Below are 143,593 nucleotides of genomic sequence, written 5' to 3' on the forward strand. Positions count from 1 at the left end.
TCTGTCCCCATGGGCAAGGACCGGGGGCACATGAAGTCCTGCTGAGATTTTTGGGACAGCACCCAAGTGACACAGAAGCAGTCTCCAAACCCACACTTTCTGCCCCAATTCCCACCCAGGTGTTGAGACAGGGACAGACAGAGAGCACTGCCAAGAGCTGCAGCTCCTGGCACCTCTGTGTCACCCTGTGCTGCTTTGGGACATCCTGGTGACTCTGCTGGGACCCAGAAGATCCCTGTCAGACACAGCCCCAGCTTGCAGGATGCTGTGAAACAAAACCTCAGCATCCACTGCTTCCAACTTCTCAGCCTCTGATGGGAGGGAGCAGCCCCACTTTTCCCAGGACTGGAAATCAAGCCAGGGAGTTCCCTGTCTTGGTAAAGGGCCTGTAAAATTCATATTGGACTCTGGATTTATTTTATTATTTTCCTTCTTTAGAGAATCTGTGAAATACCCAGCTTCAGTGGAACTTGTGCCCTTTGGCATAAACTTTCCTCAAGTTTCAGCTCAGTTCCCATGCCTCTCTCCTCTTGTGTACTAAGAGAGGAGCAGAAGAGAAAGAAAAAGCATTAATGAGTCCTAAATGAAAATAAAATCTCAAATTCTACTGGAATTTGCTCAAAAAGAAAGAGAATCAATTGCAGCCTTTTCCCAGCTCTTTAAAGCAGCCTTATATTGTTTCTAAAGAAACAAAAATCAATAAGAAATGCTTCTTATGGTTCATTTTTTATAGCTCAATACCAGCTATGCAATTTGGTTGACAATTATGACTGATCTGTTATGTCATCCTGCCCTTTTTCTGCTACCCAGCTTGCCAAAGCCTGCAATCATGTATTATTGCTTGCAGGTACATCTTTAAGTATTGGTTTGCTTTCCACTTTTCTACAATGATCATTCAGAAATAAACTGAATTTGCTGATCAATTCCATTGACTTGAAAGCCAGAGTTATTAATGCCTTCAGTCTGTTGCTGGCTTCTAAACTTTTCTGATCCATTAGATATGAGGCCCCATTGATTGAAAACACACATCCTCACAGCATTATTTTTGCAAGGAAAAAAACAAAGAGGTTTTTTACAGTCCCTTTTCCCCAGGAGGCTCAGCTTAGTTTTTAAAACCAGCACGAGATGATCATGTAATTTCCCTACAATAACTTCCTTTGTGGGTAAAAGTGACAAGGCTATTTTTGAAGTGCCTCATTAAAGATGACTTCATTTGATTTTCAAATCATGCATTCCTTCTTCTCTTTCATCTTCTGCTTGCATTTTCCTAGACCCCTCCTCTAACATCTTTGGCTCCATGAGCTCAGGGCAGAGGCTTCCAGAAAGGCAGGAGCCAGCTCAGAGAAATCTGGATCAGATGAGGAGGGTGAAAGAGGAGAGCATGAATGAGAAGCCTGGCACTGCTAAAGATGCTTTTTCTCTATTTGCACACCTGTTTATGTATTTATGTTCCTTACTGGGAAGTTACATTCAAGTAGAAGTGTGCCTAGGGAGAAGGACACTGATAGTGACCTGGTATGACCTCTGAAGCCACAGGATCCCTTCAAACCCCTTAAAAATCTAAAGAAAAAACCACACCAAAATTATTTACTTTGGAAATCACATTGGCTGCATTCACTCCTGCAATTCATTTAAACACATTCTTAACCTGGAGCTAATGAATCAATTTTCTGAAGTCAGAAGGTACCTGAGGATCAAACCTGGAGTGCTCAGCATCTGGGGAGATCCAGGCCCACAGGAGGTCACCCTCAGCCCCAGCACTGCCACCAGCAGAGCCCACAGCTCTCCAACAGCTCTGAGTTTACTGGGGGCTAACTCAAAACCAACAATTTTTAAATCTCCGAGTGACAAACTTCTCTGTTATCAGAGCAATTTAAAACTGATGAAAGTAATCATTGTCATCATTTGGTGATGAAGAAACTAATTTCTTCATAAATCTCTGGCAGCTGGGTGCCCTAAATACTTCTAACCTTCCAGGGAACTCCTGGAGCAAGTCTAACATCAGCTGCCTTCAGTTGTGGATATTCCTAATAATATCCTATTGATCCCCAGAGAGGAGGATTGTCCATTCTGTAAGAAGAAGGTGTTTGGGAACACAGAGAGAAAGGCAAACCTGGGTCTGTGTCCCTCTGTGTCACGATGTGAGGGGACATCCCACAGAGTCAAGGGCTTGGGCAGCAGGAGGTGGGGAGGCTGCTGCTAGGGGAAAGCACCCAGTAAACTCCACTTAAGGGGTTTGTAACCTCAAATAATAGGCAAAGAGTGCAGAGGTTTTGCCTTGTCCTTGTTTCACCAGGTGTCCTGCCCGGCACCTTCTGGAATGTCGCAGGGGATGGATGAATTGTTTAGGAAAGCAAGTGAAGACTTTTGGGGAAAGGGGGAAGGAGAGCACCAGTGGTTTCCCTTATTAGTGGCTTGTGATCTGGAGCATATGATGTGTGCATTTGGTGGTGGACTTGAGAAGGAGGAAAGGGGAGACATTCCCTGAAGCCATTTCTGCTTTTTCTCCTCCGTGCTTTCGGAGCATCCTTGGGGAATGCCCTTTCCACAGAGGAGTCTGGTTTGGAGGAGAAAGAAGGTGACACATTCTCAGGGAGGTTATTTACAAGTGCTCTTTTCCAGAGATCAATGTGTTGAGCCTGGTGAAGAATGATTTCAATTTTGCCTTTAAAACTTGGATCAAACAATGCTGACGATGCAAACTTCCCCCCATCCACTGTTTTTAATCGGGGTCTGAGTGCATTCCCTGCCAGGAGGCTCTCAGTGCCCTGCTCCTTGTCTTTTAGCAGCTTCTGAGAGCCCACTAAAGAAATGAGCCATGTGCAGAGGCAAATTAGTGAAGATGCTTCTGATGCATCAGTGCAGTGTCAGCCCTGGGAGGGCCCTGCAGGACAGAACAGAAAAAGCATCCTCAGAACTGGGGAAACTGGGTGCAAAGGTAAGGCAAAAAAACTGGCAGTCGAACAAAGGAAACTGAATTCTGGATTGCTGCTTCTTGTGACCTTGAGCAGCTCCCAGTGATGGAGTTGGCAGTGGGAGGACACAAGTGTCCTGTGCAGTGGCTGAGTTTAGAAGAGGTCTATATTCCAACATCCAAAGCAATTTATAGCAAGAGGTACCCTTGGCATCCAGTGTCTCCTGGGAAATGACTGTCTGGCTGAGGTTGATCACCCTTGACTTCACCTGGAGCTGTTTATTCCCTAAGCCAGCAATTAACCCCACTGTCTCCACATTAAAAGCACACAGAGGTGCTGCTGAACCCAGTGACACCTCCTGCCACCCCAGCTGTACCCAGCCCACTGCAGCACATAGAACATGGTGCATTTTGCCTTTTTCCAGAAGAACTTGATTCCTAAAATATTGCCTTTACTGATTCCAGTGAAGGGCAAGTCTTTCCCAAGAAACTCTGGAAGGATTTGTCCCCACTGCAGAGCACACTCTGCTTATGCCTGGAGAGAGGAATTTCCCTTCATCCTTGGTTGGAAAGCCCAGCTCTGCAAGGCAAAGCCCTCAATCCCAGCTACCAAACTGCAGTGACAAAGGGAAATTGTGCACTCAGTGTCTCAGGGGCAAAGCTCAGGGCTGGAGGAGCAGTGGCTGTGACAGTGCCAGAGCATCACTGCTCCTTCCTGAAACGTAAACTCCAAACAACCACACAGAAGCAAAGCTCCAAACTTTGCTCTTTCATCCTGGATGCCCACAGCATTTCTCTCCTGCACCCAGAAGGTCCCAGTCCAATCTCAGCACCTATTTTCTGGGGTGCTCTCCTCCAGCTGGGAGGATGTCACCTCTGTCCCCTCACTGCATCCCCCCCATCACCCTTACCAGGGCACGGGGTGTGCTGCTCTCTGCTTGCTCTTCATTTAGCCTCTGAGTTGTAAAGCATGATTAAACTTGTCCTCAGCCACTCCTGAGTGGCAGACACAGCTGCCACGCTTCACCAGCACTTGATTTATTAGTCAGGTCTGCAAGACTTTAATCTACTTGGAGGATTTTTTTTATTATTATTATATATTTTTTTTTCTAATTCATAAATGGGTATCTTTATATTTGATCTCTAGTCAAACTACTCCTTACCTGATCCCTAAATTGTCAACACAAAGGGATGCAACAGCTTCTCCCCAGGACCAAGCCATCCCATGGCAGCTTTCAGGTTGTATCTCACCAAAACACATGGAAAAATTATATGACAATTGTGATTGCTTTCCAGGAAAGATAAATATTCACTTCCAATCCAAACAGAAAGGCACCTGACTTCCCTGCTCCCTGAGGCACAACGTGCAGAGGAGCACTAATGATTCTGGGTCATTTTGACCTTTCTTTATTAAAAGCTCTCAGACAGTCCAGCACAGCCCATCTCCCCCAGCCCAGGACAGAGTAGGCAGCACCACAACCTGAGCCTTGTGTGCACTGAAATGCCTTGGGGAGAAAAAAGATGTAGGATTTTGATCAAATAACAACTGTACAGAATGCATAATTTTGGCAAGACCTCCCTCTCCCTTCCCCCAGTGAATGCTTATGAAACAAAATTCAGTTATGCAAAGTTATTCATTTTTTTTTTGCTTTCATATTTTAAAAAAGCCAACACAAAATGCTCCTCTGTATACAAACACTTTAAATAGCTAATGTTTACTGGACACAGCTCGGGTTTTTCCCTTTACATTGGAAATAAGCAAAAGCTTCCCATAGAAAGTTATGGAAATAAAGGATGGAGACCTGTTATTTTTCCTAGGGTTTTTTTTTCACATCAAGTTTCAATATGCTAGTCATGTTCCCACCATGAAAGCAGTGAAGAGCACAGATAGAACCCAGTGAAGGTTTTTGTGGGCACCACCTAAAATAAGGCCACATCAGCTCTGTTGCTTGCACTAAGATCTGCTCAGAAATACTATTCTTCTGTCTCATGATCAAAGAGAAAAGCTGCAAATAGCAGCAATGAGATTTCAATGGTGCATTTCAGATCCACATTTAGAGACACAAGAAGGAAATAATGATGTCCTGAACCAGCAGCTCCTCAGGCAGCACCGAGCAGGGAGCTCTGCTGCTGGGATCCGTGTCTAGGGCAGTACCACCCTCCCCCTGCACACAGGGACCTGTGGCTGGACCAGGGAAAAGAACCAAACCAGCATGTGGTGTCCTGGCACCACTGGCCAGTCCCCAGTGTGACCATCCCCACTGTCACTGGGACAGCTGGGAAGAACTGGGAAAGCCAGACAGCGTCTTCCAAGTTCTGTGTCAAAACCCAGTTTGTTTTCTCCCTTTTGAAATCCATTTTCTCTGTTTCCTTAACACCTTTGAAATCCCAAACAAACATCCGATTCACAGGAGCTAATAAAAAGCAGGACTTGTCTCCTTCTGCCACGGGAAGCCTCCCACACTCCTCTTCCACTCCATAAATACCACGGGCTGCACAATCCCCTCCCAACACCAACCTGTTCAGTGCTTGCTAAGCTGAAAAGCACCAAAATTAACCTGGTGCCCAGGCACCAACAGCTGGGAATAACAAGTCCTTAATGCCACATCACTCTGGCTTTTAAACAGAGCCTCAAAAGAGGGGCAGGGTCCCCACAGCCACCAAACCCAGCAGCTGGTGGAGGTTTTCCCTCTCCTCTTGCCTCCATCTGCAGCCAGGTTTGGGGACAGGGAGCGTGGCTGTCACTGAAACACAATTTGTGTGTGCAATCAACCAGGCAGAAATACTTTGAAGCCCCCGTGTGCCAGGTTTTGTTCTGTCTAGGTACAGCCAGATCCAGCCACAGCTTCCCCACCCTCTATTTAAACCTTCTCTGAATGTGCTGGAACAATCGAGAAATTCGCTGGGAGTTGGAAAGGGGCCGGAGTTTGCAAGGAGATTGGGAAAGCAGACTGGCTGCAGCTGGCCAAATTAATTCCCAGCATAATTCCACTGAAATCTGATTTTAACAGGCATTCGAAATAACGTGCTCTTTTCTTGCCCTTTGCATGGGTACAGGAAAAAAAAAAAAAAAGAAAAAAAAAAAAAGAAAAAAAAGAGGTATTAACAACTCAGTCCAAATCTTTGCATGGGTAATTAGACATGTGGATAGTGAAGTGCCCTGTGCACTCATGGGCTGGCAGGTGCCCAACCTTCTGCTCAACCAGTTGGTATCCTTGTACAGGAGAAAAAAGGAGATACCCTCCCTGGGTTTCATACAATGGGCCGTGCTCTGAAGCTGACAGGTCAAAAATAAATGGCAGGAGAATTTATCAGAAAGCCGAGGAGCATACCAAAATTTTTTTGTAAACTGGTTCCATGGAAAGATAATTGCAAGCAGTTTAATTCTGCAGTCTCTAATTTTCTTGTCTGAGTAAGCAGGCATAATTTACACCCATCAGTTGCAAATGGCTTCTCCCACCAATCCTAAAGATAGAGGGCTTTTGCTTTTTTTTTTTTTTAAAGAAAAAAATATTTCCTACCTCTGCAGAAGGAGGATAAAAAATACATGCAAAGGCCATCCAACACAAATATGTATTTCCACTCAGCCCCATTCAAAAGATCACGTTGCAGGCACAGCAAAAGGAGCACCTGACAGAGCTGACTGGCCAGAACAGCTTCCCCTGTCAGAGGATGAACACATGGTGGGATAAAGATAATAATTTAAACTGGTCTTACTTACTCATTTGTTCCCTGCTGCCCTTTTCAGCCTGTAAGACATGCTACAATTGTACAGATTTGCCTGCTGCCATGCAAGGCTGATGAGGAGCGGGAGCACACGGAGCCTGCACACCCAGGGATGCTCTCACCCCCTGCCACCAGGACAGATCCATCCCTGCTCCTCACCTCCCTGTACATCCAAACAGGCAACTCCTTGCATCCTCCCAAGTTTTCTGCTGCTGAGAAGCAGACAGCCAGGTCACATAGGACCAGCTCACCCCCAGGTTCAAAGCCAGGATCACATCAAAGAAGTGGCTGATCAAAGAGTCCCTCCTGCCCAGAGGCTCCCATTGCAACGAGAGAACCAACCCAGCCATGGCCACCCTAGAACTGGTGCTGGAGTCTCTCCCATCACCCAGCACCCTCTGGGCAGGACCTGCAGGGTCCTTAGCTGGGCTCTTGGCTCCTTCACCCACTCTCTGAGGAGGGGGCTTGCAGGAAGGTGGGAGATTCCAACAGAACAAGGGGGCAGCCCCTGAGCTGCTCAGAGACTCGGGCCCCACCTGCAGCTCTGGTGGGAGTTTTTCCCTGGAAGTTGATCCCTACAAATGTCCCTGTGCAAGGACTGGAGCACAGCAGCCAGTACCAGCTGGTACCAACCAGTACCAGCTCCCTTCTGGTTCTCAGTTTTCTGCTCAGTTTCTGCTCTCTGGTTTGACAGGAGCTCTCGTTCTCCCAGTGCCTCTCCCGATAATACATTCAGCAGAACCAGATCCATTTCAAACCAGCTATTACACCACAGTGTGTTCCAACACAAATATATGCAGCGTAGTGCAGCAACGATTCTTTTAGGAGTATTATTGTGAAGCACAGATTGCAGGAAAAAAAAAAAAAAAAAAAGCATTTCCCCACGTGCCCTTGGTGCCCACCCAGCCCCCAGCACCGCACAGCCTGGGCAAGCTGCACCCAGACACTGAGAGGGAATAAACCTGAGAATAAAAAAAAAGAAGTGAGGAATCTCCAGATGTTCAAATCATCTGCCCAGCAACATGCTGTACAACACGTGAGGAGTTTCTCCCATTTTTCTCAGCACCTCCCACCCCCAGGACCATCACTGCCAGGGGTGAGAGAAGCCCGGGATGGGGAGAAGCAGAGGGAAAGACTTTTCCTATTAAAAAGGAAATGCTGAGCAGGGGATGGAAGTTTTCCCTCTGTCCCTTTACAACAAGGAAGATGTAACACAAAACTACAAGAAGTCTGGGGGGACAAACACCATTTCTTTCTGTTTGCTTCTACAAGAACTGCTGGGGGGTGGTGGCACCACCAGTCCTGGCAGCTTGCAAGGAGTCGATGTCTGTGGGAGCAGCAAAGCCTGAACAGCCCCAAATTCTTGGGGAAGCAGTGATCCCCTGCACTGCCCAGCCCAACACAGCCCTGGGCAGGGCAATGACAGCTTCCCAGATTATTATTTCAAAAGGAAACCTGAGGGTACCTAAACTTGCCATTTAAAAACCAACCAACCAACCAAAATAAAATAAAACAAAACCAAAACAAAATAAAAATAAAATTTAAAATATAAAAATAAAAAAAAAAAAAAAAGAAAAAAAAGAAAAAAAAGAAGAAAATTACTTGGCACAGACAGTGCTGCAGGATTAAAATCTGAGCTGTAAGAGGAGGAAGAAACAAGCACCTGATTAGAAAAGAAAGGAGGAATCCTTCATCGTGGGGGAACCTGTAGACTGCAAGCTTAAATTTCATTTAGCAAGCCATCAATCAAGCTGGGGGGTGTCCAAACGAAGGGCTGGCTGGAGCTGCTTCAGTAGAGGGCACTCAAGTCCCAGAAATCTGCATCTGCCAGGCCCGGTTTATTTACTCGGCGGTATTTGAGGAGCCGACTTGAGCACATGAATCTTGGTAATATGAGCACTGGGCCTCATAACTCACATTGATTGTGGTTATATTACACCTGATGCATATAAATCTAAACAAAACGCTTGTGGATGTAGCTAATTCAAACGAACCAGTTTAGATACCATTAAGAAAAAGACAAAGACAAGCCTCTTTTTTCTTCATTAGCACAGAAAAATGCCACGGCTCTAGAAATGCTTACATCTCTTTCCTCAAGGTTCACACTTTTTGCTGCTCGTCTGAGGCATGAATCTTCTTTGAAAAGGTCTTTTGTCAATCAGCATTTTTTCCCCAGATATTAATAATTTCAACATTTTTTCCACTTCTGCAAGCTGTTCCTTTTCATATTCAAAAATAAAATGTCTGACATTCATAGTCTTTAGAACATCCATAAATATACAGCTTTATCTGTAGGTGAGAGGATTCAGATTTTTATGCATATAAAAAGCTCCTAAAACACACAAGTATCAGAGTCCCGTGTAATAACCAATGCTCTAGATACCTCATGCACTCACTGCAAAAAAGACAGGATAAAAATCTACCATATCCAAATATCCTCACAACAAACCAGGAATAACCAAATGACTTCTCAAGTGGCACACTGTGTTCCTAAGTTATAAATACAGCAGAGAATGTGCACTAATTGATGTCCTATGAAATGATGAATTACTGCATTAAAGCTATTTTCACAGTGGTTGTGAGCTAGGCAAACACCTGATCTTTTAACATCACTCTAACAAACCACAGAAGAACACAAAAGCCCCTCTGCTACCTTTGAAATGGTCACAGACCCCTGAATTGGGTCCAAACCCTGATGGAAGCCACCCTGTTCCCCAAGGTGGGGCTCAGCCCAAAATCCCACCCCCAGCAGGGCAGCACTTACCCCAGAGCCATGCTGAGATGGAGCCCAGGTCCTGCAAGATGCTCTGCTGGTCCTGCAGCCCCGTTTTGCTTTTTTCAGCCATTTTGTCTTTGGTGTAACAAGGTGCTGATGATCCAGCTCATCCAGAGCAGCTGAGAACGGGGCCAATGGTTTTTGAGGTCATTGCTGGCAGGTATGGGCCAGGCAGAGCTCCCACAGGTGAGTCCAAAGTCAATCCTCTTGCTGAGGGGAAAATAAACTTTGGCAACTATGGTACAGCATCTAAGAGTGGTTTTTACAATATCCCTCTTTTTCATCCTGATGTGGAGCAGCCCTTGGAGGGCAGCAGGATGGTGCCAAGCTGCAGGTAAGGGATGGGGCTGGGGAGCAGGAGGGGAGCTCAGGAACGTGAGGAAGGGGAGCACAGCCATGATCTGCTGTCCTGCTGCACACTGCTCAGATTCCTGTGGGAAGGAAAAGCCATGTCAGCCCCAAACAAGGGGACCTGCAGCTGCATGGCCACCTCTGCCTCCTGTCCAGGCACACCTGGCCAGTTTGCTATGCAACTTCTGCCTTTTGGAACAGCTCAGACTTCCTTCCCTGACCTACATACACAACAAGGACCACTCGTGGCCTCCATACACCCAGCAGATGCTAATCAAATAAGACAATAAGAAATAAAGTGTTTGTGCTGGTACTGCAGTAGGATGCAGAGGCTGCAGCAAAGGTTAGAGCCTTATTAGTGCCTGGTGCCAGCAGCAGCATCTTGACACCAATGACCTAACAGAAGATATCATCCTAGCTACATTTTAATTTAAACAGCACACAAAATCTCAACCTCTTGTCCCAACTTACTGAAAATCAAACCCTCTTCTCCACATGCTGGAGTCTGCATAGAGTAAAGAACCACCACTGAAGTTCAAGCCCTCTCTATACTCTCCCTCCCAGTAGGTTTGTGGGGCTTTTTTAACTCCAGGTGCAGAGACTCACCAGGTTGTGACATTTAGTTTTACACCAAGTTCACAGAAACATCTGTTCTTCATTTAAGCGATAAGTAAAGAAAAATTCTTCCCTGCCCTTTTGCTAAATCTTAAGCTTTTTTGTGTGTGTGTCATGAGGAATAAAAATACCCTGCACAGGAGAGATCCTTTTCTCTAGGTGTCTTTGACACTGGTGAGATTTCCTCCTGCCAGTCGGGGCCTCAGCCTGCCCACCATAAACTCTAACAACAGAGCTCCTTTGAGATCCAACTCCTGCACCACGCTTTGAAGATGCTCAGCCTCAGCAGTGCCTCTGCCTCTTTGGCTTGACTCTTAGGAGAAAGAAAAACTCTCCTCCGCTGTGACATAACGCTGAGAGCCCGGGTCACGCTCAGGGGTGCCTCCCCATCACCCCAAATCGAACTGAACCACAGCTCCGGGGGTCGGGGCGGCTCTAGGAGGGGCGAGTTACACCGGTGTTTCCGGGAGGGGCTGGTGCTGCCATAAGCGTGCAGATCCCACAGGGACTCCTCTGGCTTTTTCCTTCTCATCCCGGGATAGGGACAGTTCCCCGATACCCTGGCTGACCCCTCCCAGCTGCTGAGGCTCAGAAACAGCCGGAGATCAGAGACCACCGCGATGGGCACGCAGGGAAACCCCTCCCCGGGACAAGCGGGCAGCATCCTCGCTCTCTGCTCTCGGGTGCAGCACCCGGGAACTTTTCTTTGGAGTTTTAGAGAGATAATGATTCGGTGATGTCCCGTCCTCCAGCTCAGCCGCTCAGGCTGCGGGAGGCTGGGCCGGGATGCGCGGTTTGTGCGCGGGGACGTGAGGAGGTTTTCCTGCACAGAGGGTGCTGCTGCGGGAAGCGACGTCCGAGGAAAATGAAAAGGATGAACAGATAGTATGTTTGTAAGAAAATTAAAGATTTGCTCTTCAGATGTTCCAGGCGATGTAGTTAGCAGACAGCTGGCAAATGGAAGCGATTGGAAATGATGGAATAGATCAAATTATTTAAATGAGAAAAATAAATTCGCCCCAGTCTAGCCCAGCGAGTTGACAAAGCAGCCTACTTATGTGCTGCATGTGCAGCCCTTTGTCTCTGTCACCGAGGTCATTAAACTCCCGGCTGCGGAGCCCGGGCTGGGCGGGTACCGCTGGAGGTACCGCGCTCCGGCGGCCCCGGACCGACCCCCGGTACCCGGGAAGGGCCCCGGGGATGCTGCCCTGCCTCACCTCGGCGGCGGGGCTGTCGGGGACATAAGGGACCCACGGGGACATAAGGGACAGCGGGACCCTCGGAGGACACGGAGCACCCCGGTATCCGCGGGGCACGGCACCGTCGAGGGCAGAGAATCGCTGGCCCCCGGGACTACCGCAGCCCCCGGTCCCCTGCTCCCTCACGTCCCTTGATCCCCCCCGGTCCCCCCGCCCCACCGAGGGTCCCCGGCCGCCTCCCGCCCCGCGCCCGTCGACGGCGCTGCCCTGCGGGACGAGCCGAGCCGGCCCCGGGGGGGCGGGCGGGTTGTGCGGTGCCGGGGGCTGTGTGGGGGTGTGCGGGGCGTGTGCGGGGGTGGGGGTGTCAGAGTGTGTGTGTGTGTGTGTGCCCGCTCCACTCCGGGGCTTTGCGCGAACCGCGCGCATCAGCGGTAGGAGGGGACAGAGCGGCTCCCGCGGGCGCACCGGCAGCCCCGGCTCCGCAGGTGCCGCCCGACTGGCACCGGCACCGCACGGCCCGGCACGGCTCGGCTCGGTTTGCAACGGCTCGGCTTGCAACGGCTCTGCACGGCTCGGCTCGGCGTGGAACGGCGCGGTACGACTGGGCTGGGCTGGGCTGGGCACGGAGCGGCCGCCGCGGGACGGGCCGCACTAAGATGTGCCATGAGCGGTCCGGCCTCGGTGCCGACCGGCAGCTCCGCCTGAGCCCCGGGCAGCAGCCGCCCGCTCCCCCGCTGCCCCGGGGGCCGTAGGGCCGCCCCGGCCCGCGCCCTCCCCAACGATGCCCCATCTCTGGCCGGCTCTCCGCGGCGTGCTCTGGGAATACTGGGCAGCGCTCCTCGTCGGTGGCTTCTGGGGCCAGTGCTCGCACGGGATGCCGCATGTCATCCGGATAGGTAAGGCCGCTTCTCCCCGCGGGGACGGACCCGCAGCGGCGGCGGCGACAAGTTCGGGGCGCGGTGTCGGGGCGGGGGACGCGCTAACCGGGACTGGGAAGGAGCGGAGCGGTGCCGGGGGGACCGCACGGCGCGACCGGGGGCTGGGAACCGTGAGGAGAGAAGAGGGGGTGCAGAGCTCCTGGAGAGGGATGCTGAGCCTGCTCCCAGGAGGATTGCGGTGCCCGGTGCGGGGAGAGCTGCTGTGCCCCTGGAGAAAGGGATGCTCGATGCGAGGAGAGGTGCGGAACCGGGGCACGGAGGATGTTGTGCGGATGTGAGGAGAGGTGTCTGCCTGCTGCAATTGGGTGCAGAGGTGCTTTGACCCAGTCAGAGATGCTCAGCAGCCCAAGCTCTGCTGCCCAGAGGATGCCAAGGGGCTGGTTACAACCACAGCCGCTGCTGAGGGTCAGGCATGTTTCATTCAGTTGCTGAGGTTCTGGGGAAAATTAATTTTTAATAATGTTACATAAAGTAATTGCACAGATAACAGCTCGGGAATGAGTCTACGATCTTTCTTTTTCTAATTAAACGGGATACTTGCTTTAAGCATGCTGTGTAAAGGATGGAGCTGCTTTCCTGCTACATCCGATGTACTTTGACATCTGTACACAGTCCCAGGAATCTGCTGCCTGGCCAGTAAAAAATGTAAGGATGGGTTTACCTGACTTTTCAGGGACAAAATGCTAATCCAGAGAAAGTAGTGGAAGCTGGATACCTTGGTGAATACTTTAAAGTCAAAAAATGGGTCTTACCTATCCCACTGCAACTGCACAGCAGCAGTGTGAAAGCCAGTAAGAGAAAAATGCCAGTCCTGAGGGACAGCTGCTTCCTGAAGTGTCACTTCCAGCACGGTTTCAAGCAACTGCATGGCCCAGATCATCTCACAGACAAGGGCTTGGTTCCTGCAGGGTGAACATCTGCTCTTCCCTGCATGTCTGTGAACAAGGCACTCCAGGCAGACCAGTCCTGTGCGTGCTGTAGTGCCAGGAATGCTGGCAGAAAAGGTTAATGGACCCACTGCTGGGGCCTGGGCCCTGGCGGCTGCTGAACTTTACCAGGAGCCAAGCTGCTTGGTATGCTCAGCCACAGCCTGGCACAGCTGGAGATGTTTTGTGCAACAGAAACTCACCCCCAGGAAAGCTCCCGTGGGTGCTGATGGGGCACGCTGCTCCTCACCAGCCCCACCAGCCAAGTCAGGAGGAGGGTCCCATGGCAGAACCCCCCAGTCTATCACCAGCCATGAGCACCACGTACTGCAGCCACCTCCCTCTCCCCAGCGGGTCCCAGGATGCAGATCCCTGTCGGAATTGTGTGCCTGGGGGTCCTGTCACCTCTCCCTGTTTCCTGTTTCCAGCTTCCCAGTAACAGGCCTGAGCTGTGGTGGGCAGAGCCAGTGTGGTGCTGGGCTGAGGCTCCGGAGTGGGCAGGAGAGGGGAGGCTGTGGAAGCAGAGATGGAGCTGAGGTGGTTGGGTGGGGGCTGCAGAGACCCTCGGGAATATCAGCGGGGCTTGAGGGAAACGTTGAGGCTCAGGAGCATCCCTGTGGCTCTGTGGGGACGTTTAGCATCAAGCCCGGGTGCTTCAGTTGTCCTGAAAACGGGTTTTCTAGACGGGGATCAAAGCAGAACTGTAAAGAAGGACAGAGGAGCTTTCAACAGGGGAACAGCCACCAGCCCTTCCCAAAATCACTTGGTTGCTCGGCTCCTATTCGCCTTGAGCTGGGAGGCTGCCCCGGGAGCAGAGCGCTGAGCTGGGGCGGACACAGCGAGAGGGAGGGAGGAGAAGAGGGGGGGAAGGAGGCAGCGAAGCAGGGAGGGAAGGAGAGAGGGAGGGAGGCAGCGGGCAGGGCTGTGCATCACCTCCACCAGCATCTCTGTGCCTTCTGCAGGAAACACCCAAAACTGCAGAACCTCAATTTAGCCTTTTTCTTGATCAGTAAAATAAGAAACTGAAAGATCAGGGGGAAAAAAGGCTCTAAAGGGGGATGCAGGGAGAGCTGTGGTTTTACTTTGCTCCCAGCTAAAACTGGCACCACTCTGACCTCTTTTTCAGCCCACTGGAAAATTGCAGCTTTAGCCCCCTCCTTTAATTTGTGCAAAGCTGCCCTGGCTTTCAAGTAATTCTTTTAATTATTAGATTATGCTACAAACACTTAAATAAGTATTGGTTTAGAAGCGAAAATCAAATCAGAGAGAAAACAGGTAACTTTTCAAAGCTCTCTTGTTTTCCTACAAAGCTGGCTATTAAAATAAATACATGGAGAGATATCTAAGAAAGGGAAGGAGAAGCCAAAAATGCTCTTTCTCTCCCAAGTAAAATATAAATATTTAATCTACACATCTGAACATAACCTATGCATATACAGGTACGTAGAAAATCTGTGGCACATTGCTGGATTTTTTTATGAAGTAGGAGTCTGTATCTGAAGCTTATTCAACAGCTGTTCAATTATTATGCAATCTGTTAAATATTTGCAAGTGCTGTATCAGAAACCACCACCTAGATCTGCTGCACGCCGAAGGTGCTCGATTCAGCTCCCAGTTATTCTACTACAGAGACAGATAACTGTGAGTGGAGCTACTCCATGTTTACACCACTGTGACTGAGAGTAGTTCGTGGTGCTGCCAGCCCTGTCTGCGGGTAAGATCAGGGAGATTACACCTCTTATTAAGTGCACTGAGCAGCTGAGTATTTGCAGTACCCTGCCCCTCATCCACTAAAAGCGGGGAGTGCATGATGAAACTACCTGAGATAGCCTATTTCTCTAACCTCTCTTTTGGATTAGAAAGCAGTAGTATCCTCCCTTCAAAGTGGCAGGCAAGAGCTTGGTGCCATTTTGTCACCAGCCCTAACAAAGCAGGCTGGGATGACTGGAACCTGTGTCTCAGGTGGAGCCAGGCGGGCACTGCGGAGCAGCCGGGCTCCCTGCCTGCCCTGCTGGAGCATCAGCACAAATTACTGAGAGTGATTATTTTGATGGATGACGATGTGTTAGCAAGATCTCCGTGCAGATCAGATGGGTGCCAATGGGCTGAGATTAATTAGCAATTGTAAAAAATAGACCGCGGGAGCCATCAATCCCGTTTGAGCACTCGCATTTGTTGATGAGTGGGTTTGTTTGTGTTTCAGTCCTGCTGAGAGCGGGACACCAAACCCACGCAGCCCCACTGCCATCCTTCCCCTTGGCCACCCCTGCTCCAGTGAGGAGAGCAGCAAAAGTGGCACCTGCCACCCCTCTGCCACCCTCTGTGACAGGCAGGGTCCCCAGCCCACCCTACACTGGGGTCACCCCACCCCACTGCTTCCTCTGCAGGAGGAGGATGCTCTGCCTGGGAGGGATTTCATTTTGCTGTCTCCATTTTCAAAAGGAATCACCTTCACCTCTGGGTTCTTGCTCTCGTTCTGGGGTTTTAACTCAGGTTCCATTCCTGCTGATCTTTGTGGCAATAATTGTACCTCGAGTGTGTTTGGAAGTCCCACTCTTGTGTCTCTGAAGTCTTCGTGAGCAGGACTGGGATCCAGCTAAGCTTTTAAACAAACAGTCCTGCATGGAGGAATTTATTGGGTTTTATTTCTTGTAGTCTCTTTCTAAGCTGTGTTTGCTTAGAGAAGGGGTCAGGGCATCGATTGTTTGTATGATTTGCAAGTAACACAGAAAAGACAATCAAATTGGACTGGAGCCTGGATAGAAAAAAAAAATCATTGATTATTTCAAATAAATACACAGAAAACAAATTCTGTGGATAATTATGCTCCTCTGTGTGACTGGCTTTGCTGAGGCTTATTATGCCTGTCTGGAGTCTTTTTTTGAAATCACCTTCCCACACTCTGCCAAGGAAGTTTTATTTTTAAAAGTAAAGGCAAAAGGAGGCTTCCCTAGGCTGGAAAAGGCAGAGCTATGGGGCTGGGAGCTGCACACTGTGGGGCAGGGGGGTGCTGGAGGGATGAGCCTCAGACAGAGGGGTGCAGGGTTTTCTGCTCAGCTCAAACCTGGTGTTTGGCCGCTGACCTTCGGGGTGTCCTCCAAAAAAATCGAAATTCCACGGAATTCCTCCCCACGGCTGGGAAAGGGATGGAAGGCTGCGGGGTAGGAGCCCGCAGAAGTGGAACTGAGATCCCAAAGATTCCCTCTCCCCGAAGCAAAGAGCTTCAGAACCGCGGGGTCACAGCACCTGGGAACAGACGGGGCTCGATCCTTGGGGAACCCCCGCGGGCACCCGGGCTGCCCCCAGCCCTGCCCCGGCCCTGCCCCCGGGCTACCCCCGGCCCTGCCCGGAGCAAGGGGGGGGCCAGGTTTGGCTGCAGGACGCCCGGTTCTGCCCTCTCCGTGCTGTGGGAGATGAGGCTCTGACCCCTCGAACCTGAAAGAGCTGATGGGCTGCTACAGGATTCTGCTTTCTGCATTTTCACTGTCGCAAGCAAAGTGCTTTTTTTTTTTCTTGGTTTGTTTTTCCTGATTTTAAATCAGTGTTGTTGCCTTTGAGCTTTCTCTTGCATTTCTGTGTGTACTCCTGTGGCCATGCACCCGTTGCTCAAGCATTTAGTGGTTGATAAAGTTATTTCAGGTCATGAGATGCTTTGTGTGTTAGATAACATGTTCTAGTAATTTCAGCAGGATATAAAGGTGGCAGTGTAAATTGTTTGGTGGCAAATTAATTCTGAATACATTTGAATAACAATGTTACCTCTTTATCGCAGTATGGTCTAATTATTTGATCTTGGCGTCCTCTGGAGAACTTCAGACAGGAAATTAAGATCAAACCACAAACCAGAAAAAAATGGACCCTCACTCATCCTGGGCCAGGAGTACCTCCAAAATAAGCAGACCTATTCATTGCCAGGCTGCTTCCTCAGGGCAGGCACTTGCCCCCAGTGGCATGCACTAGCTCAGACACCTCCTTCCCCCACCTGAAAGGCAGCAGATTTTCCAGACTTTGTGTGGACTTTGTGTGCGTGGGTGGACGTGGGTGCTCTGCCCTTGGGACACGCAGAAGCCTTGGCAGTGACAGCCACCATCTCCTGCTGCATTGCCCCTTGTGGTGTTATCATCCACAGGGGCAAACACACTGCCACCGCTTCAAGCTTGATTTCTCTGCCTCTGGATGGTTTTATTGGTACTAAACAGAGTTTGGTATTATGAAAAGATTTCTGCAAACGCAGAAATGCAGGAATGCAGAACAGCACTGAATGGAATTCGCTCTCCTGCAAAGTTGGGTCTCTCTTGCCCCAGTAAATGAAGAGCTCATCTGGTACAGATCAGCAGTTTCATGAAATTAGCAATATTAAATGAATTTGAGTCTCCCCAGCCCCTCCCCCCTGCTTATTGTCCCTCCCCATGCCCAGGGCCAGCAGTGGTCCAGGGCTCTGTGCCTCAGCCTGCTCCTGGCCACCTTCACCCTCCTGGCCCCTAAGGCTGCTCTCTATTAGCTATCAGCATTAATTCCTGCGCATCTGCATGGGGTAGTTCTGCCAGAATAGCTGTGACACTGGAGTCTCTGGTGGAGACAGAGTCTCACATCAAACCCAACACTGCCCAGGCTGTTCGGAGCAGGCGTTAAGCCTCGTAATCCCATGTACTGCGTTTCTTCCCCAGTTCTGCCTTCCCTCATTTTGGCTGGGGGTTTCGTGTGATGCTGTCTAGACTCCTTTTTTTCCTTTGCACACTTAGAAGATAGGCTGCTGGAGGTCTCTGGCTAAGGCAGATAAAGAGTTGAAAGGGGGAAGGAGGAGGAAGAGAAAGTAAAGGCAGGAGCTGGGGCTGAGCCAGAGGATGAGAGCGATGGTGACGTTGCCAAAGGGAATGGATATGAGCTGAGGAGTGTGGATTGTCTCCAAGTTGCTGTGCCTGCAGATGTTACTGTGCCTGCAGATGTTGCTGCGTGCACTGACTGGGCAGGGGATTCTGACACTCCCACCCGGGAGCCCTCGGGGCTCTGGGCCCCTTAGAGACTTGGCTTTGGGTTTTGCAGGCAGGAATTGCCCCATTTTGGGCTGATGTAGAGGGGATTCAGATGTGCTGGGGCTTCACACGTTGCTACTCTTCATTCCCAGTAAAAGCAGGGACAATGTGCTGGTATTTATTGCTCATAATAAAGCCTAAAATACCTGCAGGTCCTTACAGAAAGCAAGAGCCATGAAAGCAGGTGGAAGGCTCAGTTCCCTGCTTTGTCTCTGCTCCAGCACCGGCCCTTCTGTGAGGCTGACCCTGTTAACCCCTTCAGCTGCTCCCCAGGGCTCTGCAGTCTGCAGAGCTTCCCCTAACACCACAGTTCTCAGCTTTGCACCGTGTTGAGTGTTACTTGAGTATTCACAAGCATCACTCCCTGTGCTGTACATCAGCACCAAGAGATTGGGCATAAATACCCCAGCAGGGACACGGCTGCTGATGAGGGAAGAGCATCAGGAGCAGCCGGGCTGCACCCACCACACAGAAGAGTCCTGGGTGCCCCTGGCACTGCCGTGATCCCCAGCACTGCTCTGAGCCTGCCCTGCACACCCAGCCCACTCTGTTCAGCAGTGCAGACAAGGAGAGAAAAGCAAACCCTGTGAAAATGTTGGTCCACCTCATGTCAGACCCCAGAGCTGCTGGGGAAGGTTTGGGGAGGTCCCGCTGGGTGCCTGGCTCAGCCCCAAGAGACCTGAGGCACCCAGGATTCATCCACCCACAGACCAAGCCCCAATCTGCACTTTTTTCTCTGAAGTTCAGCCTGACCTTCTTGCTCCAGGCACACAAACTCTGACACCAAAGCATGGAGTATTTGCACCTTGGATTAGGAATTTAGTCCGTGTTGTTACTGAGTCAGAAAAACAAACCCTGCTCAGGGAAGTTTTTAAGCAGACGGATAAACCAGCTGGTATTGAGGGAATAAAACCAAGGCTGAAAATCACAGAGATGTTCTGGTGGATTCTTCACTTTGGGACTTGAGCTTTGAGCAGCCCTCTGGAGAATGGGCACCCCCAGATCCCCCCAGGGGGGTTTGGATTGCCAGATACCAGGGCACTGAGCACATAACAAAGCCTTTTGAGGCGGATTGATTTAAATTAAGGTTCCACGTCTGCCAACAGCAGCTTCAGGAGCATTCATTAGTGCCACTGCAGCAGCTGGGGTTATGAGGGTGGTTCCTTGGGCCAATAAGGAATGGGAAGGGGCCACTGGCTGCTCCTGCACAGGCCACTGGCTGCTCATTACCTGGTAATGAGATATGATTGCTACAGCCTGTCCTTTGTTCAGCCTGGGGACTCAGAGGTGAACAGACCTGCTCTTTGAAGTCACCAGGACCAGGATGAAGAGGAACACAACCCCTCCTTAAAATAAAGAGCTGGTAGTGCAAAATCCAAATCTGATCAGACGTGGAAGTGCCTGGTGAGAAACCCAGCATTACCTGTGGGTGGCTTTCCCCCACTTTAATGAATAGACGGCTGTCAGCACTTACTTGTCTCTCAGGATGAGGCAGTAAATAAAATCTGGTACAACCCACAAATTTAGCTGAGCTACGGCTGTCTGTTGGGACTGAGGTGTTAGACATGGTGGGTACTTCTCCAGGGAATCCAAATAAATCACTCACAGGCAGTTGCAGCACTGATTTTTCACCTCACCCCTGGGGCACAGCGTCTGCCTGGGCACCTGGCCTGGCTACAGCAGGGGATGTGAGAGGAGACTGGGGTGAGAAGGAGGCAGCCAGGCCTGGCTCTGGGACCTGCACAGCCCAGCTCTGCTCTCAGGGTGGGAGTCTTGCACTGCACTGCCTGCACTGCACAGCACAGCACTGCACTGCACTGCACTGCACTGCACTGCACTGCACTGCACTGCACTGCCTGCACCACACCTGCCTGCACTGCACTGCACTGCACAACACTGCACTGCCTGCACCACACCTGCCTGCACTGCACTGCCTGCACTGTGCTGCACAACACTTCACTGCACTGCACTGCCTGCACTACACCTGCCTGCACTGCCTGTACTGCACTGCCTGTACTGCACTGCCTACACCATGCTGCCTGCACTGCCTGCACCACACTGCACCACACTGTGTGTACTGCACTGCCTGCACTGCCTGTACCACATTGCCTGCACTGCTATACCATGCTGCCTGCACTGCCTGCACTGCACCACACTGCCTGCACTGCACTGCTCAGGCTGCACCCAGCCGTGTGTGCCAGCAGGGAGCTGGGAAGGGGAAAGGGAAAGGAAGGGGAAGGGGGGGATCTGATCTTTTTGTCACCTGTGAAAGATGCTGTGTGTGTCTGCGTGTGGCTGCCACTCCTGGGAGCTGGAGCAGAAGCTGCAGCAGCACCCAGATAAGGTTTTCCTTACCCACCCAGGTGCTGCTGGGACTGAATCACTCTGATTCATGCCTGGCTGGAGGGGAAATATTAATCTCTCACAGGCTGCAAAAGGGAGACCCATATATATTTTCTTGTAAAAATTAGAGACGATCAAGAGCATTCCCTGACAGTTTCTGGAACTGTTTTCATTTTCCTGTACAGAGAAGGAGCTCTGGCACTGCTGCTCTTTGGGTGGCACCTGACCGCAGCAGAGGGAAGGACAGGTATTTGGCTCCTCTGTGTTGGAGAAGGAAAGACAAGTTATCCTTGAGGAGCACAGTCCCAGCTATCTCGTTGCTGTCTTTGCCCTCAGCTTGACTCCCAGCTGCCTGGGCAAGAAGGTGGTTTCCAGAGAATTCATGGATCAGCCTCTGGGGCAGTGTCAGACCTGCAGGACACTTGGCAAATCACATCTTGCAGCAGTTTTCAATCACTGCCAACACATGGCTTGGAGCAGTTGCTCCATTTTCTGTGCTGAGAGTCACAGGAACAATATGGCAGCAGGAAGGGACCTGGAGATTTTTAGAAATGAAATAAATTTCATGTGGAAATATATTTGCCATGATTTGCAGGAATAGGCATTCTTTTCTCCAGGTTCCTGGTACAGAAGTTTATCACAGACCATTTCAAAGGCTTTTCCCTAGGGACCAACCATTAGGTGCTGCCTTTCTAAAGCCTGGCTCTTAGCTCAGCTGTTGCTGCTATTTATTGATACTGCAATAAGGCATTTCAATTATATGGGGGTTTTTTTGTGTTTTTTTTTTCTGACTCCACACAATCCCTGCTCCTTTCCCTTGGAAGCAGAAGTCAACTCACTAAAACATGAGACAAACCTGCCAAAAATAGGCCTAGAAAACCTGCTGTCCCTATCTCTGGAGGGACACCAAGCTGGACAGTTTCTCTGAGTCCTCGACATTCAATTTTTTATTTATATTTTCCTTTGTTCTCCTTTTTTTTTTTTTTTGCTCCAATCCCTGTAATGTCCCTGCTCCCTCTGACCTCACTGCAGGAACAGTGGGAGCAGCCCCACAGGAACCATCACTTCCCAGAGAGCTTTGGGGAGGAAACCTGGTTATTTAACACTGCAGAAATCCCAAATGTTTCCTCTTCATTGGATATGCAACAGAAGGTACACAGTGATTAACCTCAAAAGTAAAAGCTTTCCCTTTTGCCTGGGCAAGACAGATTTATAATATTTTCTTCTTCTTTTTTAACACTGGATTCTAAGTGCAGACAGTGATTAATTGGATAATCAATTCCCTTATCTGTGCAATACATTATAGTGATCCATCAGTGCCAGGTAATCAATCCAGCTTGGGATTCTGAGTGTGTAAGAGTGTGTATGTGTACTTTGTACACACATTTCCACCCTGTATCACTGTCAGGCCAAATAACATCTCCCTTTCCAGGCTCCTTTTCCAGCTACTGTTGTTTATGGTGTGTAAAAGAAAATCATGACATTATATTACACCTTGTAAGTTTTACAGTACTTGAGAGGTTTATGCAGTATGAATGTAAAGGGCAATGCAATAATGCAAAGGGCAGGGAGACATTTTTAAGCACAGAGGATACACACAGAGCTGCAGTGATAAATCTGGCTGGATAATCATCCCACAGTGTCTCTCCTATTTATGAGAGAAAAAGACACTCGTTGCAAATCATCCTCGGGGTCACTTTTCCCCTACTCTCTGCCTCTGCTTTGCATCAGAGGATGCTCAAATTGTCCTCAATCTAATTTGGGCTCTGGTCCCCAGCATCCTGGTGATGCTGAGCCCATGCCCAGCTCATCCCATCTCCCACATGGGATGTGGGACTGTCCAGCCCAAGGATTTGAGTAAATGGAAGGTATTTGGCTGTTAACCATAGGAGGAAGAAGGAGGAATCAAAATGACCAAGGTTGAAGCTTACAGATAGTTGAGGTGAGGAAGAAGAGCCTGGTCCCACAGACTGCCCCCAGTTTGGGTCTTTGCTGCTGGAATCTCAGCTGGAACTGGGCAGAAAACTGGCACTGAGAAAATGATTGGTGTTTAGCAAAGTTCAGATGAAGAGAGCAACTTCCTGGCACCTCACTGTTGGGAGATTTCTTCAAGAATCAGAAAATTAATCATTCTCAAATGTGAATATTCAGAATTCAGAGTCTGTAATTAGCCAGAGAATTGGAAACAAAATGCCATTACTTTCTGAGGTCAAGATAAGTTCTGTACAGAGGTCACTGTTCCATGTGCTTCATTCAAAATCCAATTTGTTTTGTGGGCTTTCAATGGCAGCAACACTGATTATTGTGCTATCTCCTCATGTTCAGTGCTTTCTGTTGCAGGAAAAAAAAATTTTGCATTAATTACTTTCCTTCTTAACTGTCTGGCACGGAGCCAGGATTTTCCTGATTTGAACCATCTCATCAGAAGCTGAAAACTTAACTGAAGATGGGGAATCTGGAGCTCCCAAGCTGGTGCCTCCCAGCATTTCCCATCACACCTTCCCCCTGTGACACTTTATTTTTTATCCTCTCCTAAACTGAGGATGCTGATGACCTGGAAAGGTTGAGGTCCTTGCAGTTCTTGTTGGTCAACAACTCAGAAGGCTCTTTCGTTCTTTAATTTCTAGCTCAGCTTTTTATGCAAATGGGACTAAGCAACAAAGCAGGGAAAAGAACCTTTTAAACAGTCTCTAGAAAAATATTTACAAGAATTATGATTGCTTTAATTTAGAATATTCTGCTAACAAGGCTAACCACCATTCTAGTAATGCACCATAGTATGTTATGATCACAAACCCTGATAACCTGTCACCTAAGCAAAAGCAGCATAAACATTTGGATATGAGCAATAATTTCTAAGCTCCAAGCAGTGTCTGCAAACCCAGGGGCAGGAATGTCCCTGGGATGAGCAGAGGGGAGAGAAAAAGCTGCAGGAAAATCCTCTGGATTGCTGTCCCCAGTTCTGCAGGGACCCCACAGCCCTGCAGCCACCTCCATCCCTCTTTTCATTTTCCTGTCATGCTGGTACCATTATAGGGACCTGTAAAAAGGTGGTTCTTGGTTTAAATTTCTGGTCTATAAAACCTTAAAGATCCTTTCTTCCTTTATAGGGAAAGAAAACCATTTTCATCCTCATTTTATGCACTTTTCTTCTTGGGAATTTTTATTTCTGCAAGATCAGGGTTTGTAGTCTTTACTGAGAAGAAATTCAAAATGAGTCCTTGGACGTTTAGCTTGAGGGTGAGAGGGTGGCTTGGCTCATAACATTTGAATGGAAATGGGATCTTTATCTGCATCGTGGGGAAAGGGTTATCCAGAAAGTGCTGTGCCTGATCTCGGATCAGCCAATGATATTTTTTAAAAAGTGGAGTTTGTCTTTGCACAGATTATCAGCTTCACTTAAGGTTAAAGTTATAAATAAGTGTTGGATAGAAACAATCCTCTGCTCTTCCAGCAGTTGCCTTCAGTCCCAGGGGTGTTCTTCAGCAGACAGGGCTGCCTGGGTGCATGTGCCCATCTATTTATAAACTGATCAGAAAAAGGAGAATTATATCCATATTTACTTAAGTTTCTCATACATCAATGTGAGGGTGATCTGAGGGAAAACATGCAATATTTTCTTGCCTGCAGTGTAACTTGCTATGAGAAGTGTGGTAATTGGAGGTGCTGGATCCCTTTCCCCCAACCAGAGGGAGAGAGCAATGACATCCTAACATATAATCCAGCCTGATTTGCATATCCTTATCTCTACATTATGAATTCACATTTTTAGTATTTTTCAGAGGCCATTCAAACCTAATTAACAGCCACTTTCTTTCTTCCTCTCTCCCCAAGGATTTCCTGGGGAGAAGCAACATCCCAACCATGTGGATGAGCACCAGAACCCCCCAGACCCTGCTCAGGGTCTGTCCTGGGCATCCACAACCTCCCCTGGGTCTCCCCTCACCCCCAGCTCCTGGTACCCATCTGGGTGCTGACCCCCACCCCTCACCCTCTGCCCTCACAACCAGAGAGAAGGCATTAATGCACTTTGCATTTTCTCCTATTTTAACAAAAAAACTGCATTCCCCTGCACCTGGCTGGGATTTTTCCTTCTTCCCAGTACCTGGAAACAAAACACTGCAGGTGTTCCCTTTTTTTCAAGGATCTCTTGAGGTGCCACCAGCCCAGGTGACAGCATGGGGACCCCCTGTGACACTGCCCTGCCCCTCACTGCCCCTCACTTTGTCCCCAACCTGTGACCCCTGTATTTAGCCTGCATTATCGAGGTGATGCTGTGGGGTTACAGGAGTCTTTGTGCTTTGGGATTCTTGGTGGGGAAACCCATTTCCATCTGAATTATGGAAGTTTATGCCAAGGAGACTGTAATTTGTAAATTGTTGTGACAGAAACGTTTTGAAAGAAAACACAGAGAAACCAGGGTAATAAAACCTGCCATTACGGGAGTGGACTTGTGAGTCCTAGAAAGAATACTCTTCCAAGGATTATTTATGATCATTTCACACCAAAATGTGTTTTTGCATTTTTATTGCTAGCAAATTACTTGTAAACCCACCAGGAGCTAATGAATTTTCCTTTGTGGTCGTGCTACTTCATTTTGGGGTGCTAAATATACATTGGGGACCAGTTAAGCCATCACTTTTGATTTATAACAACAATAATTGTTCCTAAATAGCCCTGATGACAAAGGGCTAAGTGTCCTTTGATTTCAGGTGACAAAACCTACACACCAGTGATGGATTTCAGAAGATCAGTGGCTGGTGGTGCCTGGGCAGGTTTTTCTCTGAATTTCCTTACCAGTGCTAAGTACCTCTAATGGGCAGCAGGGATTTTTCCTGTTCCTCAGCAGCTTCTCATCAGTTTTCCAGGCCGTTTGGTTGAAGATTCCCAATTTCTTGGTCTCTTTGTTAGCTTTACCTGCCCAGCAGTGCAGAGCAATGGCAGGGATGACTTCAGGAGGAAGCTCTTCAGCTTCCCTTCCAGGAGCACCAAAGGCTTGTGAAGCTCCAGGCAGCTCCATGGGGAAGGTGGGAGCAGGGACAATTCCAAGATTTTCCAATCCCTGTGGCAGGGCCAGCTCAGGTCAGTGGGAACCCTACACATCCCCCCCAGCTCCTGGATGGGAACCTGGAATCCAGCTGTTCCCTCTCCATCTCAGGGGCTTTTCCATCAGTGCTCACACAGGTCCCTGTGCACAGAACCTCTGGGCTTTTGTTGGTGACAAAACCAGAGCACACCTAATGGTGGTTTTGATGGTAATATAATGATTTGTTAGGGCTGCCTCTCCTCTGCACATTTCCAAAGCCTTATTTTTAGCTGAGTATTTTTTGATCTTTCTTTAGCTCCTGTTCTGCTCTGTTACAGGCTCCCCACGTGGCTTTCAACAAATGACTTTGCTCTTCCATGCCTGAATTCTGTACTTGCAGACCAGGGCTCAGTATACTCCCTGCTTCTCTGGGCTGGTTTAATGGTGAGGCTTTTAAACCTGATATGTGGATGTAAATAGCTGAGATCGCTGCACTCAAGCAGGGGCCTCTGAGACAGAGCAAATAGGTATGAGCAGACACAACCTTATTGAAATAGTGAAATACTGGGATTCCAACCCAAGACTCTGAGACTGGAGTCATTCTGGAAACTGCAGTACCCTAAATGTGCTTCACTGCTTGCTTAATGTAGATTAAAAATGTTATTGATTGAAATTCAACAACTATTTACTCAACATGAGACTGTAAAGCCTTAAAAACATATAATGCCTTGGTATTTAACTAATGTACAATAGCATGTGCTATTACATCCCAATTAAATCCCTATTTGAGACACTTAATTAAAAAGGAGGCTGTAATAAGCTCCTGATCATTGGTTCCCCAGCCAGATTCAAGGATTCTGCAGTCAGGGGGTGTCAGCACATCCCAGAGCAGCAGCATCCATCCAGCAGCCACAGGACACAGCATCAAACACCCCCAGCCCAGCAGTCCTGGGGTAAGGGAGCAGTTTTGGAAGGCAAAGCCAAGATGAAACTCTTGTGTGATGTTTCCTGGGAATCCTGGAACACCTGCTGGGTGTCTGGGCAGCACCTCCTGCCTCTGGGAATCAGGAAGCTGGCAGGATCATCCCTGCTTGGGTATCCTGTCCCCTGCCAGGCTGCAGCAGGAAAAGCCCTTGGTACACCCATCTGCAGGCAGCTCCTTGCTATCCAGCCAGAGGACTTCTCTCTACCTCTCTTTAAAAAAAAAAAAAAAAAAAAAAAAAATAAACCCAAGCCCCCTTTAATTCAAGGATGTTTGAAATAGGAAATGGCAATAGCTTTGTGTGGGCTCCACAGTGTGGTGTGATGGTAATTTCTGTAAGAGATCTTTTGGGGGGTTTTAATGATCAGCCTGAGATTCAAACCTGAGGACCCCACGAGATGTGCTGGAGTGTTTCAAAGATGAAGCTTGTTTGTTTATACAAGTGCTTAAATACAGCTCCTAACTGTGTGGCTGATACTACAGTACAATGTGAAAAAAAAACCCAAAAAAGGCACAATAAGAGATTGACACCAGTCAGGCCTCAGCTCTGACAGAGCCTGGGTAGCCCTAGGCAAAAATACATAAGGAAAATACTGTTCCAAAATTTTGCATATTGCCAGCAAGTGTTGATGCTACTGAATTCCATGGAAAGATTTCAGAAGGCTTCAGGTCACCTGCTGAGGGTCCCTGCTCCTCATCCTCCCTTTGCAGCCCCCAGAGGAAAGGGCTGGAGAAACCACAGGGCAAACCAAATGGATTTACAAGCCTGGTACCAGTTCTCCTGGAGGGAAGTGATGCCCTTGAGCCCTCTGCAGGCAGAAAAATCAGGTACAGGGAGCTCTGTGGTGTGGAAGCTCTTTGGGGTTTGCTGAGGGTTTTGAGGTAAGCCATGGTTTCTGAGCAGCAGTGCACACTGTGTCTCATAAAAAATACCATTTTCCTACAGTTCTAGTTCAGTTGCAGTCTACATTTAGTAAGAGGCTCAGTGGGGGGTTGGGCCAGGAGCCCAGCAGTGCAGGATTGGGGCTGGGTGATGCAGATCCATGAGGCTGGGGAAGTCTCTTCTCTGGGGAGGGACCTTGGTTAGGAGGGAAAAGACACTTCAAAGTGGAAGGGAAATCTGAACACCCACTGATTTTTATTTTTTTTTTCCCAGCTCCTTTAAAATAATGTTTAGATTTCCTGTATTGCTCATTACAGACACAGTGTTGGGTGGTATTTAATGTCAGGCAGTGATGGATGCTCTATAATCTTCTATAGGAGAGAGGACATTTGTTTGCTGAGGCTAACTGCACACAATCTGTTATTGTGCAATGCTGAATACTTTGAGGGTTGGTGCCTTTCAGTGTTGAGCATAAAAGCCAGGCTTTCCCCACAAAACCCTTCATTAATCAGGCTTCCCAAGTCCATGAGGATCGCAGACCCTGGGTGTCTTCTTTGCACGCCCAAGCTTGTGAAGGTGGCACTGAGAAACCTCCCACTGATCTTCCACTCTTTCATTTTTCTTCACTTGGTTCAAATGGGAAAATACCCTCCCAGTACAGCTCCCATCCTTTTAGTTGTGTCTCCACACACTTCTTTTAAACTAAGAGAGAGCTTCAGAGCAGGGGAGGCGAAGCAGCTGCAACTTGCTAGGAGCAGAGAACTTCACTTAAGGAGGATTCAGCTTCTTTTGTTTTCCACAAGAGCTGCTGAGTGTTCAAAGCTTTCAAAAATATGGCCACTTATTCAGACTCCTGAAACGTAGATTTAGGGGAGAGGTGGTTTGAGGGCTTTCTTTCCTCTGATGTAGGAGCAGGAGTGAAGGTCACACCGAGCTCTGCTGCTCTGTCACAAACCCCAGCAGAAAGCAACATTTTTCACAGCTCCAGTTTTCAGCCCCTGCTGTGCTTTCAGATCGAGCCTGAAGCCCCTCTGAAAATCACAATATATGGGAGACTCACTATTAAATGAGTCTGCTTGTGAGGTGGGAGAGGGTCACGGTTCACAGTGACCCTGAGGAAGGAGGATTTGCACGGTGACCTAAAGCAGGAACAAACCAAAAATCCAAGGAAATTCAACCAAGCTGGGGCTGCAGGCAGAGCCTGGGGCTGGGGCAGGGTCTCACCTGCACCTCTCCTTGCTTGGCAGCTTCTCAGTGGAGCTGGAACTAACTAAAACTCACTGGTGGAGTCTGTCTGAGCACCTCCTAAAGTTGCTGCTACCAGCTAGCTCAGGCCACGACAATCAACACCATTTTAGCTTTAATTGCAAAATATTGCTGCAGAAAGAGCCGTCGCCTTCCTGCTCTGCCTCTGCACAGTTGCTCTCCCAGGTTTCAAGATGCAGTTAAAGTTTTTGGGGGTTTTTTCTCTTTTTTTTGCACTGTACGTTTCAAATGCTTCATTGTCAAAGTGGTTAAAAGCCCTTATTTATAAAATGTGTGCGTCTCTTTCAGCTTAACTGAAAAGGCATTAAAATAACTGCAGCTGTGGAAAGAATAATTACAGCGAGATTTTGTCAAGGACTCTCTTGTCTGATGTTGCCATCTGTGACATGGTGAATGCAAAGATCATTTTAGACATAGGCAGTTAATGTAGAGAATAATTTGAGAGCTTTAGATATTTATGGTAAATTATTTAACTTTATTGTTGGGTTTTATGGCCTCATTATTCCACGTAGTAAGGATGTCTGCATTTTCTGTTGTTCTGCACTTTGATTTTCACTTTGTGACAGAAAAGTACACTGCAGTAAAAGTAACACTTCACACATTTCAGAAATGTTTCAAGGAGACATCATACTAATCAGATTATTTTCATGGTCTTCAATATTATCCTTGATGCCTTAAAAAAAAAAAATCTTTAGAGAAAGATCCTGTTATTGACCAGGTGTTAATAGTCAGTCCTTCAAGCATGGGCAGTGACAGGGGCTTGTAAACACCACATTTTCACACTAATTTTCTCCTGTCTCTTAGAATATTGTTTCTGAGACTCCCACTAAGAGGACATTGCTGCATTATTTCCTTCAACAACCCCCTAAGTGCCAAATTAAGAGCAGACTGTCGCACTGGAAATGAGTAATTGGCTGACAGAGACACAGAAAAAAGGGGATTGGGTTTACCCCTCCTCACAGCTCCAGGGACGGGGCTGGGGCTGGAGCCAAGGTTCTTGTGCTCATTAATCAACCGAGGGCAGGAGCAGCCCCTGGGCCAGCTCTGGCTCCAGCCTGGGCACTGCTCGGCTCCCGGGTCTCCTCTGGCTCCTGTGCCCACTGCCTCCTGTCCCTTCTGTCCCTTCTGTCCCTTCTGTCCCTCCCATCCGTCCCCATCCCTCCCATCCCTCCTGCCCTACCCATCTCTCCCGTTCCTCCTGCCCCTCCCATTCCTCCCATCCCTCCTATCCCTCCTGTCCATCCTCTCCCTCCTCTCCCTCCCATCTCTCCCGTCCCTCCTGTCCCACCCGTCCCTCCTGTCCCTCCTGTCCCTCCCGTTCCTCCTGCCCCTCCCATTCCTCCCCTCCCTCCCCTCCCATTCCTCCCATCCCTCCCGTCCCTCCTGTCCCACCCATCCCTCCTGTCCATCCTCTCCCTCCCATCCCTCCCACCCATCTCTCCCGTCCCTCCCGTCCCTCCCGTCCCTCCCGTCCCTCCTGTCCCTCCTGTCCCTCCTGTCCCTCCTGTCTGTCCCCCCGCACCGCAGCCCCTTCCAGCATTTCCCTCCTGACAGCTCCAGGCTGCAATTCCTCCTCTTGGCTCCGACTGAGGTTTGGGGAGCTTTCCCGGGGAAGCTGTGTCTGAGAGGATGCTGAGCTGGGATGAGGTTATCCCGGGAACGGCTCGGGCGTCCTTGCTGTGTTCCTTGCTGCAGCTCCTTACTATAGAGGGCACAGAGAGCTTTTAACGGGCCGTCTGGGGGATGGTTCTGCTTACAGAGGATGAGGTTTGCTCCTTCTGGGAGACTGAATGTGGCTCGGTCTGGGAAGTCTCTGCCAGCCCATCCCCCGGTGGTGCTGCACAGCGCATCCTGCATCTCAGCAGAAAGCCAAGCCAGAGCCTCAGCCCTCCTTCCCTGCTCCCCTACGAGCCCCAGGAGACCCGAGACAGCCCCGCAAAAAGTACTTTGTCAGAGGTGAACTTTTCAGTGGCACTGAGATCATCTTTCTGACAGCCCCTGGCAGACACCTCTGGAGCACACAAACCCCGAGAGGAAGGGAAAAAGCCAGAGGAAAATTCCCAACCAGCCTGCCCTCTGCAGCTGCTCAACATCTGGATCTCCTCCCGGCTAATGGAAAGCTGGTAAATCCAGTAGCCAGGATTTACTACACGGTGACCTGAGCTGGAAACAAACACGAGAGCTGTGGAGGGATGAAATTGATTTCCCTGTCTCACTGCAGCCCTGGGGCAATTCCCTGTTCGCCCTGAGCCATCCCGGTGACACCGGGAGCCCTGGGGAGGTCCTGGCTCTCCACCCCAGGCTTTGCAGGAGGCTTTGCCACGTTTAACTCAATCTTTACCATTCCAGTACCTAAAATGAGGCAGTTTGCTCAGCCCTGTGCAAGCCAGGTACCCAGCTTTAGAGAAAGGAACAAGCAAACGTTGGAGAACAAGTGGAGAAATATTCCAGGAACTTTTGCAAAGCCCTGAAAGTTGGGCACTGCCAGGTGTTTGTTTAAAGGAAAAGTGAGTTTGTGCATGGAGGTGTTTTACACTATTTAGTAAACGTTGGTAATTTGGTTGTCACTGGTAACTTGTGTTACAAAACCAAAAGTGGTGGTGGGAAAGGAAACTTTGGTGTAGGAGTCACTGACACCCCAGTGCTGGGGCTGCACACTGAAGATACTTAAGAATTCAAGATATTTTTACCTTGAGTGCGACTTTGTAGCTGAAAACAACTGGAAATGGGGCCGTGGGGTGGGATCAGACAACTCCGAAATATTCATCAAAATCCCAGCTGGTCAAAGCCCTACCCTAAATCCATCTGAAACTGGGCAATAGGAACAGGGAAATGCAGGAGAACATCTGCACCCCCCCTGGGTTCCCAAGTTCATCACTTTGTGCCCATCTCTGCTGCTCCAGCCCCCCCAGCCCAGCCACAGGACCTTGGCAGGTTTGGTTTTAACTTCTGTGCTTGCTCAGAAACTAAAAGTCCTCCTGCTCTTTGGTTTCTTTTCCTCCAGCTATTGTACTTGTTAACTCAAATTAACATTCCTAATGCAGAATCTATTGGAACATGCCTTCCAGACTCACAGACGTTCCTGTTCTGGTCAGGATTAATCACAAGGGATAATTAGAGTATTAAATGAAATAATTATAACATTATGACTCTAATAACCAAATGAATGGATACTGGCTTCTGAGGAAAGACAAATATGAGAGCCAGAGAAGTTTTGATGGATGCCTCTAGCTGCATTGATTTTTTCTTTAAGTTTTTGATGAAAATTCCCAAATCTGCCCCACTTAAACAGCTCCCCTTGCCTCACAAAAGCAAGACAGTGTCCCCAGGGACAGGCAGTGTCCCTCAGGATGGGCACTGTCCCCAAGGACAGGCAGCACAGGGCTGGATCTTCTCAGCCTCATTGTCAGGGATCTCTGGGGAGCTGGGGAGTATTTTGCACCACTGATCACTGAGCCTCTGTGTGGTACTGCAGAGGAATAAATGGATTCACTGAAGTATTTAGGCAGTTGCAGACATTTAAAGCTCCCCAGTGAGCACATTCCCACACGGAATTCCCTGCACAGAGCAAACCTGGGGCTGGGGCTGCTCTGCACACACTGCTGGGCACGGGCAGCACCTGTAAACCACAAAAACAACACAAAAAATTTAAAATACACAGACCAAGCAATTCCATCTTAACACCAAGAGGTGTTAATTGTAGATACTGAAGTAGGATTTTTATTGTATCATTCCTCATTTATAGTCCTACCAGATTTGTATTAATATTTCATATTTCCTCTATCAGGCAACAAGAGAATTGCTGGAAGCAGTTCCTATGGTCCGTAGAAGGAACCACCTCAGTGTGAACTATTAAAAATAATTATTAATATTAATACTCCATAGCTAACCTGGTACCTCCAGTTGCAGTCTGTACCTGCTAGTTTGTGTTTTACTATCACCCAGATCCAACACAGAGAAAGGATGGAAGGAGCAGTCCCACAGCACTGGCTCCTCTGGACACAAAATGCTTCTGCTCTGCTGTTTCTGCCCAAGTTGGCTCAAGGCAAACCCTGCAACAGCTCTCTGGTTCCTATTTGTGTGCCATTCCTGAGCCCTCTGCATGAGGAATACATTACTCCACCTGCAATTACTGAATTTATTCATAATATTAAATGATAAGGGATTTCTTGCATCGTTCTGACAAAGCAGGCAAAATCCAGTTGCAAATCCTGGGCTGTTTATTGATAGTTCTGTAACTCAGGTGAGGTAGGGCTGCCAGACAGCTGCATTTCCTGGCATTTAAAAAGAATTCACTAAGGTATTGTAATACATTAGCATAATAATTGGTAAGCATTCGCAGATGAATAGTTTACTGACTGATAGATTTTGTACAGAAACTGTGAAGGTTACAGGGAGGGTGAAAACATTTCCCTGTGTCAATGAACATACTTAATTTTTCTGGAAGTGCTATTTAAATCCTGTGGTGCTGGGACATTACCATAACAAAGACATAATATCTTGGGTTCTGCTGGAATAGGGGACACTGCCCTGCTGCTGCTTCACCAAGTGACCCAGAAAAGTTGGGGTTCCAGGGTCTTCCCATCCCTGAATCCTCCTGAAATCTGCAGAGCCTCATCCTGAGCTGCCTCCTGGCCCTACCTGCTCTCTTCCCTTGGTGGCTTTCCCTGGCCATTGTCCCCAGAGCCACCAACCCCCAGCACGAGCTCCATAGAGCCCTGCAGGACTGAACAGGGAGGGGGAAGGGGATGGCACCCAAGGGCTTTGGGGTCCAGGCAATGATGGGTGATGCAAGAATCATAGAATCCTAGAATTGGCTGGGTTGGAAGGGACCTCAGAGATCATCAAGTCCAACCCTTGATCCACTCCCCCCGTGGTTCCCAGCCCATGGCACTCAGTGCCACATCCAGGCTCTTTGGAAATCTCTCCAGACACGGAGAATCCACTACTTCCCTGGGCAGCCCATTCCAATGCCTGATCACCCTCTCCAGAAAGAAATTCTTTCTCATCTCCAACCTAAACCTCCCCTGGCACAACTTGAGACCCTGCCCTCTTGTCTTGCTGAGAGTTGCCTGGGAAAAGAGCCCAACCCCCCCCTGGCTCCAACCTCCTTTCAGGGAGTTGGAGAGAGTGATGAGGTCTCCCCTGAGCCTCCTCTTCTCCAGCCTCAACACCCCCAGCTCCCTCAGCCTCTCCTCACAGGATCTGTGCTGGATCCCTTCACCAGCCCAGTTGCCTCCTTTGGACCTGCTCCAGCACCTCAATATCTTTCCTAAACTGAGGGGCCCAGAACTGGACACAGGACTCAAGGTGTGGCCTCACCAGGGCTGAGAAGAAGCAGCTTTAAAATCAACCTGAGGTGTCCCAGGGGCTGTGCTGGGTCAGGACATGGGCACAAGGAGCTGCTGATGGTCAACATGTCATCTCAGATTGGGATGTCTCAGCAAGGCTTGGATTTACTTCCATGTTTTCTCTGGGTCTTCTGAGTTCTCAGGCCTTAAGGGACATCACCTGGGTCCCCTCAAGAACTGCATGACATCTCTGAATTATTTACACCCTTTGGCTTCTGCCTCAATCTTTTCTTTCCCTTGTTTTACAGCAGACTGTCAAGATGACAACTTGGCAATTAACTTAGAGCAAACCAAAAAGCTAATTGGAAGGGACAGAGCTGCATCTTCTGGACAGGAAATTTTTTGCAAGCATTTGAAGTCAGATTTTTCCTTGCCATTCTATACGTTAATTCCAGCATAGTTGGGAATAAATTTGGGGATACAGAGGTGAGGAGGAATTAAATATTCCAGCATATGGGAAGACAAAGCTTCGCTTTCATGAGCACCTGATGGAAGGTGATCAGACACATGCAGAGACTTTGCCTGCTAAGGGATCCCAAATTGTTTTACCACACAGTTACCATTCATCTCCACATCAGGAATATGTTTAAAAAAAAAAAAATAAAAATCAAAGGCTTTTTTTCCCAGGTGACCAACTAAAAATTGTTCCTTTCAGCACAACCATTTGACCTGCAATTTCTACCAAATGTATGGATTCTGAGTGTTTCAAAATTTCATCTGAAAGCCTCATGAATGGCAAACTCTGGAGTACAGGATGATGCATTTCTTCCAGAAATGATGGAAGGATGAATCGAACCTCACTTACAGAGATCTTTTAATGTTCCTGATGTTTGTGGCTCTCCCTTTTCATTCTCAGAAATTTCCTCTGGTATGGAGAGGGTAGGTGCAAACAGGATTTGTATTTCCAAACTTGTCATCAAGAAGGTGCCTTTCTGTAGGCTTTTAAAACCACTCTGTAACATGAAACACAGGGGATGTAAATGATGGATGAAGAAAATTGTCTCAGAGGAAAGAATTTATAACTGGGGGAAGAGGTTCCCCATTTAAGAACAGGAATATTTAGGACTGTGGGAAAAGAAATCTCCTGATGAAAGACAGACAGACACCTTCAAGCTTTTCCATCCCCAACCAGACCTTTCCCACTCACTGTGTCTGAGCCCTTCCCTTGAGAAAGGCAGAATAAACAGCTCAACACCTCTTGCTCTTGTTATTTTAACTGTGAAAGTTTGTTCCTGCCACACAAATCTGACCCCTTGAACTAATTGGTGAAAGGGAAATTGAAACACAATTTACTTTACCTGTGTTTCATTAACACTTCTGCAGTAATTTGCACAATTAGGGACACCTTGGCTTCCAGTAAATGCAGGAATAGGAAGCCCAAGGAGTGGGTGAGGGCACCTATGGAGCAGCACCCAACCTTCCAGCAAGGAGCAGCTGAGCCCCTGTGAGGCCTCGTGTAAGGAATGTTATTGCTGGCACTTTTTATTTCTATTATTGCTGTTGCCAGGAGTCACCCAAAGGGCAAGAACAGGAAGGAATGGACTTGATGCACCCAGAATTGGTGTGTAATAGGGGAGTGGGGCAGGTCCTGCAGGCAAAGCTCTCAGCACAGGGGATTGCTGGATAATGGGCAGAATTTCTAGGAGTGGAGCAATAATTGCATTGGAAATACCAATTTTCTTGCTCTTCCTTCAGCAAAACTTTCTATATCTCTGTAGTTTAACACTGCCAGTCCCACACAGCCCTTTCATCACTTTTTAATGTCAGGGGAGAAGAAAGAACAGGTTCCCCAGAACAGTCCCAGGAGGAGGAATGTCCCATCACTCACAAGACCTGAGCACTGGAAAATCATCAGGCCCATGTGTTAAATAAAGATTCTGGAGGAGTTCAGAGGTTTCAACAGCAGCCCCAGGACCTGGAAGGGGTTCCCTGCAGGGCTGCAGCAACAAAAAGTTTAATTTCTCAGCTGAGGACTGGGTTTGCAGAAAAACTGGGGTGCTGAGGAGCAGGGAGCAGAGCTGATGGGTGCCAAAGGGGGGGCAGAGGCAGCTGGAGGTGGGGAGGGGGCAGAGCAGGCTCAGGATGCTTCCAGCTGCTGCAGCTTCCCAGGGAAAACCACCCCAACACCAAGCACTCATTACATTTTGCTTCTGCTTCTTTAGAGGAAATCTATTATTTATTTCTGCTCAGATATATTTAATAATTAGCATGAAAGAGAAATCTAGCAGCAGATGGGGACATTCCTGGGGAGAATTTCAGTGCTGAATATTTCATTATGTACAAATGTAACTTGCAGCCCTTTGCTTCAGACAGAATGTGGTTTGCAGACAATGTGGGAGGCTGAAGATGTTTCTTTTTTTAAAAAATATGCTATTTGTTTAACAAATAAATTGTACTTTCTTAAAAATACACGGGTTTTTGGTTGTCCTGAGGAGTACATTAGAATTCATGGTAACATATCAATGTTAACATATTAATGGTTTACTTCAGAGGAAAACAGATCACTCCTGCAAGTGGAAATGATGCTGATTCTTTGATAATGTAGACAAAATCCTGAGTACAGCAGCGAGTGGGTGTGCCCATGACAGCAGCACTTTTTATCTCCTGAAATCCCAGGGATTTCAGAAGAGTTGGCACTTCTGCTAATTTTAAACATGAATCTCAGGATTATTTTGCATTCAGAGTAAGGCCCCAGGTGGGGGTGTTCTCCACCCCAGGGCCAACCTCAGCATTTCTTAGCAGAAAATGCAGTTCTAGTCTTTTTTTATTGCTGGGCTTGTCCTTCCACCCTTGAGGGGCCAGCAGGACAGGACCACAGGTCCCTCCACTTCATCAGCTTCCATCCCAGGGGAAGCAAATGGAAAAATCCCCTCCTTGCTTTTGTGGTTCTGGCTGAATCTCTCACTCCAATTGCCAACTCTCAGATGGCAATCAGAGGGTGACAACGTGGCTGGCTGGCAGCATCCCTGGGACAAACGTTGGCATTCCTGGTGTGTGGGACACGGGGTCCTTTGTCACTGCAGCTCTGAGCTGGGGCCTGGAATATCCCCTAAAAATCAGTCCAAGTCTGAGCAGTTTTTTGGCATAATTTTCATGAAAATGGGTGCTCTTGTCCCTCAAAATCTGATAGGCCCCTCTTCCTTGTATCATTAAAAATCCTCCCAAATTTGAGTGCCTGAAAGCAAAAATCTGTGTTCTGCCTTGACCAAAATTTGGTCTGTGAGTCCAAGCACCCATGGGCTCTGCCATTTATTGGGAGAGGAAAACGGGTCCAGGGGGCTCCTGGGGCAGGGTCTGGGGGTTCCCAGGACATTTCCCCATCCCTGGGCTGCAGCCAGACCCTCTCTGGAGGTCCCCATCCTATTCCCCATCCCAAGGCACAGCGTGGTCACACTCCTGCCACCAGGGATGAGTTAATGCCCTCAGCATTGAGAACATCCTAGAAATGAATCTCCAGGTGCCACGTTGTAAAGTTGCATCCCAATATTTGATGCTCTGTGGGTGCCATACAGGAGGCTGCCCCCATATATAGTGGGGGCATATAAATGCCCCTTTGGTGGGAGCAGACAGGATGTCACTGCAAAAAGGGAAAAATAACAATGGGGGAAAGTGCTATCTCAGCTCTCTGCATAAACAGCTAAAAGAAGCAATATGCAGGCATATCATTTGGAACACAGATTAATAATTTCTGCTCTGAGTAGTGGTAGCTAGCCTGATTTATGGTGGTGATGGTATTATGGTCCCAGGCTTTATGGTCCTTTAAATTATACTGCAGTCTATACAGGAGGCAGACAGGGATCTAAATCAAGTATTATGGTCTGTAAATTTGGAAACAAATAGTAGTTTTCCCCCCTCTAAATCACCGAGTTTGTGTGGTTTATAAAGTGAACCTTACGACTTTTTTTTGTGACTGAAGTTTCCTTTTCCTCTCGTGGCTTTTCCCAGCCAGCAGAGCCCACATCACCTCACCCATCCCCAGCAGCTCTGCAATTCCTCTGTATTCCGTGGGGAGAGAGGGGATGGGGAATTCTGCTCCTCTGGGATCTCTCCATAAAGCAGATGAGAGCAGTGGCTCTCATCTCCTCCCCATCCATGTGCAATCCCAGGAGGGCAATGGGTACCTGGTACCCAGGGCTCACAGAGCTGCTCAGCTGGTCTGTGTTCCTCACCTCTGCTCCTCCAGCCACTTTCTGTAAGCTACTGGTGACTTTTCTGCTGCCTCTGAGGGTGCTGGGGGTAATAGAAGAGCTGATGAGAGGTGCTGTCCTTCCCTTGGCAGCTCTGCCTGGGAATTGCAACTCATTCCCCGGCACTGCCACACTGTTTATGTTCCTGTCATCTCACACCTGCATGTCTGGATCAGAGGCTTTATTTTTGCCTTGCCCTTTGTTCTGTTCAGTGTGTTTGCAGCCTCCCTGTCTCTCTCTTTGCTGCTTTGATTTCCCTGCTCCTGGTTCCCGCTGCCACCCAAGCAGAGGGAGGGAGCCGGGGGCACCCACTGGGAGCTGAGCTGCTCCCAACTCACAGCACGGGGACAAGGACAGCAAGCAGGCTCCTGTCACAAGAAGGGCTTGTCAAACACAAAGAGCTTCTGATGCAAAATAGCCAAGAAAGGTAAAAGAAGGGGAAGGAAAGGCCGGGAGGGAGCCACAAGCTGCAGATGGAGGGAAGTAGCTGGAAAGTGAGGTGACAGAGGGACAGCGTGTGGCACCTGACAAAGGCAGAGCTGGGAAATGAGTACAGGGATCCACCCCTCCTCTCAGCCTTCCTGAAACCTGACATTTCAGCTGCTGGATCAGCACAGAAAGGACCAGGCAGATCCACTCCTTACAGACCCAGGGACTGGAAATGTGTCACTTTGGTCCTTGGTTCCATCCTGTGTGGCACAAGCCTTGGGACAGTGGCTTCCTCGGGATGGGCAGAGCAGTGACAATAGGAGTCCCCAGCCTGGGGCAGGAGGATTCACAGCAGTTTTGTACATTAGCTGATGGTTGTGATGTTACTTTGCAGCCCCTGGGAGGGAGGTGTGGTGGCCAGGGAAGGAATCCCTGTGCTGGGCAGGAGGGATGGGACAGGACCTGATCCTGGTGTGGAGCCAGATGGGGTCAGGGGCTGCTGGAGATTGAGGAGCACCCTGTGCATTGCACTCTTCCCTTGTTTTTTTTAAAAAAAAAGCTTTCTAATAATGATGTGTCCTCTTCAAGGGACTGTAAACCAAAGGCTTATGTGTACATACAAAGAAGGAAACACACTCTCACAGGTGCACATTTTAGTTGAGCAAAAGCCTCAGCTCCACGCAGCATGGAATGGCCTTTAGCTGCAAGAAGCAGGCTACAATCCTGACCAGTAGCATCCTTTCCTGATTTCCTAAGTGCACAGTACCCTCAGCAAAGAAACAACCACGTTACCTCAGTACTTTAAAGACCCAGAGACTTCTTCCAGCATTCCTTACTCCTCCCAGCTTCTCAGCAGCTTCCTTTAGCAGAGCAGCCCCAGCTGAGCCACACACCAAGGCAGCAGAGGCAGCTGACCTGCTTGTCTGCTCTGCACTGGAGTAGAGATCTGTACTTGAGAGATGCAAAAAAGGTCTAGGATGGTTCCTTTCCAAGGTGTAAGAGCCCTGTCTGCCCTTGCACAGGTAAAAATGATGGTAAAGAGGCTCTGAGCTATCGACAAGTGACTGTGTTTCTCCTACCCACTTCTGCCTCTTTGTTCAGGCACTCAGAGCTGACACAGACACTATCAAGGCTGAACTTCAGATGACAGCTGAGTTTTGAGCCCCTGCCTTTTGAGTGGCTTCATAAATTAAGCATCACATGATTCTTTTTTTTTTTTTTTTTCCTTTTTTTTCCCCTCTTTTGTGATCTATAAAAGGCAGCAAGCAGTGCTCCAGCAGGGCATCAACACCAGAATGTCACCATTGTGAGAGTAATTTCCCTCTGGCTCCTATTTTTAAACAACCTCCTAGAGTCCCTCCTGCCCACGTTCTGGTGAAAGCACTCCAAAGCTTAACAGGTTTGACATTTTCATTTCTGTTTTCCTTGAAATCCCTAACATCATCTGATTGAGCATTACAGCTTGTTTGTGTCCTATTGCCTGCAAATATCTATCAGGAGCCCCAGCACCAGAAACCCAGAGTAGGAAGGTTGTGACAGGGAGGTCCTGATGAAATGAGTGATTGCACATCAGCTGCTGCAGACCCCCCCATCTTTGAGCTGCTCCTCTCTGTAGATGATTTGCTTTCTGGATAATGGCTTCTGGCATGTAGCTCCAGAGCCAGGTTTTTATTTCATGAGCACAGCAGAGGCTGCTGCCCAGACTCCTGTGCTTCATTTTGCCACCAACACAACTTTGCACTTTCCTTCCATCAGCTGCTGCTGGAAGTTCATTACAGGCTGTGCTGGCCCTCAGCATTCTCTGCTGTCATGAGCTGGGGGTGACCCCAACCTCCCCTTGGCTCCCGGTGCTGCTGTGCCCATGGATGGAGCCCCCTCCAAAGAGCCCTTGTTGGGAGCACTGTCCTGTTATTAATTCCCCTCATATCTACACATTTAGACAGCAGCAACACAACCCTCAACTCCTCCCAGTTCTTGTCCCACACCTCTGAAATATCTTGCAGGAACCTGGGGCTCTCTCTGTAACATACCTGGGTTGCAGGGCAGGGAAAGCAGCGAGTGAGAACGTGGCTGAGGTGGGAAGAAACATCACCCACCCTGCTGGAACCTCTTACTGCAGCTCTTAGCTCCTCCACAAAGCCTGTTCCACTTCCCCCTCTGTGCCACCAAAGCCATCCCAGAGCTACAGAGTCCCCACAATAACCTAACAGAGGCTCATGTGCTGGGCATCCTGTGAACCTTGTGTTCCTGCCACTAATCCTGCCAAAATTATTATGCCAATCACCATAATTTCAGTGCTGTGGGTTTCTTCCCTGAAGCAAGAGCATGGCAGAAGAGTGACAGACCGTGGTATGTCGCCAGGGACATGTCAGTGTCCCTTTCAGGGGACATATGTTCTGTGTGCTAACACATTCGAGGGATTCGTTTGCTTTTCATCTGTGGTTTTTTTAAGCTTAGCATCTGGTGAGCAGGGGCTGGGTGTTAGGGCAGTTTTTGCCCAGATGACACACTCTGCTCTCAGCACAGGGGCTTTACAGGTGAGCAGAGACAGCACCTACCCAGCTGCACTCACTTTCTCTTGCCTTTATTTTCTTTTTTTTTTTTTGGGGGGGGATGCATCCCAGGGTTCAAAGAACCCCTGGCAATACAGCAGCATGCTATCATCTCTGGGAGCATGATTAGAGCTAGTACTGAAAATTGCACAAAATACCTCCCTAATGATGAAGATTGCAGGGAGGCTGGGAAAATTACCTTTTTCATTATGTCTTCAAAATACTGCAATCTCAGCCTGTGCCTGGGATTCTAGGAACTGGTGTGTTATTCAGAACAGCACTGCTGGAGTGGGCTTGCAGAGAGCAAAGAAAATGGAGCCTTCTCTTAGCCAGATCCATCAGGACCCCCATGTCTGCTGGTTTGAATTCCCAGCACTTTAAATTTACCATGGTTGTTGAAAAGCTTTCTGCAGCTCCCACTAAACAGCAGCTAATGCTGTGGTTATCCTGGGGGAGGTTTGAAAGAGGAGAAATTGGACTCCAACAGATGCTTTTGCAGGATCTCAGAGGATGTATCACTGCCCTCCACTGACCCAGGACTGGGTCTGAACAGGACCTGGAAACCAGGATCCCACAGCAGCCAGGGCAGGGATGGGTCTGACTGGCAAGGTGATGTCCCAGTGGAACTGGGAGCACAGAGGAAAGCACTGATAATTCCCATGAGCAAAACCTGGCTGATGCTAAGTGGCAGGAGGAGATATGAGGTGGGAATGAGGCTGCCAGACACTGCTCTCTGCCCCATTCTCCTTACTCTGAGCAGGATCTGCCAGCACCTCTGCCATCCTCCTCCTCCTCCTCCTCCCACCCACAGGGCTGCTGCTCCAGGGGCTCGTGTGCCCCAGGCTTCATCCCAGATTTTCCCTGCCCTCTCCTCCACCCTGCTTGTGTAATGATTCAAAGCATCTCAGGGCACGACCTTGGCTCACAAGGTGCCCTGCTGAGTGTCTGAAGCACACTCCAAGCTGATTAATAAAAATGCAATCACAAGGATGCTCCGATGTGGAGGAAGGAGCAGCAAGGGTACACGACCCAGCAGAGCAGCACGGACCAGGCTGACCCGGGGTGTGAGCAAATCTGCTGCTCTGTGAGCATGGCCCTTTGGCATCAACCCCTCACACAGCCTTGAGAGATTTGGAGGATGAAAGACAGGAGGAAGATTGACAGGTTATTGATTGGAGGCTGGATTCGGGCTGCCTGGATCTGACGCATGAACAAACCAAGACATTAAAAATTAACAATAACAGCAAAGTCTCAGCTACCTGGAGACATTATCCTCTTTTTTGTTGTCTGCATAGCAGGTTCTGGATGGCAGAACAGCTTCTGCACTGGTTCTTTAGCTGAATGTGCATCGTGCTCCTGGCTGGGCAGATCTGGTCTCTGGCTGCTGCTCCCCACACCATTGGACTTCCAGGACCAGTCTGAGTCCCTGGGGGCCAAAGGGTTTCACCCTTCTGTCAGAGCCAACTCCAGAGAGTCCCATTGGCAAAACAGAAATGAAAAAGCACAGATGAGATTAAACATGCAGAGGAGCTTTATTTAGCTGTGTGTCTGAAGACATTGCACTTGAAGTTTGCATCTGCTCTGAGTCCCACGGCAGTCGAGTGGCTGTGATTCCAGCCTCTTGTTAGAGTTTGGTGTTAATTGAAAATGCTGTTGGAAGCCGTGTAGTGTTGTTGTGCTGTAGCCTAAGTGACCTCAGTGAGGTATGAAAAAAGGATTTTTTTTCCTTTGAAGAACTCCGAGGTGTCTGTCACCCAGACGCTCAGGAAATTTGCTCTCACGTTATTTTAGCAGCAGAACAAACCTGGATTTGGCATCTGCAGCAGAAAGCACTGGGCCTGGGTCAGTATTTCTTGCCATTTGGATGGGCTCTTCTGCATGTGCATCCCCTGGCACCATGCACCACAGCAAAGACATTTGTCACGTCCTCCTGCACCTCCTCTGGCTGGAGATCTGAAGCAAGCCCAGCTTCTGAGAGTCTGAGTTTTACCCTCTGAGCACCTGCTTTGCCTTCTTATTTAGCAGGGAAAAGTACTTGGCTAAGCCATGGGGTTTCATACAGAAATCAGGTAAAACCTATCATCTAGTTCTGCTCTGATGAAAGGCAAATATAGAGTCATTTGGGCTGAGTTTTCCTCGAAGTTTCTTCAGAAATGAAACCTGAAGTGACAATGAGGAAAATTGTATCCCTGGGAGCTGAAAGTGCTGAGTAGTGCAGAGCCCCACCAAATCCCCTTATTCAGGACACAGTCTTGCAATATTGGTAGATGGGACCAAGCTGAGATTTAAAAACATCACAACCATCACAATGGGCAGACAGGGGCTTCTTTTCTACCCAACGTGTGAATGACAACTATGGCAGGCATAATATTGCAAAATATTCCCTATGTAAAATTGATTTTAGAGAATCTGCTTGCTGTGTATACACCATGTCTGTAAACAGACAAGGGATAGAACATTTGATGCAAGCTAATTTTAGCATCATCTGAGACATATTTACAGAGGCCCTGTGTTTGAAGAGATGAAGTCTATATAGGCACCAAAAGTACCTATCTGGTCATCCAATGGAGCAGAGAACGTGGACTGGACAACTTCCTAAGAGTCCAGCCCTCTGTACTTATGAGATGGGACAATCAGTAATTAATATTTTCATATTGTCTAGAAGAAAAATCTGTGACTCTGAGGCAGGGCTCAGCTCCAGCACATCTTCCTTGAGATGAAGCCCTGAGCTCTGGCAGGGGCAGGCTGTGATACATCCATTTATGTTTCATTACATCAAGGCTGGGGTGGGATCTGCTTTTCTGATAGGGTCAAAAAACAAAGATCTGCTGTTCACTGTGCAATACACTGTCCTGTGGGACGTGCTACAGACAACACACAGAATGCATCTGTTGGGCATTTCAATGGCTGCACCTTAAAAATTAAGACAGGAGAGTGCCCGTGGAGCTAAACCACCCTGTACATGGCAGGGGATTTAGAGAACAGGCTCGATAAACAATGGAGCATCTGTTTGCAAAAAGCAGACAAAGCCAATAATCAGGCCTATACTTATTTTTATATCATAATTCACTGCTGGAGTGTGCCTGTCTGGGGCTCGACTCCTGATAAGCAGCAGACAGACAGAAACGTGGTCACCAGCTGGTGCTGCTGGCACTGCAGCAGGGCTGGAGCCTGGGCAGGACAGGGCTGGTGAAAAGCCTGCAGAAAAGGGACAGAAATTCTGGGAGAAGGGACAGGCAGCTGAGTCACATCCTGGGGGGACACAAGGGCAGCACCTCAGGGCTGTGACACCCCAAGGGCAGGGCTGGCTCTGTGACCCATAGCCCAGGAGGTGGCCTTGGGGAGGACACGAGAGGCTGGAGAGCCAGAAGAACAAAATATTGGCAGGGAGAGGAAAAACAACCCAAATATAAGTGACAAGCAGTGTTGGAATAGGAAACAGTCTCTGGCTGAACTCTGAGCATGAAATGAGCGGAGAGAGCGGAAAATGTCTGAAGCAATTTGAGAAAGTTTATTGAATCCCCACAGGGAGCTCCAGATGGTTTGTGGTGAGCACGGCTTTTGTTGCTCATGCAAAAGCTGCCCTGAGTTTTCAGGAGCATTTGTGATAATGATGGTGTTTGCTTTCCCCTCTCCCTCCCTCCTTTCCCCACTAAAGCACCACCAGGGGCTCCTCTTCCCTCTTCCAGCCAGGATGGACACATCCAGCTTCTGCAGCACCTCAGTTTCTCCCTTTTCCCCCCCATTCTTTGGGAGCCAGACATCCTCAGCTCTGCACTTCTGGTTTATATGGTCCTTGAAGATGTCTTTGTGGCCTCTGCAATCAGACAATGACATCTTCAAGGATCATATAAAACCAGAAGTGTCACTTTGTTGTCCCTGAGCTGGGGGCTGTTCCACTCGGTCTGTGTCACCTTGATTCTGGGACCCAGCATTGCTTCTACTGAGGCTTCCATCCTGGCCCCAGATGTTTAAAGGTTGAAATCACATCTACAGGATCCCCACAGCCCAGTCACCCCCTGTAAACCCCAGATGCAGGGGAGATCATCTCTTCCCTGGGCTCCTTTTTTCACAACCTCAGGCTGGAGGAGCAGATACAGAAACTCAACTCCTGTAGAGCAAATGAATCAAAGGACAGGGGAAGGAGTAGCTCTGGAGCAGCTTGTGACTTTGTAGACCATCTTGGAGGCAGAGAGAAGTCTTTAATCAGATGTACGTGCAAGCTATTACTTTCTTGCTGTTTCCAACCCTTCTTCCCTCCCAGCTATGCTGGGCTCTCACTGTTTTCTACCTAAAGTAGGAATAAAAGTATTTGAGGCTCTCTTTTTTTAGACATGCATTTTTAATTGGACTGTAAATTCCACTCTGTTGTTTTCTAGAATGTTATTTTTATTTTCCAATAGAACTGTCTCTTCTTTGATGAGGGCACAGATTTATTATCCAATTTCCAGCTTTATGTTTCCCTTTTGGTCTGTTGTTTTAGCTGTTTCCTAGTTATACAGACAATCCCTTTCCCCCCTCCTTTTATAGCTGAATTTCCTCAACTCCTTATTTCTGTGCTTCTCATTAATACCCACTTCTTTTACCCAGTCTCTTCAGGATTCATCCTGGGTCCATCCACAGACCTGCATTTCCACTTTACATCTTCTTGAGGGTGTCTTTGAGCCTCCCATAATCAGACCCTGTACTGTCATTGAGCTGTCTCACAATTATTTTAGGGCTGTGTTTATGCTCTGGCCCTGCTGCACGTGCACAGAAACACTGAAAGGGCATCTTATGGGTTTATTTTCAGACACCCATGGAGAACACAACCCCCTGACCTTCAATCCAGAGCATGGTTATTAGGCAGTAGAAAAAGCCACAGCCTATTACTAGAAAACCTGTTGCAAGCCCACACTATTCAGTGGGGTTTTAACCAGATCTGTGGAAGGGGGCAAAACGGAGCTCAAGTTAATTTAAGCACAAGAACCTGGTAATTAAACCATCTCCCCAGTGCTCTGCCCTAAGATGCTCCCCCATTAATGGGTTCAGAGGCAGCGGTGACACAAGAAGGACAAAGCTGTGCAGGGATGTCCTGGCTTGGGGTGTCCCACAGACTAAGGGGGTGCTGAGAACCCATCCCAGAGGTGTCAGCCTGGGAAGAGGCTGGGTTTAAATCCCAGCCCCTGCTCTGGGCTACTGGGTTTGGTGACCTTTCTGCACATACTTACAATATTTGCCTAAGGAAATCCTTCTCTGGGTCTGCCCAGGAGGAGCAACCCTCATCCTTTGATATTATTTCAGTCTGTTTATACAAAGTGTATCTGAGTGCAGACTTCAAAGGTCACAGGAAAACTCTGCGAGTTAATTGGCCCCGTTGTTTCCAATATTGCCTTTGACATTGGGAAGATTCCTTGTTATTAAACCAGGAAAAGGCTTCGTTATTGGGGTCTGACATGACTTTAAAAAAAATTAAAATTTGTAGACAGAGAAATTGCTTAGCTGGGTCTCCTCTCCTGCAGAAAGGGCTGTGTTATTTCCTGCAGAGGATGACAGAAGAAAAACATTTGGGTTTATCCCTGTAGCTTCATAGACAGCCCTCATAGTCTCCCTGTGACCTTTAATTTATGTTCCTCCTGCAGAAACAGCAAAAAAATAGAAAGATCCAACTGACATTGCAAACCCATTCACTTTTTTTTTAGCAGCACATTAACGAATGAAGTTCAGACAAGCTCTTGTGAGCCAAGAAAGCCCAGCTGGAATAAAGAGTTCAGCATGCTAATCCAGCTCAGGTTTCCATAGCCATCCCAGGAGCACTGCAGCAGCATCGCTGGGTTAAGGCTCAGCTCCACGAAGCAGAAGGAGCAAAGGTGGAACCAGCAGGATTTGGGGTTTCATCAAGCCTGACATCTCTGAGCTAACACCTCATTTTCATCTCCATTTGAAAGCACTCATAAAAATTTGTTAGTTTGCCATGAATGATTGAGGAAGAACCTTCCAAACCCAAAACACTGCTTGGGGAGCTTGAACACACCCAAATTAACTCCCATTTGTGGGGGAAGCAAGCACCTCATTAGCACAACACAGACAAGGATTATAGGAATTATAATCTCTGTTTAGCACTGTTGGGCACTGCAGGGATGTGGCTCAGGTTCTGCAGGGAAGCACTGGCACTGAGATGGCTCCTGCCTAGCAGGAGAGGACAGGCAGGAGCTTCCCAAGTGCAGGCAGCAAGCCACCAAAAAGCAGGAATGAAAAGGGAAATCACACCAGCATGAACCTGCCTTGTATCACACTCTGTGTTTTAATTTCAGATCTTTTCTGTATTGTTTCTACATTCCAGCAGCAAGGGTCACAGCATGACCAGAAACAACACCATTGATTTCCAATGCTAACTTGGGTATTTTCATTATTACAGCCCCAAGATGTTCCTGGGCTGATTCTAAGGCAGGGAATCCCAGGAAGCAAAGGAGCTGTACCAGCAAACCAGCAGCACCAGCTTCACAAGAGCAGAGCCCAGAGCAGGATGAGGGTAATTCCCAAACCCACATCCCCCCAGCTTGCTGGGCACCAGCTTTGCCTGGGAAGGGCCCCAGTGCTGGCACTGCTGTGGTGCCAACCCCCTGCCCCATCCCCACCAGCCCTACAGCTCCAAGCAACCTCTGATTTCTAGAGCTGGCTCCCTGCAGCTGCCCTTGGGACATCATCACCTTGGGAGTGACATCTTTGCAGTAACTTAATTCAGGATTTTGTGCAGGGACCTGATGAGATGCATGTGCTGCTCACTGCCAGGGAGAGGCTGCTGGAAACAGCTTTTCCAAGTCACCTTTAAATACTTGACACACATCAAGAAGAAAGTAACACAGACACCTGATGTTGAGCACCAGGGTCAGGTCTGTGCCTGCAGCATCCTCTCCAAATTTGCTTTCAGATGGGTTCTTATAAAGCTTTGGTTTTCTCACCTTTGAAGCTGAAGATGCTGCTGGAGTCTCAGAGCACCCAGCTGGAAATGTGAGGCTGTCAGGGCTCAGCTCTTGGCCCCACTGCTGCAAACCCCACACATGGGAGGGAGAGTGGGTTTGCCCAGTTCAAGGTGGTTTCCCCACAGACAATCTGCTTCCTGCAGACCCACTGTGGAGAGGGGGAATGCCAGCTCCTGTTCCCTGCTTTATAAATAGAGTGGAAAGCAGGAAACCTTCACTCCCTCAGCTTTTTCTGTCTGAAATCCCTTCCTTCAATATGCTGCTTAATTAAAGTCAAATTCAGCTCAGCTGCATTTAAACTCCTTTGGCATCTTCCACTCATAACAATCCCTTCCTCTTGAGCTTGCTTAACTTCCATCAAATAATTTTTTTCAATTGAATTCAGGCTACACTCAGATTACAGCTCCCAGTTTACTTTACACCACAGACATCACACAGGAGACAGCAATTCACCTAAAATGAACCAAACGGCAGAAAAAGACAATTCCACAAGAAAAAGAGAAAGCAAGGCCACACTCCAGAGCTGGAAAAAGGTGCTAATTCCCAAATCACCTACAGGAGAGGCTCTAAAAAAGCAAAATGTTTTATCAAAAGAAAGCTCAACAAGCTGGACAGGTTTGTTGTTTGGGATGGACCATCCCATCAGTCCTACAGTTCCTCAGCAAATTCCCACTGTCCCAAAAAAGCTCCAAATGCCCCAGGGAGACAGGAATTACCCCCTGGGGTAGTTGGAAGGAAGGAATAACCTGGCTCGGGCTGCTTTTCACTCTCTACTTTGGAGTTTATTAAAGAAAATTCACTCAGGAGATGTTATCCCATTAACCCTTCAGGAGAGCTGCCCCATGCTCATTTTGCTCATTTGTCCTAACGAGGCGTTTGTGTTATTGCTCATGTTTATGATTGGGTGATGTATCTCATTAATTAGCTCTGCATGAATCAATAGGAGCCCCTGAACACATAATTCATAATGCTGGAGTGGAGGAAACAGTGTCCTGAGCATTAAATAAGCAGTGATGACTGTGATAAATCTTGGAATTACCACAAAATAGCAAAGCTTTGGGGGTTGGTGTGAACAATTAAGTGGTTAGGTCACTGCTGAGCAGAGAGGGGACACGGTCACAGCTGTTGTCACTGGTGACAAAGGTGTGAAGCACTGCACAATGCCTAACATGCACTTGTAATTGGATTTGGCTCTATTAATAAAAGTTTTCCTATTCCACCTCCTCCTCTCTAATTGGAATGGTCTCCAAACCATTCTCCTTTTCTGAGCTACCAGACTAATAATTTCCCCACTTCAGTTCATGATTCACTTGGTTTTTTTAGTCACAATAATGAATATTCAGCTTCATTAGTGCACATTGGGTTCCATCCAGGCTGAGGGATGCTCAGCTCTGCCACTGGGGCACCCAAGTCCCTGTTCTTGGGGAGGGGACATTCTGGGGGTGGCACTTGTGCACCCCATGAGCAGAAGGGGAGGGGGTGGCCTGGCAGGGTGCCAGGAGGGCTGCCTCTTGTGTTTCCTCTAGGAGCTGGAAAATGATTTTATTTGCTGAATGTGATAATGATGGGGAATCTGAAATTCCTCTGCCAGGCAGCTCCTGGTCCCTCCCATCCCCCCTGAGCTGTGTGTGGCTGTTTGTAAACTGAGTCCAGATGACAGGAAAATAATGAAAACATCTTCAGTCTGGAGCTTTTGGTCATTCCCTTCTTTTCCTTCATTCCCTGGAATAAAGTGCTGCTTCTAAGCCAGCAAATCTGTCAGCTGTAATTACCCTGGATGGTCAGAACTGACAATTAAGAAATGAAGAATAAAAAAAAGAGGAAGGAAACACAACCATTCACAACAAATTTCACACACTGCATGTTTACAAAATGCCTACCCTAAGCAGATCTTTCCCACTATGAAAGATGTCACTCAAGGTGGATTGGGAAGGAATTTCTACCAGATCCTGAGCTTTTTTACTCAGTTTCCACCCCATGCAGCAGCTGCATCTCCTTGGGATGCTCCAGGCTGGGGATTCCTGAACTGCCAGGAATGCTCCATGTTCCCTGCTCCTCTCTTGGTCAGTAACTGGCTGGAACTCGGCAGGAAAAACCCCATCTCACCCAAAATGGGCTCTGGAGTTATTTTCCTGAGCTCATCCTGGCACAGGACTGGGAGCACCCATCTCAGCTCCCCCTGCTCCCCACCATCCCCTCTCCCAGCACACACAAGCCCCGCATCCCAGCAAAATCTGTTTTTTCTTTCTGCTCAACTGCATTAAAATAGAACGATAAAAAGGCCAAAATAGGCACCTCAATCTCCCAATTACATCTTGGGCTGGGCCTGAGCACCAGCAGCACAGAGCAGTTTAATCCCCTCTGCACCACGCACCTCCTGGGAACCTGTTGAAATCTATTACAGACCTTTGATCTTTTCCTCTATAAAGTTTTTTCTGCAGAGTAGATGGGATTAAACAGAAATAAATGTGTTGGTTTTTTTTTCCAGAGAACTCTGTGGGGTTTTTTTTTCCTTTTTCTGCTTTCTTTTCAAAAGAGGGGGACAAAAGCAGAGAATGGTAACTGCAAAGACCCTGGATTTGGGATTTCAGGCTCCTGAAAGGGATCCATTTCATCAACCAGATTCAGCATCTATCAGGAGCAAATTCTCAGCATGTGGCACAAAAATCTTGTAAAACTGAACTGTTAAATATTTAGGGCAGATGACAAACAATATGTCACAATATTTGCAGAGCTGCATTTGCTATTCAGTGCAGCATCTCACTTAAAGCCCCGATTTTCAGAAGCATCAACACAAGAAAGAAACAATCAGTTGTCTGCCGGTATTTGGTTACATTGTAAATGAAGTGTAAGATTTAATTTGGCTTTTTAAAGTCTGGTATTATATGCTACATGCCAGGCAGGTATAACATTTATTAGCTAGGGCTCAGCAATGAATATTTAAGAAGTGTTTAATTAACACGCAATGATTGTAATTTTAATCGAGTTGAATTTGTATGTGAGACTTCATTCCAATGCAGGACACCCTCTTTGTCATATTTATACCAGATATATACCACCTAAAAAAGGAGCAGATAACCAGCAGGGAAGGAATGGAGTCAGGGAACTCAGAAACCCATGGGCAGCCAAGCCCTGCAGAGCTGCTCTCCAGGCTGAGTCCTTGCACTCACACACCACTCTGATTCTTCCTAATTAATTCCTCCATTCATACACAAAAACTTCCAGATTAGGCATGGTCTAACGCTCTGATTTGCAAATTCCAGTTAAGCTGAGAAGGCAATTTATTTTTCTTTTCCCTTAAAGAAGTTGTTTCTGGTTTCCAAAGCCCCACATCCAGGGAGAGAGGCAGCCAGCCCCCAGCCCAGTGGCACACAGGAAAGACAAATCTGGAGAATTTTGTCACCCTGCAGGTTTTGTTATGAGCCCAGTCAGTCACAGCCATGAGCCTGTATTTATTTCAGTTGTGGACTTGTTGCTCTGCTTCATATTTCACTCGAGCTGGGCACCAGATGGACATCACAGCAGCACTAGATTACACTGCAGGACAATAAAGGACAAGAGAAAAATAGAGAAAAATACACTTACAGCTGTGCTGCCTTAACCCTGCATTACAGAGCCTTGAAAATTTAAGCTTCCAGACACTTCTTCTCCCTTATATTAGAGTTTAAAACATGGTTATAGCCCAAAGCGTGATCATAAAACTGAGCATTCCTGATTTATTTGGTCCCTGGCGATTTGCAGGGGGAATTTGCTGAGTCTGCAGAATCTGAGGGAGGTTTGGGTCAGGGTGCTGGTGCTGGGCTCCCCTCCTCTTTCTCCTCCTGTAGGACTGGGCACCAGGCTGGAGCCGTGCTGGTGGGCAGGGACCATCCCAGCTGTCACAGAGCTCAGGCAAAAATAAACACTGAGGTTTAATTCCCTCCTGGTGGCAAAAAATCTGCATTTCTAATTAATCAAAGTAAACCTGAGTGCTGGGTGAGGTATTTGATAGAGGGAATGGCTGGAATGTGAGGAGCCCAAAGCTTGCAAGTTCCACCTCTGCAGAGAAACTGGAAACTCAGCCTGCAGAGCCCTTCCCAGTTGAGGGACACTGGTGGGACTGGGGCTCACTGGGCTCCCCCAGGCAGCTTGTGCCCTTGGGTTGGATGGGCTGCAGCTCACTGGTCACTTGTGGAGATCCACATCATGCTGTGAGCTGGATGTTGGATACATTAAAAGTTTCTTGGCATTTTCATTGTCCTTATCTTGATGGGAATCTACTCCTAGGAAATTACGATGCTGCTTTTGTTGTTGTTGTTGTTTTTTTAATTAATCGAGTCTGCTTAAAAAATAAAAACGCCCGTTTCATTTTCTTCTTGTATTATGCAAATTAGAAATGTAAATATCATTAAGAAATCTGTTGCTAACTTAATTCCTTTCTGCTGGAGCCCTGCTGAAGGCCTTTGATCTCAGCTCAGTGCTCTGATCCCCTCCCTTGGTGGGGGTGATGCTGCCGTGGTGGCAAATGCTCCTCCTCAGATGTAAAACACCCAACACCAGAACAGCTTGTTCAGGGAAATGGCAAAGCAAACACTGCCAATTAGGCCAAGGGAGTAGGAGTTGGAAGTGAGAAGTTTTTCTCTAGAAGCTGCAGAGGGTGCAGGATGAGCTCTGCCTGTGCCCCGACCCCACGGATGGGAACACAAATCCCCAGGAGAAAAAACCCATCCTGGGGACAGGGACTGGCCAGGCCATGGCTGGCAGGGCTGGCCCAGCTTTCCAGACCATCCCTACCTCCTGCTCATTATAAAAACAAGCCGCCATATTCCATTAATTTCTCATTTAGTGTGAGCAAAGTGCTGATACATACATTTTAGCTACAGTGGTTTTAATCAGTTAATTTAACCAGAAACATTAATAATGTATTTCTTTGCCACTTGACTGCTCATCTGTTAAGCAGTTTATACATAGGAGAAGAATGTCACCCCCTGTGCCATAAAACACCTAATGCAGTGCTAATTAAATCCAGTTTGGCATCTTCACTACTGAAATGAGAGGAGAGGGAAAGACCGTTTCTTCGGAAGGGAGCAATCCTGCTGGGATGGGCTTTCTGTCCTGGGAACCCCCTCCTGGGACAAACACACCTCACACGGCTCATTTTCTGCTTGGATTCATTCACTTGGCATCACTCAGCAAGTACCTGGCCTCTCGTTCTGCTGTCAAACCTGGGGGCTGTGTTCCTCGGGTTCCCATCCCTTCCTCTCCCCTGCCATGGGGTCCCCAGGACCCTCCAGAGAGGAGCAGGGTGGGGAGCCAGGCTGGGAGCAGTGCCAGTGGGGGCTGCAGGTGCCTTGGTGTTGTCATTACCGTTAGAAATCTGAATTTTCATGTTTGTTTTTGACCATGCTGAGGAGATGGGCTCCTGGCCACCTCTGGACTGGCAGCTCTGCTGTCCCTGTCCCTGGGGAGGGTTGAAAGTAGAGCAGGAGATGTCATCTGTCGTTTGTCTGCCCAGGCACAGGACCCATTCCTTTTTAATTCCTGCAAGAGAGATGTGTAATTAACAGAGGCAGTGTGTGAGTGTGAGCAGTCCTGACACACCAGCTCGGAGGTTGATCCTCTGCCTCTGCTGGGACTCCGAGGCTCCTCCTGGGTTTTTTAGCAATTAGCATCCAGAGAGAGGAACCTCGGTGGGCAGGGGACAGCTGGGGCCCGTGAGCAGCAGCAAATTCCTGCACGGGCTCTGTCTTGTGTGATGCATCTTTATGAAGCCTGGAATTGCTGTGGATCCGTGGCAGTGCTGCATCACATTAAGCAGTGTCACGCTGAAGTGACAAGGCTGATGCATGATCAGCAGCATTTTAGGGGGACAGGGACTCAGATCCTGCCACTCCGTGGTTCTGTCAAAATCTGAGCCATTGACAGACCTCAGAAATTATTTTCAGCTCCTTCCCAGAAGGTTTGGTTCAGGAAGTTTCCAAGTTCTGTTTACTGCCCTGGCACAAAGCCTGGCCCTGGCCAGCATCAGGGAGTCATCCCAGCAGGATGCTGGGGACAGTGGGAGGATGGGGGCAGCGGGCTGCTGGCACATCTCCAGGACACCAGGACTTCCCAGGCAGGAAAATGGGCTCTGGACTGAAGAGGTGGGGATGGGGGGAGCCCCCAGCACTGCCCTCCTCACACACCAGCTTACAGGGCACTTTTGGTCCTATTTGGAAGCCACCACCTCCAGCTTCAGCTCCGTTTACTTGTGGAGGACTTTCTAGTAGCAGCTCCCTGGGGAAGAGTGCAAGGAGAGATTTCTTGTGAACAAATCTGTCACTGCTTTTTTTTTTTTTTTTTTTTTTTTTTTTTAAGGGGTGATATTTATTGTCTTCTGGACTTTGCCCCTTTCCCTTCACTCAGTGCTATTGCATTTGAGGTGTAACTCACTGAGGGGCCATCTCTGGGGGCTTTTAGCTCCATTCCCAGTGCACAACCTCCTGCTCCTGAGAACTTTTACTTCCCACCAGTGTTTTTTCTCTTTACTGGTATAAACACCAACCCTGGAGGGACCTAGGCCATGACAGTGAAGTTTTTTCTGCAGGACTGGTCAGATAAGCAGAAGCCTTCCCAGGGGGACAGCTCCTGGAGGAAGAGCTCTCCCATCCCTCTGCTCCGGGAATTCACCCTGCAGCATCCTGCAGGGACAGCCACCAAACCTGTCCTGCTCAGCCTGTCTGCCAGCACTGTCCCCAAATCAGAGGCCATCAGAAGAGGACAAACTGCCTTGCCACAGCCAGCCCAGACGTTTTGTGACCTCAGAGAAAAAAAATAGAGAAAATGCAGAAGCTGGGGCAGGAGAGGTTTGGGGGATGCAGGCAGGAGCGCTCCTGTCCCCCCAGGAGCTCGGGCTGGCTTCATCCTCAGCCAGAGCTCCTTCAAAACAACATTTCTGCCAGGATGTCACATGGAAAGAGGCTGTCAGAAGCTGTCTAAATGTGTTAACAACACTGTCAGCGGGGGAGAGAAAAGTGTTATCAGAAATAGTTGTTCTTCAAAGCTAAGTAACTGAGTGATTTTATAAGGAGGGAGAGATAAGAGATCACACCCCACACTGAGGGCTGTTGGAATTTTCTTTCCAAGAATGAAGCTATTTGTTTTGTTAAAAAGGGGAAGAGGGGAGAAAGGGAAAACCTAAAATACTCTTATTTCCTTGACTTAGCTTTCAACAGAGCTAAAAATAACTCTGATTGCACCCAGCCAGAGCAGACACAGCTCAGGATAAGCCAAGGCACTGGAAAAGGGTTCCCACCCCCCTGGCTCCCTCCTGGGGCCATTCCAAAGGTCTTGCAGCATCCTCAGCTGGAGGTGGGAGGAGGGCAGCGTGGTTGTGTTTGATGTAGCCAGACTTGGGCTGTTCTGATCGACATCAGTGGGATTCTGGGTGTTTCATGGGATGCAGTTTTTACCCTGAACAGAGAAGCTAATTTTCTGCTACTTGGTTAGAGGAAGATCCTCCGTGTTTTGCAGCTAAACCTCCCTTCCCAGCCTCCTGCCCATGGCCCTGTGCTGCCCTTCTGGTGTAGATCTAGAGAGTTTCAAGCATTTGCTTGGATTCTCATTTGGATTTTTTAAACCTTCCCATCTCAGCAGCAACATCAGTGGTCATCAAATAAAACAATATAAAATAACAAGACAGGAAGTTGGTTCTAATTAGTCTGTTCCTTCAGTGATGACTGACACTCCCTGGAGAGCAATTAGCCTGCTTGAAAGTTAAAAGACAACTGAATAATTATTTAACTTGCCTGGTGATTGATATTTCAAACTGAAGGAGTCAGATGTAATAATGGATGACACCATAAAAAATCTGTAAAACAGTTGGCAGTGTTTGATATGAGAAGATACCAAGAGTTTGCACCCAGGCATCTCCCATGGGGCTGACTGCCAGACCTGGCCCCTGTATCTGTACAAATATGGCATAAAAAGGTTTTCTGGGAAAAAATAGACATGCAAACAAAGCCAACCTGAAGCTGTAAAGCCTCAGTGTGTGTTGAACAGCACATGGCAATGCAGCAGGGAGCCCGTGGGCTGCACCGACTGGTCAAGGAAAGAGCACAGTCCCTCCCTGGATAAATCTGGCAGCAAATCTTCTCAGGAACCTCAGGAGGACATCACAAGGGGTGTCAGACCTCAGCACGCTGGCTTTTATCTGTCTGCAAAGCTCTGAGAGGTGCAGAGAGAAGGCAGGAGAAGCCCTGAACAGAGAGAGGCCAGAGCAGGAAAAGGTCAGCAGCAGCATCCATCGCTCTCCCAGACATTTCCAACATCATAAAAACCTGGAAAGAGGCAGAAATGCTTTAGAGACAGACAGTAACACAAAAGCACCTGCAGTTTTACTCTGTCAGATGAAACTTGCTTATAGGCAGTATATAAAAATGGAAACTGGGCTGTTGTTGCCTTTTAATAGCCCGTTGACTTTCTGTATTTTTATAAGAGTGCAGTTGGAGTGAGGTTACTGTGGTCAGAGCCACATGAATCACTCTGTCTGGGGAGCACCCACCGAAGCTGTTTGTCCAGAGACTCCACACTGATCCATCAGCCAGCTTTACATCACTTCATCCTCTCCATCACGGAGTGGGGGGACACAGGGGGTCCCCCAGCCCACTGCTGATGTCCCATCCCTCACCTCCTCAATACAACAAGCTGATATTCTCCCTTTTTCCTCAACTGGAAAAGCTGTAACAATTATTTTCATAATTAGCAAGCTTCTCAAATTAATGCCAGTTATGCTATGTAATCATGATGAAGATTATGCATTAATCAGCTGTTTGAAGCTGGTTATTAGGCTCTTTAAATAATGATTGGAGTGAACATCTCTGAAGGAGAGGCACACAAGCCAAGAGGGCTGGGGCTCAGCACCCCCTGCAATGGCTCTGCTGAGCAACTGCAGCAGATTTCACATTTTCCCAGCATATTCAGCACCCAGCAGTACAACCAGAAATCTATCACTTCTGCCTGTCTGCCTTCCCATTGCCTGGCACTAAATTCAAGGGGTTGGGTGGCTGCACAGAAAATTCTTTTCTGTCAAAAAGCCTGTTATGTCCAGTTGGGCATCTGGAACGTGAATTTATTTGGGATCAAACACCAATAATCCACATACCTAGTTCTGCTATATTCCATCATAATAAGACATGCTCCAAAGCAACCCTGAAGGCTTTGGGCTAGGAGGAAGCCTCATGTCAGCCAGTTTATAATCAATGTAACATGAATCCAGTTATCACTGCAGGATGATACCAGAAAACAAAAAATCCTTTGCTAAAATGTTCTGAACAGTAAAGCTTTGAAAAGCAAGACAGGGATGAATGCCATGTTCACTTTAATTTTGGTTGTTGTTTCTGCTGTGTACAAGCTTTGTGACCTCTAAAAAACTTAAACTGAGCTAGCAGCTGAGCAGACCTTGATGTGGATGAATTGTTTTCCTTGCAGCAGTCAATAACCAAACGTTTTAGCATGATCCAGTGAGAATGAGGCACTTGGACATTTTTCTTAGGCTTCTGCCTACACTGCCAGGCATTCTGGAATGAAAACCTGGTTCTAAGTGTTGTGTGTGATGGCATGGGACTGAAATGGGTCTCCAGAATGAACATTCGGCCTCTTTTCCTTTAGTTTTCCCCCTAATTCCCAAGTCTGTACTGAGAGCTGAAATATTTTATTCTACCAGAGGCAGGCAGTGAGCAGCTGAAATGTTTTGGGATGTTTATGAATATAAATTAATTACCACAGTCACATTACAAGTGCACATTACAGATGCATAAAGTCTGCAGGGGAAGGGAAGGGAAGGGAAGGGAAGGGAAGGGAAGGGAAGGAAGGGAAGGGAAGGGAAGGGAAGGGAAGGGAAGGGAAGGGAAGGGAAGGGAAGGGAAGGGAAGGGAAGGGAAGGGAAGGGAAGGGAAGGGAAGGGAAGGGAAGGGAAGGGAAGGGAAGGGAAGGGAAGGGAAGGGAAGGGAAGGGAAGGGACTCGCCAGCATCACAGGGAGCAGAAAAGTCAGAGGTTTTGTGCAGCTTCCTTTGTCCCCCAGCATTGCCACTGAGGTTGCTCAGCCCAAGGTGTTGGTGTGGCTCTTGTGAGGACACAGATGTCACCAGATGTCACCAGAAGTGTCAGCTTGGCTCTTGCCAAGGTGTCACCCTTGGCTTACTCCAAAGTGCCACAAACCTCACAGATAAAGTGTTCTGGATCCTGGAGGAGCAGTCACACATTTCCTTGGAAATTAAGAGGTCTGAGAAGGCATCTGTGGTCTAGATCAAAACATTTTAGGTCTACCTTAAGCTGAAGAGGAAGATCATCCTTCTGCTAATTAACCCAGAAACCATCTGTTACCAATTGCTTATCTTGCTCATCCATTAATTATTTGGGTTTTTTTAATAAGAGCAAGGTTTCTGTGCCTTTCCATGGCTCTGTAAGGGGTGTGGGACTGTGCCTCTGTCTCAGAGACAAGGACGTGGAGCTGCATAATTTACCCCTGCACTGAGGCACTTCAGTGAGAGTGGCTGCTGAGGAGGAGACACAGAGTGCCAAGAAACCCAGTGATGCTGTGACATGAGCCTGGTGCCCTTGGGGAGGTGTAATGGCATTAACAACTTTTGAACACAGAAAGGATGCATCCGAGATGTGCATTACTGAGCTGATGAGCTGGAGGGGAGGCAAACTTGGGAGTCTCTGCTGCTCTGAATTAAGAACGTGAGTAGCTAAACATGAGGAACACTAAAAGATGAGAAGAGCACTAAAAATAGGAAGCTGAAATGCCTACATGAGGAGTTGGAGGTGGGTGGACAAGGTGAGGAGCGCTGCAGCTTGGCAGGGAGGAAAGGGCAGGGGCAGCTTTGTACCACAGCAGCTCCACCGAGCAGAAACCTGGAGCATCTCTGCAGCAGAGCACTAAAACTGTCTGCACTTCACAGCATCTGGTCCTAAAATTTTATTGGAAGACACTTATCTGACTCACAAAAATATTCGCCAACTAAACCTGTCCCCTCCTGCTCCACAAAGCTGGAATTCTGAGCACGGAGCAGGAAGGTGACATGACCCCAAATGTTTTAATGTCTTTAATTCAGCCCAGGAAATGTCCTGGAGCAAGCCTCCTTCAGCCTGCAAATGTCACAGCTCTGTCCAAGGGTTTTCTTGCCCTGGATACATAAGATTATAAATCACATTTTATGTGGCTTAATGCTGGTTTTGCCTTGTCTTGCAGGAGGAATCTTTGAGTATGCAGATGGCCCCAACACCCAGGTGATGAGTGCTGAGGAGCAAGCCTTCAGGTTTTCTGCCAATATTATAAATAGAAACAGAACTTTGTTGCCTAACACCACACTAACCTACGACATCCAGAGGATACACTTCCATGACAGCTTTGAAGCAACTAAGAAAGGTAAGAGCACAGCACACACTTCTTAGTACCTTTGTTTGACCATTTATTCAGCATAAAAAGGCAGGTTTGGCTACAGACCCAGCAGCTTGTTTTGTCCTGCTCTAGTCAGTGATCTAAATGAGAGGTTCCCTGGTACCTGACCTTCCAGAGGCATTTCAGTATAAGGGGAAGAACTCTTCTTTTTTCCTTCTGCAAGCCTCACAAAACTCCCCTCAGTATTGGCTTCCAAGCCTCAGTGAAGGTCTGCAGGCCAAGCCTTTGTTTATCTGACTCTATCCCTGACAGTTTTAACTTCCCTAGTGTAGAAATTCTCTTCTCTTCCCAACACAGTCAGTTTTTATGATGAGACAATAGCAGCTCACTTGAATTACTGAACAGGAAGGAGGAGCCCATGGCAAAGGCTGTGGGGTTGATGAGCTAAGGGTTTATCGAGTTTGCTCCTGGTTTGGGAGAAACAAAACCTCGTGCCTGAGCTCACAGGCAAGATCCCTGATCCCAGCTGTCCCTTCTGAAGATGGTTTAATGTGGAAGTTTCTTCTGGAAATATCCCTGTGCCTCTAACCATCCTGCCCTTCCTTTGCCAGCCTGTGACCAGCTCGCTCTGGGGGTTGTAGCAATATTTGGACCTTCCCAAGGCTCCTGCACCAACGCTGTGCAGTCCATTTGCAATGCCCTGGAAGTCCCTCACATCCAGCTTCGGTGGAAGCATCACCCTTTGGATAACAAGGACACTTTTTATGTCAACCTGTACCCTGACTACGCTTCCCTCAGCCACGCCATTCTGGACCTCGTGCAGTATTTGAAGTGGAGGTCAGCCACGGTGGTTTATGATGACAGCACAGGTAGGTGAAGGAGAGGTTTCAGCACAGGAACCCAGATCTTTTGGTGTGGATCCTCTTTAGGAACTTTGCTAATGAACCCTTTTAGGAGCAAAACCCACAGCCCACGCAGGCATCACCTGGGGGACGCAGCAGTTTCTCAGGCGAGTGGTGTAGAAGGTCCTGGGATCTTTTTCCAAGGATTTAATTCTCCAAGTGCTTAGACAGTGGGTAACTCAGCACCACAAAGGGTAAAGGGGAGGATTAAGTGCACGAGGGTGTGATCTGGGTCAGCTCAGCTGCATTTGGCACAGCAGTGCCCATCAACACAAGCAAAGACCTTGGTCTGTGGCTGCCTCTGAGGCTGCAGTTTCCCTGCCTAAAGCAAAAGCAGTTCTGGAAAAGTTTTTTGTTTTCTGGCTAATTCTCTAAACCACAGCTGACAAAGTTTTTTCACATAAAGAAAGCTGTTGATAGTTAAACAAAGCAAAGCACTATAGATAAAAAAAAAAAAACAAAAAACCCAAAAAGACACATTGGATAGGCTGTCCAACTTAATTCCACTAAACCAAAAGGTTTTTTTAGGGGAGGGCTGATGAGAACAGGGTTTGACATTCCTCCTTTGTAAATGTGGATCACAGTATGTTCCCTTTGTGGCACATTCTAATGTATTCCTTCCACTATGCAGAGGGACATGCTTCTCTTCTCCTCCTTGCAATAAGCATCTGCTGAATCTCTTCTTGCAACGTTAGATATCAATAATTCCTGCTTTGTACCTTCTGCATAAAAAAAGAATTTAATTCTAAGGGTAGCAAGAAAGCTCCAAGTTGTGATTAAGTGACTATTATGACCTAGGCTGTTCATAAATCTAAGTGCATAGTAATTCTTTTCTTTAGCTGTTGTGCATGAAAAACACTGCAGATTTGTATTTGTTGCATAGCTGCTTATCACATTCTGTCCTTTCTCAAGGGCACATTTCCTTGGGAAAATGTCATTATCTCAGAGATCTCAAAGTTTAGGACCAATCTGCTACTTTTCTCTTTCTACATACTGGAAGGACCCCAGGGCTACCATAGCTGGATGCAGGGAAAAGTGCTTTGGAATTCTCTGGGGGTTCGGTAACACCTTGGCTCTGCAATGGCCATTTGAGGATGATGATGGGGGAGGTTGCATTCCATTGGAAAAAAAAAAAAACAAAACAAGAAAAGAAAAAAAAAAAAAAAGGGCCAAGCAGAGTTCCCTTTAACACTGTGGGGTTTTCCTGAAGGGCTCATTCGGCTGCAGGAGCTGATCATGGCCCCATCCCGCTACAACATCCGCCTGAAAATCCGGCAGCTCCCGCTGGACTCCGACGATGCCCGCCCGCTCCTGAAGGAGATGAAGCGGGGCAGGGAATTCCGCATCATCTTCGACTGCAGCCACCTGATGGCAGCGCAGATCCTCAGGCAGGTGAGCAGGGGCCACAAGGGGGGAAGGACAAGTGGTGACACGGACACCCATGTACCCGGGGTGGCCGGACTGGGGTGCAGGTCCCTGCCCGCAATCCACAGAGATCTTCCGCAGATTCTATACAAATCAAGAGAAAAAAGCCCCGTGCTGGTGAACTGAGCTGAGCTGAGCTGAGCTGAGCTGAGCTGAGCTGAGCTGAGCTGGGCTGGGAGGGCAGAATCCTTTGTCCCTTTTAAGAGCACCATGTGCAATTCTTGGACTTTAAGCCAGATGTCAGTGATTTTCCATCCATTTGGTTTCTCTCTTTTCTCCACTGGCATTTTTCACAGACCAGAAGGTTTGCTGCTCACCCCCCAGCACCTCCCCCCATTTCCAGTGCCTGTAGGTCTCAGGGTCCAGTATGAGGCAGAGGAAAATGCTCTCACAAAGAACACTGAAAACCAACTGCTGGAAGTGTTGCTCATATCAACCCAGCAAGACACTACCACACAGATTAAATAAATCCCCCTAAGGGCTGAGAACGCAAGCACATGGAAAGAGCTCTCTTGCAGCCTGCTTGATGCAAAATGCTCAGAGAAATCAGAAAGCCTGGGAGGGATTATTAAAGAAAGCAATATAAGGGACTCATTGTCTCCTGCCTATTATTTTAACATGCAGACTGTGTTTGGTGCTGTTCACTTATTATGCAGTTTATTATAGTTTATTGTGCCATCTGCTCAGCTCATCACTGTGAGTGCAGAGTGAGGAAGATGGAAGAGAAGGGGAACTACAGGGAAAGAAGTCTAAGTCCTGCCTGGGTTTTTTTTTTGTGTGTTGGCTATTCCAGGACACAAAGCTAACAATATTATGGAGTGCATTATATATTCTATAGTGCATTTTTACTGAGGAAAAAACTTTTAAGGATTTTCAGAGTTTGGGAGGGTGCACAAACCCAAACCTTTCTGCACACTTGGAAGCTCCAGCATCCAACACCAGGACCCAGGTCCTTGGAGCCCCTTGGCTGTGCTGCCCACCCCAGTGCAGCCCCAATGGCTGCAGAAAAGGTTCTCTTAAGACTGACACTTCAATTGCCCCCACTTAGTGCTGATTTTTAACTGCACACCTTTAGGTGACATCAAATGGGTTAAGCAAATACAGCCTGGGTTTGATAAAGTAGCTCTGAGCAAGCACCCAGCCAGCCCAGCCCTTGCTCCCCCAGCACAGGAGTAGCAAGGCACTTCACTCATCATCTGCTTTTAAATTAGTATAAAACCCCCCATGGATTAGTAAACCAAGCCCCGCAGTACAAGAGCTGGCACAAAGACATACAGATGACATTGCCACATTCTGCTCCAGTCTGGGTTCCTTGGAGTGACAGAGACATCAAACCATTCATTATTTTACCCTCCTGGACAAACAAATCATTGTAGGAACCTGTGATAACAGAGCTAGGCCAGCTTGTGAGACCTTCCCATCCCACCCCAGCTTCTCTGGCCTTGCTGATGTCCAGTGACTTCCTAACACTTTACATCTGTTCTCTGCCTTCCCAGCCCCTCTGCTCTCCTTGGCAGCTGCCTCTGAACTGCACAGATGTGCCTGTCCCGACTTTGACAAAGCTCCCATCCTCCTCCTGGCAACTGCCTGGAGCTTATCCACCAGGTTTATCACATAAACCCTGAAACCCAGGAGTCTCCTGCACTCAGGCTGCCAGCACTGGGAAGCTGGGGCTTGGGTCTGACAGCAAGTCTGGACTCTTCCCCCAGCCCTGCTCCAGCTGTAGGCTCTGAACTGGAATTTTATGACTTCTCTCTGTTGGTTTCACATCATTTAACTGATGTTTCACATAGGGAGGGGATGGCTCCCTGCTCCAGCTCTTTGCAGACCAGGAGAGAGCTAACACCCAGCTCTGCCAATCCCCCAGAAAGGCAAGGAGGGGGAGGAAAGGTCAGAAAACATGGCATAAAATCACACTCCAGAGTTACAGTCTCTGGGCTTGTAATCTAGATCCTTTCCTTTTCCCTCGCTTCTTGACATCTTTCTTCTTTTCAAACTGTCACTTCTTTCCTTGGAGCTAAATTCTGCCCCAGTAATTCTAGCAAAAACCAAGGGAGCAAATCCTTCCTGGGGACCTGAAGCTGTTCTCCCATCGGCTGAGGTTTTCAAGTGCCCTTGCATGTGTTTTCTCCAGAAATTGTGCTCACAGAATCACTATCCCAGTCAGAACCATGGCTATCTCTGTCCTTTAGCCCAGCACCAGCTTCAAGGTGACCCTTTTCACAGACAGACACACAGCACTCCCCTTGAGGTCCCCTCAGCCCCCAGTCCTGCTCTGGCAAACCTCACAGACCAGTCTGTTCTCTCCACTGCTCAGTTGTGCAGATCCCAACAATCTGCAGGAAAAAAACCTTCACGTCAGGGCTGGGAGAGCCAGAGTCTGAGCTGGCCAAAAGCCTTTGGGTCCAGACCACGATCTCCCAGGGCTGTGGGATGGGAGATGTTCCTGCTCCCATCCCTGGGGAGCTGACCCATTTCTAAAGCAGGCACTGCCTTAGAATCTGGATATTCCACACAGGGGAAAGGATTCACAGACAAAATCTGCAGGGACATGTTATCCAGAGGGGCACAGGGAGGGGATGCAGAGCACCAGCACCACACACCTAAGAAACAAAACCCCTCTCACTGAGTTTCTTAGCCAGTACATGGGTTTATGATGATCAGAGGTTGCTTGGTGGTCTGCACAGGTTTACACTGAAGCTTTGCTGTTTCAGAAAGGTTTGAGAATCACAGCTCAGCTCAGCACTTCAGCACAAGCCTCTTGCTGGCTAAGCACAGTTCCATGGGATGGATCCAGCACCCAGCTTCTGTCTTTCTGGGTCTGCCTCTGCCACATTTACAAGATCAGCTCTGTCGAGGTTTATGTTGTGTGACTGTTGTTACATTCTGGTATCCTCTCTTACTAACCTCCTTTCCCTGCTCTCCTCAAGGCCATGGCAATGGGAATGATGACAGAATACTACCACTTCATCTTCACCACTCTGGTAAAGTACCCAGTCCATGGAAATGTATTTTCCCCTCCCTGCTGAGCGGAATGGGAAGAGGAGGAGGCAGAGGGGTGGGCAGAGGTCCTGGCCTGGGTGTGCATTGCAGGACACTGAAGCAGTGGGGTGGGAAAAGCAAGGGAAAGGGAGGTCTGGTACCCTAACAGAAGGTGAGAGCAGGGCCAGGGGGGTCTTCAGGTGGGAATCAGACCCTGTGATGTGGCTGCAACACCTGCAATGGCAGCACTGACAGTCTGAGAGCCATCAGTCTTTCCTCTTGCTGCTTTCGTGCTGGCTGACTCCTTTGGAGCTGCTCTGGCTTTGCACAGATGTAGGTTCTGGTTTTATTTTCCCTCCCTGTCACTTTGATTTCAGCACAGCTACCCACGCACTGAAAGAGGAGCATCTGTGGGAATGGTCCTGGTTCCACAGAGAGGATGTGATGGGGCTGGGTCACAGCAAAAACTGGGGCTGTGTTTCTCTGCCTTCACCTTGGTCTCCCTTAAAAGCCAGGAGCAGCCCTGCTGTGGTCAATAGCTCAGCTCTGGAGGTTGATTTTGCATGAGAAGAACTCAGCTTGAAATTAACTCCACTCTCATTAAACACGGGCCAGTTCTTCTCCAGCTCCAGGAGGCATTGTGGTTTGGGTTTTTTGGCATGCCACTTCTGTTCCCATTTTGGATGCTATTGTCTAGTATACTGTTGAATTCCGTGTGATTTTGAAAATCCAATTTATCTTTTTGCCTCCAGGAAAGAATCAGACTAAAGTAACCCTTAAAAACTGCAGAATTTATTTTCCGAATGCGAGAGACATTTTAATTACCCCTGCTGCCATTATCTATTCCAGGCAGCTTTCAGCATTTCCCAGATAACCTCCTATTAATCAGCCCCAGCTGAGCCTAGAGTACATTTCTTATGTAGGTACAGCCTGGAGGTGGGAGAAGAAGAATTATAATAAATTAATAGATAAGCAATCACAATTAATGCTGCTTTCCTGAAATAACAGTTATATCATGGGAAAGATATTTTAATCTGTCACTCCTTAAGGCAATGTTTTCCTAGCTTGCAATGCATGTGCTTCAGCTTCTCCGGTACTAGACCCATGGGGTGCTAATGAATTAGTCTATTATGTTACACTGAATGTTTCTAAAAGGTCCCCAGTCAATACTGAGTACAGTGTATCAACACTCGGCATGAAATGCTTCAACATTTTGCTAGGCAGCAAGACTCCAGTTCACTGACTTCAGCCTGAAGAGCAGCAGCAGCCTCTCCTAGCAGAGGAGGAGGAGGAGGAGGCATTCTTCTGCTCAGCCTTTAATGCATGCACAGCCTTTAAACCCTGCACAGTCCCAAGCAGGGGCAATCAATCCCCTTAAGCTCAGCTCTAGGAATTTCAGAGCATCTTGGAAAAAAATGAGCCCTCACAAAATGCAGAAGCTTCCCCACTGCCTCTGCTCCAGGAGCTCCAGGCAGAAGCAGGAATTTCTTCCCATGCTTTGGGTCAATGGGAACAAAACCTGGATTGCCTTCTCCCAGTCAAACCAGGAATGTGATGAACCAAACTGGTCCAGTTTGCCACTGGGGCTGATCACCAGGTACTCCTGTTAAACCCAGTGTACCCAAAGCCTGTGACACCGAGGGGAAAATTAATTCTGCAGTGCAGAAAATAATGAGTGAAAGGGGATGTAGATGAGGTGGAAAATAGAACCAGATGTTTCGACTTGTCTCTGTGCAGAAGCAGAAAATCCAGAAGAAACTGATATGGCAATTCCGCCCCCCCCCCCCACCTCTCTGTGTCCTGACTCTCAGCTCTTAATTATCCTCTAATTCCAGGAAATGCTAAATCAGGTTGCAGCTGAGATTTAAACTGGAACCAAGAAGGGCCCTGATGGGAGGTTGGCTTCTATAGAACTTGGTGAAGTGAAGGGTCAGTGGAGAGGGCACCCAAAATACCAGGAGGATCTAAAATGGGCTGGATGGAGACTGACCATGAGACCTGGAGCTTGGTGGATCAGCTTTGTCACAAATGGTCACGTTCTGAGGGGGACATGTTCTGCTTTTGCAATGAAAAATTATCTCCCTTCAGCGATTTCCAGAATACAAACTGAAGCTTCTGACAAAAAGTTATGAATGCTGAAAAAATAAATCTCCTCCTGTGGTCAGGCACAGGACTGCTGCAAGCATCTGTCTGAGGTTAAACAAGTGTTTGCCCTTAGTTACTGGAAGTCATTTAAAAGTCAACATCATAGCCTGGTTTTCACAATGCCCTTTAACAAAATGTGGAGGTTTGTACTTGCAATTTTTCAGGGGAAAAAAAAAAACCCAAACAACCAAGCCCCTGAACTCCAGTGTGGGTGTGATTAATGACTTGGTCCCCAGCTGCACCTGCAGATTAAACTGTGGCATCCATCAGCACATGCCTTGGGGGTGCAAAGTCAGAGGCCAGTGCTTAAGGAAAAGATCAAACCTCCAAAGCTTATTAAAGCAAAACAGCTGTAAGAACTTCCAGCTCCCCCACTGAGAATGAAGTCTGGGTTGCTAGCAAGTGCTGATTTTGTTATGCTTTGCTTAGGGCAGTGTGGTTTAGGGCCAGTGCTTTTCCAGCTCCCCCATGGGAGAACAGAGAGCTTGCTGGTGACAGACACTGTGTCTGGGTGAGCCCACAGCCTGGCCATGTAAAGCCACAGCCTCCCAGTAAAGCCACATTATACAAACCAGCAACAGCCATGTAATCTCGTGCTGTGTTTAAATTCTTTTTATACTCCCAGGTGAGAACAGTGAACGTCATTCCTGGGTTCCCCCCTCACCCTGTCACAAGCAGACAGTGCTGTTGCCTCCCCACATTTTTACAACCATTGAACAATTGCAGAAACTGTTGAGGACAAACTCAAATGAGATATGTCCCATCCAACCCATTATTCCCATTACCTAAGTCCCATCCCCACTGCCATTCTCCCTCACTTCCACTCACAGCAGGGGACCCTGGGCTTTTGCTGGGCAGATCAGCTGCTGTCTGACCTCAAACTGCTCAGACTGGTTACTGAGCACTGAAGTTAATCCCTGAAGTTAATATTCTGACGTGAGGCAGAGCCAGGAGATGCATTAAAGTGCAGGGGCAGAGGCCTCCCAGAGCCCCTCTCAGTGCCAAGCAGTGCTGGTGGGCTGGCTGCCAGCAGAGCTGAGCACTGCCTGGCTGGGGCTTTTATAAATTGGATAAAGGGCACTCTCATTCATTTGCAGACTGTGTAGGCTGGTCGGAATGTCAAGAAATGCGTCTTAGTTCCTCTTTGATAGCTGTCTGCAAATTGGCATTCTGCCCTGAGTTACTCTGTCATCTGCAGCACCCTGCGGGCTTCAGCACTCCCAGAAAATCCTCCACGGAAAGACCCCGGGGATACAGGACCCCTGCCTTGTTTCCAAGCCTCTTTTTTCATGGCTACAGAGTTCTGGGTTGCTCCTTACAATTCACTTGTCTCTTTTATGCAGAGGGAGTCCTTTGCCAGGAGTTTCCCCCTCCTGTGTGGGGGTGAAGCTGCACAAATCCCACTGAATTTCACTGACACCTGTGGGTCTCTGCAGGCAGCATCTGACAGCACAGCCCCCACACCCACCAGGGCACCTTCATCAGGGTCTGCCAGGAACCAGTGCAGAACAAGACAAAGCCAAGAAAGCTAAATAAAATGTTTAAACTGGCTTCTCTCTTTCCAGGATCTTTATGCATTAGACCTAGAACCGTATCGCTACTCCGGAGTCAACCTGACCGGCTTCAGGATCCTCAACGTGGAGAACCCCCACGTCTCCTCCATCATTGAGAAGTGGTCCATGGAGAGGCTGCAATCAGCACCCAAAGCAGAACTGGGCCTACTCAGTGGTGTGATGATGGTATGGGGAGGCTGGGGAGCAGACCAGAGGGAAGGGCTGAATGTTATAGTTATTGGGTTTTGTACTCACTAACCCAGAATGAGCCAGGCTGTGTGCCCCAAAACTCAGGGAAGGAGCTCTCTGCAGCTGCCCTCCATGAGCCCCACTCCAGGTTAGGGCAGGACCACCTCTGTCCATCCTTGAGAGCAGAAATGCTCCCATCCCACTGGATGAGGCAGACATCCAGGACCTTTCCCCCTGGGGCTCGCAGGGCTCCAGCTGCTGCCACCTCCCCAGGTGGGGCTGGGAGCACAGACAGGGCTGTGCTGAGATTGATGCTGGGAGAAAGAGCCAAAGCTCTGCCCAGAGCCGAGCTTTGCTGCAGCTTTGATGACTCCTTTTAGGGTCTGATGGCAGCTCTGCACCACTGAGTTACTGCTGGGAAGGTTCAGCACCTGCTCTCCCATCTGTCTTCCCTGGGAGGCTGTCTCCGACCCCCGGAATTGCTGACGGGCTCCCTCCCTCCTTCCCTCTCCCTTTAGATCTGCCAGAACCCCCCCACAAGTGGCAAAGCTTCACAGACTTTCACCTTGAAACAGCTCCTCATACCCGTCCTGGTTTTTTATTTTTTCCTCAGTGGAGAGCCCCACGTTTCTCCTTCAGCCTCCTGCCCTTTCCTTGCCCATCACTGCAGCATCCACTGCCTGCAGCTCTGCTGGGTTCCTCCACCACTGCCTCCTCTCCCCCTTTCTTTGCATCTTCAGAGGGGGTCCTGCATTTATTTATTTTTTCCTTGTGTCTGTTCCAGTGGGGCCTGATCCCAGCTGGGCATTACAGTGTGTAATTCACCACAGAATTGCTCAGACACATTCTTGCACCCCCTCTCCCCCTGCCCCAAACACAAGCCCATGAGATGCAGGTCGAGTCTCTGCTCTTCATGCTTGGGTGCTGCAGGAAGGGAAGCTCAGAGGGATGTCTGCCAACATGGGAGGATTTTCTCTAGGGTCACATCCTATTAGCTATTTTCCCAGTTATTTGCTGTATTATTTTGGTTTAGAGTGTTTTATTATGCAGCTGCTGCACCCGTGTCTGTTGTGTAGCTTTCTGAAGCCAGAAAACAATATATTTTCACTAGAAGGTCCTGCCATATCGGAGTGAAAAAATAATCCAATTCTCTTGATCAGTGTTTGGAGGTGAGAATGGGCATCTCAAATTGAATCTAAACACATCACATTATATGGAATTAAAAAAAAAAAAAAAAAAAAAAAAAAAAAAAAAAAAAAAAAAGAAAAAAAGAGAAAAAGTTTAGAACTGGGTAGCTTCCTTGATTGACAATACAGTAGTAAATGTGCTAGAAATAACCAGAATAGATGCAGAGAGACAAACAACATTGCCATAATCTCTGGTTTTAGTCTGTGATCCTTTAGTCTAAAGAGACCCTACATGGAAAAACATGCTCCTGAGGCTTTGTCATGCTACCTGTTCTGAGGGATGTGTTGTGCCTGAGAGATCAGCCCAGAAGTTTGGACACAAGTCCTGTGTGGGAGCACAATCCCTTGAGATCCCGGGGAAGGCCTCAGGTGCTGTCTGCAGGCTCAGACACCCAGGAGGTGGGATGAGAGCAGTGGGCAGAGAAACCCTCAGGTCCAGCTGCTGTTGGCAACTTCCAGGGTGTTCTTACAGCTTCTCCTGCAACACATTCCAGACCTCCCTGTGCTTTGCTGCCTGAATGCTCCCTTGCTCTGGAACCACTGCCAACACAGACTCTGTCCCCCTCTACTTCAGACAGACGCTGCTCTGCTGTACGATGCGGTGCACGTGGTCTCCGTCTGCTACCAGAGAGCCCCTCAGATGACAGTGAATTCCCTGCAGTGCCACCGCCACAAAGCCTGGAGGTTTGGAGGCCGCTTCATGAATTTCATAAAGGAGGTAAGAGCATCATTTGCACCCAGAACTGCTTCCCACCGACACAAAACTTCCCCTGCAGCTGCTCGGGGCGCAGGCAGGGAGGGAGCACGTGGCCGAGGCTTGGCAGGTACAGGGTTGTAAAAAAATCCCCCCCACCAGGGCAGGTGCATCTGGATGGAAGTACAGACATACATCATGCTGCTGAGTGCACCCAGAGAGGGAAAATCCTGTCCTGGCTTTCAGCTACCACCCGTTCAGCTGTGCCAAATGATCCAAACCAAGCTGAGCTCTCCCATGCCATCACCCGGGCTCGCCCTGGACTCCTCTTGCACCAGGAGCACCTGAACTGCTCCGAGGCTGCTTCTCAGCAGAGCAGGAGCCATTTGCCTTCTACAGGAACATTTGCTTGGGGGGCAGAGAGGGCTGGCAGGGCTCTGTGTCCCTGCATGTGTGCTGAGGACAGGCAGAGCAGTGGGTTTAGCGAGGAGGGTGCCAGGGGAGCAAGGAGACAGCTTTGTTCCCTCTCTGTTTCACTTTGATTTCTCTGTTTAGCCAATGTAATTGTCTGTTTGCTTCTGGCTTAAGCACACCAGGAGGCTCAGCCCACGGGTGTTGCTGAGCTGTGAGCTCACCAAGAGAGAGCAGGGCAGGCAGGGGGCTGGCAGCCCCCCCCCAAAAAGCCCCAGGCATGCACCCTTCTACACACCCCAGGGTTTGCTGTGTCTACCAGAAGGAGCCTTCACATAAAAAAAAAATTAAGGCAGAGCTGCAGGGAGATACTGCAGACACCACCAGATAGGTCTTTATGACAAAACCCCCTTAGTTACCCCACAGCCTTTTTAAACTTTTACGTCTGTGGCTCTTCAGGTGGGTTGTTAGCAATCTGGCTGCAGTCTGGGCCACACCCCATGGACTGGGTATAAAACCCCATAAAGTTTTGAAACAGAAATATGCTGTTCATCGTTGCTATGATTTTCCTGCAGTATCACCCGGGAGGACCCCAGGCAGGCACCAGGTGCTGCCCAAGCTGCAGGGCACAGGGGAGGAGAAAGGAAGAATGATTCCCTGTGCAGAGAGAATGAACTTTTTCTTCAGAGGCACTGAAGATGCTATCTCTCCTCTCTCTCTCTCTTTCCCTTTTCGTGTTTTGTTCTTTTCTGCAGAAAGCTGCTCCAGCTGGCTGCCAAAAGAGACTGTAAATAATTTGTTTGGTTGGCTCCTTTTGCAAATTACCCTGAGCCGCACACTCCGGTGCCTGCCTGTTGTTTCCCTTCCTGGCACGGTGTCAGCTCGTTGCAGGGAGAAGTTTCCTCCCCATCGCAAAGCAGAACAAGCAGTAATTGCTCCCTCTCAACTCCGGCAAGACAAAGCAGGGCAGGGAGGGGTGCAGGGCATGCCCGGGCTGCAGCCCCGGGGCCACTGGATCGCTGCAGAGGTGTCACTTGGGGGTGTCACCCCCATGGGCCATACTAAGGGACCGGTCCAGTGGCCCTGGTGATGCCCTGAGCCTGGTGCTGCTCTGCCCCAGCTCCACCGGGTTCGGTGCCAACTCTCCTCCAGCCGGGACCAGGACACAACCGAGCTTTCCCTCGCTCCCGGCGGGCTCCGTGTCCCTCGGGCAAACCACCACATGAGCACAGCCCTCCCCAAAACCCAGGGGTGGCGAGGCTGGGAGCAAGGCTGTCATTACTGCTCGGGAAATGAGGAAGAGCCAGAGAATGTCTGGGAAACACGCCTCCCACCCCCGGGAGAATCCGGGATGGCACCTTCATCCCACGGGGGGATTTGAAGCTCCCCCTCCCACACAGGGAGCAGATTCAGGGCTGGGGGGGGGGGGGGCTCAGAGCTCCTGTCCCAGCTGAGATGTGACTGTGGGGCTGGGAATGGAGCCAGAACCCCCACTCCTGCGGGACAGGGGATGGAGCCAGAACCCCCACTCCTGCGGGACAGAGAATGGAGCCAGAACCCCACACTCCTGCAGGACCACCCTCCCCGGGCCAGGTGCTCACAGCACATCCCAGCAGCAGCCCTGGCAGAGCAGGCATCGTGTTCCATGCTGTCCTTTAGCACCTGTTCTGCTAACACAGCTTCTGCCTGACACTCGGGGCTCTTTTGCTTCCTAAATCAGAGAGATTCAGTCTGGTGTGTGGAAGGAAACAGCATCGTAGCATCATTCTGGTTGAAAGGAAGCAGGGTATCTTTACCCTGAGTTCCTGCTCTGCAAAAAACTAGCTCCCAAGTCAGACCAGGCCGTGCAGGACCTCATCCCATCAAGCTTTGACAATCTGCAGGACTGGAGCTTCCCTGGCCCCTCTGGGCACCTTCCCTCTGCTCATGCTGCCAAAACCTGATCCAGGGCTCCTGGCACAGCACCCACCCACCACATCCCCCTGCCTCTTCCACAGCAGCACAGCCTCTTCTGCTTCCCTTTTCATCTGAAAGGAGGGAGGGAAGCATGGAGAACATTTTTGCTTCCACACACCTTGGAAGCATCAGCACCTTCACACAAAAAAAAGGTTTATTTATGAACTTGACTGGAGTCCCAAAGCTGGGCTCCCTGCAGCCTGGCATTTATCAGTACCACAAGGATAAATGCAGCACACAAGGATGCCATGATAAATGCAAGCAGTTTTCTACTGAGTCATCATGTCCCACAACAGCTGGTGAACACAAAAGGTGCAAACAAAAATTGCAGCAAGGACTGCAAGAGAGTTGAGAAAATTTCCAGCTCCATCTGCAGCCTGACCAGTGGCAGAGGTGATTACTGGGGACACAGAACCAGTGTAAGGACTGATCAAAAGAACATTGAGTGGAGGGCAGAAGATTATTTACAGTACCAAGTAACAGCCCTGCTGCTTTTTCTCCCTTCCACAGGCCCAATGGGAAGGATTAACAGGACGAATTGTCTTCAATAAAACCAGTGGTCTGCGCACAGATTTTGATTTGGATATCATCAGCCTCAAAGAAGATGGTCTGGAAAAGGTAGGCAGGGTTTGTCTCATCTCCATATGGCTAAGTCAAACTCTGATACTCAGGCAACACAGAAACTGGCTGCTGGTTGTATTGTTTCCAGGTTTGCTGTTTTTTCTGTAAAAGGGTATTTACTTTGTGGGATTTCTCAGATCCTTTTCCATGTCTCATCCGTGACTCACTACCCTGAAGACAGTGTGTGGGATTAGAGCTCCCAGCTGCAGCAGTGCTTGTGGCACTTTCCTGGGATAATAGAAGCAGAAGAAACTTTCTGAGTAGCCATTAACCTTTCCTTGCCCGGGCCAAAGGTGGCAGGACTAAAGCCTGTCTCACCTCCCATCTTGCTTACAAAATGTTATTTTTCCCCTGAGGAGGCAACAGCTCTTGAAAGCATCATCTCAGTGTGATTTCCCACAATGAAAATTGCCTGAGGCTTTGAAATGGCACCAGCTTATTACAGCTTAGATTTTGGAGGAGGATGCCATGTGTATTTTTGGTTTTTTTTTCTTCTCTGTGTTAGCTTAGGGATAACAAGAAGAAAAGCAACGTGTGCTTTTGCCAGGCTAGCTGGAGGGGTCTCACTTGGTGGCTGTGTTTGCCTGGCCACCCAGAGGAGACCATCACAAAGGCCATGGCCTCAGATCCTCCTAATTAGTGCAAATCTCCTCTAGGCACAGAAATATGATGTGCAAATCTGATTCTCAGTCGTTCATGGGGCTTTCATTTCCTTTTCTTCGATGACTTTAATAACCAAAAAAAAAAAAAAACCACAACATGGAAAGAATTAAAGCTCCTAGAGCCCAGGTTTCAAGGTGAGATCAGGTCATTTAAAACAAAAAGAGAGCAGCAGAGTGACCCAAGGGGACAGGTGATAGGAACACCAGCCCTGCCCAGGGCTGTGCCCTCCTCAGGCTCCCTGCCAGGCTGGGAAGGCTCCCGAAGCCCAAACCTCTGCAGGGAATTCTGAGCCCCCCTTCTGCTGAATCCATTCTGCAGATTGAGAGGAGCAAGTTGGGCAGCAAATGCCTTTCTAGAGCAGAATCTGCTGCTTTTTGATGCACACAAGGTGGCTGCTGGCAGGCAGGGATGAGCCCTGGAACCTTTGGGCATGGGGACAGGTTCTGGTACCACGGGAAGTGTCAGCCCCGAGCAGAGAGAGGGAATTTTCAATTAACCATGCAGCAAGCAGCCAGACTGCACAGATGACTCCTTGGTTCTGGACAGGGAATTAATCAGGAGCAGGGAGGCAGCCCCAAGGCAGGAGGCAGGAGTTTGATCAACCTCCCTGCTTGGAGGGGATGGATCTTTGCACAGTGAAGCTCCTCAGGACCAAACATGGAGGATGACTCCTCCATCCCCCCCTTTTTTTTCCAGTTTGTTTTGCCTTCGTGTTGAACGAAACCCTTCCACACCTTTGCTTCGTGTAAAAAAAATCTCAAGGTCACCACAGCATTCTCCTAGTGGGTATTTTGCAGTGTCAAATGCAGAACAAGGAAACCATTTCAAATAAACCCAATGACCTTCAGCCTCTGATGCCATCAGAGGAGCAGGGGAGGCAGGAGAGGAGCAGAGGAAGAAGCCTCCTTCTCACAAGGGCTGAGCAGGAGATGATCCTTCCAGCTTGACTTCTTTTTTTTCCCAAATATTTTGCTTATAGGCTAAACTGAAAAACCCCAATACATCCTTCTGGAGTGCAGGGGCACCACTGGACTGCCAGAGAGCTGTGTGGGTAGAATAATAGGAAAAAGTGTGAGGAGTTGGATACCGTGTGAATCTAAATGTTTAAGTACAACTGCAATATCTATCTGTCAAACTAATACTCCTCAGGTGTACTGGAGAGGAGCTGGCACCAGCTGGATTTATTGCTATTGTGTGTCACATAAAGCCCATAGGAAGCTGCCAAACCTTGATGCATTCTCTGTTCAGCCGTTCAACTTTTGTCTCCAACAATTCAGAGATTTCATAGTTCCCACTATTATTTTTTTTTTTTTTCAAAGCTTCTTGTCAGCTCTAGAGGGGTTTTAAAGTATCAATGTCAAATCTCTGTTGAAGCGAGGTTTCTGTCAATAGTTAATCTGAAATAACAAAACACCAAACTACAAACAAATCTCACACGGCTTGTGCTTTATGTAGAATAGCTTATGTTTGTTGAGCTTTAGGATTGAGCTCCTGATCCTTATACCTCCTGGATGTTCCAGGGATTACAGGAGTATTAACTAAACCTAATTACATGTAGTTTGACTATCTGACTTGCACAGTTCTCTTAATACACTTTTTTTTTTCCTTTTTCTTTCCCGTTTGAATATTTTAAACTGATTAATTCAGCTTTAAGTGCCACGTATTTAATTTTCTTAAAGGAAACTTTGCAAGGCACAGTTGGCTGAGCCTGCAGCACTGCTAGCAAGGGCCTCTTCCACTTGTTTCTCTTTTCCCATGCACAATAATCATCTTTTGACACTGCAGCTGTTGTGTGATTGAAGGGAGATACAGGGAGCTGCTTAGGTTTTACCTGAAATATTTAAAGCCTTTCACAAAGTTCATGGAAACTCTTCCAGAATTTATGACATTTTTTTGCCAGGCAGCACTGCTCATTACAAAGTCTCTTTTTGGGGGATGCAGTAAAACCAAGTTCTCTCCTCGGACTGCTCGAGAGGTTGAAGAATCTTAAAATAGTAATAAATAAAATATTGGAAGTGCCTGGCTCCCCAGTGGGTTCGAGCTGTCTGCTTTTTGTTTCTGAGTTCCATCTCACAGTTTGACCCTTCAGATAGATTATTCTGTTCCTATTTCCAGGTGGGGTTTTTTGTCTTTTCTCCCTGTCAGGCTGGCTGTGTGGCCACCCTGCTCTCTTTGCTGGCAGCAATCCATATTTCTCCAGCTTTCCTGACCCTTTATCTCACTGTCACAGTCCTTTAGCCAGTCCTGCCTTCAAAGTTCCTTCCAAAGCCTCCCTGTACTGTGGAGCTCAGGTTAACAGGCTTAGAGTTGCCCAGATGCCTTCTCTTAAATGGAGACACGTTTTGCTATTTCTGGGTCAATAGATTTCTTCAAAGTCTCATAATTTCTTAAAAATTGACAGCTGGAATAAAACAGAGCACCTCAAATCGATGAGAACCGTGGCTGAGTGGGACTGGACCCATCCTGCAGCAACTCTGCTGCCATTCCCTGCTCCAGTTTTGCCACCAGGAGCAGGGAACTTCCCTGCAGGGATAGGAATGGTCCCTACCAGGGATTTGGAAGCCTGCTACTTAGGTGATAAAAAAAAATGTTAATTTTGCTTCTCTTCACTGTAGATGAAAGCAGCAAGCTCTGTTTTCCAGGCCCATAGGATGCTGAGAGTAATTTAAGGCAGATGTTTCCCATGTTCATTTGTTTCCTTTGTTTCAGGTTGGAGCCTGGAGTCCTTCTGATGGGTTGAACATCACAGAAATTTCCAAAGGACGAGGGCCCAATGTCACAGACTCACTGAGCAACAGATCACTGATTGTCACCACAGTCCTGGTAGGAGATTTCAAGCCTGTTTTTTTCCTCCACCCAAAAAAATTCAGGGATAGCCCTGAAAATCCACAGCATCCTCCCAAATCAGCCACCCCTCCTAACACACTGCTTGCTCAGCACAGAGGATGGGACAGCAGATAAGTTCAGGTTTGGAATATCAGTCCTGTAATTCCTCAGGAGGAAGGAATGTGCTTAGGCTCAAGTTCTGCAATAATTGCAGTGTCATATATTTGATTCTATAAAAAAAAGCACAACCCTAAGTTTTATTTGCATTTGCAACACCCCCTTGTACTTCCACGCTGGTGTAAACGGTTGTAGAAAAGCCACAGGAGGAACATTTGAAAGGAAAAGCGTGAAAGGTTATTTTTTCCCCTTTTGCTCATATTGCAGGGACTTGTTGGAAGAGAAATATTACCCCAGCAGCCAGTGCCACTCTCCCCAAGCAATATGGGAGCTGTGAAGTTATGAAATTGAGGGCACCTTCACTGAGAAATCGATTAGCAAACTGAGAGAGCTTGTGAATTGGATGTCTGGCCATTTTCAGTAATAAATTGTGAAATAGTCCGTGAATAAGTGGTTCACAGAGTTCAGAATTACCCCCTAGGAAATGTTGGAGACCTGGAGATGCATTACTGAAGCAAGCGTGGCCCTAATGTTCAGTGTTTGGGCTGTTAAATATGTATGGGATCCCTACAGCACTTCCCCAAATTAATAGAGCTTTATGGCTGCTCTGGAGCCACTGTATTTATATCTGAATCCATAGATTCAGCAGATTCCCAAACAAAGCACTAATTCCAAAGAAGAAAGCTGAAGGGGTAGCCAGGGAGAGCAGGATTTGATGGAGCTGCATTTGCCAAGCTCAACTCTTGATGCTTTCAGCCTTGTTTTCTCCTGCAAATCTTGCTCCAAATGCCCCCTTGTGCCCCTGCCCAGAGCTCGGGGGTGGCAGAGGTCTCACAGCTCTGGTGCTGGAGCTTGGCACTGCTGGGACTGAAGACACCCCAAAACCTTCCCATACAGCCCCAACTGGAGTAGATGGCAGAGGCAGGGACCCATATCCATCACTTAGTGCAGGCCAGGAGGCAGGTGAGCTGCTGGGGGCTGTGTAGGGCCAGGACCAGCTCTCTCACCCTGGATTTTTCCCTCCAGCCTCTTGCTGGCTGCAGGGAAGGACAGGGACTGTGTGGGGATCCATGATGCTGCTGCTGAGCAGGGCTCAGGGCTGACTTTGTCCTCCCCACTGCTATTGTTTTTCAACACTCATAATTTCCAGAGCATGAAATGGTTATTTTTTTCTCCCTGAAATCCTACCAAATGGAAAACAGTTGGCTGCTCGGAAGAGACAAAATTAAATTTTGTGGGGTAAACAAGGTTGCTAATTAGCTGATGTGCTGTGCAAAGTTAATTTATTCCCAACATGTCACAGTGCCAGCCCTGCTGGGAGAGCCAGAGCCTCATGGCTGGGGCTGACCTGGGGGATGCTCCTGCCCTGGTGGGAGCTGGGACCCCAATTGACCTTTAATGGGGGAATTTTTGCCTCCCCACGTGCAGGAAGAGCCCTTTGTGATGTTCCGTAAATCCGACACGGCCCTGTTTGGGAATGATCGTTTTGAGGGCTACTGCATCGACCTCCTGAAGGAGTTATCCATCATCCTGGGCTTCAGCTACGAGATCCGCCTGGTGGAGGACGGGAAGTACGGGGCACAGGATGAGAAGGGGCAGTGGAATGGGATGATCAAGGAGCTCATCGACCATGTGAGTGACACCTGGGGGTGAGGGGTGGCTGTGCCCGAGCTGGGATGGGTCCCCATGGCTGGCTCAGGGCACCCTCAGCAAGGTCCTGGCCCTGCTGCGTGGTTTGTGAGAAGAGCATCTCTGCCTCATCTCTTTGCTTCATGTCTTTGCCTCAGTCTTCCAAATACTCAGAGTTTCTGCCAATGGGCATTCTCACGGCACAGAAATGGGCTCCATGGCTTCAGCCCCAGACCCTTCCTGCTGGGCTGCTGCAGGGGACAGTTTAATATCTAGTTTTATATAAAAGCAGTTTGTTTTCTAAAGCCTCCTGGGACACGGAGCTCCCTCTTGCAGCAGAGTTTTCCATCCTCAGCCCCTTCTAAAAGCCCAGTAAACACACAAGGGAAGCTGTTGTGGCAGCTTTGCTCTCACAGCCACCAAAAAGTCACCTGGTCTGGAAGCTCAGAGCCAGAGCTTGCTCAGATTCCTAATTGGATATTTTGCCTCCAGCACATCCTGGGATCCCCGAAGTCCAGTTGGGAAGGTGAGGGAATCTGCTGTTCTTATGAATCTCTTATTCCCAGAAAAGGTCTCAGGAAGGAAAGATGAGGGCAAAATGAATGTCTGATCTCAGCAGCACAGGGAGCAGGGGGAGCTGCCCTGGAGCTGCAGCCCAGCTCCCTCCTGCATTCCCTGCTCAGGTATCCAGGAGCCTTGGGCCCATGGCTGCTGTTCCTGGCTACGTTTTGAAACCATTACCTGAGCAGAAAAGAGACAAAAGTGATGCCACGTCCACAGCAGCTGTGATGCTCTGACAGTTGGTGTGAGCAGAAAGTATTTGCTGGGTGAGTCACTGCAGTGAAGCTTTGCTGAGCAGCAGTGCCAGGCAGGAGCTGGGGCTCAGGGACACAGGTTATGTGTCTGGATTTGGCTTCTCTGCCCTAAAGGACACTGCACAAGTTGTTTCTGTGCAATGCTTCCTCCATCTGTAAATGCAGATGATGATGGTTATGTCCCTTACAGGGACAAAGTGCTGCTCAGGGTGCTGCAGCCCTGCCCAGGCTCACATGGAGCAGGAAGGGCACACAAGGACAGCCCTGGGGGGACACTGAGTCCCACCGGGAATGTGCCACAGGCTGTGCAAACCTGCTTTGCTATTTTAGCCTCCAGAAAGCTCTGTACAGCTCAAAATACACATTTCATAACCTCTTACACAACAAGTCAGACAAGTGACACTGGGCTTCCCAGTGGAAGACACTGATGCTCTGGCCCTGGTAACAGACATGGATGGGAAGAGATGCAGAGCAGAGGCTGGGAAGGACTCAGCTCCTCAGTCCTGCCCCTGGGACAGGCTCTGTGGCTTTCCCACCTGGAACACAGGGCTTAGAAGAATTAAATTGCTCCAAAGCAGTAAATTAGGTACAGGTAACAGTGACCAGGCTGTCCTGCAGTCCTACCCACATCACTTCCAATGCCTCTCAGGAGGCTTCCAGCCATTCCCAAAGCTGGGGTCAGCTAAAGGAGAAAGACACAAATCAGGTATGGGGAAGAACCATACTGAGTCACCCTAAACTCCTGGTCACCCTGCATTCAAGTATTTCCTGGCTATCTATTTAAAAAGCAAATTTAACACACAGCAAGAACAAAGGACCAACAAAGGACCTTTTTGTGCAGGTTTTACTGTATCATCAAGTTTGAACTCTGCTTTCTAACAGATGTGGTTGGGTGCACGCCTTGGAGTGATTTATAACCATTGCCCAAACCCATATGAAGCCATTATTTTCTTTATCTGAATGTCATTGCTTTTTATAACAGTGTTTATGTAAAGCATTAAAAAGTTAAACTGCAACCAGATGGGGCCCTTCCTCAGCATCCAAGCATCCTCAAATCGTGTGTGTGGGGAAAGGAACCACTGATTGGCAACTTTGCAGTGGGAAAGTTCACCCTTATTTCACACCTCGTAGGGAAAGTGTTGGAGACAGCATCCAAACAAAGTTGTAGTGATGAAAACAGGGCTGTCCACACAGGGAGTTTGATATCTGGGTTTGATATCTTCTCATGGAAGAATTGGGATCATTCAGGTGTAAACGAAAGGTTGGACTTGATAATCTCTGAGGTCCCTTCCAGCCCAGCCAATTCTATGATTCTGTGATTCTATGATCAGGAATAACCTGATCCGAGGCTGAAATGCAGGGAGAAGGAAATGGGTAAAGCAAGGGTGACCCAGGGCTGGGCATAGGTGCTGGGCAGGGCAGCCAAGGCAGGTGGGAATTCCAGTGTCAGGGATGCTGGTACCTCCCCTGGAAGAGCAGGGGATGGAGGATGGGCTGTTTGGGAGCTCTCCTGGTTTGTTTTGGAGTCACACATCATCCTCCTTCCCCTGTTCTCTCTGATCCAGCCTTGCCTGGCCACAGGCAGGAATGCCTTAGGCTATCAGCCTTTGTAAAATTGCTTTTTTTCTAGTCTGGCCTTAAGCATAAACAGGAAAAGCAACAACAGTCAGAGCAGCTCACAGCATGACCCTGTCTTCCAGGCCCCTATTTAGCAGACCTGGAGAAAACAGCCTCATGCAGCCAAAAAAAACCCCTTCCCTGTGCCCTTCACCTGCTGCTCAACACCCCAAAAATCCTGGCTGGGAGGAGTTCAGTCCATCCTGTGGAGAACCAGGTTCCTTCCTCACTGCTCCTGGGTACTTCTTGTCACTCCATGGTCACCCCCAGGGAAGCCATCATCAGATGGGATAAAAGCTGAATTCACCCACAACCTTGGCACTGGGGGAGATTTGGGGGCACCCAGAAAGTGCCTGGGGAGCCTGGCAACTCTCAGAGCTCCTCCTGTCATCAGTAGTGATGTTTATTCATAGAAATTATTACTGATCCAGGCAAAACTTCCCTGTGCATTGTGCCCCATCCATTCTGACTGATGCATTCTACTTGTCCAGCAGAGGAATGCCTGCAATTCTTCCCTATTGTTTGTGGGGAGAATGATATAAAAGCAGCAAAATGAGTTGTTCTGGACATTTTGCACCAACTCATTCACAAATAAAACTTGTCTTCTGCTGAGACAGTGCATATCAAATTTCCATTCAATCTGAAACTTCATGGGGGAATAAAAAAAAAGGCATGAAAAATAATAGGGTTTCTAATGGAAATCCCTGCCAATGGTAACTATAGAGAAGATGTAATATTTGTCCTTAGGGACGATTTATGACAGCTGATTCAACACTTTCACAATAAATGGGCATTTATTGACAGTAAATTCTGGTAGAAGATACACACTACACCACAGTGCCACATTCCCATTAATGTCCCTGCACTCAGCAGAGGCTGAGGGAGGGAAGTTGGATGCTGCCAGGCAGACCCTGGGATAACAAACAAGGGAAGGCTGCACTATTTACCTATCTCTTGGGCAACACAGACGTGATTAGTTGATGTAAATACCCAGCTCAGACTGGTGAGATAGGCAAGAAGCAGCTTAATTTCTTCAATAAATATTTATCTTGGTGCTTATGCTGGTTGTGAGCTGGGCTGTGACTGGGATGCTGCAGGGGTTCCACAGTGACCGTGGCTCTGCCAGAGCTGCTCTGACCTCCAGGCTCCCTTCCAGTCAGAGCTGCGAAGTTGAAGATAAGCTCAACATTTGCTGATAAAAGCCAAAATATTTCTGCAGAGAACACCACTGAGCACCCCCTGAACTCCAATCACTTCCACCCAAGTGCAAAGGCTGTAAGAGTGGGGGAATAAGGAGATCCAACCCTTCTGGGTGTGTTAGAGAAGTGGTGTCGAGGTCTTGGCAAAATTCATCTTTTTGGCCTCAATTCAGCAGAACACTTAGGAATAGACATAAGACTTGGAAGGCGTGCAAGCTCCAGTGAAAGAGGAACGGGTGCTTAAGTGGTTTTGCTGGACAAGGGCCTTTGAGCAACTGGCAGTAGCTATAATTCCTCATTTTTAATAAAACCCATCTTCCCGTGCAACAGCAGAAAACTGGGGGCTGAGGGGGGGGAAGCAGCCAAGGCCTGATAATTGACTGCTCAGTTTGTAATGGCAGAACACAACAAATGAAAGCTTCACCCTCGGTGGGGTTTGGTTCAGATCCTCTCAGTCAGCAGCCCCCTAATTAGAGACCACCTTCCGAAAAATCTGCATTGATAAAAAGGATGTGGAAGTGCAGCTCAGGACAGCAGAATGGGCTCCCTGACACCTGCCTGTGGGTGCCATTCCCTGCCAAGGACATGGGGCTGTGATCACATCACAGGAGCTGCTGAAATGACAGAGTAAAATTTAATTTCTGCACTAAAAGCATTTTAATCCTTGGGCATCCATGCAAATTCCTCTCCATTTTCCGTGGTAAAGCATAAAACTCCAAGTGGTTCTTTGGCTGGCTGCATCATTTTGACAAATTTGGCTTTGGGACTTTCAGGCAAGTGAGCACTGACCACAAAACTGCTCATTTTTCCTCCTCCAGAGAAACCCAAGGCCAAATCCTTCAGCACCTTGTTTGGGTTCCCCTGCTGAGCCAGGACACCCCCACAGAAGTAACAGAGGATGGAAAATGCTGCAATTTTTTTGGCCATTTCTGCCTTGTGGCAGAATTATATTTCCATTTGGGAAGTGACAAGGAAAGAGAACAAACCAGGGCTTGGCTAAAGAGTTATATTAGAAAAATATATATATATATTTGTGCCCTTGTTAAAGAATTCTTGAAACCCTTCTGTTCAGGACCTCTAAAGCTGTGTTCTGGGGGGAGGAGACTCTTTCACACACAGACATGTGTACGTATATCATGGATAAAAGCTCATGTAGAAACTCTTCTTATAGAAAAAGGCACAGATTTCTATATTTAAAAATATTCCATTGGCACTCATCACAGATTTGCAAGGTCAAAGGAGACCATTAGTCTGATTTTCTTCCTCAGCCTGAGCCAGAAATCTTCACCAATTTCCACAGTGAACCCAGTTTCTGCTGGAGTAAAGCACGTTCTAGCAAGGCAGCTAACACTGATTTAAAGTTTGCAGGTAATGACAAATCCACTCTATCTCTGGGTAATTATCACTCATGGTTAATTCAGAATTTTAATTTTCACAACCAGATGTTAAAGAAATCCTGCACGGGTGTGCCAGGCACCTGGCAGGGGGAGGTACCCTGCAACTTCAGGAACCTCATTGATGTGCCTGCGTTTCCTCTGGTACCAAAGAGTGATTTGCAGACCCAAGCAAGGCAGCTGACACTGGGGTAGCCTTGGATGGATTTACTGAAGGCTTTTTTTTAAAAACCTGAATGAAGGTTTAGTGAGAGGGAATGAACTCAGCTCTTAACCCATAAAGAAGCTGCATATGGCTGCTACTCCTAACAGCAGTGTGAGTGCTGGGGGTGCTTCTAAGGGGATGGAAATGCCTGGTTTGTGACCTTTCCTCTCTCTCTCTCTCTCTCTCTGGTGCACAGAAAGCTGATCTGGCTGTTGCCCCTCTCACCATCACCCACGTTCGGGAGAAAGCCATCGACTTCTCCAAGCCCTTCATGACCCTGGGGGTCAGCATCTTGTACAGGAAACCCAACGGCACCAACCCCAGCGTCTTCTCCTTCCTCAACCCCCTCTCCCCTGACATCTGGATGTACATCCTCCTGGCCTACCTGGGGGTCAGCTGTGTCCTCTTTGTCATAGCCAGGTAAGGGACCCCCTGTCCCCCTCTCCTTGCTGCCATCGTGCCACCTCTGCTGCCACGCAGTGAGGTCCCCTCCCCACGCCCAGGATCTGCCCACCCAGCAGGAGCTGCAGCATTAAACCTGTGCCATAAATGACTTTTTTTTCTTGGCATGGGGCTGCTCATTGCTGCTGGGCTCCCATCCTCTGCTTGGTTTGGGACCCGTGTCTCAGAGTGGTTGTAGGGGTGATGCAAACCCCCTGGGGAAACCAAAGCTGAGCTGCCCACAGGGGGAATTTGTTACCTCCTACAGCCCAGGTTACACCCTTTCTACTGCTTTACCATGCTAAACCTGCTGGTGTTTGTTTATTACCATAAACCTCTGAGCCTCTTTTGCCACCTCAGCGCAGGCAGTTCCATAGATTTACTAAACTTCCAGTACAAAAGGATTTTACCTGTCTGGGATAGCAATGCTCTGTCTCATTCACCACTCATCCTCCTGTCAGGTTGCTTCTCAGGCACCTTCCCCAGGGAGGAGCCCAACCTCTGCTCTGTGTCCTGGACACAAAGTCTCCCTATCCCACCCCATTCCCAGCTCCTGTCCCTGCAGCCTCCACTGAAGCTCCCACAACCCTTTCCCTGTATCCAAAGAACAGAGAACCCCTTGGTACTGATCAATCCGTCTGTTTACAAAATTAATATGCATCTAATTAGCATGTTTTAAACCTCTACATTTAAAAACAGCAGAATTTGCATCTATTTGCATACATTATTATTTTCACTGAGTCTTTTTATGAGATGCACAGTCCAGGGCTGCTCTCAAGCCATGATTCCACCTTTCGAAACCCAACCAGAGCCTTTGCCTCCCTGTCCTGCCCACCCAGGCACAGCCCCCCCAGGATGTTTAAATACCTCCCATGAACCCCATGCCCAGTTCCTGAGTTCCCTAAGCACAACCTGCAGTCAGACACTCATTTCTCACTTCTTCCAGTTCAAGTTATGCCAGTGATACCTTCAGAACCCTCCCTGCTGAGCCCAGACCTTGGGCTGGGGCTTGTCCAGACCCGATTCCCCAGGGGCTGCTGTGCTTTCCCCAGAGCATCCTTCATCAATCAGGTTCTACCTGACCCAAGGCCAGCAATCAGTCAGTGTAAAAACAAACACAAAAGCACAGCAGCCAGAACCCACTAACCCCCACGTTACAACAAATCTGCAATTTTCAACATCCCTCAGGTCCAGGAAAGCCTTTAGAGATGATTTCCTGAGTTTACTTGGTAATATCCTAATTATACATAACAGCAGTTGTCAAAGCACACTCAGCTCAGCAGACAGCTCCAAACCATCTGCGCTGGAGAGGCAGCTCCAGCATCTCATCTTTCCCCTGCAGAGGTGCAGAGCTGGAGAGGCTGCACCTCACTCTCAGGGATCTCCCCATGTTCAAGATTTTATCTGCAATGGTACAAAAAGCACTGAGAAAGCAGGGCTGGGGGGCAGAGGGATGGAGCTCGTGTCACTGCTGCACTTTTTGGGAAGGGGACAGAAGTGGAGGTGCCATGCAGACATCACCTCCCTCCCAGCTCTGCCCTTTAGGGGTGGCAGAGCATCAGCACAGCCCCATCCAGCATCATCCTGCCCCAGCTGAAACCTTGGGAGGGCTCCTGGGGACCCCAGCAGGGCAGGATGAGACCCTCAGCAGTTTTGCTTTGTGTTAAAAAAGAGAGAAGAACCAGAGGGGCCCAGCAGGCAAAGATATTCATCTGGGAAAATGAACCCAAAGTAATTACAAAAAGGAAAAACATTGTGAAGAGTGAGAGAAATCCTTCACTGTCTCTGCCAGCCATGCAGAACAACTCGATGGGCTCTGCTGCCACAAAGTCTGAGCCTGCTTGCAATGGCAATTCAAATACAATTCTACATTGATGAGTTTACTTTTCCCAACTCATCCAATGGCCAAATCCAGCTCAAAGTGTCCAGCTCTCACTGTGAGAGCACATTAGATGTGCAAATTGTACCTGCCCATGAAATCCATTGCAGGAAATATGAAGGAAAGGTTGAAGGAAACACTGGGACAGGCCCTGATGTGAAAAAATCTCAGAAGCCACTTTGCACAGGGATGAAATCCTGAAGAACTGGGCTTCCATCTCCTCTTTGGTTCATACTTTCTCTAGGTCACAGCAGTTATCCTCTAATACAACAGTTTTTCCATATCAAGCTCCTTCTTGGCTGAAAATGAACTCACAAAATGCTGCAATTAGAGTTTCTTTTGCCTGTTTTGATCCTGACATTTCTCCTATCTTCCTGTTCTTTTAAACACCACCAAATATTTGGTGTAATGAAGCTTCTGCAGGAATGATCTTTTAACACAGAGAGATGAAGAACAAGAGATTTCACATGGAATATATTTAATGCCTTCAGAAGTAAACGAAGCAGCATCTGCTTCTGACCCCAGCAAGGCTCCTAAATTCAATTCCCAGGAGAAAACAGCAAACCCTTAATTCAGAGCCATGAGTCTCCTGAACTGGGCACCAGAGTCCTCTGCTGCTGCTATAACCATAGGTCACTGCCACTTTAAACCAACTTAGGGACTATTTAGAGGCAAGCAAAGGATGTGTTTGATCCATCTCCCCTTTTAATCAGTCTCTTTTAGTTATTGATGGAACTTCTGCTCCTCAGCAGCCCAGCCCTAGCAGAGCCGTAAACACCAGCAATTTCTCAGCCTTCGTGGGGGTAATTTCTCTGGTCACTCTGGGGGGAGGTGACACAGCTGTCTGCTTGGGACTGTAACCGATCCACAGACTCACAGAGCCCTCAAATTGCAGCTAATTACCTCTGGGTGCTCAGAAAGGTGGGTGGGGTTAATACTCATCCTCATGGCCATTAATACTCATCCTCATTGCCACGAGGACTGGGTCATCCATAAGAAATTTCCCTGGAGGGCTAGTTGAGACTCTGCAGTGTTTTGTGATAGATCTTCAAAGCTTTGAAAGGCTCCCCTGTTGCCCTGCCAAAAAGGCCACGATGAGGCAAGAAAATCATCCTGGTTTTTGATGAAATATTTCTCAGCCCTTGCTCTGCACCTGGGGAAGAAGGAAACCCTCAGCAGACCCAATTATTCTGGTTCCAGCTGGGGGGGCAATGGGGCTGCTCACTCCTGCTCCCATTTCCCCTCTGGTTCCTCTCCTGGTCCCACAACCACTTCTCAAGTGCTGGACTGGGGCTGCTTTGCAGTTTTCTGAGTATCTCTGAAATTTGAGCAGCACCCCTAAGTTTTCTCTCAGAGACCTTGAAATTCTATTTCAATTCTATTTCAATTCTATTTCACCTCTTTTCAGTGGAACTTTCCATCCAGCTCCTGAATTCTGCCTTGATTGCACAGAATGGGTTTAGGTGCCACCCTTTAAACACCTCTGGGAGGTCCCCAGATCTCAGGCTCTGAGCAATCTGAGGCTGTGTTTGTGCTGAGGAGCTCCCAGGAGGGAGTTGGGGCTCTTTTCTCTACGTACATCCAGCCCTCTGACTGAGGGCACCCAGGAAATTAAGCACCAAAACATCTCCTTGGGTGGCAGCATGTCTGGCAGGGGATTACCAAAAAAAAAAAAAAAAAAAAAAAATTGTTGGCTGGTCTTTGAGAAAGGGCTTTTGTGAAGCTACGGGGATTTCAGAAGGAATTGGAGATGATAATGGCAGGTTCAAAAGCAATTATACCAATTATGGTTTTAATCTCAGCAAAATTTGGTACTCTTAGAAAATGTAAACAGCTTTAAATATATTAACATCTCTCCTGTTGAGCATGTTCCCCAGATCCTGCCTAAAAGAGCTGCATTCAGCTGCTCTTAGGGAGGATTTGCAGAGGGATGATCACAGAAAATTCCCTTGGTTTTACCCAAGAACTCCAGGGTTATCCATGGAGATATTTCCCCCCACAATAAGGGTTCTTCAGGCCACATCCCAGCTAATGATCCCTCATTTCCCACGTGCAGGTTCAGCCCATATGAGTGGTATGATGCTCATCCCTGCAACCCAGGATCAGACATCGTGGAGAACAACTTCACCCTCTTGAACAGCTTCTGGTTTGGGATGGGAGCTCTGATGCAGCAAGGTACAGATTCCCCCCCCCCTTAACCCTCCACCTCATCTTTTCACCTCTGCTTTTTACAGCTGAAATTTCTTTGTCAGAAAACCAAGATAAAATAACTGAAGCATTTATCAGCCTGGCTCTGGGTTTCCTGGGGAGGGGCAGTGGGTGCAGGAGAAGGGAGGCAGCTCTGCCCCAGGACCCACTGCAGGGGGAGAGACCAAACCATACTGGTGTTACTGGGTTAAGAGACCACAATGAGCTTAGGAATGGGATGTGGATGGGATTGCATTGATGGATGTGGATGGAACAGAGCAAATGGAATATATAGAGATGGAACAAATAAAGGAAATGTGTTAGGAAGACAGCAGGGGGGGAGCTTGTGAGCATCTCTGAATAGGGAACGAAACTCTGCTGTGATCTAATTGCAGAAAATCCAGGAATAGAAATAAGTGGAAAATGTCAAACATTCGTCATGCTTTAATTCACCATGTATCAGGAGTTGTACCCAGAGAGCAAAGGAGCCCCAGCATCAGCCTGGCAGAATGCTCTGTGCTCCTGCCTCTAACAGGGATTCTGCCCAGACCTCGGCTGCCCTGGTGGGCAGGGACAGTTCCCAGCAAGAGGGTTTTGCAGGATGAATCAGCCTCCTATCAGATGCTGGCAGATGAAAAGAGCTGTATTCTTTTTAACTCTGTTCTGCATCTAAGGAGAAAAATATTTCAAAGGACACTGATGTCACACTGTCCCATGTATCAAAGGGCAAGAGAAGGAATGGGAAAGAGTCAGGTTCTTGAGGAGAACCTGACATCAATATCCAAGGATCCTTTGCTTCCTGGTGCCTCCTGGCTGCACTCAGAGAGGAGAAAGGCTCCACCCCATGTCTGCTTTGGGGCCTAAAATTGCTCTGCAAATCCAATCTTTGTTGCAAATTCCAGGCTGGATCCACACTCTGAATGCAGTTGTTTGAAATCCAAAGCTCTTTTCTGGCTTTAAAAGGTGTCTTGGGCTATTACTAAAATAGCACAACCCATTTAGTCCTTCATGTCTGCTCAATAAAAGTCATTCCAGACCTCTTACACCTTTTATGCTGTAACATCTCCTGCTTCCCTACTTCTAACCAGTATTCAAAGTACTGGACCCTGATAGTTCCTTTCTCTCACTGTTTGATTTTTTTTTAAACATTGTGTATTTGAACACACTCCCTAGAGTGAGTCCTTTGAAAAGCAAAGCACTTTTTAAATAGCAGAACAAAACACTCACAAAAGTTCATAAATGCCTTGCTATTTAAATCTCATAAAAGCAGCCTAGTTAATTACTTCAGTCTGAATGTTTCCTGGAAATTGTGCTCTGTACCCAAGGTCACCAATAAAGGGAAGGTTTTTTTTTCTCCAAACGCCAAAAAAAAACCCAGTGGTTTCCTTGCATGCAAGATGTCTGGATAATTTACCTCAGAAACAGTTGGCTTTAATTGTGTGGCTGTTATTTGACAGTGAAACCCAATCCTTTCTCTATATATCATGTACATCATGTACGTATGTATATAAACCAAGTCCTTTCTCCTTCTACTTCTCCCTCCTCCTTCTCCTTCCCCATCTCCCAACCCCAGGCTCTGAGCTGATGCCCAAAGCTCTCTCTACACGGATCATTGGTGGCATATGGTGGTTCTTCACCCTAATTATCATCTCGTCCTACACGGCCAACCTTGCAGCCTTCCTGACAGTGGAGAGGATGGAATCCCCCATCGACTCGGCAGATGACTTGGCAAAGCAGACAAAAATAGAGTATGGAGCAGTGAAGGATGGAGCTACCATGACCTTCTTCAAGGTGAGCTCAGGCAAGGGCTTTCTACCTTCCAGGCAGAGCTGGAACGTGCTGGGGCCAAGGGGAGTGGGAACAAAGAACCAAAGACAAAACCCCTCCTGAGCCACCGCTGCTTCTCCTTGTCTGTTCCTGCCTCCTTGCCAAGGCTCTGACAGTTCAGCTTCCCTGGATGCACATCATGGCTAAATCCCCCTCCCCCCTGCTGCTAACTGGAGTCAGGAGTACAAAATCAGATTGATTTTACACCTTGGGAAGTTGTAACCCATATTGGCTCAGACACCCTGAAGCAGAGCACGTGTTATGTGTGACAGGACAGGTTGTGTTAAAGCCCTACAGAAAAATCTTACATTCCCTGGGATATTTATTTTCCCTGTTTCCAGGTCTCACCCATTGCAGCTCCATCCTTGGCTCTGCAATAAATGCTCCTCAGGGCTGACCTGGGCAACCTCCAGGGACAGAAAACAAAAGAAGCCCAGAGCTGGGCAGATGTTGCTAAAATTCCCCCCTTCACCAGTATTTTTTACATCTGAAATATTTTTCTTGCCCCTCAAGTCTTCATCTTAATGTAGTTAAGTTTTATTAAGCTCTGGAATCCAGTGTGAGGTAACAGCACCAATGCATCAGAATCAAACTGAATTATTTCTCCTCTTTAAAGCATGATTAATTTCAGAAGTTACCAACACTGCAGAGGAGGATGCTCAGGGCATTCATGTTTCACTATTACCTCAAAACTGGACAGAAACTGGACTTTTAAAACCACACCTGTCCTGTAAAACACACTTTAAAAATGTGGGAGAATAAAGGAATAGAAACGAGGAGTCATTAATCCAAGCAATGATCACCCTGGCTTGGAGACCAGAGCTTTGGCTACAGAAGTGGGGCTGCCTCCCCCTGTCCTTCCCCCTCTAATTCAAAGAGAAATCTATGTCCCAAAGTGTCACAAACACAGCTAATGCTTTAAAAAGCAGTTTAATTGCCAAATTAAAGGAGGAAGCCAATGGGTTGGATTTTACTAACAAGAACCAGCAGCATTCTTCAACTTTTCTTGGTTAAGGAGCCACTCTACTGCCTGAATCTCCATGTAGGGGCCAACAACACAGATTGGCAGAAAAACTTGGAGAATTTGGTTTGATGGTTCCTAAATCTGGGGGATGAAATCACTGCACAGGGCAGCAGGTTGCTGCTGGTTATGTTGCTTTCTGGTGCAGGCAGTTTTGTCTTTGGCACGGTCAGATGTGTTGTGTTACCTTCCAAAAGCAATAGAAACCTCCAGCAGCTATCAGGAAAAGACAGACTTTCCCTGCTGTGTTTTAACTACTCTTTCCAGTAAATTTTATATGGGCATAAGAGGAAACAGTGTTGGGTTTTTTTTTTTAAACCATCAAGGACACGGGAGATTTATTGTTTCATGTCGTCATCTATCAGAATCATTCCTAAGGCTTCTGACAGGCAGCTGGCAGGGTTTATTGATGCAGTGTGTTTTCCTTTTTTTTTTTTTTTTTTTTTTTATGACTATTGTTGTTTGGAGACACATTCTCAGGAATTTTGGGAAGCGTTTCCATGACTGGAGCAGTGAGATGCTGCTGTGGGGTGTTCTGTCCCCTTGTCCTTTGTGTCCAGAGAAATACAGGAGAGCCAGAGCTTCTCCCAGCCCCCAGCTGGAGAGGTCTCTGCCAAATATCTGGGAAAAACAAAATCATTCCTTCATGTTAGGAACTCACTCCTCCCCTTCTCCCAAATCCCTGCACAAGGTCCCTGTTGGTCCCATCAGCCCCACAGGGAGCATCCCCACTCCCCCAGAGGTTTTTCCTGGGCAGCTGAGCTGAGCCAAGGGGAAGCAGAAGAGGGAGTTTTACCAATCCTGCTGGCAGATTTTGACTTAATGAAAAGAACTTTTGAGAAGCTATTTATTCCCTGGCAGTGCATATCGAGTTACAGGAATAAACACAGATCAATTAATTTAGGAACAGCATCTAGCTTTCCTTACAAATCATGCCAGAAATCCTTCATATCTTGCAAAGGATGCTGCCTCTCCCTGAACAAATGCCAGGGTTAATGTGCAGTTTGGAGTACGAGTCTGAGAGTTTGTATGTGTGTACATATATTTTCACTTGTACAGACATGTTAAATCCTCAAGAGTAAGTATCTTCAGTCGGTGAAAATCAATTTATTTTTTTTCATACAGGCTGGAATTGAAAATCTTAATCCTGAAAGTTCCTTCCTTGCCAATTTCACTGATAAAAAAGCATATATGTCTTGGCAAGATGCCTTGTAGTGGCTCCTCTAAACTATTCCATTAATTTATTTGGGTGACTGGTCTTGAAGCATTGGTTATTAAAGGCACCTCCTGAGCCATGACTCTAAAGAATGAATTCAGAGGCGTTCTCGGTGTCGTTGCAATTGCTGCTTTCAGAGGGGATGCTGCTCAGCTTTTCTTACATGCCTCTGGTCTAGCACCATTGCAGGGGGTTATTAAGATGCAGAAGAGCAGATTCTGATGTTATTTATCCTGACCAAACGAGGAGAAGCTCCACTCCTGGATCAGGAGGGAGACCCAGTCCTGGTGTGCAGCATGGCTGCAGCCATCAGCCTCATTCACCTGGGTTTTTATCAGCAATAATCTCCATCATCCCTAACCTGCCAGAATTCCCATCTCTGGAGTTTTTCTGCCAGGAACAAGGCAGTGTCAGTCCATTTATCTTCATGCTTCAAAGCAATCAAGCAGTTCCTCTTTACCTACCTTTGGCAGCAAAGCAAAGTTGTCTTTGAGGAGGTTCTGGGGACCCCAGGGAGGTCACAGGGGCACAGGGGGGTCTGCCTGATACCCACATTTCTTTTACACAGCCCAGAAATGGAAATGGTGATTCCCTAGAGAAGAAACCTGCCCCTAGCCACAGCACAGCCACCAGCAGCTCAGCAGTACCCAGCCCCAGTAAGAATTTTTTAAGGTAAATTATTTACACTGCAAAATCAGAGGCCCAGCAAAACAAAATGTACACACATGAAAAACAAAACAAAACAAAACAGAAGTCCAGCAAAATAAACACAATTAATGTGCAATCTTTACTATGAAGTTACTACTAAGACAGTTGTGCTTATTTGGATGGTATGTGCTCAGGTGATGTCACCCAAATTCCCAAAATTCCCATTAATAAGTGACCACCTTTCCAATTCAGAGAAAAGGGAGGAAGGATCAACTTTCCCCCTAATAGGAAAACTTGCACAGGGATGGAAGTTCTCCAGGATGAGGTGTGGGCTGCAGGGTTTGATTGATGACTGCTCTCACAGTGATTGACAATTCCTTCTAAATTGGACTTCCAACAAACAGCCAGGTCTATCAAGCTGCTGGTGCTGGGCTGAATGTTACAGCTGGTGAATTTTCCCTGGGAGCTGTAGAGTTATCTCATGTTAGCTGAGGGAAAGAAACTAATAGGAAATAAATTCCCAAGGAGGAGAAAAGCAGAACTTACATTACAGGGAGAGCCTGAGATTGCCTTGGCCAGAGATGTGTGTCCAACCACCCTGCCTTGACCTGTCCTCCCTGGAGGAGCTGCCCCCACCTTATCTCTGGGGATGATGAGACCATGGAAGCAGCAAGGGAGGCACCAACCCCTCCTGGGGCTTCAGAATCTCCACTGATTTGGTTCATTAAGCACCAGGCAGCTCCAACCCCTGAAGAGCCCTTGCCCATGAGTGTTCCAGCCAGGGAAGGTGCCCACCTCACCACGGGTGTCCCCAGCCCAGAGCCCCCCAGCCAAGGACACCCCGAAGGGTCTTGAAGCAGCACAGTTGGGGACAAGAAAGCTGAGCTTCTCCTGGCATTTCAAAACACAATTAAGCCCTTTCAGCTGGTGAGAAGCAGTGATTTAAGAAGAGAAAAGTGCTGCTTCTCTTCCAGGGAGCCCTGTCTGATGTAATTTAAGTTGTCTGAAGAGCTACAATGCCTCATGCAAGTCCTATTAGCTTCACTAAATGCAGCCTATTGATTTTTTTTGCCTGTTTATTTTGGTCTATGCTTTAAACTGGGAGAACACTGATGTTGTTTAAGAGCTCTGTGTCAACACCTAAGAAGCATTAAATGCAGGTGGAGAAGGAGAGAAAGGGAGAGCCAATGAACTCAGAGGCCTCTGATGTGAACTATATAAATGTTAAACAAGCCCTTATCAGAGAGCTGAGGATGTTATTCACTGCAATCACAAATTGTAATGCACAGATATTTAATAATCCTTTTGGAGGCTGCATTTCTTGCTGCTCTCTGAGGTCTGAGAGATGCCACAAATATACCTCCCAGGCACTGGCCCAGATTTTTCAAGAGAGGGTGATTATCCTGCTCTTGTATGGAGTTTGCTCCAGCACAAGTGGATTACAACAAGCCTGAGCTTTAACTGAGAATAAATGGGGGTGTGGTTATTTCAGTGAGGAGAAGGAGCCCAGGGGGTTCAAGTGAGAGGAAGAGCTTTTGTTCCTGAGCTTGGAGGTGTTGAGCCATGTGCCAGCATCTCTTAAATATGCTGGGAAAAAAAAAAAAAAAAAAAGAGGTGGACAGGTAAAGAATCTGAAATACCAAGCATTGCAAGGGAGTTCTTTTCTTAGCTAATTTACTCTTATTTATAGTGGTTTTCTAAGATAAGCCTATGCTGGCATGTTTTGGGTGCTACTGAAAAATGAGGGGGAGATGTGATAGCAGGAGTTGGGGTGGGATGAGGCTCCATCTCCTGCTTTCTTACAAAAGGACAGAGACCTGAAAGCTAGATAAGTGACAACTAAACCAGGAGGTGCAGCTCCTGCCACAGCAACTCCTCATGGAGCTGCAGGTGAGCAGTTCCCCTGATTCAAGACAGAGCTCAAACACTTATCAGCCCCTCCAACTTATCAGCCAGCTTCAGGCTCTTGCTAAGTAGTGTTGTGGAGGAGGAGGTTTTGGCTGACTGAGCTGCCTCTTATAAAATAAGAAGGCAAAAAAAAAAGGTCTAGGAAAAACAAGAAATTAGGCAGAAAAAAGTAATGGTACATAATGAACAAAAGCCTGAGTAACCCAGTGCTTTTCCAGAGCTCACCTGGATGGATAGAGTTGGGCTGATGAGAGAGGAGGGTTCATCCCTGGGGACCAAGGGGGAAATTCAAGAGGATGCTGATGGGACATTCCTGGGGAATCTTTGAGCCTGGAGCCAGTCACCTGGCAGCCTCCACATGGCTCTGAAAGAGAGACAGTTCAGAAGGTGGTCGCAGACAAATGGTATATTTCAAATGTCATGGAAAGACAAAACAGCCATACTTCTTCCCAGTGAACACATTTTCTAGAAGAAGAAAAAGACATTCATGTGAAGAGTAAGCTAGAAAATATATTCCTCCTTTTTTAGCAGAACACCTGCTGGTGGTGGAAGAGTATCCATTTTTTATTTTTAGTCATAAGAGAATCTTCTTGAATATTTCTCTGCCTCTGTTTAGGTGGCTACGTTAGATTTGTTTGGCAGTTGCAGATATCTCAGAAGAGACACATTTCCTTGTAGTGCTTGAAGAGAGACAAAAATATCATCGAGTGTGTGCACAAGAGAAAAACATTCCTTCTGAAGTCTTCTGTCTGCTCTCCTTGTGAAAAAACATTACGGGCCAAACAAAATTTGGGTTAGGAGACACAAAAGGAGAGGTTGGGGGGTGCAGGGCATCCAGGCAGGGTCTGGCAGCATCACCTGCAGGACAAGATCTCAAGTGAAGCCAAACCACGTTGGGCAGTGAAAGTGGAGAGATTTAAGACAAGGTCAGGTTGGTAATAGCTCCATTATGGGAACTGTTCTCAAATCTCTGTTATTGACTGTATCGACCCAAGGTTTCAGCCAATAGAATACTAATTCAGTTTGGGGGGTGTGGGGGTGTTTTTTTCCCAGAAATCAAAAATCTCCACGTTTGAAAAAATGTGGGCTTTCATGAGCAGCAAACCCACAGCACTTGTGAAAAACAACGAGGAAGGAATCCAGAGAACCCTCACAGCTGATTACGCGCTGCTGATGGAGTCAACAACCATCGAGTACATCACCCAGAGGAACTGCAACCTCACCCAGATCGGGGGTCTCATCGACTCCAAAGGCTATGGGATTGGGACTCCCATGGGTAAGTGACACTGGAGGGGTTTCTGTGGGATGCTCAGGAGGGGGGCTGGTTACCACAAATACAACAAATGGGATAAAATAGCCTGCTGCCAATAACAAAAGTGCAAACACCAAAGCTTACGCAGCCCCCTGAGCAGCCCTGCTCAGCACAGCCACATTCCTGGGTCCCCTTTTTGTCCTTCCTTCCCTCTGTGTCTAATGGTGCTCCCTCTCCCCAGGGTCACCCTACAGGGACAAGATCACCATTGCCATCCTCCAGCTCCAGGAAGAGGACAAGCTCCATGTAATGAAGGAGAAGTGGTGGCGAGGGAATGGGTGCCCTGAGGATGAGAACAAGGAGGCCAGTGCTCTGGGCATCCAGAACATTGGTGGGATTTTCATCGTCCTGGCAGCAGGCTTGGTGCTCTCTGTCTTCGTGGCCATGGTGGAATTCATCTACAAACTGCGGAAAACGGCAGAGCGTGAGCAGGTACCCTGGGCTGAACCCCTGGGGGGGTTGAACATGGACCCCAGAGAAAGACAGGGAGATGGGGAGGGGGATTCAGCCCTTTACCTGCTGCCCAGGGGCCCCAGCACCACTGAGAGGCAGCAGAGGTGTTGGGTGTTCAAGGAGCAATGGACATGAGTGAAATCTCTGCCTCTTCTCCCAGCAGTAAGAGCCTCAAGGAACTGGTCAGGAAGCTTCATGCTACTTTATCAGCTTTTGACAACTCTCAGACAGGCAGCCCAGCCCCCCCACAGTGGTTGGTTAGTGCTGCTGAAACAAGGGCTGCTTTTCTGGCTTTATCCCTTCCTTGCATGTCAGGAACAGTAGAAAGGGCATTTGTGTGCATGACCAGAAACCCAAGCAAGTTGCTCCTGTGATGTACTAGACAGAGGAAGGAAAACTGCCCACTAGCAAGCCCAGTAAGATTCCATCCCATAAATCCATAAATCTGCCAGGGATCACACCAGGCACCAGCACCCCAAGAGCCCCCAGGGCTCTGCCTGTTGGCAGAACCGAGTGTGGCACAGGTAGGAGAGAGGGGACAACCAGAGCCCGTGTGTCACTCCCACTGAGAACAACCGATGCAGAGCGGGGTCTCAGCATCCTCCTGCCCCCAGGGTTGTTGGCAGAACCTTTTCCCAGGGGTAATGGAGGTTTTTGTCCCTGCTGTCCCCAGCGCTCCTTCTGCAGTGCCATGGCTGAGGAGATCCGGCTGTCCCTCAGCTGCCAGCGGAGGGTCAAGCACAAGCCCCAGCCCCCTGTCCTGGTGAAGACGGATGCTGTGATCAACATGCACACCTTCAACGACAGGCGGCTGCCCGGGAAGGACAACATGACCTGCAACACCGGATTGGCACCCGTGTTTCCCTAGGGAATGGGAATTTGGGGGGGCGGGAGGGAAGGAATTGCAGCAGGCGAGGCTGGATGCGCTCGTAAGTAGGGAAGGAAGGATTAAAAAGTGAGAAAGAAAAAAAATAGAAAAAAAAATAACAAACAAAAAAGCCTGGTTTGGTTCATTTCAAGAACAAGGCCTTTACAACACTGCATCCATCACCGGCACAGAAGCAAGAACTTCAAAGCACGGACTGTAACAGAGGTCTTGGGGTTTTCTGTTTCATTTTTGTTATTTTTTTGTTCTTCTATTTTATTTTTTTTTAAACGCTTAGATCCTACAGGCCTTGTGGAGTCCAAACACACCACCCACCATCCAGGAGTCTGATGTTTACATACTGAAAACACACGGAGGAGAGACAGACTTGAGCCCGACTGAGCCCCGGGGGGGTACAGAGGAACCCCCGGGGAAGGCTCCCTCAGCATGGCAATAACCAGAAACCCTCGGAGGTGCAGCACCTGCAGCCATCTCTGCGAGCATCCATCCCCCAGAGACACACACAGCACAGCTGTCCAGGAAAGGGGAAGCTCTCTGTGAAGCACTGTGATGGCCAAGGCTCTGCCTTCTCTTGAAGCAGCAGAAAGTGGCCCTCGTGCTGGCTGTGGCCACCTGGAAGTCCCCATGGGCCATGGTGGGAGAAGGCAACACGTGTCCAGCTGTGGCTCCAGGAGAGGGGACTGTGGAGGGGTGAGTAAGGATGAACAGAGCTGAGCTCCTGGCCAGGGATGGAATAGTGTGGTGGGCACAGGAGCCACTGCCACCTCCAAGTGCCACCCCCACACACCCTGTGCCAAACCCCAGCCCGTGCCCAGAGTGACTCTGGGACCTCCAGCTCCTCAGCTCCTTCACTCTTCCCACAAAGCTCAGTCACTGCTGCAGGGAAGCACAGAAAGCAGCTGAGTCCAGAGGCTGCAGCAGCAGGAACAGACCTGTTTCCAAGAGCCCAACAGGACCAATTTCCATGAAATTCAGCAGCACTGAACTGCAGCTCTGCTGTGTTCTCACTCAGACCAGGAGAGGACTCTATGGCTGGCTTAGGACTAAATGCTCCCCATGGCATCAGAGACCTGAAAGATGTCCCAGCCTGCAGGGCCAGGGCTGGCCTGGGATGAGGAGCAACGTGTGGAGCCCTAAGCAGCATCTCCAGGTGACTGAAGCAAACACACACTGAAAAGTTTTTAAGAAATCTTCCATGCACTGTGTTCTTATTTTCAGGTTGCTTAATCCGGAAGGCTGGTCCTGCAGATGAATTTAGGCAGAATTACCAAAGACCCCTCTGCTGACCTAAAGTAACATTTGAGTAATGTCACTCAGCTCTGTCCCTCCCCAGGGAACGCTGCGGGTGGCAGGTGGGGACACTGCAGATCCATTTGCAAAGAAAAGCAAACAGGAATGGCTCAGCCCATTCGAACCCAGAACACCTCCCAGGGAGCACTGGAAGGGGCTTCAGAACAACCTCCTGCCAGGGGGACACTGACCTACACACTTCTGCTGCTGGAAACACCTCCTGCACCCACCACCCAAGCCCTGAGGGTGGGCAGGACAGGGATGGAGCAGCTCAACACACTGGAGCTCAGCATCCCCAAACTTCTCCCTCTGTGTGGGGAGCCACAGCCACCCCAGGGATGAGCAGCTCAGCTGACCCAGTTTGCTCCCCCCTGTGCTGCAAGGCCTTTCTGGAAAGTTTATCCTCGCCCCAAAGGAGCAAACCTGATTGTAGATGGTTTCAGGTTGTTTTTTTTTTCCCCACCTGTTTCTTTCCGAGGCTCAGTGAGGATGGAGCTGAATTAGCAAATTGGCTTGAGGGGAGATAGCTGCTCCCCCTCCCATCACAGAACATTATTTGTCCTTATTTTGCTTTTCCATGATGTAAAGAAGCATCACAGTGACCCGAAACAAACAAACAAAAGAAGGTAATTTGTCAAATTTTGACTCGTTAAGATATGCAAAGAATTTTCACCTCTTCATAGGAATCATGAAAAGTTAGGGGTGAATGTTGGCACCCCATGAGCATCACATTTCCTAAGAGTTTGCTGACCAAACACCTGATAGATTGGAAACATGTTTCTGCTTCCCAAAGCTGATGACATTCTTTCTGTATTGCTTTGCAAATCCTTAGGCTTGTCAGAATAGGAAATTTTATGTTTCCTTTGCAGATTTCCAACTCTTAGGTTTTTACAATTAAAGCAGAGAGAACAAAGCCTGAAACTGACTTTAAATGTCCAGGAAGAGTAAAATACCACCAAAAAATGGCATTCCTTTTGCTTCTTAGCAGATTTTTTTTTTTCCAAATAAATAAATTTTACTAATACCATAAGCCCCATTTATTCATATTTGACACCACTTTGATTTGATTTTACTCACAAACATTCCAGATGAAGGAGTGAGAATCTGGGATTACTGGTGCTATCTGCCAGCAAAGCCAAACCCTGCAGATTAACCATTGCCCTGACCACACCTCAGCCATGGCATCGCTGCCCTCATCCATCGACTTTAGGCTTTTATCTTTAAATCCTGACCATTAAAACATCCGAAGCTCAACAAGAAGGGGACGTTCTGCTCGGCTCAACCCCGGGGAGGAGCTGCCCGGGGGGGCTGCGGGCTCCCCCGTTCTCCTCCTGCTCCTTGATCTCAGCCTTCCTGCTGCAATCCAGGAGCAGTTCCAGCCGGGACGAGTGGGAAATTCAGCCTGCTGCTACCCTGCTCGGCCTGGAGCCTCTGTCACCCACATCTCCCTTGGTGCTCCTCACCCCAACCCGGAGCCCGTGTGGGGTTTGACTGCGGAGCAGGAGCGAGGAGCAGGGACCTCTTGGGAGACTTCAGGGGGGGCAGAGCTGGTGACAAAGCCTCAAAGCCTTCTGCCAGCTTCTTCTGCGACCTCTTGGTGACGATTGTCAACTCTTAGAAATCATCTGCCCCCCCCAACTTTGTTTAAATCGGCTCCTTTCTTCTCTCGGTGGGCTGGGGGAGAGGGGGGGGGCTGCAAATGTGAGAAGGAAATAAAGAGGAAACAGGTTTGGGTTATTAAACTGTATCGAAACTGTTGTCACCTCGGTTCACTGTCCCTTTTATCACTTGCTTTTTCCTTCCAGCTCTCCTGTGAGGCAGAGCAGGGGCACAGCAGGTAGCTCTGGGCTTGCTTTGAGCAAAGCACCAACTCGTGGTGGGTTCGGGAGGAGAGATCCCCAAGGAGATGGAATATGCAACAGGGAACCAGCTCCAGCTCCGGCAGCCACCGCTCCCCCCTCGGTGGGTGCTCCTGGGGTGCAGGGCTCAGCTGGGAGCCAGCAGGGTGCTCTCGGGAAGGGTCACAACAGAGGGACCCCCGGATATGGCAGCTCCCCCAGCACCCTGGGACCCTGCGGAGACCCCAAGCAACTGCAGCGCCCGTCCCTGCTCGGGTGTCACCAGAGCTGCTCAGGTGCTCCTGGGCAACAGCATCGCAAGCCCTCTGCTCTCTGTCCCTTATTTTGACATGTTTCTCAAAAAAAAAAAAGAAAAAAAGAAAAAAAAATGGGAAAAAAAGGAAAAAAAGTGGTCTCCGAGACATTCAGGGGATTTTTCCTTTGTGGACATGCAGAATTTCTATGAATATAGTTTTTTGTAAACATTTTGTAACAATTTTGGTTTCATAGTAACTGTGTTACTTGCTGATCATTCTAGGCTGATGTAAATAAAATTTCCAAAAAAAAAAAAAAAGAAAAAAAAAAAAAAAAAAAAGAAAGAAAAAAAAAGAAAAAATTCTGATTATTTTCCTTTTTAAGACACTGTGATATATCAAAGTGCACAGTTTGCTGTATGAAGTAATATGGTTTTAAATTTTAAATAAAAATAATTTCTAGAAAACAAGGAAGTTTCTGCCTGCTTCTGCGGAACAACTCCCTTCCTCCTTGTTGAAATTTCACACCTAAGAACAAGTTGTTTAATGACCTGCTCGGCTCTCCTGATTACCAGCTGTAAAAAAATAACAACAGAATCCACAGCTAAAGCCAAGCAGCTCAGAGGAGCCTCTGGCCAGGGGGTGTCCAGGGGGATGGGAGAGGTGAGGATGCTCTGGAGCACGGAGAGGGAGGGAGGGAAGATCCCCACGGGTGTCACCTTCACCCCGGGGGGGATCAGCCAGACCATGAGGCTCCGTGTACTCCCCCCCCCCTGTCCTCAAACACCTACAAAAAGTTTGGTTTCAGACCAATAATCGAGTCTGGGTGCTCCACACTCTGCAGAACCCCTCCCCAGGGTGCTTTACTCCGGGTCTGTGTCTCCTTTTCAGCACAGAAAGGTCCCGGAGTCCCAGAACCCCCGACAGAACCAAAGGTCCCCAGGGGCCTTCGAGGTTCATAACAGTTCTGTTTTCCTGCCTTCCCTTCCGATGGAAATCAAAACTCCTACAAGCTTGCTAAAAGCTAAAAGCACCCTAAAGGGCAATGTTTATTAGTCTGGAATCTTTATGACTCTGCTTTATTGTGTGAAGGCTTGGGAGGAAATGTCCGTGGGTTCCGGGATGGGAATGATGGGAGCTGGGTTGTTCCAGCTACAATAAAACAAACTCTAAAAGCAGAGGCACAGCCCTGGGGACAGCCAGGGCAGCATTGCTGCAGCACTGCTCCCCCTGGTCCCCAGTGTCCTCACTGCTGGAGGTGGCACTGGGATGGAAGGGTGGCACTGGAGTGGAAGGGTGGCACTGGGGTGGAAGGGTAGCACTGGGATGGAACGGTGGCACCGGGATGGAAGGGTGTCACTGGGGTGGAATGGTGGCACTGGGATGGAAGGGTGGCACTGGAGTGGAATGGTGGCACTGGGGTGGAAGGGTGTCACTGGGATGGAAGGGTGTCACTGGGATGGAAGGGTGTCACTGTGGTGGAATGGTGTCACTGGGGTGGAATGGTGGCACTGGGGTGGAATGGTGGCACTGGGATGGAAGGGTGGCACTGGGATGGAAGGGTGGCTCTGGGATGGAAGGGTGTCACTGGGGTGGAATGGTGTCACTGGGGTGGAATGGTGTCACTGGGGTGGAATGGTGGCACTGGGATGGAAGGGTGGCACTGGGGTGGAAGGGTGTCACTGGGATGGAAGGGTGTCACTGGGATGGAAGGGTGTCACTGGGGTGGAATGGTGGCACTGGGGTGGAAGGGTGGCACTGGAGTGGAAGGGTGGCACTTCAGGCACTGTGTTTGTGCATTCATGAAACAAACTCCAGAAGCTAGTGCTTCCTGTGTGCTCTGAGATTTTCATCATTTTTAAGGGTCACCCTCATAAATTTCTCTCATCTCTTATTCACTCAAGCCCCCTGGAAAACTGCAGCTTTGGCACTTCTGCAGAGGAGGGACGTGCAGAGCTGAGCCAAGCCTCACTTTTATATTCTGAGCTCCCATCAATATGCAGAGAACACGGCAAGAAGAAGAAGGGGAAAAAAAGGTAAAAGCAAGGGACGCCTTTGTAAAGCTTCTTCTACACCACGGAGCAGGTGGGACCTGATGAACAAACCCCCCTGACATGTCCTGCAGAAGGGAATGGCTGGAAAAGCACAGGGCAGGACAAGGGCAGTGCTGGCTGTCCCTGCACAGCAACCCCCTGCCCGTGTTGGAAATGTGAGGAATTGTCAAGACAAATCCTTATCACCAACCATGCCAGGCACCAATTAACCTTGTCAGTCACCAGAGCACCCTTTACTGCCTGTGAACCCGACACCTCAACACTGCCAATCATGCTACAAATGAATAATTAATCAGACAACAGATTTCAGTCATAAAGAAAAGGAGATTGGTTCCCTTTGAGCATCAATTAATCCCTCTGGGCAAAAGAGGGAGAAAATTGGGAAATGGTGAGCGAGGCTTCCCTGCCAATCTCCCACCTCCCCGTTCCACCCAACCTTTAGACATTTCAGATGTTTAGCTCAGCAGAGAGGACAATTTTTAACCTGTATTTCTTCCAGCAAAATCCCATTTCTAAGCTATAATTGTACCTCTGAGCAGGTGTTTTTCTGACCCTGACTGTCAGAGCCCTGACACATCCCTGTGCCCACTGCAGGGAAGGACCCAAACCACCACCCCTCCTCCCTCACATTCTCCCTCTCCACCCAGCAGCTCCAAATACCAAATCTTTTTTCCTCCCTCAGACCAAACCAAAGAGCAAGACAGCCTGAACCCAAACTTGCTTGTGCCATTTGGAAGAATTTGGTGATGTTTTCCTTCAAGGATTTCTGTGCAGCTTCCCTAACACTGCTGGAGAACTGGTGCTCAAAGGGGGGAGCACCCAAGGATGAGACCCCCCCAAAGAGGGGGTCCCATTGCTGGACTGAGCATGGGGGTGGCTCAGCTGAAGGTTTTTGTGTCCAGGGACATCTCCAGAGCTGGAAGCAATTGGCCAGGGCAGAGAAGGTGCTGACACCTTTTATTTTAAGTAGCATCAGTGGTGCTATTCAGCACACCCTAAACATGGGCTGAAAGCAGGATCCTATTAAACAAGAACCCTTTTGGCAGTGCTGCAGTAACATATGGGCTCTGTATATAAAGTGCCTGGAAATGGTTTCCATAGATGAGCAAAGTGACTGATTCCCAGCCCCAGAGACACTGCCTTGGCTGCAGGGAGGAGCAGGTCTGGAGTGGCTGCTTTTTGTGGGCATTTAGGGGAAACAGGCAAGACCAGGACGTGATCTCCAGCAGACAGGAAAGGGACATCATTATGGGATGCCATTACACAGCAGAGTACAGGGTGAGATGAATCACTGCAGAAAGGACTGGACATGTGCTGCAGAACAACTGCAGACACAAACCACTCCATCCTTTCAGGGCTTTTTACCTTTCAGCACCTGTGAGCTCCCCTGCTGCCCAAAATTTTTTTCCACTGTCTCCATGTTTACTGACATCCTGGCTTTTTCCCCATTAATGTATTTATCTTTCTTCTTATGCTTTCTTGGGCACACCACACACTGATGCTTTATAGCAAAGTGTCCCTTGCACTTTGACAGTGAGTTTTGCTCAGAGATGTTCAGGCTGCTGCTTTCCCTGTGGTACTGCAGGTATCATTAACCACAGAGATTTGCACCCTCACTTTTGGGGGCATTATCTGCCTGGGAGAACTTGCCTGTCCTCTCTCAGAACATTCTCTGAGCCAGAAAAGCCTTTCAGCAAAGGGAAAAGCTTTTGTTTGGAGACTTTAAGTTGTGGAAAGGGAACAGGGCCTATTCCAAGTACTTCAGCAATATTGCTCTTTCTTCTTGTGGCCCAGCTAAGAAAGCTCTGAGAGATGACATAATTAAAGTGTTTAAGAAGCATCTGTCATTATTAAAACAAAGTTGATTTGCAATTTTACTATTTTGCTGCAGTTTCATTATCTTATGCAAATGAGCTGCCTCTTCCCTTCTGCAGCGTGGGCTGCAGAGGGATAGAAACCCCAGAGAGAAAATTTATTACCAGCTCCTCACTCTGGAGATTATCAATTGTAAATGAAGGAGCATAAATACATCTTCTTTAGCTGCTTATGCCACATTAACGAAGATGCTCTCAGCTAATGGCTTTGCCTCTCTTGTCTGCTCAGAAGGGAGCAGAGCGTGGTGCAGGAGGACTCCTTCAGCTCAGAGAAGCACTGGAGAGGTTTGAGGCTCTGGGAGCTCAGCTCTGGGTGTAACTCCAGTGCTAATCCCAACCCATCCTGCAGATGATCACACAGCTACAATAAGCAACACAATTGGAGCAGTTTGTCTTTAGGGCGAATTTTGGTGCTCCTGATGCACTGCAGCAGCATCACACCCCCAGCCCTGCTCCTATTTCTGCTTTTGTAACTCCCTCCTACACACATCCAGATTTCCCCTTTGCCTTGCTGCCCTCCTGATTCTCTAATCTTAAAGCTCCTGAGCCTGCCAGGATCAGCTGTCCTTGGTTGTTCCAGGATGGGAGAGATTCCCAAGCACATGGAGCGAGCTCCTGGGGAGCCCTCCTGGCTCTCATGTGAGCAGGGTCCCCTCTGGCTGAGCCACATCAGACACCCAGGCATGAGGAACTCTCAGCTGAATTTCTTCTGGGCTGAACAACCAGGGGAGAAACTGGAAAAAAAAAAAAATAAGTGTATGTGCTGTGTTCTTTCCTCCCCAGAACAGAAATTATCTACGTTATAGACCCTTAACAGAGCAGGGCTTGGCTCAGGTAGGGCACGGCTCCCCTATCTGTTGCAGGAGGAGTCTTTCTTGCTCCTGAGGCTCGATGAGCTGCTGGCCTCTCCATTGCCTCGCACAAGAGTGAGCTTCTTTCTGTGGGTGTGTGTCCCACCTTTATTGGCCCCCTGGTAATAGGGGGCCTGCCCTAACCAGGCACAGGTGGACTCACACCCACTCTTTGGCAACTGGTTTATCTTGTGTCTCTACACCTATCACCTACCCCAAAAACTTACAGCCATTACTTGTCATCTGTCCCTCCAGCCTCACCCTGAGGACCCAGGTAAGGGAAGAGCCATTAGAGGTGCCCTTGTTTGTCACCAAACATCCAGCAGTGTCTGACTTCAGCAATCAGCACAGAACCCTGGGAAAGAGGCAATTAGCAAGCAGAGGGACAGAGCCATTGGGGCTGGGGGCTGTGAGCAGTGCCAGGCAGGGGCTCACTGCTCCCTGTCACCAGGGTGCCACCATGCCCTGCTCCCTGTCACCAGGGTGCCACCATCCCCTGCTCCCCAGGTCCCCTCCAAGGCTGAGGGGCATTTTCTTTGGAGCATTTCTGGGCAGCAGCAGTGGCAGCTGATGCAGTGCAGTCCCAGCCTGGCAGCCAGCTAGCAGACATCCATCAGCAGTGGGTAATTGATGCTATCTTGGGCCAGTTTTACTCCAATCAATGCAGCTCTCTCCCTGCATCGGTATTCACCACAGCCCTCTCCTCTTCCAGAGGGTTAGAAAATGCTATTATCCAGACAAACCCCTAATTCCAACAAATTCGATTACCCAGGCAAATGAAAATAACACAAACAAAACTGTCTGAGATTCTGATGGCTGAATCCCTTGTGGATTTTTTATTATTATTATTATTATTATTATTTATTTCTAACAGGATTTACCAGGCACACCGTGGGTGCTTTGGGTTTAAAAGCAGCTTGGAAAGAGCAGCCCACTGGTGTCAGCTTCTGCAGAAACAAACCCATGATTTTCTTAAAGTCTACACTCTAAAAGGCTTCTCAGAGGACCTGGAGCTTCTAGACTAACAGAGTGAGGCTTTTTCTCTCCCTCTCATCTCCTCTGGCCTCATCTTTACCAGGCAGGTTTGTTTGGCAAGGTCTGAGTGCTCCAACTTGGCCATAAGGAATTCTTTGCATGCCTGTGTATTTACATGACTGTTTACATGTTAAAGATGAGGTTTGGAAACCTTTTGAATTTGTTCTTAATCCCTTTAGGCTTTTTTCCCAGTGGATGTTGATAGCTACAAAGGTCTGGTAAGGAAATTTACAATCCCAAATGTTTTCCAGCAGGGTGCAATTGAAGTGGATGCTGCAGAAAGCTGGAATTTGTATTCCCCTCAGAATCGAGGTCTGATGGGAGAGTCTGACCTCACTCATCAATGGACACATGCCAGGTGACTTGTGTATGCAAGCACAAGAACTGAAATTTCAATTTTCACACCCAGAAAGCTGTCATACACTACTTCAAAATGAGCCACCAAGCAAGGATGATTGATGAAATAAACAACAAAGCTTGGTGCAAAGGGCAATGTTACCACTTTTCACCGAGCGGGAGAAAAAGAAGTTTCATTACAAAGCCATCAATGAACACTTAAAAACAAGCTGAGATCATTTACATTTTCTCAAAATGTACTGGGGATGCCACTTGCCCTGCCAGGACTGGGCATGAACCAGCAGCTCGGTCCCTCCAGGCAGTCCCTGAGTTGGCAGGGGGCACCCTGGGCAGACCCTCACCCCCCAAAAAAAACCCCAAATATTGCACAATGCAGGATTTGTGCCAGGCTGGCTCTACCCCAGCTCAGATCCCTGCCAGGAGTCAGGACCTTGGCCACCAGCAGCTGCCCTGGCCAGGGTCTTGTCCCCAAAATCCGTGTCTGTGCTTTGCACTCCAAATCCTGGGTGCTCCCTTCCTTTAAGCAAGATCATTTGGAAACACTTTCCTTCCATGTTTTCCACTGGAATATGTAAAAAAGTCTTTCCTAGGCTGGTGGCAGGCCTAAGGCAGCACTCTAATTAGGCCATCAATAACCCAGAGCAGCTGTTTAGAAAGAATTCAGCTGTTCAAAGATGGAAAAGTCCATTAAGTTTATTGCACAAAATGTTGGACATGGTTTAGACAGAAGATTACTGCCAAATTATATAAACTACCCAAAATCTGCCAAATGAAGGAAGGGGAGGCAGGACAGGGCATTTTTAAACTGTCATCACCCCTGGAGGGAAGAGAAGATCCATTTATCTGGTGTTGCTATCAAGGAGCAACAAGTGTGATGGGATCCACAGAGCTGGTGCTGCTGCTCCGTGGCTGATTTAGAAGAACAGAGCTTTTCAGGAAGAAAGGCTGGACTATAACACCACTTAAAAGGGGTTTTTTTTTCCTTTCAAGCAGGCAGCAAGCTAAGGTCACAAAACACTAAAGAAAATAAGGTGTACAACCCTGTTTCCTAACAACAAGAAAGCTTCAGAACTCAGCTTTGTCTCAGGAGCTCTAAAAACCAAACTGCATCACCAGTGCTGGTGCCTGGACTCAGAAGGGGTTTTACTGCTCAGATTTCCTCTCCAGCCACAAGCAGGCACAAAGCTCAGGCTTCCCGTGTTTTATCCAGACTTTTCAGAGCATAAAAGAGATTCTGCTTGAAATTATCCACAAAGAGGAGCAGAGACACCTCCAGGTAAAGAGGCACCACTAGCAGTGACAGCCCAGCTTACAGAGGAGGTGGCTGCAGTCTGCAAGGGCATGGGCAGAGTTCTTGGCATGGAAACAATCCCAGAAAAACTGGGAATTCCTGAAGTGTAGGGCAGCATCCTCAGAGGCTGGAGGAGGTGATCCCAGCACATCAGCTGCTGCTGGCCCTGAGCAGGACCCAGCAAAAAGCTGCAGCAGGGACCAGCAAGCAGCCTGTGGGGAGGTATCAGCACGCTGCAGGGCTGGCTACTCATCTGGTAGAAAAAGAAAAAGAAAGAAAAATTAAAAACAGAAAAAAAAAAAAAAAAAAAAAAAAAAAAAAAAAAAAAAAGAAAGAAAAATAAAGGGAGAAACCTGAAATGTCTCTAAGAGGTCTTATTTTTAGGAGGAGCTGCCTGCCTGGCAAGGGGTGGCTGGGTACTCCAAGCACCAGGAGTTTTTAAAGCCCTGTGTTCAACTCCAGAAAAACCTCTCTGTGCCTGGAGAAGCAGCCCACACACCTCGAGCTTCTCCTCCACCAGCTCTGTGGGCTGATGAAAAAAACCTGAAACCCGGGGTTTTCAGGCAAACTGCCTTTTGGAACTAACAAGATTAATCTGGAGGGCAAAGATTCCAATCAAAACTAACAAATAAAAATCAAGGCTAAGTCTTTTTAAAAAAATCCTTTTCTTCCCACTCCGGGGGCTGAAAGTTCCCACAAAGCTAAGAAAACAGAGAGTAATTTTTAAATGCTGCTCTGACAATAAAATACTGATCTCTCACAAATGGAATTCGGAACATACAACAACAGGCTATAAATTATCCTGCCTGAAAACTCCCTTGGGGGAAATAAGGTTATCAAAACTTTGGAGAACTTAATGAAAGGCTGATCCTTCTCCAGTGCAAATGAAGATTGGGGGCGGGGCTGACAGAGCATTTTATCCCTGCTGCAAAGAGCTTGGCTGGAAGTTGAACTTGCTGAAATAGCCCCATCACCTCCGATTTTTCATTCATGCTGCAGGTGCTCCCTGGTGTTCAGCATTTATTTATGGAAAGGTTCTTTTCATGCTACCCTTCACATCACTATACAAGCTGCTGCAGAGCTGACAGACAAGGTTCACGTTTACAGGAAGCTTGAATTTGAAAAATCATTCATAACACCCTGGGGAAATTGGGGAGAAATCATCCCAAATCTGAAGAAGTACAAAGCAAAATTCCCTCTCGAGCTGCTTCAGCATTTCCTGGGAGTCAGTTCCAGCCCCTCTCACCTCCAGCTGTGCCACATCCTGTCTGGGCAACACCAGCAAGTTTTAGAATTATGCTTCTCCTGCAAGTTTTTTTCAGGTCTCCCAGCTGCAGACTGACTTTTGTCTGAGCAGAGGAGACTGGAAGCTCCCCAGCAGGCCCTGCCATGAGCTCTGTCACTTTCCATCACTTCTGCATCTGTCTGTTCTCTGCTCAGGAAACCACACACCCACCTGAATTCCTCTTGCTGCCAGGACCACAGCAAAACTCCTTAACCCAGCTGCATTTTTCATTAGGGTATATTTTCTACCTGTTCAGATGCCTGCTCTGAATGCTGCATCTCTCCGGGTGCCACAAGGGACTGGCACACAGCACAGAGCACTGGAGTATTTGTTTTCTTCATCCAAGACACAGTTATCCCACATTTAGCAAGAGGAGACCTTGAGAAACATAATTGAATTAGAAGAAACCAGCCCCTATTCCCAAGCAGGAAGCTTCTCCCAGCCAAATCCCTGGATGCATTCCAAGGTTTCCCTGCACTGTGAGATGAGGAGGATGGAGTGGGCTGGTGCATTTGAACACTCAACTGCTCAGAGCCTCTCCTAACCAGAGAAAATTTAGAAACCATAAAGAAACCACTGGTCAAAAACCTGCATTTCCTACAAAATGGATAGTAAGAGAACATTCGTCAGGTTTTAACTTTTTCTGGTTGTTTACACTTAACAAGGCTGCAGATTCCCCCTAAAACATGGACTGAGTTCTCTCATGTCCCATGAGACACATCAGACTTTTGGACTCTCCATCCCATTCCTGCTTTCCTGAGATTTTAAATTAATCACACTGATTACAGCTTTATTTACTCACTGAGGTCTGTTTAGTCCTTCCTTTGTCGCTGTAAAAAGCTCGTTATTCTCTTTAATTGAACCCCTTTTGTAAACTGCATGCATCTCACTAATTATTTGCCTTGATGGGAGTGGAGTTCTTAATTACTAACGCTCTCCTGAAATCTGTCATCTGACAAGGAACATGGAAGTGACACATGGACCAGTTCTGGGGCAGAAGGGACAAGGATCAGACTGGGAAGGGTTGGAAGATGCTGGGAGGGGGCTCTGCCCCACTCCGTGTCCTGCAGCCCAGGGCAGTGACATCCTCAGGAGCAGGGGACAAGAACTGAGCTGAGCTCTGCCTGGGGAGGAATTACCATTATGAATTTGACTAAATTTATAGTCTTCAAATGAAAGATTAATTTGATAGTGTTGCATGTGTATCACATTTATTCAAACACTTGGGCTGCTTTGTGAATGACATTTGCCTTTTAAATTTATTTGCAGAGTCAAAACATAGGGACTTTGAAAATTAACATTTTTTATTTCAATAACATTGTTTTGAGTTTATTTCCCTCGACCTAATTCTAATGCAGCATTAAAAAAAAAAAATAAAAAACAAGCATCAGAAACAGTTGTAACAACTAACAGAAACTAAATGTGATATTTAAACAGAAAGTCTGTGCTGTCATTTTTCTCATTGGCCTGAAAGAAATCTTTTCCAGGGAACATTCCAAGAGATACTCCTAGTTTTTAAGTTCAGCCTATAAAGTAGAAACACTTATTTGCAGGAAAATAATTATATTAACCAAACTCAGAATAAAACCACATCAGGTTCCTCTTGGAGATGTGAAGAAGGCAGCAGACAGAAAGAGGCAGTGAGCCCTAAAGCTTGAGCAGAACAAGATCACCCTGACCAGGGAGTGTGGAATCAAAAAACCTGAACAAATTCAGTGATGCAGATGGGGAGAAAGAGCTTCAAGATTCTGAGGAGCAGTAGCATCCATCAGCCCAGCCTGGTGAGGATGCTGCAGTCTGGAAACAAACACTGGGGTCAGAAGGGAAGGAGCTGGGTTGTCAGACGGGCTCCAGAGGTTTCTGGCCATCAAACCAGATTTGTTCAGGAAGAGAAGAGCACTGCCATCTACAGAGTCACCAGTGATTGCTTCTCATCCAGGTACAGGCTCACCCCAGCCTTGCTTAATGCACAGGAACAGCCGAGTTCACAGTTTGCTGAGGCTCTGACGCAGACACTGTCAGGAGCTGTAAATGTGTTCCTACATTGTGTTCACATTTCTTTGGGTGTTTATTCATCTTCCTGGCAGTTACAGAGTTTTTAGGTCAGTAAGAGCATTGTAGAGCTTGATGAAGAGGATAAAACAGCTTCTGTCTCTAGTAAAACACCAATCTCTCATCTCCAGCTGAATATGTTACACAGGTCCCCTGCAGAATGGATCCACTAACCAGATTAAATGCCATTTGAAATCTCTGGAGAGCACTCCTAAGTACATTACCAGATTTGCATAACAACAGGCAGTTTAAGTGGCACACAGAAGGAACAGATGATGATCTGCAAAACAAATCTGCATGTCTGAAAACTCCCTGCTCCTCGGGTGCTCATCCTGCACAGCATCAACCCACAGCTCAGCAAACAAACAGCAGCTCCTCTGACTTCATCCTAGTGATGGAACAATTCCTTTAAATAACATCTCCTACCGATTGCCCAGCAGGGATGGGACTCCCACACCTTTGAAAAATCAAAGAACAGTCTGCATACACCCAGGAGGAATTTATTCTGCCCTGCAAGGGACACAGAGAGGCACCAGGCAGAAGGGTTCCCATCAGTTCTGCTTTGCACCTTCTCTCAGCATTAAATATTTTTAAGAGACTACATGGGAAATTTCATTGCCTTGGTCCAAAGGACTTTGTGATCCTCTTTATAAAGTCACTTTGATAAAGACCTGAGCTGCAGAGAGCATTAGGCCATGGATGAATATCAAGGTGCAGGGGCACCTCAGAGCAGCAGCACAAGCAGGGTGGGCAGCAGAGCTGGGTGCAGGTGGCAAACAAAGGGGAAGGAGGGAGAGAGGTGTGAGGTGCCCCAGAAAAACTGCCCAGGCTAAAAACTGCACACTGCTGGGCTAAAAATGAGCAAAAAATTCAAAGGGGGCTGGGGAAAGAGTGTGAGATTATACCTGACTGTCACTCAGTCCCACGAACATTAGAATTATCTCCTCTCATCCAAAGCTCCACTCCTTTTTTCAAAGCAAATGCCACTGGAAAAGCCCCGTTCCACTGTGACAGGTGACCATTTGCATTCAATTACATTTACCCCCCTCCTCCAGATGTGGCTGGAAAATTATATACTCAGCTCTGGACACAGCTGGATGCCATCCCCAGCCTCTCCTCTTCCCAGACTAATGAGAACCTATGAAGAGTGAGGCTTTGAGGGCTCAGCACATCACAACAAAGAGTTTGGGGTCACACCTGCAGCCAGGAACACTGAAAGGAGAGGACCCCAGTTTCAGCACAGGCTGCCTAAGTGGAGATCTTGCTATTTTGGGTAGAAAGAGAGGAGTCCTGGTGTACTAAGAGCTTTAAGAGGACTGTGGTGATGGGCAGTTCTAATGAAACCTCAGCTGCAGAGCTATTTACACAGATGTTTTACCAGCACACAGTGCAGCAGGCTCTGCAGCAAGACCTTCTGATGGACCCTGGCCCAATTATCTGCAAAATATTCTTCAGCCTTCCTCTGACTGGCACTAATGGACCCACTTACAGCTACAAATAAAAATTGTTCAGCTTTAAATTGGAAAAAATACTTCACTGTGCATTCATACCGAGGGCAGGGGTGGCCTGGAATAGCAGAGGGACAAAGAGGAGGAGTAGGACTCAGCTGGATTGGCAGAGTATAAAGGAATGAAACACAAGAATTACTGCAAAATCCCCACTTGAAGTGACTATCAAACCGTGTTTACCAAGGAAAGCTCTGGGACACCCTTCTTCTGACAGGCACCCACGCACTACTACAAGTGAACAAAGCGAAGACAGAAAACAGATGGAGGAATTAGCAGTGAAAGTTTTCCATCTTTTCTCTATGCTCCCTCCCAGCCTGAAGAAGGATGCAGAGGGACAGAGTCCTTTGTGCACCACAACCCAGACTGAAGTCTGAGCTTTGCTGCTGCTCTCTGTGCTGCTTCTGCCTCTGCCTGAGGCTACACCAGCAAGGCAGGGATGTTGGAATGAGGTGGGAGGCATCGCCAGCCCTCTGGGTGAAGTTTCCTCCTGGCAGCTGGGATCTGATTGCTCAAGAGCACCAGGATTTTGTGCTCCATGTGTCTCCAGGGCCTGGCCCAAAGGGGACAAGTCAGCAACAACCCAAACAGGAGCAGGAATAGGGAGGAAGGATGCTGCTAGAAAGAGCTTGTCCTGAGAGTCCTTTAGGTAACTGCCTCTTGCCAAATAATCCTACTCTGTTTTCCTGAAGTGTTTTTAAAACTGAAACAACATTGAGTTAGAAAGCTCAGGGACGGTGTTTGAGATGAATAAGAGGATGAATATTAGCAGCTGATACATTTTTTTTTTCTAAGTGCTTCACAGAATCAGATCTGACAGAACTTCTAATTCCAAAGATAAGCGTGTTGGTGAACATTTAATCTGTCACATCAGGTCACAGAAGAGAAATGGAAACCAGCAGGGTTCAAACCAAAGTAACTTTTGTTCAGGAATCGGGGCGAGAGCACTGAACAGCCAGAGCTCAGGGAATAATGAATCATTTATCCAAGAAATGTCACTTTGCTTTCTTCACTGAATCCTCCTGGCTTCCTCCAGTTTATTCTTCAGCTGAATAATGTGTGTGATGAAATACCAGCTGTAATTCGTTGGAGAGCTGTTCCCTGACAGTTCAAACAGCTGCAGCTGGGCCCAGAGGCCACAGGATGATCCATCCCATCTCTGGCTGAATGAACATCACCTCCTGGACCTTGGCTTTCAGCCCAGGAGAAGAGCTCAGGTCCTGATGGAAGCAGGTTCTGGTTTGTTGGACCCCCCCCCTTGCACATCCCCAGAGCCCAACCACAAGGAGCAGAGGGGGCAACTGAACCATCCCCCTCCCAAAGCAAATTCACCTCTGCTCTCAAATAAAAAGGGGGCACAGAGAGCCAGGAGCATGAGCCCTGCAGGCATCTCCCATGGGATTGGCACCTGGACACAGGGCTGGGAGTTCCTTGGACCTGAAGCTGAGCTGGCAGGAACACTGGAAGCTTTATCTCCCCACCACCTCAGGTGTTCACTGAGCTGATCTCTTTATTATCTCCAGTTGCCCTCAGAGTGCAAAGTTGTGTTCAAAATCATGAATTTATAGCTGGCTAATCACAGCTTAATTACAGAAGCTCATCAGGCTCCTGTATGAACACTGGGACTGAGGCAGCTCCACTAGGAAACTTTTTATGAGATAAGCAGAAGCATCAAATTACTCAAGATGTGTGAGAAAAACCTATTTAGTGTTAATTGGGACAATTACCTTTGTTCTCATTTGTGTGCCTCAGAAAAATTCAAACCACAATAAAAAGAAAACCCCTGGCTAGTGCTGCCCAAAGACAGAGTCTGCAGGGGACAGGGGGACAGGGCAGTGCCTGGGGCTGCCATCAGCCTCAAATCCAGCATCCTCACCCCTCTGCAGCCACCAAGAAGAACCAGAGGAGCTCAGAGCTGGGGGGGTCCTGGCAGTTTTACCCCCAGGGGAGAAGCTGCTGCTGAGTGACTCCCCCTGTGCCAGGGCCAGGCACATCCCCTGATGTTCAGGAAATTCTTGGAGCACAGCCCCAGGCAGCCAAGCTGGGTTTGCACCCCCTGGGTTGGGGTAAAGCAGAGCTGGGGGGCTCCTCCTCATCACCTGAAAAGTGGGGAACCCCCCACACACACACACCCTGAGGCTCCCCAGCTGAGAAACTTTCCCCACAGAAACCAAGCAGCCCCCCCAGTACCATTGCTGGAGCTTTGCTGGGATGAGGCAGATATTAAGCTCTGTGAAACCAAACATCAAGTGGTACTGACCCAGAACATCAAGGGGTACTGACCCAGAACATCAAGGGTTACCAACCCAGAACACCAAGAGGTCCTGAACCAGAGCATCAAGAGGTCCTGACCTAGAACATCAAGAGGTCCCAACCCAGAACATCAATAGGTATTGACCCAGAAAATCAAGAGGTCCCGACTCAGAACATCAAGTGGTACTGACCCAGAGCACCAAGTGGTCCAGCCCCAGAGCTCAGTGCTGTCAGGAGATGCTGACACCTCCCTCCTGCAGCATCCCTTCAGGGCCAGCTCTTACCAGCTTCCCTGGGCCCCTCAGAGCTGGGCTGGGCACAAGTGATGGGACAGCCTGATGTCACCTGCCTGACCTTCAGGGACCTCTGCAAAGCAGCATTTCCCAGTTCCTTCTGACTTTCCAGCAAGGCATCCTAGAATGCTCTCTTTTCCCCACAATAAGGGATTGTTGTTCCTGGTGGGAAGAGCTGGGTTACCACAGTAACCCCAACCCGAGGACTTGGCTTTCCAGGAACGTGGGGGAATGCCAGTGTTTTCCAGAGAACCTAAATATAGTCTGGAAAGAACTTCTGCTGGAGGTAATTACATTCAATGACAGAAATAAACCATTAAAAATTATAGATATTTAAAACCTTTAAAAGCCTCATTTAGAAGCCTAAATGAGGGCTCAAAAAACACACCTTGGAAAAGGAGAAAGGGAGGAGAAATGAGGTGAGATTCCTCCCCAGGGATTCAGGCAGTGCCAGGGCTCAGACTTGGGGAGTTCCCAGGACAGGGTCAGGGGATGGGCTGTGGGGTGCTGACCCCCTGGGTGCTTCCATCATTTACCTCTAGTAAAGAATCCTAACAGAGCTATTTACAGCAGCCATTAAATAAGGCAATATTTCAGCATTGATTTTGTGTCTTTCCCACTAGTGCACCCAGCTTTTGATAACTCAAACCTTATGGATTTTTCTATAAACAAAGAATTAATATCTGCAGCAGGAGAGGGAGGGGAAGTGGTTACAGCAGTGACAGCCCAGGGCCCTGCAGGTGTTGGCTGGAGGTGGGGAAAAGGAAAAAGAAGGAGGCAGAGGAGAACTGCACTTGTGGCTTGTCTGGGGATTAACAAGCAGCCAGAAAAAGCTGTTTGAAGAGCAGCAAATGATACGGAGTCATCTGTGCTGACCTTTCAATTGCCTGTGAAACACTCTTCATTTACTTTATTTATTTCTATTAAATTCTGATGCTCCTCAGGACACCTGGGCCCAGTCTCCAGGGGACTCTGCTGAGTGCAGGAGCTGCCTGAGGATGAAGAGGGAAACTGGGATTCTCCTGCAGGGGCAATGGGCTCCTCCTGCCTCCAGCCCTGGGATGCTCTCAGCTCCATTACCCCATCACCCATTTCCATGGGGTGCAAGCATTGCACAAGCCTTGTTCTGAGCACCCTGGGGGTCTCCATAAATACATGAGAAAAGGGTTTGCAAAATGAAAACTCAGGTACACACACGGGGAGGAAGGGAGGGGCTTTTTTTTTTCCTCTAATCAAGTGAAAATAAAAGGAACTGTGATTAGGATTAGGATTGAGTTTTTGCTAAGGAAGCCAGAGCTTGTTAGAGAATCACAAGAGGAAAAGCAATCAGCTCTGAGGCAGCATGCAGACAAACTTTAGAGATCAGAGGTGTGGATCAGTGGGAGCATGAGAAAAACTCCCAGGGTCAGCACTGCAGCTTGGAAATGAAGTGGGTGATTTTGTTTGGAATTTGGCCAAATCCTTTTGTCTCTGTTTTTTGGGTTTTTTTTTTTGGTTTTTTTTTTTCTGCAAACACTAAACAGACTTGGAGTGAAAACTGAGGCAGAACAAAACTACTATCACCAAGAAACCTGCTGCCTGCAGGAACTGATAGAGGACAAAAAGTGCCCAAGGATGGATGGAAATCAGGCTCTTGGAGAAGAGAGAGCAGTGCTGGACCTGGAGCAGGGAATGGTGGGGACAAGGAAGCTCCAGGGCTCTGCTTTGCCTGCACAATGTCCCAAAACAAAAGTGATGGCATCTGAAGACCTTCTCCAGCCCTCTGCATCAATCCACAATCCCAAAGCTTTTTGCTGAATTCTGTGGACAACACCTAGGAGAAAATGCACAAAAAAAAAATGCACTGTTCTGCTCCTACTTGGGCTCTGCCCATTTTAATCACCTGAGCAGCATCAGTGGCTTCACAGGTGGCAGAAACCAGGTCCCAGTCCAGGGGCACTGGTGCAGGAAATGAAGATTAATTCAGTGACTGCACACAGGGAATGGGGAGAAAATTATAGAGCCTGGTCTCATCTCATGTGTCCATGGAATATTTTTTTTTAAAAAAGTGCTAAATCTTTAGAATTCCCAGCCAGAAATGTTAGAAAAATACTGAAAGCAGAGAGGCAAGGATTGCCAGGAGGAGCAGTACTTTGGTTAAGCAGTCAGCAGGCTCCTTCCCCTGCAGGAATTATTCCCTGACCTTTCCTGGTGAGACTTTTTCTGCATCCTCAGAGGGAATCCCAGGCTCTGCTGCACTCAGTGCCATTGCCAGCAGTCAGGAATGGCCTTGGCCCTGCAGGGAGCTTGGAGCTGAGCATCCTCCTGCTCAGAGATCAATCAGTGCCCCTTGGGCAGATCCTGCAGCTGAGGTTAAGGGGCTCAGAGCTGGGGTCCCACAGTGCCCACCCCTCCAAGGCTGTGTTCAGCCACTACAGTTTTGCTTAATATTTCTGTGAGGTTGTTTTGGTTGGCTGGTTTGGATGGCAAATCTTTTTTTTTTTTTTTTTTTTTTTGATAGGAATGATTGCTGGAAAAGCAGTGAGATTAAATGAATCAGTACTATTTACTGAAAAGGCAGCCAGACCATGTGCTGTTTATAAAGACAAAGGAGTTGTGGATGTGATTGCACTCATCACAGTAAATATTTTTCTGTGTCATGACATTTGTGTACTGAATTTAGTACAAAAATTTTTTGTTTCTTAAGCAAGAGAATCCAGGTGGTGGGATCAGTCACTGAACACACAAACCTTAAACTAACTCAGACTTCATGTTCTTTAACAAGGCCAAGTAGGGGCAATTCAGGCTTCTGCAGCTCTCCCAGTTTCAGTGTCATTTTTCTGACTGTCATTTTGTATTAGTCTGCTTCCATTAGAAGGAGTTACAGGAGAAGTAATGGGCAGGCAAAGGGACCCAACCAAACTCTAATGGAGAAAACAAGGTTTCCTTCCATTAGCCAAGTGCTGTGACAGACAGGGGTGGATTTCATACACAGCTGATGTGAAGCTTGTATCAGACTGAGGATAATTTGGTGATAACAGTTTATCAGCATCCTGATGGCAGCCACAGCCCAGGTCCTCTGGTGCCTCCTGCACCTCTCACCTCCTCTATTCCAGCCTATTCCAGGCTCTCCCAGACTTTGGTCCCCAATTCCACTCCCTGCTGCAGGCAAAAGTCCTGATCCTGTATTAGCATCAAACCCCTGCACTGCTCCAGGAGCAGCAGCCACCTCTAATCCACATCCCAGAAAGCTGAAGGATACATTCCCTTATCTGCACCAGGTTTCTTTTTTATAAAGAAGCTTTAGAAGGAAGATTTGGTGCTAGCTCTCTGCCAGGAAACCTCTTCAGGGTAGCAAAAAGCCAGCCCCAGTTTAAGCAGGGCTCTTGAAACAAATAATACAAATTGAATTTTAAACAAGAAACACAATCTAGGTAGCTGCTCAAACAGCAGCAAACCCAATGCAAGGCTTGGATTAGCAGTTCAGGTCTTTGTAAAAGGATTAGCAGGACTCCACTGAGCTGGGGGTTAATTTGAAAATAAATTTGCATCCATAAAGATGCATAAAGTAAAGTGCAGGATGCTCCCCTAGGCCCAGCCATCCCACATCCTCACTGCTCCCTGGATCCCACATGTTCTGTCCCTGCAGAGCAGCAGGGAGCACACTCCCTCAGGGCTTTGTTCCAGCAAAACATTGCTCAAAATTACACAGACTTCAATCTTCAGTGCTGTGGGCTCCAGGAAACCAGAGAGATCCCACCCAGAAAGCATCAGCTAGAAAAAGCCTCCTGTGATCTTTCAGACCTGCCAGGTAATCCTGACATTTAATGCATACATTAAATATCATGTAAATGTAAATATAAAGATACATTTGATAACTGCTTGTGGGTTTTTTTATTCCCCTGTATTTCTTTTGGAAGGCTGTCTCAGGTTCTGTGTCCTCTGCCAGGCTGATTTTTCTCTCATTTTTCAACTAAACTTATTCTTGGCCTGTTTACACCCATTTGCTTTCCATTAATACTATCCAGGAGTTTAAATAGGGGGTTTTTTCCATCTTATTTCTTCCCTGACAGCAGTTATATCAGCTCTAAGTTTTGTATTTGTCTTGACCAATGAAGCTGAGATTTTGCAGCCAACAAACGAGATCATAAATGCTCATGTGAGTGATAGGGACCAAGGAGGGCTGGGGAGGGATGTTTTCATGGCAGTTTTTAGATAAGACACAAATTTTCATAGGATGACATGGGATGACATAGGATGACATAGGATGGACATTTTCCATCCAAAAAATGTGACTTAGAATTTATTTCAAATAGCAAATTCAACAAAAAGAAGACTTATTATTGTTTGCTCTCATTTTTGTTGGATTTTGAGTCTCATTTCATAGTTTATCTTTGTTGGAATAATTCCAGGCATGCCCAGCATCCCACCCACAGCCCTGGGGTCTTACCTCACTTCTTCTGAAGAGTCTCAGCTCTCTCCTGCTCTGTGCTGATGCTCTCAGGTGCCCATCTGGAAATGCCATGTGCAGACCTGACCTCAGCCTCTGGGATTTGTCCAGAATTCCCACATCCTACAGGAGGAACCCCAACCCCCCCATCACACTGCAGCTCAACTGCTGGGGATGCAGCAGCCCAGGGCTGGGAAGGAGGAGGCTGCAGATGCACATCAGGTGCTGACACTGCCCCAGGACTGACAAAAACACCCAAAACCAGCAGCAGCACCCAAAACCATTTCAGAATTCCACAGGCCCAGCTTTCAGAACTCATCCCTGGCTTACCCAGCCATTCATCTTTAAAGGGTGCTCAGACTCAGCTGCTGAAAACAATCAGGAGATGAGACACAAATGTTGCTGTTTTCATCTACAATCCTTCCTGAGACAGCAATTTACAGGCAAGAAGCCTCCTTTGGCTCAGAAGTGACACAACAGGAGCTGAACTCCATCAATTTATTTCCCACGAAGGGAGCAGGGATCCAGAACAACCCTGGGGATTTTCCTCCTCATCAACTCCCTCTGCTTGGCAATATTGGTATAAAGCACCCCAGGCCTCTTGGCAGAGCCTGAAACCTGTCCCTGGGCAGAGCACATCCCAACATCTCAATCTCCCAACAACATCTCAGCCTCCCGACATCTCAGCCCTCAGCTCCCCAGCCCTCTCCTGGGATGCTCATCCCCCCCAGCTGTCCCACTGCTCCACTGAGCTTGTTCTCTGCTCAGAAATCCCCTCCTGACACAGACAAGAGTGGAATCTGTCCAAAAAGAGCTTCTCCCACCCACCCATTTCCACCTGCAAGTGATGTACACTTGCAAGCCAAAGGTGGCAGAGGGTGCAGTGCTGGCAAACACAACTCTGCTGCCCTGGGGAGGTTTCAGTCCTGATTTCCTCAGGATCCCTGCCCCCTGATTTCAGTCCTACGAAAGAACCCTGCCCGAGAGCTGTTAACAAAGACAAAGCAGTATTTCTACACCGTGGTCCCCCTGTTTGTTTTTCAAAGACACAGAGCACTGGTTCATCCCCTCTTCTTAGGCTTTCCAAAAGAGAAAGTTTGGAATTTCCCTGGCAGTGATGTACTCAACCTCACAGTGCCCAGAGCTGCCCTGCTGGTCCCCAGAGGGACCAAACCCATCTCCGGGGCTCCTCTCCAGGCACTGTCCTGGTTTGGGACAGGATAAAGATGATTTTCTCCCTCCCTCCACCTGAAGCTTTCAGTGGAGAAGATGCTGACCATTTATTTACCCACACACAGCAATCCCCACCCAGACCTCTCCCTGGCAGAAGCCCTGAGCAGCAGAGGCACACGTGGGCCATGCTGCTGCTCCTCCTGCTCCTGCCCAGATGCAGACCCAGCAAAGGGTATAAATAAATAGCCAGTGTCACACAATTTATCTTCATTTGTCAGGAGTGACAGGATAACTCACTTGTGACTCCCCAACTCCATCCTCTCCTCACTCATGAAGATTGATGCCCTAGCAGATATTCCCCCATCATGTATTTTTACAGCCATCTAGATGCAGGAGTTTCTTCTTTTCCAGGGTCTGGGAGCTGCTGGGGACCCAGAGCAACCCCAGGAGCAGCACCCAGAGGGGTGCAGCCCAGGGCCCACATTCTCCCTGCCCCTTCCAGCTGGTGTTTGTTTTATTTTCCCTCTGCATTACAAGCTGTTACCACAGCTTTGCTCCAGCAATTTGTCCTACCCATCAGGACGTGTTCTCCATCACTCTGTCAAGCTCTGCCTCAGCTCAGCACCTCTGAGCACAAAGCCAGGACAGAACTGGCAGGGTTGATGAAGGCAGTGGGGAACAGGCAGGCACCCAGCACCAAACAGCTCTGCCCACCCACATCTGGCTGCCCTCACTCTGCTTTTTGGTGGTCACAAAGGAGGGGACCAGGATGGGACAAATCAGGGCTGGGCAAAACCTCACCTTGGGCAGCTGCCCCTCAAGCTGCAGAATCACTGGGATTTTAAGATGGTTTTAAGTCCCCAAGAAGGAGGATTTTAGGTGGGCCTGCAGGCTGGGCTCTAGGACTGGGTCTGGTTGGCTCCCCCCAGCCCCTCTCCCCTGTCTCCTGGTCTCCACATTTTTGCTCCCACCTCCAGGAGCCAAGAACATTGTTTTCCAAAGCATCCCCTTCCCCAGCCACCCCTGACACCACCTCCTGTGCAACAAAATTCCTGGACAGGGGTGGGCAGGGGTCTGGCTCCCAGCAGGACCCCCAGCCAGGGACCCCCACCCAGATCAAGACCAGGAGAACAAAAGCTTCAGATGTTTTTTTCCAGCTCTGCCCATTCTGCAGGGCTGGGAGGGTCTCCCCATTGGGCTGTTTGGTCCAGTGGGTTTGGAAATTACTGACAAAAGGTTCTTATTTCAAACACAGCTGGTGGCAGGGAGGTGCATTTCAACATTTCCTTACATCCCAGGAGCTTTCTATGCCCGTGGTCATGATTACCAGGGAAATGCATAATGGAAAGAGCAAACAGTTTAATCTAATATACACCTGTACAACAACAACATTAGGAGCTGCCATGTGCCATAACAAGCTCAGCACCTTCCCTGGCTTTCCAGGGGCTCCCTGGGTCTTTAAATGAGATTGTGTGGCCCTGTCATTCCTGGGAGGTAACAGATTTCTGCAGTGCTACCTGGCAAGGGATATTTGAAACTCCCCAGAGGACAGAATTATCCGAAGGATGGCATAAAGGATAATGACAAGATTACAACTCACAGGGTGAAAATAATAATGAATTAAGGTGATGGTATTTCTCAATCTTATTTCCTGCCCGGATGAATGGAATCTGTGCCAATTTCTTTCCTTGTTGCTGGTTTGCTGGGGAGGAGGGGATTCTGCCAGAGGTGGATAGTGGTGCCTGCAACTTTGGTACAAAAGGACAATATTTAGATTAACAATTTGGCCTTGGGATTATAAACAAACCCAAAAAGTTCAAGTGTGAATGTTATAAATGCCACAGGAAACTGATTTATTTCTTTAACTTCTAAATTAGAGCCCTTTTTCTCTCCAGTAAGATATGTTGTCACCAAGCCATGGGGACATCTTTGTGCTGCTCAGGACAGAGGGATGGGTGATGGCACCCAGGAGCATCTTGGCAAATCCACCTGCCCCGTGCCAGGGCTGGGTCAGGAGCTGCTCCCTTGGCTCAGTCTGGAATTTCTGCCCCTGCTCTTCACTTTTACCCCCACTGCTCCAAATTGCAGCTGTAGATGTAGAGCTGCATCGGCCACACTGGGACATCCACCTGACACCTTCCAGGACTCCTTTCAGACTTATTCTTCCCAACATACAGAACAGAAGAAATGTTTTCAAGTTATTTTTACTGCAAAGCCACTGTCAACCAATTCAGAATTAATCCTAAATTCATACAACAAAACATAGAAAAAGTGTATGAAAAACCTGTGTAGGAATCATAACTCTGAGCCTTGGAGATAAAGCATTCAGTCCAAAAAAAAAACCCAACCCAATTCAGCCCAGGCCAGGGGATGGTTCAGGTCAAGTTTAGCCTGAACACCACTGACCATTTCATTGTGTTCAGCTGGGGCCAGAGGGAGGTACCAGATCCCTCCACAATACCACAGACCCATCTCAATCCCATCTCAAATTACTGATTTTTTTTTTTTTTCATGTCCTGAGCCAAGTTTTTGACCCAGAAGGTACCACAGGAGGATCCCAGCTCCTCAGCTGCCAAACAGGACAAGAACCCTGAGCCCCTCATGCAGCCCCCCCAGCAATATTTGATGCTTCTTGGTGTGACCCTTTCCCAATGACTCCACTCTCTGAGAAGCCCTGAAATAACAAATGTTTTTTAAACAAATGTTTTTTAATGTTTTTGTTTAATGCTTGTGAACGTTTTGTTTAATTGTTGAATGTTAACAAATGTTTTTTAATGATGTTTTTTAGTGCTGAGAGCCAAGCACAAGGCCTGGTGGTGCAGGAGGTGGGAGGCAAAGAAGAAGAAAAAAAGGCATTTGCTTAACAAATAGAAAATGATCAAATCAAGTTAGAGCAGTCAAAATTCTGCAGTGAGAGCAGAATTACACAAATATGGTGATTCACCTCTAATTGGGTTGTTCTGAAAGCAAATTAGCTTCAAAATGAGGAATGCTAAAAAGATTACCAAAAAAATATGGAATCTTAATTACTGCAGAGGAAGGAGCTGGGTGAAGTTTGGCCAAACACTGGTGCAAACACACAAAGAAACTGTGACACAAGAGGCCAAAGCCTCCTCCAAACCTCCCCCAGGCCCCTCCAGAGCATCCAAGCCCCAACTCGTTCAGATTCCTCAGCACCAGAGCCAAGTGCTGGGTTTGATCTGGTTCAGATCTTGCTCCTTCTGATTGCACTTTCTACAACTCCTTGTAGCTGAAATTACATTGCCCACAGCCTTTTATTGACAGACTGGCAAGGTGATTAAAAACCAGACTTCTCAAAAAAACCTCCTGTATAAACATTGGGAGAATAAATCCATATGATTACTCTTTCAACTCCAAGGACAGAGAACATCCTCACAACTACAATGGTGTTCAAAAAAAAAAATAATTATTAAACCTGAGAGTGCCACATAACCTACGTATTATGAATGTATTAATATGTAATAGCTTTTAATAAATATTAATAAGAACTCACACCTAAAGAAGAAGCCTGGAACTTGCATTCTTAATTAATCCAATATTCACATTATGTCTCAAAATACACAGGCATTCCATTATTTTCAACCAATAATGCCCAGAAGCACAAAGCTGCAAAAAAACAACTCCCAGAAGGGAATGGGAACACATCCCAGAGCTCAGACAGAGCCTTGTCCTCCCTGGCAGACTGAGGAGGAGCTGCAGTGGCACCAGGCAGCAGCCACCCGTGGGTGCTGTGGGTGGGAGGGAGGAGAAGAAATGAAGAGATCACTTCCAGAAGGAACCTGTGAGCTGAGGAAGTCTGGCATGGCCATGTGTAGGAAGAGAAACGGGGCATCTGCCCATGGAGTGGCTGACACAGGACAGATGGGTTTGATCAGAAAAGGGAAAGTGAGAAGCATACAAAATCCTTTGCGATTTTTCCCCCCAAAATTACTCTGCTTTTGTATACAACATTCTGATTCCTCTCCCATTCCTTCCCTGCTGAATGGCTCCTTCAGCAGCAAACCTTCCTCCTGGGCCTGAACCCTCCCTGCAGAGCTCAGCTCCTGAGGTCAGGGAGTTCCAGAAATGCAGACCCTGGTCAGACAGATCCACCAGGAATTCCTCTCTCATAGAATCACAGAATCAATAGAATTGGCTGGGTTGGAAGGGACCTCAGAGATCATCAAGTCCAACCCTTGATCCACTCCCCCCGTGGTTCCCAGCCCATGGCACTCAGTGCCACATCCAGGCTCTTTGGAAAGATCTCCAGACACGGAGAATCCACTACTTCCCTGGGCAGCCCATTCCAATGCCTGATCACCCTCTCCAGAAAGAAATTCTTTCTCATCTCCAACCTAAACCTCCCCTGGCACAACTTGAGACCCTGCCCTCTTGTCTTGCTGAGAGTTGCCTGGGAAAAGAGACCAACCCCCCCCCTGGCTCCAACCTCCTTTCAGGGAGTTGGAGAGAGTGATGAGGTCTCCCCTGAGCCTCCTCTTCTCCAGCCTCAACACCCCCAGCTCCCTCAGCCCTTCCTCACAGGAATTCTGCTGGATCCCTTCACAGCCTCCTTGCTCTTCTCTGGACCTGCTCCAGCACCTCAATCTCCTTCCTGAGCTGAGGGGCCCAGAACTGGACACAGGACTCAAGCTGTGGCCTCCCCAGAGCTGAGCACAGGGGCAGAATCCCTTCCCTGGACCTGCTGGCCACACTGTTCCTGAGCCAGCCCAGGATGCCATTGGCCTTCTTGGCCACCTGGGCACACTGCTGGCTCCTGTTCAGCTTCCTGGCAATCCAGACTCCCAGGTCCCTTTCTGCCACTCTGTGTCCAGCCTGGAGCTCCCCATGGGGTTGTTGTGGCCAAAGTGCAGGACCCGGCCCTTGGAATGTTGAACCTCATCCCATTGGGATCATTCCAACTCTCCAGTCTCTCCAGGTCCCTCTGCAGAGCCCTCCTGCCTTCCAGCTGATCCACACTTCCCGCCAGCTTGGTGTCATCTGTGAATTTGCTGATGATGGACTCAATCCCCTCATCTAAATCATCAATCCAGTGGTGACACCTGAGGAGCAAGGGTAAGATCCTTGTGTCACTATTAAAAATATTACAGAGACACCATTATTACACAGTGGTTTAGTGCTGAATTATTTTAAGATATGCCTTGTAGACCTTTCTCCATTACTCATAAAATCCTCATTAAAACCATGGAAAGATTTTAACTGGGGCTCGAGTGAACACAGAGCTGTTCTTGGAGAAATGCAGTGAATTAAAATATTGACTGTTCATAGATAACAAATACAGCAGGAAAACATTGATCTGAATTGTGTCACCTCAGTTACACTTTGCACATCCCTTAGGGGACATAAAGGATTTACCCATTAAACCAACAGGGCAGATGCTTTCCCAGGGTGTTGTATAACTTGCTTTTCACACACACAAACACACATTTTTGGGGGGCATCACCCAGTAGATAGGAAACACAGAACTTGGAAAATTGATTCTATCAACTACACATAAATCCACGGGGCAGATAAAAGAGTTTGTGGCATTCACCCAACTGGTGCAAAGGGAGCAAAGCAGCTCCTGCAGACCGCACAGACCAGGACATCCTTCCAGAAACTTTAGTCCAGCACCCAAAGAACAATAGAGAGCAATTCAAGCAGCAAATCCGTGCATCCCACACTCAGAGATTTAAGTGGGAAGACTCCATCCCTGCTCCAGCATTGTTCAAGCAGCTGCTGGTTCCTCAGAGCTGGGTATGCAGGAGCTGCAGCAACACAGAGAATTCATCTCTCATCAAGACTTTGATGTTAAAAGCTATTAAAGCATTGTGTAAGTAAATGTGAAACATTGCAAACAGTGGAACAAAATAATATAGAATATTTTTATCTGACTTGACCAGCTGCCACACATTGTGTTTCAAGCAAACTCGGGATTTCATGTTTAAAAATTAAACTCCCCCTCTCTGCATGAGTCACTGTCTTGTTAACTGCTGACCTACTTTGCTGCCAGGCTTTGCCATTGTTTCACTTTCTGTTCTCCATTGATCAGATTTTTGCTGCAAGCAGTGTCTTCAAGACCTTCCTCCTGGGTTCACATTTAACTCATCTCCTGCATTTTCCATGGGTTATTCTAAGAGGCACCTTCACACTATCATCCCATAGAGAAACTGATGCCTTTTAGATGCCAATTGAAACCTTCTCCTTTTGCTGTACCTCCCCTATTATGCTGAATCCAGGCTCTTGTTAGATGTGCATTCAAAGCCATTGAGAAGGCATGAATACATAAAGATCAGTTCACTGAACCATATGCTAGGAATTTACAGACACCTGAATGCTGTACTTGCTACCAAAGCCTGTCAAACAATTAAACACACACATCATCAGGTGAAACAGGCTTCGTGGCAGTAATTTAATTCATTATTTCAGTAGATGCTGGCACTTAAGCACTGAAGGTGCATTTGTCTTCATACCAGACCTGCTCACATCAAAAAGGGGTAATGGGGAGAGCTGGAAGAATTCAGGAAAAATCCTCTTAACAAGCTTCCTTACAGCCAGCCAGCACATGAGCACCAGGGAATAATCCCATCCAGAAATACCCCTCCCTTGAGAGGGGAGAAGGGAGTTGCTTTCTTTCCAGTTATCCATCCCCAAAGGTTACTGGGAGCTTATTCTGGAAGCAAACAAACAAGCTGGGAGCAAGCAAAGCCCTTCAAGAGGCAATGTCAGGAGCAAGACGGGAGAACCCTCTGTCCCTCGGGTTCTGGTCCAGCCCAAAGACATCAGCAGGAGCTAGAAAAGTCCCTGGTTCTGTAGGAAGGACTGGGACAGCACCAAGCAACAGAGGTTTCCCAGGGAAAGTCTCCTCCTGGAGAGCTTCTCCCTATGGATACTTCTAGCAAGGAAGTTGGGAGATACCTCTGAGTGGCTGCAATTCCTGGTACAGTTTCAAGGAATTAATCAGTTTCAAGGAATTAATGAGCTCCAGCAATCTGGCCATACAACAAGGGGGATGTGTCACATCCTGGGCATTACTCAGCCAACAGCCCCTTGGGGAAGGCTGCTGACAATGATTCAGATTTCACTGAGATGTCCTCCAAAACCCATCCCTGGGCAGCTTCATACACAGCAGTGTAAAGGTCAGCACTGCACCTGACTCTTACACCTGCCAAATGCCACTTTCTTGCATTTTTCTAGTGACCTTTCTTTATATTTTTCTCTCCCTGGTATTCCAACAAGATGCCAAAAAAAAAAAAAAAAAAAAAAAAAAGAACTGAAGACTGAAGACTTTCTGGCACTTCAGAGAAGTGGCCTCCAAAAAAACCAAACCTCTGCCACCTTTGGAGACATAACTAAATATCACCATGGAATTTCTCAATCTCTTGAGGCAAATTAAAGAGAGATTGGTCTCAGCTGTACATTTGACAGCTGCCACTCAAACTGCCAAGGGATTTTTTTTTCTCCCCCTTTGCCTGGCAGCTCAGACCCAGCTGAGTTCGATGCCTTCTGCCAGCACAGCACCAGCAGAGGCTGAGAGGGGACACCCCAAATCCTGAATTAATGTTACAGCCCCCCTGAGACCAGGTTCTGCTTTAACCAGAGGCCCCACGTCTGCTTCTGCCCAGGTCACCAGGCTGGTACTGCAGGATTTTATTCTCTTCTGAATAAAACTGATTTTATTAATATACACAAAGTTTTGTTCCTCTTTAACTGTTCATTCCCAAATAAGTGATTTTCAAAATGCCACAGTAAAAAAATGTTCTTTTAAAGTTATAATTGCTATTTACCATTTCTTAACTTAGTAGGTGTTTGACTTATTGAGGTTTTTTCCTTCTTTTCTGCAGGTGGTGACTGCAAGGCAAACCAAGGGAGGTCTCAATGTCTGCTGCTCCCCCTCCCACTGAAGGATGGGACTCAATATTTAGGGCTGAGGAAAGCCTGGAAATCCAGTAAATCATCTGGAATCATCCCCAGGGAATGAATGACCACACCATGCTCTGTTCTACTTCTGCAACAGAGCTTTAACGTTTCTCCATTTATTTTCAAAAATTAAGGGAAAAGGACAAAGCACAGCTCCCACTGCATTCTTCAAGTATTTGCTGCATGTCCTTACAGATCTTTAAATAAAATTAGCAGAGGTTTTTAACCAGCTGACTGATAACACCTCTGAAAAGTGAACACACCCTGAGGATGATGAGTGACTCAGGTTGCAAGTTGCAAAATTATTTCCTCTCGACCTTGAAAACAATTCCTGTTATGGACATTCTGTGCTTATTAGTACACAAACCAAATTCATATATTTGCAAACGATGCCAAGGTTTCTTTTGGTGATTGCTCCATCCTAGGGATGTCCTTGGGAAGTTTGTACTCAGTCATATCCCCTTTGCAGAGCACAGAGCTCAGCCTGCAAGTGCCAGGGTGACAAAGCTGAAGCTTGCACTAATGTAGCAGATCAATCACTTGCCTGAAAGATCCACAGACACAGAAAACATGTTTTATATCTGTCATATTCAAGGGTAAACTTCCAGCACTTGAGAAAACTGTTCAGATAATTCTGAAAAGCAGACAAGCCGTGCTAGCCCTGGTGTCTAATCAAAAGAAAAATGTTGTCTGTTTAACAATACCAACAATTTTGAGACTCCTCAGAGCAGTTAACCCGTGGACACAGACCAAAGGCATCTGAAGTTTGGCCAAGAACTAACTCACAAGATTGAAAGCCCACGATGTAAATTCTAGTCATTGAAAAGTCAAGCTGAGCCATTAAACAAAAAATAGTGTCTATTCTCTGACAGATCAGGGAACAGACATTGTGCTTTTCAGGTGATGAACAACTGGAGAACACAAGCTTCAGATGGTGAGGAACCCTTGTGCTTCATCCTGCAGTCTGCTTACATCCATTGGAAAGCTCAGACAAACCTGATTTTGGGGTGTTAAGAGCTGAAGGTCATGCTGCTCATCACCAGAATGAAAACTCTGTATTTCTCAGAGAAAGTCCCAGAATAACACCTTTTGACTGGCACTGCAATTGTCTGGGCTGGATTAAAGGACACAACACGGTGTGATGAGATCTTCTGAGCACCCAGCTCTGCAGGGACTTCTCTGCAGACCTGGGACTTGTTTAATAGTGATCTGTGGAAATCACTCCTTTAACATCTTGCAAACAAACAAAAAATGGTTGGAATGGTAGCATTAATGGGAATGCCAGCATGTGGGAGAGGTGCTATGGAAAGGAGAAAGGAGGATCTGTGGTGGCTGCACAGATGCTCCCTCTGCCCAGACTCCTCCAGTGACATGGAACCAGTTCAGATCACACATCATTTTTCAAGTTATGTTTTAAACACGAGATCAGAGCCATCCTCTGCACTCCAACCCTTCTAGAGGCAAAGGACTGAGGAAGGAGGGAGGCTTTGAAAGCTCCAGGCTGCAGTCAGAGCTTGTGTCTCACTAGACAGCAGAGAATCTCAACACCAGGTGTAGATCTAGGAACAGGAACCAGTGCACAGCTCTTCATGGAACAATATCTTTTCATAACAACCAAACATTAGGATTTTCTTCTCATACAGGGTGCAAGGGGAGCTTTGACACTACAACCATATTAAAACCAAGGCTCCAGGAATATTGTCAAGAGAATGAAGGTTTGAGTCTCTTTTGGAAGCCAGTGGTGACATCTGGGCACCAGGCACTGGGTGGCTCCTGCTCCTCTGTTCATTAAAGCCCTTCTGGAGCTCTCTGCAGTGTAAGGGAGCATTAGAGAGATTAAATGCAGGGAGAATCAGGCCCCTTCTTGGTTTCCTGCATACAGAAAAGGCAATTAGCAGATGTTAAATTACAGTGTAATTTGTCAGCACCTCTTTACTTTATTAAGAAGGAGATGTGATTAGGTGCTATCTTGAGCTCATTTGCTTTAACTCTTTTTTCCATTTAAAACTATGTCTCTTAAGAAACCATGTTGCAGTTCTGACCTAAGTGTAAAGAGCACCAAATAAATCCAAATCTCCTCCTCTCCAGGGGAGGATCAGAGCTTTCAGGGGTTTCCCAAATCAGCAGCTATGAAAGGCAGGATGGATCCTACATCTCTGATCGGTGGGAAAATCCTCAAACTGGGCAGGAAAAGCAGGTGATGGTGGCTGTGGTTAGTGAGAAGGATCAGGATCCTGCAGGATCAAGACCTTTCTGTGCAGGAATCAATTAAAAGATCTGTAGGAACCCAGCAGATTTCACACGTGCGTTAACACAGAAAATAACTCGGAGTAAAAAAACCAAATAAAAACCTTTCCAGAATCTGTATTTTTGTCTTTGTTACAGTGACCTCCAGAGGTACGAGGTAACAACTGAATTCCCAAGTAGGAATTGACAAAGTTCACTCCCCCAGGATCCTCACTGCAGCTCAGGGATGTGCAAGTCCCGAGTTCCATATGAGAAGCATGGGTTAGGAATTCCATTGGAACAAGTTTATGGGACTGGAACCCACATCCCCATCCATTCAGCCTGCCTATAAAACAGAGTGACTGATAGCTGCTACCTCCTATTCCCACCACATACCTCTGAAAGCATCCTCATCATCTCATGATGCCCAACAGCAGATGAAAACAGCAAAATAATGCAAACTGCTCTAGTCTCCTGTAGCGGGAGGAGTCTTTCTTGCTCCTGGGGCTCAACGAGCTGCTGGCCTCTCCATTGCCTCGCACAAGAGTGAGCTTCTTTCTGTGGGTGTGTGTTGGCCCCCTGGTAATAGGGGGCCTGCCCTAACCAGGCACAGGTGGACTCACACCCACTCTTTGGCAACTCGAGGCACCTGGATGTCTTGTTTCTCTACAGTCTCCCTTTTGATAAATAACCAGAATGCTGAAGGAATAGGATAGGGAACAAAACCTTGTGATTTAAGTTGCACCACAGGAACCAGGTAGCAGTGCCCCTGGGCAGTGTTCCTCAGGGACCCTGGGGTTCCAAGCAGGGGTATCACACCTTGCTTAGGGTTCACAGAGGAGATTCTGGTGCCCAGAGGGATCACAGAGGGAACAAACAGATAAATGCTGAAAAGGAGAGCAGTGACCCAGGAGGAAGCACACTGTGTCACCTTCTCTGCAGGAAGGAAGAGAAGTTGTTGCCCAGCAATCCCATTTCCAGTTCAGAGATAGCACATCTCAAAAATCCACCCAGACCCCATTCCCATGCTTTGGCTGACTGCAAATCCACATCACTCAGAGGCTACAAAACCAGGCTAAGCCCTCCAGGCACCTGCACTCCTGGAGATGGTTTCAGCCTCAGGAATCCCCCATCCCACATCCCATCCCTGCATCCTCCCCTCTGCCTGCAAAGCCTCCTGAACACTTTATTGGTGCACGGAGAATAGCAAAGCATTAGAGGTAAAGTGGTGGCTGACTGGGAAAACACATTGCACATTTCTCCAGCTTTAAAGTGTGAGAGTCAATGGGAATGGCCTTTCAGCTCTATTACAGTAATGTGCACTCTGTTTGTCACAGACCCAGGGTATTTCTGATTACTCTGTGTTTCTGAGCGAGCAACATGCATTATTCATCAGGGGAGACTGAGTTAGAGCAAAAAATATCCCTTCGGTTTGTATCAGAGCTGCCAAAGACTTCCTTCCCTGTGCTTTTCAAACACCTAGCATGCTCTGATGTTTCTGCTCTGCAAAGCACTTAGCACATATTTTGCTCAAAGTAAATAATAAATACAAGTACTTGTGTCAGACAGGTTCTCCCTCATCTCCAGCTCTTCTCTACACTCCTCCACCATGGATTCCATATGGAAGTGACCAGCAGGGGCCATGCCCAAACCTTCCCTGGCATCCAAACCCTCTCTTCCCTGGAGATGGGGAGCACCAGATGGGAGACAGTGGTCAGGGAGACATCCAGTGGGAACATCCCTTCCAAAACCCTCAAAGATTTATATAGAAAAGGTACATCAGGCAGAACCAGCTCTTAACTTCTGATTTCCTTCCACAGAATCACTGCACTCACTGGAACCACAGCAGCTCCAGAACCTGGGCCAGGGCTGGAAACCACTCAGGACCTCCAGGAACCCCTCAGCTCCTGCTCCCTCTTTAGGGAGGGGAAAAACAAATTATTCCCTTTCTGAAAAGGTGACCAAACTCTGCAGGGGTTGATTTTCTTCACTGCATGACCAAAGGATGCACTGGGATGTTGGCAGCCAGGTTTGGCTCCATGGAACCCACCCCCCAGGACATCATCCCCATCAACTGATGATGCTCAAAGAGTTTTTCCCCCCTAGGTCTTTTAACTCTGCTATCCCACAACCAAATAATCCTCTCAGCTCATAACATATTTTTAGACATCCCATTAATATTTAATGAGACAGCCCACAGCAAGTTAGATAGCATAGCAATTAATTTTTAAATGCTGACATTTATTACAGCATGTAACTGCTACCTAACTTGCTGTGGGCTATCTGGATAAATGTCAGTTAAATATCTAATAATTTCTTACAATTTAATATGAACATAAAAAAAAAAAAAAAAGAAAAAAGTCCTGTAATTATCTACTATTTGTAAAATTTAATTGATATTTTAATTTTGGCATTTAGATTTCTCTTCCACACATCCCTGCTCCAGCCTCTGAGGCTAAGTAATTTTGGGTAATTAATTTATACAATGATTAATTTAGTTTCATCTAATGTTTAAAAACCACGCTTGTAAGGCCCAAGATCCAGCAGAAAGAAAAAAAAAAACCTGATTAATGTTGCAGCAGCCTGGCCAGAGGGACAGATCTGAAATAACCAAGGGGATGGGCAGGGAGACTCCTCCTGTGCTGGGCAGGACCAAGGTGCTGAGGAACATTGGGTCAGCCAGATCCAGAACCAGGACATTCCCAGGGCCTCCCCAAGGGCAGCTTTAATTAAATCTTAAATATTTTGGATTTTGACACCTCTCAGATCTGGGATGGGGGCTTTAGGCTGCCTTCCAGCTGCTCCCTGGGAGCCTTTCCCTCCTACCTGGTAAAAGGGGAAGATTTTTCCATGTCATAGAACCATAGACTGGGCTGGGTTGGAAGGGACCTCAGAGATCATCAAGTCCAACCCTTGATCCACTCCCCCCGTGGTTCCCAGCCCATGGCACTCAGTGCCACATCCAGGCTCTTTGGAAAGATCTCCAGACACGGAGAATCCACTACTTCCCTGGGCAGCCCATTCCAATGCCTGATCACCCTCTCCAGAAAGAAATTCTTTCTCATCTCCAACCTAAACCTCCCCTGGCACAACTTGAGACCCTGCCCTCTTGTCTTGCTGAGAGTTGCCTGGGAAAAGAGCCCAACCCCCCCTGGCTCCAACCTCCTTTCAGGGAGTTGGAGAGAGTGATGAGGTCTCCCCTGAGCCTCCTCTTCTCCAGCCTCAACACCCCCAGCTCCCTCAGCCTCTCCTCACAGGAATTCTGCTGGATCCCTTCACAGCCTCCTTGCTCTTCTCTGGACCTGCTCCAGCACCTCAATCTCCTTCCTGAGCTGAGGGGCCCAGAACTGGACACAGGACTCAAGCTGTGGCCTCCCCAGGGCTGAGCACAGGGGCAGAATCCCTTCCCTGGACCTGCTGGCCACGCTGTTCCAGATACAAAGAGGATACTCTTTGTATCTGCTGTCCTCCCCTGTAAGGCTCTGTGGGAAATACCCTGCTCTGGAAACAATTCTGCTTTTACATCAGAGGTTTTCCTGTCATTTTTATTCCCTGGGTGTTTTAGTACTGGGGGATATTTGCATGAAAATAGAATCTTTGGTTCAGAAGATTTCATCTGCTTCTGTATCACAGTCCTGGAGGAATTTACAGGGAATGAACGCTGTGTTTCTCATGTTTTTACATACAAAAAAAAAGAAAAAAAGGTCTGATTATTTAAATTATTGTATCTTCCAGAGGCTTAATTTTCCTCCCTGAATCTCCTGTTCCATCAAAGCCACAGCAATTTTGGGATCTGAATGGGGAGGAAGCCACCAAGCAGTGGCTGTAGGACTCTGAGAGGTTTTTCTAAAGGGACCTGGGGTGCAGCAGTGCTGGGTTCACACTGTGCCTGGAACCTGCCACAGGGAACACCAGGAGCAAATGGGTCATAAGGAAGGGAAATGGGGGATTATTCTGTGTTCTGTCTGTCTAAGAGCAGCAGCATCCTCCTCCTGCCCAGGAGAGCTCTGTGTCCCGGAGGGCAAGAGGCACAAATGAACATGTTCTCATTTTTCATAAAAACAGATTACTTTGGGGAAACTGCCTGCAACAGCACACTTCTCCTGTTTCCATTCTTAGAGTTTTAATCAAAATTTATTTCAGAGACACTTCCCAAAACCTTTGTAGAAATATTGTGGTTTCCAAAGGCTGCCGGAAGAACACACATAACATAATTGGAGAAAAAAAAAAAAAAGCAAAAAAAAAAAAAGCAATATCAGCTTTGGAAACTAATCTGATAAAGATTCCAATTAAAAATTTCAGTTTAAAACAAAGAAAACTTCATAGAGAGGAAAACAAACCTTGTGAGAAATGGGAAAGTTTAGACTGACTGCAAAGCTGCATTGGAGGGTGAGGGTCTTTGGGTCGCTCCAGCTCCATCCCATCCCTCCCCTGCCCCTGGATGTGCCAAGGACACAGGGTGGGGAGGCTCTGGGCAGCATTTGGGACTTTACAGCCCCAGGACCTCTCCTCTAACACCTGGAGTCACCTCCTACCCAGGTGCTGGACCTTGGAAAAGGCAGCTAACAAGATTTACATTAAAATGCCTTAAAATGCCTTAAAATGCATCACTGAGGGAGCTGATTGAGCAGTCCCATCCCTACTGACAGAACCCCAACTGCTCAGTCTCTTACTTGAGCTCCCACGAGCTCTTCTGCCCTTCCCCTGTTTTGGGTGAGTTCCCCTCACAATGAAAAGAAAATCCAAAAATCCATAAACCCCAAGTGCAGAGGCTTTGGGGCTTAGCCCAGGAGTTGGAATAAAGAAGCCAAAACCCTCAGCCTTTGATGCTTCTGAACCCCCATTTTCTTTCCACCTCTTTATTTAACTGCAACACATCTCCATTTAAATCTACATATCTCCCAAATTCCTGGTGCCTCCTGTAACCCGTGCCAATCTTTTACCACTTGAAAAACAATCAGGTTCTTTACTAAATTCGGTTAAAATTCTGCCTAATTCTCTTGTGCTTGCTCCCAGCAAATGAGCTCCTGAACCATCCAGCTTGTGCTCATGTCCATCAGCCCCTTGGCTGCTTAATGGGGCTGAAAAGCCTGCAGGATGCTCCCTTTTCCCCTACAAGATGCAGAGAGGGGACCTGAGGATACCCCAGAGCAGGGCTGGGGAATGAATGACAGGGCCCAGCTCATCTTCCATTTATGAGGCTGCAAATTCTTGGCTTTCCTGGTGAGATCCTTTGCTTGTGCCAGCCCTGGGCAGGCTCTCAGGTCCCTTGGTCAGGACAACCTGGTGTAAATTCAGTGCCAAACCCCAGGGAGGATCTGCTGGCACCTCCCAGGAGGGCAGAGCACCCCCAGGGCTGATGTTTGCAGTGCTATGGAGTAAGATACTCATAGTTTAAAATGTACTCATAGTTTAGTTTCTGTTCTCACTCCCTCCAGCTGTCCAGATGATGGCTGTGCCCTGATTTCCCACCAAGAACTGAACCAAATGCAGAATTTCTGCAATATTGTGGGGAAAGCACAACGTGAAACTGAGCAGAGCAGTGTGAAAATGCATCCAGGGAGTGATTCACCAAGGGGATAGAACTAAAGCCCAAACAGGAGAGCTGGAGGGGATTCTGCAGCATCCCCCCAAGAAACCCTGACCTGAAAGGAAGGGTGCAGCCCCCATCCTGCACCCCCAGCCCAGGGAGGTTGGTGCTGAGCACAGAGCTCCCCCTGCTCCCTCTCATCCCCCAGCTCCTCATCACCTGGCAGCAGTTTAACCTTTTCCAAAGGGCATTCCCTCCTCCTGCACCATTCCCACCATTTCACGTAGCACATCCCAGAGGGCTGGGAGCTGGGGCTGCCTGAGCAGTAACCTTTGAAAGCTTCCCAGTCTGCTGGGCCCACAAATGACTGAATTAATGGTTGGCCTTACCCTCAGAAAAAGCAAATACACTGAGTAAACACAAAACCTGAGCAGGCAGCTTCCAGGTGCTGAGAGCTATTTCCTCCATCCCTTCTGCCACCAGACTGTTTGGTTTAGGATTCACTGATGGAGAGAATCAGCTGCCTTGGGATGCTGATGCACCAGGGAAACATGTTTCCTGCCTTAGTCTGGATGAATCTCCCCATCCACATCTGAGCTCTGCTTTGTAATGTGGGGAGGGAGGTCAGAGGGGACCAGTAACAAACAGTAGCTGCTAGTTCAAAGGGAAAGCATCAATAATGAAACTCCAGCCTGAGAAACAAACCCTTGTGTTGTCACACTGCACAGGCACCTGCCTTGCCCACTACCTTGGGGAAACTCTGAAGGTGACAGACAAAAAGAGGTGAGAGGCTGGAGCATCCATAACTTACACCAAAGAGCATAACCAGGACAAACTTCCTCCCACTTTGGTCACCCAGAGATGAAAACCCTCTTGCCAGACACCAGAGAATCCCAGTGGACAGTCACCCTCAGCCACCAGCCCAGTTGGGATGCCCACATGGGTGATCTGGGACCTTCCCTGGCAGCCACCACTGGTACCAGAGGTGGGAACAAGTCAAAACTCCAGATGATGGCACAGGGTAAGAGAGTGAGTACAGTTCAGGGTATTTCTCATTGTTTTCAGGTTGTTCTATTGTTCTTTTCATCAATTCTGAAGGCTGAAAGCATCACCTTGGTTAAAGAAAATCTGTCCCTTCCCATTGCTTGCAATGCTGATTTATCAGTAGGTTTCTCTAAAGGAAATGCAGTGCCATGGGAAATGTATAAATCCATGAACATCTGAGACATGGAAATTCACCAACAGAAACAAAAACCTGCTTGGAGACCATCAATTCTGACTGCTACTTCCCCTGGGCTACCCAATTATAATACAATGAACCAAAACTACTGAAATCCTCAAAGTGAGTGTGTATGTGATACAGAAAGGGGCCTTAACCTGTAATTTAAAAACCATATATGCAATGTGTAGCTGTAGGGTGAATTCCAAGGACCAGGACAGAGCAGAAAGCTCCAATATTGGCTGCAGAGCTACACAAGAGGGACCTCACAAGGAGCTGGCACTGGGGCACAGGGACAGCCAACTCCTTTATATGCAAGTGCAGGTATCTGAGAGCAGCACATGAGGCACTTGGCCATGTCAGACTTCAAAAAGGCTGGGCTTGGTTTCATAACTGAGATCTTTTTAAATTATTCCCTTTATTAAAACCGTTTCCCCTGCACTGGGACCCCTCTCCCAAGCTCAGCTGGAGCACAGGGAGCTGAGCTGCTTTCCAAACTGCTTTTCAAACAAAAGTTTGTTCTCCCCCAAGCCAACCCCAGTGCTTCCCTGCACCTGATTGATGGTGCTAATCACTTCACCTGGTGCTAATCAGACCAGTGAAATGCTCCCCCTTGTTAAAGCCAGTGATTAATTACAGGGATTGCCATGCAGGTCTGCCACCAGCAGCATAAATCCACAGAACACATTTGGAAGCATTTGCCAATGGCAGAGCCTGAAGAGTAAAATATTGTCTCATTATATATCTTTCCCTATCACATGGCACTGAGCACTGGAGGGGTAACTGAGGCTTTTGTTGGTTTAAATTATTGTGGAACTAGCAGTCTAGCTCGAGGGTTTATTTGTATGGATTTTACTCAATGAGAAGATGCCAAAAGCTAAGATGTAGCCTGTCCTCAAGACCCCCATGGCCACAGAGCCTCCTGAATCATTGGGTATTTCACTGAATCATTGGGCATTTCACTGAATCATTGGGCATTTCAGCATGGGCAGGCTCCAGGGTTTCTTCTCTGGGAGCCAAAGATACAAAAGATTTGAAATACAAGATTTGAAGAGCCAAAGCAGAACTTGGAGGACAACTATCCCACATTCCCCAGCAGGGAAAATTGTTGGGAAAGCTGAGGCTTGAGCAGACTTTTGTGCCCCACGTTGGGACAAGGAATAAGTGAGGAAGTTATTTTTCCAAACATCTACTTCACTGAAATATTTCCTTAAATTAGAATTTTTTACTTGAAGTGGCTGATTTTTCTTTGCTCACCCTTGGTTACTTTTTACATACACAAAAAAGGACAAAATCCTTGTTCATTATGAAAATACACATAGGATGAGGTTCCTGCTGTCAGAGCTCTTGGCCCTTTTAATCTCCTGGTACTCTCCTCATTCCAGGAGATGATGGAGCAAGGACATTTGTCTCTAGCTCTTTCCCCTGCAAACTTTTGCATAAAGCCATCAGAACAAATATTTTTATTTATACTTAGGACAGACAGTGCAAGATCTCCAAGCCATGCTCAGGTCTTGACTTGCTTCTCACCCAGACCCAAAGCATCCCAAGCTCTGGGGGTGATTTCCTCTTTCACAGTCACTCAGATCTGGAGATAAAACCCCAGATCAGCTCAGGACCAGCCTGGGATCCTGCTCAGCATCTCAGCTCCTGGCACAGGAGTGCAGGAGGCTGGAAATCAATGCAAAGCTTTAGGAAGGAGCTGCCCTGCAGTCAGCCAGGATTTCCAGGATCCACGGATTAAATGGGTGGGACAACAAACAGGCAAAATATCGCCCTGATTCTGCTTCTACATGGGAAATCTGTTTGTGCACCACTGCCAGGAGACTCTGCTAATGGAGGGGTTGTTCAGGCTCCAGTTATGAGCAGGAATTTCAGAGGGAACCTGCCTGCTCCAGCAAAGCCCCAGCAGGATGCAAAGATGTCTTGGATCTAGCCAAGCCCTTCAGAGGCAGCAGCAGGAGGTGACACCCATGGCCTTGGTGACACATCCTCATCCCAGGAGGATCTGATAACTCAAATGAAGGGTGACAGGACTTCTGATAGCCAGGGACTTCAGTGCAGGAAGGACAAAAGCTTTTGGAGTAATTTTGGTCAGTGCCATCTGCACCAAATGTCATCATCTGAGACAGATGGAACGAGTTTTAAATGACATTTGCATCTTTCTTTTGCTGGTGACAGCAAGAGGAGATCCTGCTGTCAAACCAACTCATTTAAATCCACCAGAGTCTGATTAAAAGATAAAAGTTGTCACCCCAGTGTTTTAAGCTTGTCCTGCCTCCCCACTTCAGAAGCCTCCAGTGCAGCACATGAAATGCCTCAAGTGATGATGTTTTGTAAGCATGGAAGACACAGCAAAAAAATTGATTACACAGTGATAATAGGAATATGCTGGATGTTTAGGTGTCAAATGAAACATAATTCTGAAGAATATTTTTGCCTTTAGAATAATACATCATCTCTCCAAAGTGCCAGAAGCTCCCCCATTATTAATACCCTTCAGAATGACTACAATTGAAATGATAATGTGTTTCTAAATTAATATTGCATCTTCCCATTTCAGTATCTGATGAGCTGTATCAAAACTTCATTAAATCACTCCCTCTTTTGCCAGCTACAGCTTATAATCAGGTTTAAGATCCACATCTGTCTTCACATCATGGCCCATGCCCTGAGCTCTGTGCTAACTGCAGTGACTGGGAAACTGTTGATGGGACAAAAAAAGCTAATCCTGTGGTTTGCAAAATGTGACATTTTGGGCTGCTACATAAATAGTTGATGCAAAATTAGCAGGGTTATCAGCATACAACTTCTAAGAGAATTTCCTTCTTCAGGAAGTTCCATTCTATTTTCCCAACAATTTCGTACCAGTTGTAGAAAGTTGATGAAATTGGTTTTGGCTTTTTAACTACAGTCTTTTTTGGCTTTTTAAGTACAGTCCTCACCTCTTCCATGGGACAGGATGCTCCAGAGCAGCCAGGTCCACTTCCTCACAGCCTGAACTCCTACAGCACATCTCAAATTGAAATGACATCATTCAGCTGAGGGATCAAGTGACTTCCTTCAACAGGCACATTAGGTCAGAGTAAATTAATTAGAAAGCAATTTAAACACTTGTAAAACACCCTAAATCCCAGAGCTGCCTAGGCCGGGCTCTCCTCTTCCCCTTGTGTTTTTATTTATTGTTAAATCTGGCTGTAATTAAGCTGTTTGTGCCAAGCCAGGATTATACCTTGCTTGCAAATTAAAATAGCCCCTTCAGTGCCTGCTGATAGAGGCAGCTAATTCATTTAAATTCTCATTTCAAGAACAACATTTCATTTCAAGTTTGAAATGTAATTACTTGGTCAGAGCCCAGGAGACGAGGCCATTTTAAAGTGATGATGATTTCCAGAGCCCTCCTTCAGTCTTCTTGTCCCCAAGATAGCCCTGAGGCAATGGGGAAGTCAGACTTCAAAAGAAGGGGATGCAAAGCACTTAAAATCAGTCATTACAAACACTTAGCTTCCTTCTGCATGTAAAACCTTACATCTTTTTGGGAAAATCTCGAAAATGAGCAATTATTTTTGGTTTAGAGACGTGGTTGTAATGTCAGAGCTTCACCTTCTGCTGTACGAGGGGCCAAGGCAGTGAGGACCAGAGCCCAAGGGGACTGAGAGAGCCCCAGCAGAAAAAGCCATAAATCAACTTGTAGGAAGGACTGAAGATTGATTTATCTGAAGTTGCTCTATAAGGTAAGCTCATGTGATGGGACTGAGACTCTGGAAAAAATAGATCACCTGTTAATTTGCATTAATGAGGCTTAACAGAGTTTGCCAGAGAGGGATTAAGAAGCAGTGCAGGACCCAAGCACTGCCAGAGGGGTTTTTGGAAGCAGAACCCCCAGCCCCCCACACACACCCCAGCTTTGGGGACACATCCTGCACCAACACCCACCTTGTGCTGGCAAAATCTCCCCCCCAAAGCCATGGTCAGAGGTTTTTCCATACACCTGCCCAAAGCAAAACTCCTCAGGTTTCAGCAAAGGGGCTGGGGCTGCTTTTATTGACTCACTGGGGAATTTGGTGCTGAATGATTTCATCTGAGAGTGCTCCTTAGTGCCCAGGTTCTCAAAGCTGGGAACAAAGAGAAATTTTTCCTTTCCAGAATGAATTTGCACTGCTAAAACATGAAATACTAGAGCTGGTCTTCAAAAGAAACGAGATATTTCACTTGTCCCTTATTAAGCTATTTGCATTATTAAACCGTGATTTTTCTTCTTTAAATTGAAAAGACAAAAAGAAGAATTAATAAAAGACATGAAAACAGCAACTGAAAGGAGCAAGGAGGAAAGCTTTGGGGAAGTGTGGCTGCAACAATGTTCCATAAAAAGCTTTAATGAGCTCTGTGGGAACAACATCAGACAAAGTCAGCAATTCAGCTGCAATGGATTTTAGCTTACTTGTTCATTAAGTGGGCTGCACTGGGACTTAAACTTATTTTGTTATTTCCTATGAACTCTAGCCCATTCTGTGTGGTTTTTTCTCTACATTTCAGACAAGCTCCTTGACTGCAGGGTCAGGGGTTTTGGTCCTTGCTGGGACCTATTAGTTACCATTATGTCAAAGCAGCATCCCGAGGAGCTCAGGGAGAATTGGTCTGTAAAGATTTTCCAGTTCTATTCATATTTAGTTTCAAGCACTCCAGAGAGCTCCAACATTTCTTACACTGACCAAATCTGCTGCTCAGGAATTGGTG

General features: G+C 47.8%; 1 protein-coding gene across 1 annotated transcript; it reads left to right on the plus strand.

Annotated features, from left to right (window-relative positions):
* The first annotated feature begins 12,362 nt into the window (after positions 1–12,362).
* GRIK3 (glutamate ionotropic receptor kainate type subunit 3) lies at positions 12,363–98,112 on the plus strand. The gene is made up of 16 exons (XM_030464348.1): positions 12,363–12,477; positions 59,673–59,849; positions 60,434–60,691; positions 61,935–62,116; positions 65,080–65,133; positions 68,842–69,015; positions 70,780–70,923; positions 73,777–73,884; positions 77,260–77,373; positions 78,922–79,125; positions 84,549–84,772; positions 88,729–88,847; positions 90,433–90,650; positions 96,533–96,755; positions 96,973–97,223; positions 97,918–98,112. Exons 1-16 carry the CDS (start codon positions 12,363–12,365, stop codon positions 98,110–98,112), a joined length of 2,760 nt encoding a protein of 919 aa, XP_030320208.1.
* The last annotated feature ends 45,481 nt before the right edge of the window (positions 98,113–143,593 follow it).

The sequence above is a fragment of the Calypte anna genome, chromosome 23, assembly GCF_003957555.1.
Source record: "Calypte anna isolate BGI_N300 chromosome 23, bCalAnn1_v1.p, whole genome shotgun sequence".
Classification (NCBI taxonomy): Eukaryota; Metazoa; Chordata; class Aves; order Apodiformes; family Trochilidae; genus Calypte; species Calypte anna.

Coding starts and splice junctions, on each gene's coding strand:
- GRIK3 (XM_030464348.1), top strand. CDS start 12,363: ATGCCCCATCTCTGGCCGGCTCTCCGCGGCGTGCTCTGGGAATACTGG. Junction 73,885..77,259: donor AAGAAGATGGTCTGGAAAAG/GTAGGCAGGGTT, acceptor CCTTTGTTTCAG/GTTGGAGCCTGGAGTCCTTC. Junction 96,756..96,972: donor TGGGATTGGGACTCCCATGG/GTAAGTGACACT, acceptor CCCTCTCCCCAG/GGTCACCCTACAGGGACAAG.